The 123,872-nt window shown below is 44.0% G+C and overlaps 2 protein-coding genes across 7 annotated transcripts; one reads left to right on the plus strand and one right to left on the minus strand.

The window, feature by feature from the left end:
- Positions 1–10,492: 10,492 nt before the first annotated feature.
- Positions 10,493–15,727, minus strand: cep57l1 (centrosomal protein 57, like 1). Of its 4 annotated transcripts, none has more exons than XM_046299357.1 (11): positions 15,281–15,727; positions 14,243–14,417; positions 13,950–14,114; positions 13,367–13,488; positions 12,611–12,721; positions 12,436–12,513; positions 12,148–12,237; positions 11,979–12,056; positions 11,636–11,880; positions 11,336–11,480; positions 10,493–11,185 (listed from the first exon to the last, which is right to left on the minus strand). In XM_046299357.1, exons 1-11 carry the CDS (start codon positions 15,281–15,283, stop codon positions 10,955–10,957), a joined length of 1,443 nt encoding a protein of 480 aa, XP_046155313.1. In that variant the 5' UTR covers positions 15,284–15,727; the 3' UTR covers positions 10,493–10,954. The 4 variants fall into 4 exon arrangements, with proteins under 4 accessions (XP_046155313.1, XP_046155311.1, XP_046155312.1 ...); XM_046299355.1 differs by lacking the exon at positions 15,281–15,727 and adding an exon at positions 14,771–15,039 and having other exon boundaries at positions 13,950–14,111; XM_046299356.1 differs by lacking the exon at positions 15,281–15,727 and adding an exon at positions 14,771–15,033 and having other exon boundaries at positions 12,611–12,709.
- A 303-nt stretch (positions 15,728–16,030) lies between these two features.
- Positions 16,031–90,597, plus strand: sesn1 (sestrin 1). Of its 3 annotated transcripts, XM_046298734.1 has the most exons (10): positions 16,031–16,123; positions 16,959–17,270; positions 84,626–84,691; positions 84,865–85,065; positions 85,234–85,416; positions 85,785–86,021; positions 86,202–86,462; positions 86,657–86,847; positions 87,027–87,171; positions 87,328–90,597. In XM_046298734.1, the coding sequence occupies exons 2-10, from the start codon at positions 16,992–16,994 to the stop codon at positions 87,412–87,414; spliced, it is 1,650 nt and encodes a 549-aa protein (XP_046154690.1). In that variant the 5' UTR covers positions 16,031–16,123; positions 16,959–16,991; the 3' UTR covers positions 87,415–90,597. The 3 variants fall into 3 exon arrangements, with proteins under 3 accessions (XP_046154690.1, XP_046154691.1, XP_046154692.1); XM_046298735.1 differs by lacking the exon at positions 16,031–16,123 and having other exon boundaries at positions 16,956–17,270; XM_046298736.1 differs by lacking the exons at positions 16,031–16,123; positions 16,959–17,270 and adding an exon at positions 83,354–83,613.
- Positions 90,598–123,872: the final 33,275 nt, after the last annotated feature.

Genomic DNA, 123,872 nt, shown 5'->3' on the forward strand with positions numbered 1-123,872 from the left:
ACACCAATACTCCTTAGCTGGCCCACAAGAATGAAATAGGTTACCATATCAAAAGCTTTGGCCAAGTCAATAAAAATAGCAGCACAACATTGCTTAGACTCAAGGGCAATGGTGACATAATTGAGGACCTTTAAGGTTGCAGTGACACATCCATAACCTGAGCGGAAACCAGATTGCATACCAGAGAGATTACTATAGACAACAAGAAAGCCAGTCAGTTGATAATTGATAAGTTTTTCAAACACTTTTGATAAACAGGTCAACATAGAAATAGGCCTATAACAGTTAGGATCAGCTTGATCTCCCCCTTTAAATAAAGGACGAACTGTGGCTGCCTTCCAAGCAAGGGGAACCTCCCCAGAAAGGAGACACAGGTTAAAAAAGGTCAGAGATAGGCTTGGATGATGGGGGCAGCAACCTTAAAGAAGAAAAGGTCTAAACCATCTGACCCAGATGGTTTTTTGGGGTCAGGTTTCAGGAACTCCTTTAGCACCTCAGACTCAGTGACTGTCTGCAGGGAGAAACGTTGTAGCAGGGCAGGGGAAAAGAGGGAGAAGCGTGGGGGAAAGTCGCATTAGAAGGGGTGGGAGATGAGGAAATGTTGGACGGGCAAGGAGGCATGAGTCAAATAGCAATCCTGACTTAATGAAGTGGTGATTAAAGAGCTCAGCCATGTGCTGAGGGACATAGACAGCTGTGAAGTTTATTCTCCAGATCTTTAACAGTTTTCCAGAACTTCTTGGGGTAGACCCACAGAGAGAGGTCTCCTCCCCAAAGTAACTAACGTTGGCCTTCGGATAGCCTGAGTGCACTTATTCCTCATTTTTATGAACGAGAGCGTCAGCCTGAGTATGCAGGTGCCGAGCCTTTCGCCAAATGCAATTCTTGAGGTGGAGTAACTCTGCAAGATCACGGTCGAACCAGGGGCTGAACCTGTTTTTATTTCTCCTTTTCTTTATGAGGGTCGTGTTTGTTAGCAACACCATTAAAAACATCAAAAAAAGAAGGTCCAAGCGTCTTCAAGCTGATTCAATCCCATTTGACATTTTTGCTCATTAAGGTTTTTTGGCAAGCGTCTATAACAATTCAGGACAGGTCGTTTCACTGAGCAGCCATTACGAACACAGGCTGTAAAACAGTGATCACTAAGGTCATTACAGAAAACACCAGACTGATACCTATCAGGATTAGTTGCGAGGATAACATTAAGAACAGTAGCCTTTTCTGGGTGTTTGGAGTCATACCTTGTGGGATTGGTAATAATCTGAGAAAGACTACGGGAGTCCCATTGCTTTAGGACTTGGTCCAGTGGTTTAAGCATGTCCCAGTTTAGGTCACCTAGCAGGATAAACTCAGACTTAGTGTAAGGGGCCAGGAGAGAGCTTAGGTAGGGTACAGACCGGTGCTGATGGAAGACGATAATACCCAGCAACAGTCGACAAAGAGTTATTTGAAAGTTTAATACTTAAAACCAGCAAATCAAATTGTTTGGGGACAGACTTGGTGGAGACAACCGAGCACTGTAGGTGATCCTTGGTAAATATTGCCGCTCCCCCACCTTTGGAAGATCTGTCTTGCCGAAAAAGGTTATAACCAGAAAGGTTAACATCAGTTCTCAAACACTCTTCCCTCCACGTCTCAGTAATGACCAACACATCGGGATTGGAACTGTGAACCCACACTTTCAATTGATCCATTTGAGGTAATAAGCTTCTAGTGTTAACGTGCAGAAGACCCAGGCTTTTACGAGAGCAGAAATCAGTGCAGCAGATATCAGAGCACAAGTCAGAATTGGGGCAAGCAACAGTAGATGGGCCAGGGTGTACATGCACATTTCCAGATATCATCAACAGTAATACAATGTATGGCAGGACCAAATCGCAGAGATAGGTAGAAGCAAGCCCGTGTAATGCTTTGTAGGTTAGCAGTAAAACCTTGAAATCAGCCATGCCTTTACAGGAAGCTAGTGTAGAGAGGCTAGCACTGGAGTAATATGATCACATTTTGGGGTTCTAGTCAAGATTCTAGCAGCCATGTTTAACCCTAACTGAAGTTTATTTTGTGCTTTATCCGGCTAGCCGGAAAGTAGAGCATTGCAGTAGTCTAATCTAGAAGTGACAAAAGCATGGATTAACTTTTATGCGTCATTTTTGGACTGAAAGTTTCTGATTTTTGCATTGTTACGAAGATGGAAAAAACTGTCCTTGAAATAGTCTTGATGTGTTCCTCAAAAGAGAGATCAGGGTCCAGAGTAATGCTGAGGTCTTTCACAGTTTTATTTGAAACGTCTGTACAACCATCAAGATTAATTGTCAGATCCAACAGAAGATCTCTTTGTTTCTTGGGACCTAGAACAAGCATCTCTGTTTTTATCTGAGTTTAAAAGTAAAACATTTGCTGCCATCTACTTCCTTATGTCTGAAACACAGGCTTCCAGGGATGGCAATTTCGGGGCTTCACCATGTTTCATCGAAACGTACAGCTGTGTGTCGTCCGCATTTCATTGAAAGTGAACATTATGTTTCCGAATGACATCACCAAGAGGTAAACTATATAGTGAAAACAATAGTGCTCCTAAAACGGAACCTTGAGGAACACCGAAACTTACAATTGATTTGTTAGAGGACAAACTGATATCTTTCCGACAGATAAGATCTAAACCAAGCCAGAACTTGTCCGTGTAGACCAATTTGGGTTTCCGATCTCTCCAAAGGAATGGAGAGATACCTGTCTTGTGCCTAACCAGGGTGTTCTGTAGTCGGGCAAATCCTGTCCAGGAAAATTGTGTTTTCTCTCTTTTACTCTCCACCCCCTTCCCTCTCTGTCTCTTTCTATCTATCTCTGTCTCTCACCTCTGCTTAGTGCTAACTCACACATAACAGGATATTAAAGAGGAAACTGGTACAGGAACTCTTACCCCTGGCTCTATATGCAAACAGTGACCTTGATATTACTGACTTAATTAACACCAACAGAAGTGAAGTCCATAACCCATTAAGAAACCAAATTGATCAATTATACTGGACCAGAGTTCTCTCTCTCTCTCTCTCTCTCTCTCTCTCTCTCTCTCTCTCTCTCTCTCTCTCTCTCTCTCTCTCTCTCTCTCTCTCTCTCTCTCTCTCTCTCTCTCTCTCTCTGTCTCTGTCTCTGTCTTTCACATACACACATTCCTTTTTTTTGTCAAACATTCAGTCCAGTGTCCATTGTATCCTACTCTCTCAAACTAACAGGATGCGTGGCCAGTTCCCAGGGCCTGCTTACTTTGCAGAAAATGCCAGGGCGAGAGAAAGTGTGTGTATTTGTGAATGTGTACATATGCATTCTTCTTTGAGGGTGTATATGTGTGTTTGGAGAGCATGTTTTATGTGTGACTAGGCAAATGTTATTATTCTTCCCTCTGATCAGAAGCGGCACTCGAGGCTGCAGTTGTTTTCCTTCAACCAGAGAGCGAGGTTACGGGAAAGGCCAGGCATTTTGGACTCTGAGTACTAGGTCCTTTCCATCTTTCCATCAAAAACAATCTAACGCCCTGCACTTAGTGTGCAGTGGACATGGATGGTCGATGAGCCACATGGTTGTTCTATTTCAGTCCATCTCTTATTTATGGCCCCAGATGCCCTTTAAGGAAGAGGGGGAATCTCCCAGTCAGTCTTGTTAGTTACTCGATGACTAAGCTCATCCACCTGCTGAATCTCTATTCGAGCCTGGGGATGAGGTTATTTGATGACAAATCAACTCACTGTGAACACTATTTATTATAGACTAAGGAATCATCAACTAGATTCAGCTGCGGGCAGATTCTATCTTGAGCTGACGGTCAGGGGGCCAGAACATAATTACAAATCATTTGTGGACTGTAAACTGACCGTAAGAAGCCCTAACAGATATCATGTTTGACTGAAACATAATCATTTCAAACCTTGTTTACATTTGTATACCTTCACATATATTGAGTATACAAAACATTATGAACACCTGTTCTTTCCATGACCAAGTGAATCCAGGTGAAAGGTATGATCCCTTGTTGATGTCATGTGTTAAATCCACTTCAATCACTGTAGATGAAGGGGGGGGGGGGGTCCTAATGTTTAATATACTCAGTCTATTATCTATATATTTTGTGTGAGAATACTTTGGGAAGGATTTTACAGTCTTTCATGTCCAACAATGGGCCCACAGTTGGGGAACCCTGTTGTAGACTGACAGGGAATTTGTCTTGTGAAATCATTCAAGCCGGAGTGCTTCACATTATTTGCTCTGTAGATATTGTCAGTGACTTAAACAGACAGATATATATACAGTGAGGGAAAAAAGTATTTGATCCCCTGCTAATTTTGTACGTTTGCCCCCTGACAAAGAAATGGTGAGTCTATTATTTTAATGGTAGGTTTATTTGAACAGTGAGAGACAGAATAACAACAAACAATCCAGAAAAACGCATGTTAAAAATGTTATAAATTGATTTGCATTTTAATGAGGGAAATAAGTATTTGACCCCTCTGCAAAACATTACTTAGTACTTGGTGGCAAAACCCGTTTGCAATCACAGAGGTCAGATGTTTCTTGTAGTTGGCCACCAGGTTTGCACACATCTCAGGAGGGATTTTGTCCCACTCCTCTTTGCAGATCTTCTCCAAGTCATTAAGGTTTCGAGGCTGATGTTGGCAACTCGAACCTTCAGCCCTCCACAGATTTTCTATGGGATTAACTTCTTGCGTTGAGCCATCCCGGATCCGGGATCGTGAATACAGCCTCAAGCTCATTACCATAACGCAACGTTAACTATTCATGAAAATCGAAAATGAAATGAAATTAATCTATTTGCGCTCAAGCTTAGCCTTTTGTTAACAACACTGTCATCTCAGATTTTCAAAATATGCTTCTCAACCATAGCAAACTAGCATTTAGCATTTAGCGTTAGCATTTAGGTTTAGCATTTAGCATTAGCATTTAGCGTTAGCATTAGCAGGCAACATTTTCACAAAAACCAACAAAAACATTCAATAAATAATTTACCTTTGAAGAACTTCGGATGTTTTCAATGAGGAGACTCAGTTAGATAGCAAATGTTCAGTTTTCCTGAAAGATTAGTTGTGCAGGAGAAATTGGTCTGTTTTCTGCGTCATGTTTGGCTACCAAAAAAAAACCCGAAAATTCATTCATCCAAACGCCAAACTTTCTTCTACATTAACTCCATAATATTGACTGAAACGTGGTAAATGTTGTTTAGAATCAATCCTTAAGGTGTTTTTCACATATCTCTTCATGATATATCATTCCTGGAAGTCTCCTCTCTGTCTCAATCACATGGATGAATGCGAGCAGCTTGGAGATTACGCAACAATTTCAACAAAGGACACTGGGCGGACCCCTGGTAAATGTAGTCTCTTATGGCCAATCTTCCAATGATATGCCTACAAATACGTCACAATGCTGCAGACAACTTGGAGAAACGATAGAAAGGGCAGGCTAATTCGTGGCGCTTTCACAGCCATATAAGGAGACAATGGAAAACAGAGCCTCAAAAATCCTGCTCATTTCCTGTTTGGGGTTGCATCTTGGTTTCGCCTGTAAGATCAGTTCTGGGGCACCCACAGATAATATATTTGCAGTTTTGAAAACGTCAGAGTGTTTTCTTTCCAAAGCTGGCAATTATATGCATAGTCGAGCATCTTTTTGTGACAAAATATTGCGCTTAAAACGGGCACGTTTTTTTAATCCAATAATGAAATAGCGCCCCCCTAGCTTCAACTGGTTAAGGTCTGGAGGCTAGCTAGGCCACTCCAGGACCTTAATGTGATTCTTCTTGAGCCACTCCTTTGTTGCCTTGGCCATGTGTTTTGGGTCATTGTCATGCTGAAATACCCATCCACGACCCATTTTCAATGCCCTGGCTGAGGGAAGGAGGTTCTTACCCAAGATTTGACGGTACATGGCCTCGTCCATCGTCCCTTTTGATGCAGTGGAGTTGTCCTGTCCCCTTAGCAGAAAAACACCCCCAAAGCATAATGTTTCCACCTCCATGTTTGACGGTGGGGATGGTGTTCTTGGGGTCATAGGCAGCATTCCTCCTCCTCCAAACACGACGAGGTGAGTTGATGCCAAAGAGCTCCATTTTGGTCTCATCTGACCACAACACTTTCACCCAGTTGTCCTCTGATTCATTCAGATGTTCATTGGCAAACTTCAGACGGGCATGTATATATGCTTTCTTGAGCAGGGGGAACTTGCGGGCGTGGGATTTCAGTCCTTCACGGCGTATTGTGTTCCCAATTGTTTTCTTGGTGACTATGGTCCCAGCTGCCTTGAGATCATTGACAGGATCCTCCCGTGTAGTTCTGGGCTGATTCCTCACCGTTCTCATGATCATTGTACAAATGTACAAAATCAGCAGGGGATCAAATACTTTTTTCCCTCACTGTATATATATACATATACTGTATATACTGAACAAAAATATAAATGCATCATGCAACAATTTCAAAGATTTTGCTGAGTTACAGTTCATTTAAGGAAATCAGTCAATTGAAATAAATTCCTTAGACCCTAATCTATGGATTTCACATGACTGGGCAGGGGAGCAGCCATGAGTGGGCCTGGTAGGGCATAGGCCCACCCAACTGGGAGCCAGGCCAACCAACTGGGAAGCCAGGCCCACCCAATCAGAATGAGATTTTCCCCACAAAAGGGCTTTATTACAGACAGAAATACTCCTCCAGCATTTTGCTTTTATATTCTTGTTCAGTGTATATATATATATATATATATATATATATATAAATGTTTAAGCCTTACTGTAGGTTGAAAGACCGCTGCCAACAGTCCAGCGACTGTGTTTTGGGACTTTCACACACCCACAGCAACATACCTGGCCCTGGCAGAATACAGACATTACTCTGGCCTCCCACTCTGGCTGCTACCGACACCACTCTGTTTTGTCCACTGGTCAGGAGATAGAGCAGGAGGGAGAGAAAGAAAGTAATAGAGGGAGGTGAGAGAATGGAAAGGGAAATGGAGTAAGGGAGTTGAGAGAGTGAAAAGGGGGAGAAAATAAGAGAATGTATGGGAGTGGGTGAGTCTGGTGGGGGAGAGAGATTAAATGATGGTGAGATGGGAGGGAAAACTAGACAAAGGCCAGGGCTCATCTGAGCTAACTTGATTTCTGCTCCCAGTGCTATTCGATAATCTAATAAAACAGTATGAGACAAACCACTGGACTTTACTGCTCTCTCTGACCCGCTCTGTGTGCGGTGAGATGCAGTGAGCTCCAAATCACACAGAAAATACCAGAACCCAGTGATGGCAGATATGTAGAAGTGAATCAAATGGAGGGTAAAACAAATGAGTGTCAACTGAACTCATCTCCCATGACTCAGGGCCCTGTACAGCCAGTTCAGGTCGGGGTAGAGACCAAGCCGGCCATGTCTGCCTTTTAAACTTTTACAATTTAGGTTTGAATTTCAATTGAACCCTGGGAAAGCAGACCACCGCCCTAGGGATACAAATTTGACCGCACACACACCTGCAGCTTAAGGACCAGAGTTGGGGTCGATTAATGGTTGGACCACATAGTGTTTTGGTGTCTGGGGAGTGGCTGAGGATGGAGGTCATTACATGGGTAATGTCTGAGACTGAGACAAAGCCTCCCTGTGTGTCTGTTTGCTGGGTATGACGACAATGACACAAAACCATGGTCAAATGTTAAGATGAGGCTCTCTCCCTGGGATAACTAGTCATTCTGAACTTGACATGATTCTGTAAAAGTGTTTTTTATAGGTCAAATTGTAGTCACAGTATGAAGACACACACCCTGCTGATTTGCTGGCACTGGATTAGGCAGAGCTCTTGGCTTCTCCAGCCCCTATGGGCAGAGCCCAGCCCATAACATAGCAGGTGATTACTGTATAGAAATCCCCAGTCAGTCTAGGATCACTCCTAACGAATGTCTGCCATCATCATCATCCGTCCCATCAGTGATGGGCAATGCTTTTCCACCATTTTATCTTGTGTCGATAGAGAATGAGAGAAGGAGCACTGTGTGTGTGTGCGCGTGTATAAGTCAATGGTGTGTATACAGTCATGTGAAAAAGTAAGTACGCCCCCTGGAAAGTTGTCTTCTTTTGTAAATATTTGGACAGATGGATATGTAGTCTTCACTTCAACACTATTGACAGATAAAGGGAACCTAATTTAACCAATGAAACATTATACTTTGCAATCATTTATTAATCAAAAAAAATCAACAGAAATGCAATTCCATAGTGGGAAAAATAAGTACACCCCTAGCTTCAATAGCTGGTGTTGCCCCCTTTGGCTGAAATAACTTAATGTAGCCGTTTCTTGTAACTGTCTATCAGTCTCTTATATCGACTGAGAAATGTTTTCCCATTCTACTGCGTCAACCGTGTCATGTTTGAGGGATTTCTTGCATGCAAGGCCCACTTCAAGTTCCCCCACAGCATTTGGACAGGATTGAGATCTTGGCTTTGACTCAGCCATTCCATAAACCTCCATTTCTTCTTTTTGAGCCATTCGGTTGTAGTAGCTTTACTTTTGTATCATCGTCCTAATGCAAGGATCCATGTTCGGTTCAGCTTTTTGACAGATGGCCTCACATTCTCCTCAAGAATTCTCTGGTAAAATATGGAATTCATGGTTGACTAAATGATGGCAAGTTGGCCAGGCCATCAGGCAGCAAAGCAGCCATAAACCACAATGCCACCGCCTCCATGCTTTAGGGTTGGATTGAGGTTCTTCTGTTCAAAGGCCGTGTTTAGTTTGTCAAAGATGGCGTCTGGCATTGCGGGCAAACAACTCCACCTTTGACTCATCTGTCCAGAGCACAATGTTACAGTAGTTTTGGTCTTTACCCAGGTGTTGTCTGACAAATGTCAGTCTTGACATTCTTATTTGAGAGCAGAGGCTTCTTCCTTCCTGACCTCCCATATTGGCCAAGTTTGTGCAGTCTCTTTCTGACAGTTGACTCATGCACTTCGACACTGATTATGGCAAGAGGTCTGTAGATGCCGTAATGTTAGAGACTTCTATGGGCATCTTTTGTCAGAATTTGGTGGGACGATCTGTCCTAGGTAGATTGCCAGTGGTCTGGAGTTTTCTCCATTTGTAGACGATTCATCGGACAGTGGAATGCTGTACTTTGATTGCTTGGAAATTGATTTGTAAACCTTCCCAGACTCACTGGCATCAATAATGTTTCTTCTGAGGGCCTTGGAGGTGTTTTCATCTTGGTGTGATGTGTTACCACACAGCAATACGGTTAAAACCAAACCAGACCAAGTTTCTCATCTTTATGGAAGGCTGGGTCCAAGGTGCTCTAATGAATTCCTAATAATTTGCACCTGTTTTGGTGCACCTGATTCCAATTCTAGCCATTTTAGGTGATGGTAAATCTAGGGGTGTTCACATTTTTTCTGCTTAAGAAAATTGTATTTTGTTTATTTTAATTGCATAACATTTTCAAAGTAATTTTTTGTGTGTTATTTGTTAAATTGGGTTACCTTTATCAATAAATGTGTTTGGAATTTAGCCCAAATATCCATGTGTCCAAATATGTTTTATAAAATACCACTTTCTAAAGGGTGTACTTTCTTTTTCACAAGACTGTATATACTGTTAACAGAGTGTACAGTTTTGCGTGTGCTTGTTTTGGAGAATAGACTTGGTTCACTCAACCTTCCTCTATGGGGGTTCTAAGTCCTCTTGCATATCACATATCTGGTGTCCCCTGAGCTTTGAGGCCACTGTCAATGGAAACAAAGACTGAAAGCTCATCTCAAGTCTCACTTAGTCTACATTCCCAACTCCAGCCTGTCTCACATTGAGTCAGTCTGTGTGCTAGTGTTTCTGCTATTTCCAACCTCCACCTTATGGAGAAGGACTGGCACCCAAGCTAACTGTACTGCACCACCTCAGTATTCCTGTGGTCAGAAAGACATAGATGCTCCTTCGTGCTGCTGTTGGCCAGCTGTCTGTTGCTGTTGACATAAGCTTCCTCAAACAGAACAAACCACATGGGTTGACTTTCAGATAAGGAAGCCAGCCGTATGATGCTTATATTGGGTATTATGAAGCTGTTCATACCCTACACAGTAGGCCTTATGGTAAGTGTCAATAGGTTTCATAATACCTTGTCTAGGCAAGGTTTCATACTGGAGAACAATAGAGGAATGTCAGTTGTCTATTAATGTAAAGAAATAATGTAGTCTATGTCCCTAAATTAAGTAAGCCGTAATTTCACAAGCTGAAATAAATCACTAACTGTAGTAGGGCTGGAGGCCCTAAAATTACACAAATATAAATGGTTGCCTCTTCTTGCCTCTAGTTTCCTATCCAGGAGAAACATCACCATCTAGTGGATATGGACTGTATGTGACCATTAGGGCACAAAACATTGAATTGAAGTAGTCTGGCCAAATCTGGCTTTAATAGATGAATGAAAATCACACAAAAAGGTTGAGGTAAAACAAAAGTCTGACGCTGTTATATTAAGTGTTTATTAGACAAAAACATGACTATTTTTGTACATGTACAATGTGTGTAACAAAACAAACATGCAAAACAAATACAAGTAATAAAAAGTAACTTCAAATACAATAATATAATTGAAATAAAATATGCCCCAACGCATCACTTCAAAGCTCGCAAGAGAGAAAACTCTTGGATATAAAATGTTTATTCTTCAAGGTGAGACATTCATTGGTCATAAATATCTGTTTAGAAAACATCTGACAATGCAGAAGCTGAAAACCACAATGGGGGATCCACAATGCTTTGCTTCTGTGGCTCCCGAAGTCAGTCCTGAAGGACCCCCTATGTATGCAGGCTTTCATCTCCATCGCCCATTGGTCATAATTTGTATATAATCCAGTATGGTTTGAGATGAACCTGTACAGAGGGGTCCTTTAGATTCCAGCTCTGATACATGCTGCCCTAGCTATGTCTCCCAGGTGATGTCATCTTTCTTTAGGCTAGTGCAGAGTCTCTGGGTCTCTCTGAGCAGCTGGAGGTTCTCCTCCTGACCCACCCCAGTTCTCTTACACCCCCGTGAGGTGGTCTTAACTGGAGAAGGTGGCAAGGATCTCACCCCACTCCCCCCCTTAGCCCTGCCATCCTCACTTGTCGCCCGCCGACGAGGTTTCTGGGGGTTCTGTGTAAGTTTGTCCACCTGAGTGGGGAGAGGAAACACATGGAGAGGTCATACAGTATTATTAGACGTGTCAAAAAAAGTTCTTCCCCAGTAATCCTCCTCCCTACCCCTCCTGCAGAACATCCCCCCATTCCTCCCAACTCCATCTCTGCAGTATTATGTACATACAGTCTGCTGGTGTTTGCGGAGCTTGGTGATCTGAGATCCCTTCTCCTCCATCCTCTTGACCAGCAGCTCTAGCTCCCTCTCCAGGTCCTCCCTGGTGTCCCGACGCCGCGTCTCATCCATTTGACAAACCAGCTCTTGGTGCTCACTGAATTACACAGACAGAAATATTAAACACGCTCAGTAATGTGTGTTTAATAATTCATGTTAACACACTATCAGCCCCCTCAAAATCAGTCAGAAACCTGCATACACATTGTCCACAAACACACACACACACTCTTAGCTAGTGGTAGTACTCACAAGCTCATCTGTCCCAGTTCATCCTGCAGTGCCAGCAGTAGCTCAGACAGAGAGCCCAGAGCAGGATCTGCCGGTCCAGGGGGAGAGGGGAAGGTGGATGGGGGCCTATGGAGGGCTCTCCTGGCCCCAGCGGAGCCAGACCTGCGCAGGGAACGCACCCGCTCACACAGGTGGGGCTGGTGGTGCTTCATCATGTGGAGGACACTCTGCATGTTAGCATGCACCGAGTGGCTGGGGCTTGTTGACTAAGAGAGAGAAAGATGGGGAGAGATGTAGAGCTCAGTCACAGAGGGATTCTCTCAACAAACCCAATAAATTATTGCAAAGTAAAATGCAGACGTACTGTTCCAGCTACGAAGGGCAGTTTATTTTTGGGGAAACATGGTGGTGCTGGGGCCTCTTGCCGCACCAAACTTGTTTTCTGGAGAGGAAATGTTCAGACATTGTTATGTAACACAAAATAAAGTTAATTGCAGTGCACGTCATTAAGTTCTGGTTATTGAATGTAGTACCTTGAAGGCATTCTTGGACTTCTTCTTTGGTTTAACCTCATCCGGGACTGCAGGACACAGGCGGAGGTTGGTCTCCAGCTCCCTCTGCAGCTGTTAAAGGATGTTTGGGCTTGATAAAAGTGGAACCTCGTGTGTCCGATCATCGGTCACGATGAAAAAAGTAACGTTCCCTATACTTTCAATGTATTTTTCCGCAAAAGGCGGGTAACCGCTATCGCAAAATAAAATAAAGTTAAAACTGTTTAGCCTCCACTACACCACTGCTTGTGTATGTGTTATTACACTAACCTCATCTGCTTTCTCCTGCACAAGTTTCCGCTCGTGTTCCTCTTCCAGGAGTTTCTGTTCCAGCAGCTCAATTTTCCTCTGAGGACAACAGAGAAAATATGAGAGATTAACTTTTGATTTACCATCACAGACTATGGTTAGTTACACCTCATTCAACCAAAGCACCATTGGTTACCTCAGCCACAGACTGTGTCTTGGACAGTTTCAGACAGTCCCTCTCCAGTTTCTCCAGCTTCTCCAGCGGAGTGTGGGCATCAGAGCTGTTCTGGAGCCTCTGAAGGGACAACTCCAATGGATAAACAGACACGTGTTCATCTAGTCTGATGCAGCAAACATAACATGCAACATGTCTGCCTAGATGATGAGGAACTGGTGAACAGAGGCCAGCAGATTCACATTCAGCTATATCTATGGACAGCTGTGCTCTGGGTGTTCGTAAATTCAGAGCGTTGTCAGATTGTCCATTCATAAATTCAGAGCGTTGTCAGATTGTCCATTCATAAATTCAGAGCGTTTTGCTCTCGGGGGGTTCAGAGCCACACTGGACGCTCTGGCCGAGGAGTAGGTTTGATCCGAGCAACGGCAGTCAAGCACCCTAGCTATCTGGCTTAATTTGGCTAGTTTGCTAGCTATTTCTAGACACAAATGAGAGGACAACACAGTCTGACCATTGTACTCACCCTAGCTAACACAGCTGGTTAGGCTGTTTTCATGTTATCTAGAGTGTTGGTGTCTGTAACTGTGCTCCTGACAACAATTGAATTACGTTTTTTTTGCTGACATTGACTGACACCGGCCATACTCAGCAAGTGTTGCGCGTTTATAAAATTCACAAGTTATTCTGCGCTCTGACACACTCATATGAAAGTGCTCTGAAATCAGAGTCGATAGCCAGAGTGAGTTTATGAACACACCCTTAGTGGCCATGTACCTGTTTCTCAGTCAGAGTGTTCTTGTCCTTCTCTGCATTCTCCACCATCTTCCTCATGTAGTCCAGCTGCTTCTCAAGGAGCTGACAGCGAGCTTCCGCAGACTGAAGCGGAGTGACCCGCTCTTAACACAGACAAAAAACAGGAGTGAGAGATTAGACATAGTTCCTTATCACCATAAGCATCATTCTGAGTACAGAGCAACAAGAGGCACAGACATGGCAAATAGAAATCCAACCAGATGGACATCAGCAATAGATGGGAGAGGTTGAGGAAGAACAGGTGTAAAAACAAACAGATAACTATTGTAAAATAGACCGTGTCCATAAAATGTATATAGTATGTATAAGCTGTAAGTAGAGGCCTAAGCGTTGTTGTTTACTCGTTTACTCAAATTAGGGGAGGGGTGGTAGGGTTAGAAAGTAATAAAGGAATATATATGGGAGATTGGAAGTGATGCAGACAATTACATTGATGGAAGATACAATCTATCTGCAATATTAAAGCTGATCTAACCCCCTTAAAAAACAAGAGGCACAGAGAGGGAGTTGCAGATATACAGTATATAGTCTCAAAGTCAAGTACCTTTCTTCCTGGAGCCATCTGTTTCTGTAGTGTTGCATGGAGTGATGGAGCACGCATATCCATGGGCTGCCTGGGAGAACTGTTTCACGTTCTTCTCAGCCTGCTTCCTTTCCAGCTCCAGTCGACGGATTTTCTCCTGGAGGGTCTTGAGAGCAGCAATGACTGCTACCGGGGAGCAAAACACCTACAGTTAGTAACCAAGCTACAACCATATGCATAATAGTTAGACCAAGGACCTAGAACAGCAGACAGTCCCAGACGTAAAGGCATTTCATTGTCTACATTGTGCCTACCTTTGCTGCCAGCATCAGGCGTAGTCCGATACACCTGCGGAGTGATGTTCTGCAAGTTCATGACCGTCTTGGTAAGGGGTGCAGGGGCTTCCCAGACATATGAAGGAGGTGACAGCCTATCTGGAGGTTGGTAGTAGCTCCCTATGTAACTATTTTTGGAAGGGGAGTCCAGCAACTAGATAGAAAAGCAGCATGGTTTAATGACTTAGCAAAGACACCAGCATGAAGAGTGCTAACGTGCCCAGTCTTAGCAAGGTGGCAACGCAGCTGTTTTCAAAAAGACAAACAAACTCTCCTGGAAACACATCGAACGTTCCATTGTTCCTTTTAGCTAGTCTCAGTAGCTAGCGTGACAACCATGACCCAAAGATAACCGGCTGCAAACAGCAGCACTTGCATCGCTAGCTAGCTAACGTTAGTTACGAGGAAGGATAGCTTTCCAGCTAGCTATGTGTTGACTAACTAACGTTAGCTAACACGAAGCATGTCTAGAGTTATTTTGCTAACTTAGCTATGAAATTGTCTCACCTGATCTTGATAAGCCTCCATATGTAATGGTAGAAAAAATACCCTCGAAATAAAATACAAATATATGACATGTATTATTTATCTGGTTCCGATTTGTTGACTTTGGATGGCTAAACTTCCAAACGATGACAGCAGGCAGTTCTTACAATTAACATTTCCCTCCTACACTCTTCCTTTTACCGCTCTCTGGTTCAGCCTGCGCAGTGGGTTCCCTGCGCACACTTTATTCAAGGCACTAGCCACTCAAAAGATTGTCTGCTACAACAGATGTAGGGATAAAATAATACTGTAATGCAGGCCCAGTATAATATATGAATCAAAAGCGCTTGGAACCGGAGCATAACTTAAATGTATGAATTTATTAGTCTAACAAGATTTAAAAGCCCCTCTGCCATGTGTTACAAAGTCTGAGCCAATGATTCAAATGATTGAAGTGGCCTGGCCCTTCAACCAAATTATGCAAAATATTTGGCCATGGAGAATATTAGTCGGAAAATTATATTTTCATACCATCAGAAAGCTGTCAAAGCTGGGAGGCAGGCAGCCTGTTTGCAGATGATGATGATGAGATGCAGATGAATGCGCAGATTTCTTCACATGCACACGTATGGGTTTTCAGAGCTTTGTGGTACGTTTATAAAGGAACGGAATAGCATGTGCCTGTCTGGCACTAGCCACCTGGTGACAGTCTTGAATGAGACAGCAGTTTGCCCACGTCCCACTGTGGTAATCTCCCCATCACAGACACCCTGGCCGGATGTTTAGTCCAAATTATGGCAAAAACCTCAAACGATGATGGCATTCTCTCTTTACTCTTGTGAATGGCACTATATTTTCATATATAAAAATACAAATGTCTATATTCAAAGAGTTGTAATGGTGGCACTGTTGCAAATAGTATTTAAATGTCTGTGTCACCTGAGGTTTTGAATTGCTTGTCTGTGGAAAAGCAAAGTGGGGGATGTGTTCGCTTCTAAAAATGTTGTTAACTTACATTTATGATAAACAAGGGGAAATGGGGGGCTCTGCGCAACAACAATCCCTATGTTTGCTGGGAAGTGTGTTTTTTAATACCTGTTCATTCCCGTTTTTTATGTGGGTCCGATTGCTAAAATAATCAAACTCCCATGTTTCCCCTGTCGTGGTTATGGGCACGCCGTACACCATACCTATTGGTGTAGATCTGCATAGATCCTCCTTCTTTGTATTATGCAGTAGACCATTGGACATGAGTCTTTCCAATCAACTGTCAACTCAAGTTGCTGCTCTGTATAATGAAATCTGCCTCCGCATTTCAGTGCAGACTCAAGACGTCCTACGGCTGCAAGATCTGTGCAAAATAATGTGAATCAAGTAAGTATTTGTGAATGACACCCTTCGTTTGTAAAATGTACTGAAAAATGAGGGTATATAACTGCCGTTATGTTAGATATTTGTACAATATTCCTGTTTTGTAACCAGCTAGCTACTGTTAAAAGGCTTAAGACAGAGAGGGCGAGAAACGATTGAATGGGCATTTTGGCTAGCTAACCAAACCTGCCTTGTAAACCAGATACCACACATTTATAACTAGATAATGAGACTACAAAAAAGTGCAATGGATGTGGATACTGTCAGATCAGTGCCAAACATTCTGGAAGTACATAGGAAACATGTTTTTATTTTTGCATGTTGAACAACATTACTAGCTGCCAACGGACTGCAAAACGGCTAACTAGCGTTGTAGCTACAGCTAGCTTGTTGTTCTCAGCAGCAGTACTGTACAACTAGGCTTTCTTTGTAACTTTCTGGTAAACAAACGACTGGCTTTCTCAGTGTTCTCCGTACAGGTTGGAAGGGAAGAAAAGTTGTCTGTATTGTCCATTGATACGCCCGCATGTTTTTTTTTTTGTCTGTTCCCTTTCACTGGTCACACACACACACACACACACACAAGCATCTTGGCAATGCATACAATGTCCTTTTTATCCAGTCAAAGTATTTTGTTTCTCATTTGAATTATCAATGTCAACTCTCTAGTTGCATTGTTGAAGTTGGCTGACATTGTTTTAGAATTTTCATAAATATTTGTAGTTGAATGGTCTATTGAATCCATTTTGGGGACGCTAACGTAGGGTGTACATAAAATATTTTACCATCTGTGTATTTGACAGCAAACGGTTGGTATTACATGCACTTCATATTATAGCCTGCCACGAGAAATCAAGAGAATCAGAATAAGATGGACATCCAGGATCAGGATGCCACAGCCAGATGGGAGGCTCTGGGCAGCCGTGACCCGAGATCCAGAGGCACAGCAATGGAGCACATCAGCCAGGAGGTGATGCGGAGAGTGGAGAGTATAGGGCCGATACCAGCCACCGTCCCTTCGCCTGTAGCTACTGCAGGGCACCTCACCAGCGACCTGAACGACATCCTAGCCCGTCTACTCATGCTGTCCAAGCGGTGCCCTTTCGATGACGTCAGAGAGCGATGTGTTTGGCTGCTGCAGAACGTTCAGGTAGGAGAACATGCATCGCGAGGTCGACAGATGTGGTGCTGTCTGATATTATACGGCAGTGGCTGTACCACTACCACAGAGTTTCTTAGCCCAGAGGTGCAACATTGCGAGCGGGGCTGGTCCTTGCTGTTCTGCAGCTCTAGGCAAGACCCCCAAAAATGCAGAACTAGAATAGCCCCAGTAAGCTAAAAGACATATTTTCCAGTAGTTGAATTACGTTCAATTTAGGTTCTGAATGAAAGTTGAAAATACATAATTTATAGTTGCCTATGTTTTGGCTGAATCAACGCTGGTCCAGACCGGACAAAATCTGAACCAAATTTAGATATCTATGGTTGGTTAAGATTTGGTCTGGACAAAAAATCGATGTCTATGGATGTGGAAATCAAGGCCGGTCCGGACTGCGTCATAAAAATAGTTTTTTTATGGCGCAGGTGTCGGCTTCGATCCGTGCTTAATGAGGTGCCTACAGTATTGCCTGAAATATAATTTTATGAATGCCCATCTGTGTGGTAAGCCTACCGTTTGTAAAACACAAAAAATAAGTCCGGGCAGGACCAAAAAGACATCCAAAAGACGTCAGCCATGTAGGCCCCCAATGTACTTTTATGAATGCCCGTCCATGTGGTAGGCCCACCACTTGTAAAACATGCGTTGCATTGGCTTTATTAATCCTGATTTCTGTGACTAATCTATTTATCTAATTTAAGCTCTGAATATCAACGACCCAACTTTGTCAGCAGGTATCGTGAGCCTATTTGTAATGTGTTTACACAGCGGGAAATGCAGAAGTATTATATTTTTTCCCGCTATGATCAGCTTGTGAAAAATTGCCGGATACAAACTTGAAACCACTAATAATGACAATGGGGTGAAGCTCCTCAGTTGTGATTGTCCATTTTACTTTGACCTGTCCTGTTTTTAGGATATATTATTTTTAACATGACAGCACATTCTTTTTATTTGACTGGGTGCCATTTAGGTTTGGCTATTTGATCAGTGAAACCTGCATGACGTAAAAAGTCTCATTACGTTGTCATACATTTGATCTCCACCCTGTGGGCTACAGAAAAGGCCACACTCTCTTTTTACCATATCCTATATCTGCCACATGATTAGATTGTATTTTTGACTGAACGTTGGTGGAGTGCCGCAGCGATGAATAGAGTTACACAGAGTGGCGTGCTGGGAATGGACAAGCAAAATATTTGGTGCCCCTTTGACAAAGTCGGCACTGCTTATCACAGGGCGGCATCAGTGCTCACCTAAAAAGACCATATGCAAGTGGGTGAGAGAAAATGTTTGTTGTTGGAGATGCATCTTAGTCAGTTTAGCTCAGAAAATGCCGTCTAATCCTGCCTAATGAGTGGGCCGGCCATGATTGAAAGACTTCCTGGAGTGCTTGCAAAACAGATCAAGCAGGCTGGGGTTTGGAGTATGAGAAGTCAGTGAGAGTAGTGAGAAATTCTAACTTTTTAAAAAGTTTTTAATTTTGTCCAAATCTAAAGACACAACCTAGATTGGAGCCATTGTCTGAAATAGTTGAATATGTTACTCCAACCTTGTGAAAGTTACAAACTGCCACATTTTCATTTTTAGTCAAACAGCTTTATATTGAAGGAGTGCCTTTGTTTTGACTGCCTGCACATGCGCAGTTTGTCGCGAGATGACCGTCAAAGATGTTTATAACTAGCCCAAGATAGACCACAGCCTGCCTCATGCCATCATGTAGCTAGGCCATTACAAGTGATCTCTTTTTGTTATTGTTGTCTGGTTATTAACCCCTGTGCGTGAATACCTCAGAACCCAATGGCTCATCATTGACAGGAATGAGGATGGGCTACAGTGTCAATGGATGGAGATTACTGTACGCTATTATAATGCAGAAGGCTCTACTGGCTGTAACCGGATTAGAAAATACTGTATTATTGACGACTGAACACGGTACAAAACGATGTAACCGCAAGGCACCAAGGGAAAGTAATGATAAGCTAACCTCTGATCTTGACCCTGTCTGTCTCCTGTACATTTTTTGTTTAAAAATGACCCAAAGCTACAAACAAAACTGGGTCAGGGCATAGGGGAACTTTGCCATGTTAATCATCCTAAGGGTGTCTGACTACATAAATATTGTAATGTGTTGCATGCATGGGGAAATGGGCTGAACACTGCACTTTATAGAATAGGCTGTAAATTATTATTCATTTAACCTGAGCTGGTGTATACAGCCTGCATCCTCTCCAGCTAAAAACATGATATGTCTATAACAAACAAACAATTAGAAAAGCTCATGAGGATATGGCTCAGGATGTTATTCATAGAAAAAACCCTGTTAGGTTCCGGGTATAATTCATGTTTGTGTGTAGAAGTGTATATCTGGATGATAGAGTGAGTAAAAGCACGAGGGACACAGCATAGAGAAAGCGGCTTTGCGGTTTAGCAGTGCCGCCGAGGGTACGCACCACCGTCTGGTATTTCCAAATTATCTTAAGCTGCAATTGTTGAGGTCTTGCCAAAGGTTGCGTTTGAGTCCTGCACATCTGCGGCTCCCTTAGCCTCCCTGTGTTCTGGTCGTCCGTCCCCACATATATCCCCGTTTAAAATGGGGGGGGGGGGGTTTTCTAATTCTGCTGATATAAGAGAGAGTCTTGGAGAGCACAGGGCAGGCAGGCAGGTCAGTCTAATCATACAGGCAGTCCCCTTCCAACAATAGTCTCAAATGTGAGGATTTTCTGCTTGGTGAGAAGAATGCTTCTATAATACCCCTGTACTTAATCCAGGGATTATATCAGTGATGTATAGTTTACATGCTCTCACAGTAAGGTACTGTAAGTAGACTGTTCTGAAGGGTCTTTTTTATTATGTAGCATCCTTTCAAGAATGAAGTAGAATAAAGTATTGACACCTGAGAGATTAATGTGTTTGTAAATGTAGGTTGTGTTTGTATATAGAAATAGTCTAATTTACAGTGCATTTGGCAAGTATTAATTAAGACCCCTCGACTTTTTCCATATTTTGTTGTTAGTTTTCTAAAACGGATTAAAGAAATATTTGTCCTAATCAATCTACACACTCTCATAATAACAGCAATGTTTTTTTATTTATGCAAATGTATTAAAAATAAGCAAATACTTTATCTACATCGTTTTCAGTCCCTTTGCTTTGAGACTTGAAATTGAGCTCCGGTGCATCCGGTTTCCATTGATCATCCTTGAGATGTTTCTACAACTTGATTGGAGTTCACCTGTGGTAAATTAAATTGATTGGACATGATTTGCAAAGGCACACACCTGTCTATATAAAGTATCACAGTTGATAGTGCATGTCAGATTGAAAAACAAGCCATGAGTTCGAAGGAATTGTCTGTAGAGCTCTGAGACAGGATTGTGTCGATGCACAGATCTGGGGAAGCCTACCAAAACATTTATACAGCATTGAAGGTCTCTAAAAACACAATGGCCTCCATCATTCTTAAATGGAAGAAGTTTGGAACCACCAAGACTCTTCCTAGAGTTGGATGCCCGGCCAAACTGAGGAATCGGAGGGAAAATAGCCTTTGTCAGGAACATCACTCTGACAGAGCTCCAGAGTTCCTCTGTGGAGATGGGAGAGCATTCCAGAAGGACAACCATCTCTGCAGCACTCTACCAATCAGGCCTTTATGGTAGAGTGGCCAGACGGAAGCCACTCCTCAATAAAAGGCTCATGACGGCTCATTTGGAGTTTCCCAAAAGGCACCTAAAGACTCTCAGACCATGATAAACAAGATTCTCTGGTCTGATGAAACCAAGATTGAACCCTTTGGCCTGAATGCCAAGTGTCACGTCTGGAGGAAATGTGGCACCATCTCTACAGTGAAGCATGGTGTTGGCAGCATCATGCTGTGGGGATGTTTTTCAGTGGCAGGGACTGGGAGATTAGTCAGGATCAAGGGAAAGATGAACGGAGCGCTGAGGACCTCTGGCTGTGGTGAAGGTTCACTTTCCAACAGAACAACAACCATTTAAGCACACAGCCAAGATGACGCAGGAGTGGCTTCGGGACAAGTCATTGAGTGGCCTGGACTTGAACCCGATCGAACATCTCTGGAGAGACTTAAAAATAGCTGTGCAGTGATGCTCCCCATCCAGCCTGACTGAGCTAGAGAGGATCTGCAGAGAAGAATGGGAGAAACTCTCCAAATACAGGTGTGCCAAGCTTCTAGCGTCATACCCAAGAAGACTTGATGGTGGAATGCTGCCAAAGATGCTTCAACAAATGGGTCTAAATACTTAAGTAAATATATTTGCTAACGTTTTCTAAACAGTTTCTGTTTTGTCATAGGGTAGTGTGTGTGTTTTGTGTAGATCCATTTTAGAATAAGGCTGTAACGTTACAAAATGTGGAAAATGTCAACGGGTCTGAATACATTCCAAATGCACTGTGTATGCAGCCTAACATACTATCTGCCAGTTGCAGAATTGCCTTCGACCTAAAACAAGCAGCTGTCATGTGCTATGTTTTCCAAGGAGGCAGCCTTTGTGAATTTGTAGGACAGTGTGTTGACAGTTGCAGGGAAGGGAGCGGTCTGTGTTTTTTTCTGGTGTTGTGTTCCTCCAGTACTGGAGACTGCTGGGGGTGAAGGGTTAGGAGAGCATGTTGCGGGGGAGTAGGGTTGGGCAGGAGGGTCGAGTTCTCACAAGCTGGCTCTGTATAAGGGGTTCAGAGAGGTCAACACTCGGAGGTCAGAACAGCTTACCCAGGCAGTTCAGTAGACATGGTCAACGTAAGCAACATTGGTCAGAAGGTCACGCTGGTCTTGTTAAAGCGTTGTGCTTTGATTGGTGCTTGAGTCAATGCATGTAGGAGCACAGCTTCTTTACACACACACAGAGAAAATACAAAGTCTATGAAAGGCATCGGTTAGACTGATCAGCGCAGTGTGGTCCCTGTGTTCCTTAGTCTAAGAACTGCATTTTATCCACTATCTACATTTGAGTTATTTAGCAGATGCTCTTATCCAGAGCGACTTACAGTAGTGAGAGCATACATGTTCATACTTTTCTTATTGTTAGACAACAGACGCTGTGTGGGGGTCTCTCTGAGTTATGCTATGAAGCATTTGTTACCCGCTAACCCCCAACCTGAAATAGCGTTGCACATTTTGGGGAATATTCAGAGGTGGAAACTTTCTGTGGGAATTAAGGCAAATATATGCAAATTAATATGAATACCATTTGAATGTAGATGTGTTTTTTTCATATGGAGACAAAAACCTTTTACCTCATCATAAGTAGACATAATTGCAAATTATTAAATCGTTCCAATAGAAAAAACCAAACCATTTAGTTACGAATTGAACTTTAATTCAGTGAGTTGAGTCGTCACATGGGATGATTTCACTGAACAACAAAAGAAAGGGAATATTGAACCCCCATCGCATCTGACAAAAGTCCCTCTACTTCTTTTCAAGAGTTTGCTTGTTGTGAGCTCTGAGGGAACTTTATGCACTTGGCCAGATGATTCTGCATCTTTGTTGCATTTTTCACTTATGATTTGGCACAGTATTTTCAAATGTACACAGCTTTTCCTTCTACGTTAGCTGCAGTGAAATGTCTCCACACATTAGATAGTGCCTGTGGCATTTTCCTGTAAAGATGTTTTTCTTACATAAAAAAATAAATCAAATACAATTCCATGTACAGATAAGTAGTTAAGCAGTTAGATTAAACAACTCCTTTTGGAATTAAAAAAAAATGAAACATGTATGGAAATGGGTGAATTAACACTCCTCAGTTAGCAGGCTCAAGCAAGCTAAAACCCACATGGTAGAAAAAACTAACTAGCGGAAATTGTTAACAAGTTAGAAATGATTTAAACACACTGCTGTAGGCCACTATTTACTAGTTAACAAAAAAAGTATGTCTCATATTAAATATATTCACCCCACCCAGTATTGTAATCAAAACTGACCAGACAGCATGTAGTCAGTCCTTGGCTCAGACAGTGTAGTAGTGTGTGTGTGTGCTCAATATCATCTCATTAGTGTGCAAGATCTTGAGAATCAGCTGTACATGTGATGGAAGAGTGCACTGTGTGTGCAGAGGTTTGCAATTCTATTGAATTAGGGATAGTTGAACCAAAATATGTCACAAGATCTAGAATTGCCTTGTGTATCCCACAAAAAATGTTCACTGTTATAAGCTAACTTTGTTTTGATGACTTTTTTTTACACATTATTTAGCCAATTATGTTTCTTTAGCATGGCTCAGCAGCCGTGGAAATAAACACAAACCTGTGATTAATTAATGATATGGCCTGGCCTAGTCTGCTGTGCTCCGTCTGGCGTCCCTCCACCCAGGAATAGAACCACAGTCAGGCGCTCAGGCAGTCAGGCCCGGCCTCTCTCCTTTCACATGAAAGGCCAAGGAGGCCCTACAGGCAGAAGACGATTACAACATGTTTCCCCTTTTGTTCTTGTTTTTCCTTTTTAAAGGTTAGAGTGGACTTTTAGGCTGATGCATTGTCTTTTTGTAATCTTTGAAAAGGGGGTAGGGGGAAGCTACCACTATATACGACTGTTGCCTTTTTGAGGAGTTCTGCTGCTTTGAGAAGGGGGTAGGGGGAAGCTACTGCTATATACGACTGTTGCCTTTTTGAGGAGTTCTGCTGCTTTGAAAAGGGGGTAGGGGGAAGCTACTGCTATATACGACTGTTGCCTTTTTGAGGAGTTCTGCTGCTTTGAAAAGGGGGTAGGGGGAAGCTACTGCTATATACGACTGTTGCCTTTTTGAGGAGTTCTGCTGCTTTGAAAAGGGGGTAGGGGGAAGCTACTGCTATATACGACTGTTGCCTGATGAGTTTTGTTTGGCATGACATTGTGAGATTATTTCAGAGAATTGTTATGTGTTTTTAGTGTACCGTCATGGTGGTAGGACGTTCTCTCGTGTGTGTGTGTGTGTGTGTGTGTGTGTGTGTGTGTGTGTGTGTGTGTGTGTGTGTGTGTGTGTGTGTGTGTCATCCTGTATTTGCTTACTGTATCAATAGAGAGAAATGGAGAGAAAAGAGAAGCCGGTGGTCTGGGACTCTGGGCAGATCTCTCGCAGGTTTCTATACTAACTTTTTATACTGGTGCTCCTAGCTTTTTATGCTGGTGGGACTGGTGCTCCTAGCTTTTTATGCTGGTGGGACTGGTGCTCCTAGCTTTTTATGCTGGTGGGACTGGTGCTCCTAGCTTTTTATGCTGGTGGGACTGGTGCTCCTAGCTTTTTATGCTGGTGGGACTGGTGCTCCTAGCTTTTTATGCTGGTGGGACTGGTGCTACTAGCTTTTTATGCTGGTGGGACTGGTGCTACTAGCTTTTTATGCTGGTGGGACTGGTGCTACTAGCTTTTTATGCTGGTGGGACTGGTGCTACTAGCTTTTTATGCTGGTGGGACTGGTGCTACTAGCTTTTTATGCTGGTGGGACTGGTGCTCCTAGCTTTTTATGCTGGTGGGACTGGTGCTCCTAGCTTTTTATGCTGGTGGGACTGGTGCTCCTAGCTTTTTATGCTGGTGGGACTGGTGCTCCTAGCTTTTTATGCTGGTGGGACTGGTGCTCCTAGCTTTTTATGCTGGTGGGACTGGTGCTCCTAGCTTTTTATGCTGGTGGGACTGGTGCTCCTAGCTTTTTATGCTGGTGGGACTGGTGCTACTGGCTTTTTATGCTGGTGGGACTGGTGCTACTGGCTTTTTATGCTGGTGGGACTGGTGCTACTGGCTTTTTCAGTTGACAGCATCACATGATTTGGTCGCACCAATTTTTCTCCTCTGTGCGGTGATAATGACCTGACCTACACTGAGTGTACAAAACATTAGGAACACCTGCTCTTTCTGTAACAGACTCGCTAGGTGAATCCAGGTGAAAACTATAGGCGCTTTTGATGTGTAGATGAAGGGGAGGAGACTGCTTAAAGGTTTTTTTTTGTTTTTGAGTTGAGACATGGATTGTGTATGTGTGCCATTCAGAGGGTGAATGGGTAAGACAAAATATTTAAGTGCCTTTTGAATGGGGTATGGTGTGTCAAGAACTGCAACACTGCTGGGTTTTTCACGCTAAACAGTTTCCTGTGTGTATCAAGAATGGTCCGCCACCCAAAAGACATCCTGCCAACTTGAAACAACTGTGGGAAGTATTGGAGTCAATATGGGCCAACATCCCTATGGAATGCTTTCTCCACCTTGTAGAGTCCATGCCCCGACGAATTGAGGCTGTTCTAAAGGCAAAAGGGGGTGCAACGCAATATTAAATTAGTATGCCCTTGTAGGGCTTGACATTCAGCTACATTTGTCACAGGCCTGAATGAAAAGAATACTGGCCCGGGATGCTCGCATCATTTTATGTTATATTTACTTTGTGGGCTGAGCAAGTAGCTTATAGCCTATAATGACCTTTCCTTCAAACACACACAATTACATTTTAACTTGACAATATCATATTTACATTGACTCATTGGAGGAAAAAAACAAAACTTGGAAAAGCGTGTTATTGTTAGTGATTTTTGAACAGTCATTCAATAGTTGTAGGGCCCTGTAAAATCAGTTTGATCTTTTGGTAAATTCAATTTTCAGTTTTCCTATTTTTTTTGTTGTCAGGTTTTCACTCTCAATCACAAGTCTGGCAACAATAAATAAAATAAAAGTGCAGGGTGTAGTTACCCTTTTTAAATCAATTGTCCACCTAGCAAGAGTTGTTTGGCTAGCTTTGTGTTTGTACTGTAGGTTTTATAGCTAGTCTCATGCTATTTTGTACATTTTGTCAAGAGGCTGAGAGAAAATTTTGCAGTTTAAAGGTAATTTCCTTTAATTAAAAAAAATGAATGACATGTTGATATGCTATCTGGGGGGCCCAACCTCTAGGGGGCTGTGGGGGTGTGCTATGCCAGTGGCTACCATATACAGTGTAGGCGACATGTGAGTTTGATGAACAAATGCCCTGCGATTGATACATCATTCTGCCAGGTAGCCCTACTTTGCAGTCAACATTTAATTGGGGAGATTTTTAGGGAAAGCCTTTAGAAATTATAATTCAATCGTGCATGATGACTGAAATGTGCATCGCGAAGATTTAACCAAGACGTCGGACGAAACATTTTGAATACCTGGTTTCGTACCCATCACCGTTTTGAGTAAATCTTGTTCATGAAACGTTTAACAATGTGAACCCAAAACTAACTTGACCGGCTACATTAAAAGTTGTGGTCGCACTGCCAAGTCAAAGGGTCACAAATGCAAGTGTTCTGGTCGTAGTTCTGAGCCCTGTCCTGGATTATGGGAGATTGACCTCGTTTAAAGAGCAGACAAATTGCATGGTGGGGGGAGAGAAAGCGAGAGGCTGCAGGCAGCAGCGACCTTTGGCACAGTAACCACACAGAGATGCTCTCTCCCTTTCCCCGTTTCTCTATGTGGAATGGGATAGAGATATCTAAAACCCTGTATTTACAGCTGGCTGCCTGCTGGGCCTGCCTGGTAGCGGTACTGAGGGGTTTGGGTTGCCTGGTAGCGGTACTGAGGGGTTTGGGTTGCCTGGTAGCGGTACTGAGGGGTTTGGGTTGCCTGGTAGCGGGACTGAGGGGTTTGGGTTGCCTGGTAGCGGGACTGAGGGGTTTGGGTTGCCTGGTAGCGGGACTGAGGGGTTTGGGTTGCCTGGTAGCGGGACTGAGGGGTTTGGGTTGCCTGGTAGCGGGACTGAGGGGTTTGGGTTGCCTGGTAGGGGACTGAGGGTTTGGGTTGCCTGGTAGCGGTACTGAGGGGGGTTTGGGTTGCCTGGTAGCGGGACTGACCTGAGGGGACTTTTGGGTTGCCTGGTAGCGGGACTGAGGGGGGTTGCCTGGTAGCGGGACTGGGTTGCCTGGTAGCGGTACTGAGGGTTTGGGTTGCCTGGTAGCGGTACTGAGGGGGGTTGCCTGGGCGGTGCCTGGTAGCGGTACTGAGGGGGTTGCCTGGGCTGCCTGGTAGCGGTACTGAGGGGGGTTGCCTGGGCGGTGCCTGGTAGCGGTACTGAGGGGTTTGGGTTGCCTGGTAGCGGTACTGAGGGGTTTGGGTTGCCTGGTAGCGGTACTGAGGGGTTTGGGTTGCCTGGTAGCGGTACTGAGGGGTTTGGGTTGCCTGGTAGCGGTACTGAGGGGTTTGGGTTGCCTGGTAGCGGTACTGAGGGGTTTGGGTTGCCTGGTAGCGGTACTGAGGGGTTTGGGTTGCCTGGTAGCGGTACTGAGGGGTTTGGGTTGCCTGGTAGCGGTACTGAGGGGTTTGGGTTGCCTGGTAGCGGTACTGAGGGTTTGGGTTGCCTGGTAGCGGTACTGGGGGTTTGCGGGTACTGGTACTGGGGTTTGGGTTGCCTGGTAGCGGTACTGAGGGGTTTGGGTTGCCTGGTAGCGGGTACTGAGGGGTTTGGGTTGCCTGGTAGCGGTACTGAGGGGTTGGGCTGCCTCGTAGCGGTACTGAGGGGTGGGCTGCCTCGTAGCGGTACTGAGGGGTTGGGCTGCCTCGTAGCGGTACTGAGGGGGTTGGGCTGCCTCGTAGCGGTACTGAGGGGGTTGGGCTGCCTCGTACTGGGGGGGGCTGCCTCGGCGGTACTGAGGGGGTTGGGCTGCCTCGTAGCGGTACTGAGGGGGTTGGGCTGCCTCGCAGCGGTACTGAGGGGGTTGGGCTGCCTCGCAGCGGTACTGAGGGGGTTGGGCTGCCTCGCTACTGAGGGGTTGGGCTGCCTCGTACTGGGGGGTTGGGCTGCCTCGTAGCGGTACTGAGGGGTTGGGCTGCCTCGTAGCGGTACTGAGGGGGTTGGGCTGCCTCGTAGCGGTACTGAGGGGGGCTTGGGCTGCCTGGTAGCGGTACTGAGGGGGTTGGGCTGGGACTGACTGGGGGTTTGGGCTGCCTGGTAGCGGGACTGAGGGGTTTGGGCTGCCTGGTAGCGGGACTGAGGGGGTTTGGGCTGCCTGGTAGCGGGACTGAGGGGGTTTGGGCTGCCTGGTAGCGGGACTGAGGGGGTTTGGGCTGCCTGGTAGCGGGACTGAGGGGTTTGGGCTGCCTGGTAGCGGGACTGAGGGGGGCTGCCTGGTGGGGACTGAGGGGGTTTGGGCTGCCTGGTAGCGGGACTGAGGGGGTTTGGGCTGCCTGGTAGGGGACTGAGGGGGTTTGGGCTGCCTGGTAGCGGGACTGAGGGGGTTGGGCTGCTGCCTGGGAGCTGGAATGCTTGGCCTGTGGGATATGGGGCTGTTTCTCAGGATGCCAGACCAGTAGACGAAGCGGGTTGTCATCAGATCATCTGGCAGATGTACTGACAGATGTAGGCTGCTGTACCTGCATGTAGAAAGCTTTTTTTGTATGCTGAAATGTGTTCACGTTTCATGTTAATTAACCATAATCTAATAAGTGGGTTTTTCACATCCAATGCTCCTGTCTCCATGCCTTGATCTATATTCTCAACGTGCGTAACCATAGCAATGTCATCAAAAGGGCACCCACCGCCACACACACAAAATCCAACCACCGAAGACATACCCCCTTCCTGAGTCCCACAATGCATCCCACCTTCGCTGTGCCAGTGCAGACTACGGAGAGGGTAAGAGTGGAGGTAGAGAGAGTGGCATGAGAATGGGGGGGGGCTGCTAAGTGTGGAACTAGGTCATTAAGCCAATGGGATTGACTGAAAATAATAAACGCTCTTCTTATCCACTACATACCAGCACAGTTTACTATAATATTAAAGACCTGAGTATATGTATTTCTGATTGCTGGACTGTTTTGTTTTCTCCTTCTCTATTCCTCTCTTAATGGTTAGCCATAGTGCTTTTAATACTGTCGTGGGGGGAGGGAGGCTGAGGTGGGTGAATGGGGTGTTACAGAGAGCGGGCAGTCACCATGGCACCAGTGGTATGAGGGACATGATAGGGTGGCCAGTTGGCACTGTTACCAATATGCCTGGGCTTATTTCTGGCAGAAGAGCGGGGGAGAGAAAGAGGAAGAATTTAAAGGAGAGCAAAATAAGAGAATGTATAAATAAAGGAGAGCGAGAAGAGGGATAGAGAAGGGTTAACAGCACTGAACTAAATGTCTCTCTGTATTCAGTCAACTACCTCCAGTGGAAAACTACCAGAACCCCACAACTGCAGTGCACACCCCTCTCTCACCCACACACAGAGAAAGCGATGGAAGGGGAATGAGAGAGAGATTGAGGGATACAGAAAGGCATGGAGAAAGAGACACACACCCTCCCACCATCCTGCAGAATAAAATTGTAGTCATTGCAGCAAGGGTACACACAGCTACCCACACTGCAATGTTTTTAGTCCAAGCTGTTTGACAAAGATCAGATTGCAGCCCACCTGTTGTCGATTTAATTTGATTGAATGCATGAATGAACAATTGTAGGATCTTAGGAGCAAACATCCCCTGTGTGTCTCTTTCTCTCTCCTCTCTCTGGGTATGTGTACGGTATCTTTGTCTATCTTGTAAGTCATGCATGCTTGAGAGGCATCTAAGGATCAGGTGGCAAAGCATGAATAGGTCAATGGCTGGTCTCCAGACCCCATTCTGATGTTGACTGTATTGGTTAGCAACTCCAATGCACCATGGATTTAAAATAAAAATAGATTACCACTTTCTTTTTACTGGATTTCAAATTCCACATTGTATTCTTTAGACATAACCAAACCATTATAATATTTAGGCTTACACCACTACAATAATGAGTAGCATAGTATATCTGTACACTAGAGGGTGCCAGACATCCACTCTTCACCCCATGCTCTGGCAAGACCTGGAATTTTCCATGCACTGAACTGAACGCAAGCAATGCCTGTTTAAATGTTTTTTATTTAAAAAATAAATAATTCTCCTTACTGCCCTGGCCAAGGAACAAACATCCCCTGTGTCTTTCTCTCTCCTCTCTCTGGGTATGTGTACGGTATCTTTGTCTATCTTGTAAGACATGCACGCTTGAGAGGCATCTAAGGATCAGGTGGCAAAGCATGAATAGGTCAATGGCTGGTCTCCAGACCCCATGCTGATGTAGGCTGTATTGGTTAACAACTCCAGGGCCTCTGACTGGGATTTAGCCTAGTTCTTGTTCAGGAGTCAGGAGCTGATGGGCTTGGTGTGTTGATTACATCCCTGCATATATTGGATGGTCTGAAGCTTGATAGTAAATCTGGTGCCTGGTTTATTATTTAGGGCCTAGGCTGGGTGTTATTTGGTGATCTCTCTTTTTCTTTGGCCCTTATGTAGGTCTAGTTCAAGTATGCACACAGTGAGGGTGTCAGGTGTGCTTTAGGGGTCCTGGTTTTGTGGTAACTCTGCCAGGTAACTCTGCCACAAATGTTTTGCTCATTACTTTCTTTCTACCTTCCAAACGTACCTCATATTTTGTGATAACCAAAGGGTCCTCTCCTTCAGTATTGAACTAAGCATGTAACTGTGTTGACAGTCATTGATGTACAAGTCATTTTTCATTCTGCACAACCCTAGGGAAATCAGTAGCCTGGTCAAACTGCGCACTGTGCCCAGCTTCTCACACTGACCAACGCCAGATAGGCAGCCTGTTCCTGATCTTGCACATCTGCACGGCACCTTCAGCATTCAAATGCTAAAATGGCCTGTGCAATATTAAGCTTTATTTGTTGAGTGACAACCTATGTCCTTTGCTAGGTGTTTGTTCTTATCTGTGTGCTGTTGAAAATGATGTTTTAGCGGAATAAACGTAACCTACTGGAGACAACTCCCATCTGGCTATACCTGCTGAACAGGGCTTACAATAGATTGTTCAGGTTTACCATCAGCAGTTGGTAGTTTTGCTTTAAACATCAGCGTATATGGTCATTTTTCGATTATACAGGGTGAAGTTGATCATTTAATAATGAGGAATCCCGTTTGTGCGGCACACAGCAAGCCCAAAGCGAGAGGAGAAAAGAAACCAACTCATCTTCAGAAAGGTCATAGCCATCTGATTGGGAGAGAAATCCAAAATTGTGCTATATTTTCATTGGCTATGTCGGAACTAATTTGTAAACTATAACTATTGATGCATTACTAACTCAAACACTTAACCTGCAAAATGTTAATTATCAAATCAAATCAAATTTATTTATATAGCCCTTCGTACATCAGCTGATATCTCAAAGTGCTGTACAGAAACCCAGCCTAAAACCCCAAACAGCAAACAATGCAGGTGTAAAAGCACGGTGGCTAGGAAAAACTCCCTAGAAAGGCCAAAACCTAGGAAGAAACCTAGAGAGGAACCGGGCTATGTGGGGTGGCCAGTCCTCTTCTGGCTGTGCCGGGTAGAGATTATAACAGAACATGACCAAGATGTTCAAATGTTCATAAATGACCAGCATGGTCAAATAATAATAAGGCAGAACAGTTGAAACTGGAGCAGCAGCACAGTCAGATGGACTGGGGACAGCAAGGAGCCATCATGTCAGGTAGTCCTGGGGCACGGTCCTAGGGCTCAGGTCCTCCGAGAGAGAGAAAGAAAGAGAGAATTAGAGAGAGCATATGTGGGGTGGCCAGTCCTCTTCTGGCTGTGCCAGGTGGAGATTATAACAGAACGTGGCCAAGATGTTCAAATGTTCATAAATGACCAGTATGGTTGAATAATAGTAAGGCAGAACAGTTGAAACTGGAGCAGGAGCATGGCCAGGTGGACTGGGGACAGCAAGGAGTCCTCATGTCAGGTAGTCCTGGGACATGGTCCTAGGGCCCAGGCCAGTTGAAACTGGAGCAGCAGCATGGCCAGGTGGACTGGGGACAGCAAGGAGTCATCATGTCAGGTAGTCCTGGGGCATGGTTCTAGGGCTCAGGTCCTCCGAGAGAGAGAAAGAAAGAGAGAAGGAGAGAATTAGAGAACGCACACTTAGATTTACACAGGACACCGAATAGGACAGGAGAAGTACTCCAGATAAACAAACTGACCCTAGCCCCCGACACATAAACTACTGCAGCATAAATACTGGAGGCTGAGACAGGAGGGGTCAGGAGACACTGTGGCCCCATCCGAGGACACCCCGGACAGGGCCAAACAGGAAGGATATAACCCCACCCACTTTGCCAAAGCACAGCCCCCACACCACTAGAGGGAAATCTTCAACCACCAACTTACCATCCTGAGACAAGGCCGAGTATAGCCCACAAAGATCTCCGACACGGTACAACCCAAGGGGTGGGGGGGAACCCAGACAGGCCGACCACAACAGTGAATCAACCCACCCAGGTGACGCATCCCCCCCAGGGACGGCACGAGAGAGCCCCAGCAAGCCAGTGACTCAGCCCCGTAACAGGGTTAGAGGCAGAGAATCCCAGTGGAAAAAGGGGAACCGGCCAGGCAGAGACAGCAAGGGCGGTTCGTTGCTCCAGAGCCTTTCCGTTCACCTTCCCACTCCTGGGCCAGACTACACTCAATCATATGACCCACTGAAGAGATGAGTCTTCAGTAAAGACTTAAAGGTTGAGACCGAGTTTGCGTCTCTGACATGGGTAGGCAGACCGTTCCATAAAAATGGAGCTCTATAGGAGAAAGCCCTGCCTCCAGCTGTTTGCTTAGAAATTCTAGGGACAATTAGGAGGCCTGCGTCTTGTGACCGTAGCGTACGTATAGGTATGTACGGCAGGACCAAATCAGAGAGGTAGGTAGGAGCAAGCCCATGTAATGCTTTGTAGGTTAGCAGTAAAACCTTGAAATCAGCCCTTGCTTTGACAGGAAGCCAGTGTAGAGAGGCTAGCACTGGAGTAATATGATCAAATTTTTTGGTTCTAGTCAGGATTCTAGCAGCCGTATTTAGCACTAACTGAAGTTTATTTAGTGCTTTATCCGGGTAGCCGGAAAATAGAGCATTGCAGTAGTCTAACCTAGAAGTGACAAAAGCATGGATTAATTTTTCTGCATCATTTTTGGACAGAAAGTTTCTGATTTTTGCAATGTTACGTAGATGGAAAAAAGCTGTCCTCGAAATGGTCTTGATATGTTCTTCAAAAGAGAGATCAGGGTCCAGAGTAACGCCGAGGTCCTTCACAGTTTTATTTGAGACGACTGTACAACCATTAAGATTAATTGTCAGATTCAACAGAAGATCTCTTTGTTTCTTGGGACCTAGAACAAGCATCTCTGTTTTGTCCGAGTTTAATAGTAGAAAGTTTGCAGCCATCCACTTCCTTATGTCTGAAACACATGCTTCTAGCGAGGGCAATTTTGGTGCTTCACCATGTTTCATTGAAATGTACAGCTGTGTGTCATCCGCATAGCAGTGAAAGTTTACATTATGTTTTCGAATAACATCCCCAAGAGGTAAAATATATAGTGAAAACAATAGTGGTCCTAAAACAGAACCTTGAGGAACACCGAAATGTACAGTTGATTTGTCAGAGGACAAACCATTCACAGAGACAAACTGATATCTTTCCGACAGATAAGACCTAAACCAGGCCAGAACATGTCCGTGTAGACCAATTTGGGTTTCCAATCTCTCCAAAAGAATGTGGTGATCGATGGTATCAAAAGCAGCACTAAGGTCTAGGAGCACGAGGACAGATGCAGAGCCTCGGTCCGATGCCATCAAAATGTCATTTACCACCTTCACAAGTGCCGTCTCAGTGCTATGATGGGGTCTAAAACCAGACTGAAGCATTTCGTATACATTGTTTGTCTTCAGGAAGGCAGTGAGTTGCTGCGCAACAGCCTTCTCTAAAATCTTTGAGAGGAATGGAAGATTCGATATAGGCCGATAGTTTTTTATATTTTCTGGGTCAAGGTTTGGCTTTTTCAAGAGAGGCTTTATTACTGCCACTTTTAGTGAGTTTGGTACACATCCAGTGGATAGAGAGCCGTTTATTATGTTCAACATAGGAGGGCCAAGCACAGGAAGCAGCTCTTTCAGTAGTTTAGTTGGAATAGGGTCCAGTATACAGCTTGAAGGTTTAGAGGCCATGATTATTTTCATCATTGTGTCAAGAGATATAGTACTAAAACACTTGAGCGTCTCTCTTGATCCTAGGTCCTGGCAGAGTTGTGCAGACTCAGGACAACTGAGGTTTGGAGGAATACGCAGGTTTAAAGAGGAGTCCGTAATTTGCTTTCTAATAATCATAATCTTTTCCTCAAAGAAGTTCATGAATTTATCACTGCTAAAGTGCAAGTCATCCTCTCTTGGGGAATGCTGCTTTTTAGTTAGCTTTGCCACAGTATCAAAAAGGAATTTCGGATTGTTCTTATTTTCCTCAATTAAGTTAGAAAAATAGGACGATCGAGCAGCAGTAAGGGCTCTTCGGTACTGCACGGTACCATCCTTCCAAGCTAGTCGGAAGACTTCCAGTTTGGTGTGGCGCCATTTCCGTTCCAATTTTCTGGAAGCTTGCTTCAGAGCTCGGGTATTTTCTGTGTACCATGGAGCTAGTTTCTTATGAGACATTTTTAGTGGGTGATGGTGATTTCAGAACCAAAGTGGGGGACTAAAAACGGCCTACATTGTCCGTAATCTGATAGTGGTAGATCTCGAATCTGGTAGTGGGGTGGTAGATGTCTAGTCTCCCTTATGGCTCTAATCTGATAGTGGTAGTGGGGTGGTAGATGTCTAGTCTCCTTTATGGCTCTAATCTGATAGTGGTAGTGGGGTGGTAGATGTCTAGTCTCCTTTATGGCTCTAATCTGATAGTGGTAGTGGGGTGGTAGATGTCTAGTCTCCCTTATGGCTCTAATCTGATAGTGGTAGTGGGGTGGTAGATGTCTAGTCTCCCTTATGGCTCTAATCTGATAGTGGTAGATCTCGAATCTGGTAGTGGGGTGGTAGATGTCTAGTCTCCCTTATGACTCTAATCTGATAGTGGTAGTGGGGTGGTAGATGTCTAGTCTCCCTTATGGCTCTAATCTGATAGTGGTAGTGGGGTGGTAGATGTCTAGTCTCCCTTATGACTCTAATCTGATAGTGGTAGTGGGGTGGTAGATGTCTAGTCTCCCTTATGGCTCTAATCTGATAGTGGTAGTGGGGTCTCCCTTATGGTAGATGTCTAGTCTCCTTATGGCTCTAATCTGATAGTGGTAGTGGGGTGGTAGATGTCTAGTCTCCCTTATGGCTCTAATCTGATAGTGGTAGTGGGGTGGTAGATGTCTAGTCTCCCTTATGGCTCTAATCTGATAGTGGTAGTGGGGTGGTAGATGTCTAGTCTCCCTTATGGCTCTAATCTGATAGTGGTAGTGGGGTGGTAGATGTCTAGTCTCCCTTATGGCTCTAATCTGATAGTGGTAGTGGGGTGGTAGATGTCTAGTCTCCTTATGGCTCTAATCTGATAGTGGTAGTGGGGTGGTAGATGTCTAGTCTCCTTATGGCTCTAATCTGATAGTGGTAGTGGGGTGGTAGATGTCTAGTCTCCTTATGGCTCTAATCTGATAGTGGTAGTGGGGTGGTAGATGTCTAGTCTCCCTTATGGCTCTAATCTGATAGTGGTAGTGGGGTGGTAGATGTCTAGTCTCCTTCATGGCTCTAATCTGATAGTGGTAGTGGGGTGGTAGATGTCTAGTCTCCCTTATGGCTCTAATCTGATAGTGGTAGTGGGGTGGTAGATGTCTAGTCTCCCTTATGGCTCTAATCTGATAGTGGTAGTGGGGTGGTAGATGTCTAGTCTCCCTTATGGCTCTAATCTGATAGTGGTAGTGGGGTGGTAGATGTCTAGTCTCCCTTATGGCTCTAATCTGATAGTGGTAGTGGGGTGGTAGATGTCTAGTCTCCCTTATGGCTCTAATCTGATAGTGGTAGTGGGGTGGTAGATGTCTAGTCTCCCTTATGGCTCTAATCTGATAGTGGTAGTGGGGTGGTAGATGTCTAGTCTCCCTTATGGCTCTAATCTGATAGTGGTAGTGGGGTGGTAGATGTCTAGTCTCCCTTATGGCTCTAATCTGATAGTGGTAGTGGGGTGGTAGATGTCTAGTCTCCCTTATGGCTCTAATCTGATAGTGGTAGATTTCTAATCTCCCTTATGGCTCTAATCTGATAGTGGTAGATTTCTAATCTCCCTTATAGCTCAGATCAGGTGCCTACATAGTATACCACACACACACACACACACACACACACACACACACACACACACACACACACACACACACACACACACACACACACACACACACACACACACACACACACACACACACACACACACACACACACACACACACACACACGCACGTCAGCTCAGAGAGGCCCAGCTCATGGGCTCCATCTTCAGCAGATTTTAATTTAGAATGGAAAATAAATGTATGTTTGCAACAAATGTTTGTGCATGGAATCGTATAGCACTGAATCACATCGATTCATTCTCTAATCAAACCGGATTGTTTCAAACTAAAACATATATCGGAGCCCATGCCAAGAGTGTGCAAAGCTGTCAGCAAGGCGGCTACTTTGAAGAATCTCAAATATAAAATCTATTTAGATTTAACACTTTTTTTTGGTTACTACATGATTCCATATGTGTTATTTCATAGTTTGTCTAAAATATAATTCTACAATGTAGGAAGTACTAAAAATAAAGGACAACCCTTGAATGAGTAGGTGTTCTAGAACTTTTGACTGGTAGTGTACAGAGGGCTGGTTTCCTAGAATCATCTTAGTTCAATACTAGGCTTAATCTGTGACTGGGAAACGGCCCTGTGTGTGTGAGTGAGAAGGGGAGAACTACTCATTCAGACAATACGACTTGCTAAATTTCATGTTCACGGTCTCTTAGATTGATCCTTGTGTTTGTCTACTGTCTAAGGCTTGGTCTATAAGCCCTTGAAGGGATTGTACTCTGCACAGTGACGTGCTCTCACCTTTCTGTAGGCCTAAGCCTTGAAACACTGTAAAGACTTTGCCTTAATATGGATGTTGTTGTTCAGTATTTTTCCTCCAGTCTTTCTCAGTGTTTGTTGTGTGAGTGGAGCGTGGGACATCTGACACTGTACCAAAATGGTCAGTGCTATCCTTGGGACCTCCCTACCCTACACTGGGTGGTGGCACACGTGAGTGTTGTCTCTATGACATCTGCCCAAGTAGACAGAACCCACACGTGTTTTCTTTTTGAAAGAGGAAATATGAGTGTTCCTCTTTTCTAAAGTCAGCGGTTATTAAAAATGTGAAGACGAGAGGGGGGATTACGGAAACCACGTCTCAGCGGTATGAAACACGTGTGTACGTATTTGAGGATCTGTTGATTGCCTATTCTCTGTGTGTGTGTACCACTAGTGCTGATGTCCTAGCAGTAGGTGGTCAGTTTCAAACATAGCAGAAAGTCTGACTCGGGTCTCTATCCCTCATTCTAACTGATGATGATGAACCGGACAGCCATTACTGAGCTAACATAACATCCTGTTCATCATGTTCTTTCTCCCTCTGTGTTTGAGTCCCGGGTCCCTCACAACACGACACGCCCTCGGCTCCACCAGTCAACCACTCAAGTAATGCATAGATTACCTCACACCACTGTCGGCACGACGACTGACCTACTCTTAGCTACAGTACATACTGTTACTGCACAGTCATCAGGATGGCATGTCTTATCATTTTTGTCTGAGAGCGTGAGACCGGTAGTTATCTAGAGAACGTTGTGTGAATACACATAGGTTTTAAAGTCTTAGGTGGTTAAACAGGGTTTCATCTTAAACCAAACCCTCTTTGTCCTATCCTAACCATGACCCCTTGCCACACTAGAGAAATCCCTTCAGTTTGTCATATTATTTGTCCACAGATGGCCTGGATTTTAGCTGAGCTGGTGGAGGTGGTGGACATGTGTAGAATTTGTGACACCACCACTGATCATGATTGATGTTACATCAAGCGCTTGAAAGTACAGACTAGTGTAGCGAGTTTCCCCATGGATAGTCTACAGTTTGTATGGATCGGCCCTATATCCTACAATTGATGACAAGTTCAGGAATGGAATATGACAGGCATCCATCCTCAAAGAAGACTAGAGAGACTGCATCCAACCCATGTCATCATGGATTGATTAGGTGGTGCTGGTTCTAATGCTGAGGTGGTGAACAGTGGAGCTTTGTAAGAGCTTTATAGTGGGTGTGAAGGCTTACTGCGGGCTTATGTAACTGGTGTTCACAACAGAGCATCAGAACTAGGCTGGGTTCAAAATTCCATTTCAGATCTCGGAGGACAAAGTTTACATTAGGCTGAAAATGTTTGGAAACAATGCTGTTTGTCGTGTAGTGATGGCACAGGGAGAGGAGAAGGAGGAGCATGGAGGCCTGACGAGAGGGGCAAGTGAGATACAGACAGCAAAAGAGGAAGTGGAATGAAAAGTTGAGAGGATATAACCGAGAAGAGGGAGGAAAATAAAAAATCTAGTCGGGCAGAAAGATCTCGGGAGAGGCACAGAAAAGGAGATGAAAGGAGAGGGAGGATAATAGTTTCTGAGGATTGCTCGGACAGGGCAGGCTGAGACCTAAAGAGAGAAGGAAAAACAACTTTTCCTGCTCTAATCTATCATTTGTTGGCAGCGTGCCACACCCTGTCTGTTTCTCAGTTGTTGTTGCAGTCAACACACACGGAACTGAACCCCTTATGAAACCAGAGGGGTATCCTATGACGCAAGTTAGATCTATTCGATTTATAAAGCTAGCCAGCTTCAGTACTGCGTACAGTGTATTCGGACACGGACTTTTTCCACATTTTGTTACGTTACAGCCTTACTCTAAAATGGATCAAATCATTTTTTAATAAACTGAAATCTAACATTTTGCGTACGAATACAGACCCTTTACTCAGTACTGTCTTGGCAACGATTACAGCCTAGAGTCTTATTGGGTATGACGCAACAAGCTTGGCATGCCTGTTTCACTCATTCTTCTCTGCAGATCCTCTCCAGCTCTGTCAGGTTGGATGAGAAGTGTCGCTGCAGAGCTATTTTCAGGTCCCTCCAGAAATGTTAGATCTGGTTCAAGTCCAGGCTCTGGCTGGGCCACTCAAGCACATTGAGACTTGTCCCGAAGCCACTCCTGTGCTGTCTTGGCTGTGTGCTTAGGGTTGTTGTCCTGTTGGAAGGTGAACCTTTGCCCCTGTCTGAGGTCCTGAACACTCTGGAGTAGGTTTTCATCAAGGATCTCTCTGTACTTTGCTCTGTTCATCTTTCCCACGATCCTGACTAGTGTCACAGACCCTGCCGCTGAACCACTTCCCCACAGCATGATGCTGTCGCCACCATGCTTCACCATAGGGGTGGTGCCAGGTTTCCTCCAGACATTACGCTTGGCATTCAGGCCAAAGGGTTCCATCTTGGTTTCATCAGACCAAATAATCTTGTTTATCTTGGTCTGAGAGTCCTTTCCTTTAGGTGCCTTTTGGCATACTCCCAAGTGGGCTGTCATGTGCCATTCACTGAGGTGTGCCTTCTGTCTGGCCACTAACGTAAAGGCATGATTGGTGGAGTGCTGCAGAGATGGTTGTCCTTCTGGATGGTTCTCCCATCTCATCAATAGGAGCTCTGTTAGAGTGACCATTAGGTCCTTGGTCAGTGAGGTGACCAAGGCCCTTCTCCCCTGATTTGCTCAGTTTGGCCGGGCGTCCAGCTCTAGGAGTCTCAGTGGTTCCGAACGTCTTCTATTTCTTCTATTTAAGAATGATAGATTGAGGAACAATTTTTATTTAATCAATTTTAGAATAAGGCCGTAATGGAAGAAGTCAAGTGGCCTGAATACTTTCCGAATGCACTGCATGTGTGTTTCTGTGTACAGGTGGCCATCTGAGAAACATGCTGTCATCACCCATTCTTTCCTCACTAATATTTCTCCTCTCATCAGTTCTCTCAGAAAATGCAAACACACACATAACAGAACAACCGAGTCTTTTTGGTTTTGCCTGTAGCAAGCTAGTTGTCATATTGGATAATTTATGTTGTCATTTTATAACATCTGTGGAATTAAGGTTTGTTATGCTCATGAGAATACTTTTTTTGGAACAGATTTGGTCAGTTTCAATGAACACTCAAATATTTTGAGGGCTCTTCCTGTAATGACTTTCTATTACATAAATCAACTGTGGAGAGGGACGAGGGAAGTAACTGCTGAGAGAGGGATGTTTGTTCTTTGTGTGTGTGTGTGTGTGTGTGTGTGTGTGTGTGTTAAGATGTTTTCTGTGGGATGTACAGTGTCCTTTTCTGAGGTGGTTGTCGAGCTGGTGATGCCTCATCATGGCAGTGTGCTGAACACATCTGTTATGAGCCCTCCACACCCTGACATCAGCTTACTCAGTAACTCTGGACACTGTGTGTGTTAAGAGCGGATTTGTGTGTGTCTGAGTCTCCTCCCTTCTGCAGGCATGCATCCAGTTCCTATTAATACTAGGGTCTGACCTCTCCTTTATTCTCTCCATCCATCATCCTGAAGACTTGCAGAAAACAGTGAGAGAACAGAGAGAGCAGCAAAACAACAAGCTCGCTCCTCCCCCTCAGCCGCTCCCATTGGCTCAGACACACAGCCTGATCTGGCTGTCATTGGCCAGATGCAGACACACCTCCTAGAATCTGTTTGTGTTCTGCAAGAAACATAACTAACAGTCAAGGGAGGGGTGAGATATATAAGGGGGGGGTGTAGATTGGATATGGGATTCTCGAAAACATCCATTGAACCATTTTCAAAAACTTCTAGGAAACGTGTGTGTGTGTATGTGTGTGTGAGAGAGAGAAACCAGGCCAACCTTATTTAGTCAGCAGTATTTATGGGCCCCTGTGCTCAACTGGGGGCGTGTTGTTTCCCCTTTTAAAAAAGGTTGGCCAACAACTTGGACTTAAATAACTCCGTACACACACAGTAGATCTTTGTTTAGATAGAAAAAGCAACATCTTCATAGCTGCAATAATGCTAACGATGTTGACTTGTTTTTGTGGTTGAATAGCCCAACTGTGTAACCAACAGACCTGAATCACCGCCTGCTATTCAAGTGTCAATCTGTCAACTTACAGTGCCTTCAGAAAGTATTCAAACATTGTGTTGTTACAACGTGAATTTAAAATGGATTACATTTAGATTTTGTGTCATTGATCTACACACCATACCCCGTAATGTCACAATTTTGTTTTTATAAATGTTTACAAATTAATTACAAAGAAAAGTCTTGACCCTTTTTGTTATGGCAAGTTACATGAGTACAAATGTTGCTTAACAAGTCACATAGGTTCCATGTACTTACTCAGTGTGCAATAATAGTGGTTAATTTGACATTTGAATGACTACCTGATCTCTGTACCTCACACACAGTTATCTTTAAGGTCCCTCAGTTGAGCAGTGAATTTCAAACAGATTCAACCAGGGAGGTAAAAAAAAAAAAATCCAACATTGAAAATCACTGAGTATGGTAAAGTTATTAATAACACTTTGGATGGTGTATCAATACACCCAGTTACTATAAAGATTCAGGTCTCCTTCCTAAAAAAAAATCTCCAATGGTGATTTTAAATGGCTGTGATAGAACTAAGGATAGATCAACAACATTCTAGTTACTCCACAATACTAACCTAATTGACAGAGTGTAGTAAAGAAGCCTGTATAGAAGAAAAGTATTCCTAAACATGTATCCTGTTTGCGATTCCCTTTCCCAATAAGGCACTAAATTAGTACTGCAAAAGAAATGAGAAAACAAATATTTTTGTTGGTCCTGAAAACAAAACCTTATGTTTGGGGCAAACTCAACACATCACTGAGTACCACTCTTAGTCTTTTCAAGCATGTTGGTGGCTGCATCTTGTTATGGGAATTCTTGTCATTTTTTTTTAGGCTGGAAGAAACTGAATGGCGCAGGAAAATAACCTAAAACTCAAGCCCAAGTATACACCAGAGTTGCTTACCAAGACAACATTGAATGTTCCTGAGTGGCCTAGTTACAGTTTTGACTTAAATCAGCTTGAGAATCCACCACTTAAAAATGGCTGTCTAGCATCAACAACCAACTTGACAGAGCTTGAAGAATTATGAAAATAATAATGGGAAAATATTGTACAGTCCAGGTGTGCAAAGCTCTTACCCAATAAGACTAACAGATGTAATCATTGCAAAGGTGATTCTAATAATAGTATGTCTTGACTCAGGTTGAATACTTATCAAGATACTGTATAATAGTGTTTCATTTTTCATACACTTTTTAAAATAAATCTTAAGAATAGTGGCCTAGAAGGTTTGGTGGGTCTGGTACAGTAGGTCCGGTACAGTAGGTTTGTGGAGGGGCTCCTGACCAGAACAGAGACTGAGTGGACCTGCTTTCTGGTTATCTATTGCTGGTGTTCATAGACTCAGGGGTGATGGTGGGGTCAAGGCCTGTTCAGGTCTTATTTTGAAATCGGAGTGAGATATAGGGAGATTTTGGCCTTGTTCCAATATATCTAGGAAATTCATCTGTCTTTCTTTAAGAACAGACTGTTCTGAGAGGGACTGGATTGGTTAGTCCTGGGTCATAGGCAGCTGAGCGGTTCTGGTCTCTATATACCAGAATAGGTTTGCCACTATGTATCATTGTGTATGTGCTTGCTCATATGTGCATATTATTGCATACCTTTGTGTGTTCTCTGTCGTGTGTGTGTGTGTGTGTGTGTGTGTGTTGTTCACATAAACCAGGTCAAGGGCGGGGATGTGTGCCACTAGTGTTATGAAAGTGGAGAGCACCGTGTCAACCCATCCTTGTTTACCACTTCCCAAGTGTGTGTGTGTGTGTGTGTGTGTGTGTGTGTGTGTGTGTGTGTGTGTGTGTGTGTGTGTGTGTGTGTGTGTGTGTGTGTGTGTGTGTGTGTGTGTGTGTGTGTGTGTGTGTGTGTGTGTGTGTGTGTGTGTGTGTGTGTGTGGTATGTGTTATTGATAGCTATTAAAAACCCTTTGGATCGCATGCAGGGGTGTGTAAAGGGGGTGTGTGCGCATGTTTCTGCGCATATTTTTCACAGAGCACTTCTTGCCAATGTGACCGAGGCTAAAGGTGGAGCCAGGAGACCATAACTCTCATAGTCTGAGCTGCTATTCACAATGTCCCCACTGTGGGGGTAAAACACACCTCCATTTTCCATGTTGCTTATAGGGCTGGGAATTTCCAGGGACATCACAATACGATATTATCACAATACTTTAGTGATGATACGATATGTTTTGCGATTCTCAATTCTATATGTATTGCAATTCGAAACTGATTTTATTGCGATTCGGTGTTCCAAACATATTTCTCACCATATGTCTGCTGCAGAGGAACAAGAGAAGCCATGAGAACGTTTTGATCAGTCAAGGAAATAAAAGTGCTGAAAACAAATTGGCTTCCCAATTAACATGGTGAACAAGCTATGAAGGTGTGCAGGTACAGCCAACTAGCACCAAAATAACATTGTCGATATGATATCGTCAAAAAGGATATCCTGTACTGTATGGATAATTCCCCCCCCCGATCATTATTTGTTTATGGGTGCATTTCACACACTTTTTGCATTCTAATTGGTTTGTAAGGCTTATATGGTTTGTAAGGACCTTATATGTCACTTAACCAGCCACCTTACTGTATGTAACTCAAATGTCTTACATCATCTGATATCTCAAAGTGCTGTACAGAAACCAAGCCTAAAACACCAAACTGAAAGCAATGCAGGTATAGAAGCATTGGCTAGGAAAAACTCCCTAGAAAGTCCAAAACCTAGGAAGAAACCTAGAGAGGAACCAGGCTATGAGGGGTGGCCAGTCATCTTCTGGCTGTGCCGGGTGGAGATTATAACAGAACATGGCCAAGATGTTCAAGTGTTCATAAATGACCAGCATGGTCAAATAATAAGAATCACAGTAGTTGTCGAGGGTGCAGCAAGTCAGAACCTCAGGAGTAAATGTCAGTTGGCTTTTCATAGCCGATCATTAGGAGTATCTCTACCGCCCTTGCTGTATCTAGAGAGTTGAAAACAGCAGATCTGGGACAGGTAGCACGTCCGGTGAACAGGTCAGGGTTCCATAGCCGCAGGCAGAACAGTTGAAACTGGAACAGCAGCACGGCCAGGTGGACTGGGGACAGCAAGGAGTCATCAGGCCAGGTAGTCCTGAGGCATGGTCCTACGGCTCAGGTCCTCCGAAAGAGAGAATTAGAGAGGGCACACTTAAATTCACACAGGACACCGGATAAGACAGGAGAAGTACTCCAGATATAACAGACGGACCCTAGCCCCCTGACACATGAACTACTGCAGCATAAATACTGGAGGCTGAGACAGGAGGGGTCAGGAAACACTGTGTCCCCATCCGATGATACCCCCGGACAGGACCAAACAGGAAGGATATAACCCCACCCACTTTGCCAAAGCACATCCCCCACACCACGAGAGGGATATCTTCAACCACCAACTTACCATCCTGAGACAAGGCCGAGTATAACCCACACAGATCTCCGCCCAGGCACAACCCAAGGGGGGGCGCCAACTCAGACAGGAAGATCACGTCAGTGACTCAACCCACTCAAGTGACGCACCCCTCCCAGGGACGGCATGAAAGAGCACCAGTAAGCCAGGGACTCAGCCCCTGTAATAAGGTTCGAGGCAGAGAATCCCAGTGGAGAGCGGGAAACCGACCAGGCAGAGACAGCAAGGGCGGTTCGTTGCTCCAGTGCCTTTCCGTTCACATTCCTGGGCCAGACTACACTCAATCATATGACCCATTGAAGAGATGCGTCTTCAGTAAAGACTGTAAAAACAACCCCCCCGTCCTTATGTCACTTAACCAGCCACCTTACTGTATGCAACACAATCCCCCCCCGTCCTTGTCACTTAACCAGCCACCTTACTGTATGCAACACAACCCCCCCGTCCTTATGTCACTTAACCAGCCACCTTACTGTATGCAACACAACCCCCCGTCCTTATGTCACTTAACCAGCCACCTTACTGTATGCAACACAACCCCCTGTCCTTATGTCACTTAACCAGCCACCTTACAGTATGCAACACAACCCCCCCCGTCCTTATGTCACTATCCCCCATGTTGTCAGCTCCCTCCTGTGTTGTGTTTGTGAGAGTAGCTGTTGTTCACGCTTGTCTGTGCATGCTGGCTTGTAGAGCTGTTGATTCCATCCCCACCAGATTGCTGTCAGTTGTTTACATTGTGTGTGACATGCTTGGGCATGTTTGTCTCAAACCTCTAGCAGTATGGCTGTATAGTAGGCCAACATGTCCTGTTCCCCTCACTGTTAGTCAGTGCATGCCTGTTTCACTAGGCATTCTGTTCTCTCATTCTGGATGTCTACAAGTTCAACTTGAAACTTTTCACATATAGACAGTTTCCTACTGTTCCATGTTCTGTTACATATACAGTACCAGTTGAAAGTTTGGACACCTCATTCCAGGGTTTTTCTTTTTATGTTCATTACAATGTTCTACGTTGTAGAATAATAGTAAAGACATCCAAACTATCAAATGACACACATGGAATCATGTAGTAACCAAAAAAGTTTTAGACAAATCCAAATAAATTTGAGATTATTCAAAGTAGCCACCCTTTGCCTTGATGAGAGCTTTGCATACTCTTGGCATTCTCTCAACAGCTTCAAGAGATGGTCACTTGCGTTTGAGCCAATCAGTTGTGTTGTGGCAAGGTAGGGGTGGTATACAGAAGATAGAACTATTTGGTAAAAGACCAAGTCCATTTTATGGCAAGAACAGCTCAAATAAGCAAAGAGAAACAGTCCATAATTACTTTAAGACATGAAGGTCAGTCAATTCGGAAAATTAAGAACTTTGAAAGTTTCTTCAAGTGCAGTCACAAAAACCATCATGCGCTATGATGAAACTGGCTCTCATAAGGACCTTTCATGGTCGAATTGCTGCAAAGAAACCACTATTAAAGGACACCACTAAGAAGAAGGGACTTGCTTGGGCCAAGAAACACAAGCAATGGACATTAGACCGGTGAAATCTATCCTTTGGTCTGATGAGTCCAAATGTGAGACTTGGTTCCAACCGCCAAAATTTGAGAGACGCAGAGTAGGTTGAACGGATGAGCTCCGCATGTGTGGTTCCCACCGTGAAGCATGGAGGAGGTGGTGTGGGGGATGCTTTTCTGGTGTCACTGTCAGTGATTTATTTCAAATTCAAGGCACACTTAACCAGGATGGCTACCACAGCATTCTGCAGTGATAAGCCATCTCATCTGGTTTGCGCTTAGTGGGACTATCATTAGTTTTTCAACAGGACAATGACCCAACACACCTCCAGTGTAAGATGATCTGGTCTCCGCTAACACCCGACCTCAACCCAATTGAGATGGTTTGGGATGAGTTGGACCACGGACTGAAGGAAAAACAGCCAACAAGTGCTCAGCATATGTGGGAACTCCAAGACTGTTAAAAAAGCATTCCAGGTGAAGCTTGTTGAGAGAATGCCAAGAGTGCAAAGCTCATCAAGTCAAAGGGTGGCTACATTGAAGAATCTCCAATATAAAATATAGTTTGATTTGTTTTAATGCTTTTTTTGGTTACTACATGATTCCGTGTGTGTTATGTCATAGTTTTGATGTCTAAACTATAATTCTACAATGTAGGAAATAGTCCAAATAAAAACATTTTTTTGAATGAGTAGGTGTGTCTGAACTTTTGACTGGTACTGTATATGTCTGTCCACATTGCCTGCATAAATCCTCATACATAGGTAGTGTAGGCTACCACTTTTTTTTCTGTGTACCTCTTTTGTGCGGAGTGGATTTGGGTACAGTGTCCACACCTATGAAGAAAAAGGACACCACTAAGCAGGTCATTCCTCAGAGTAGAGGGATTCTGTCAGGCGAAGCTTCTATAGCGCACACATACAGCCACAGAGCAGAACACACCTAAAACTCACTGGGTCGTTCCATCTCAAAAAGCACAGTCTTCCGGAACAGCTGGTGCGCTCATGCATGTTTCAGTGTTAATTGCCTCAAAGCGAGCATAGAAGTAGTTCGGCTTGTCTGGTAGGCTTGTTTCACTGGGCAGCTCTCGGCTGTGCTTCCCTTTGTAGTCTTTAATGGTTTGCAAGCCCTGCTACATCTGACGAGCATTCGAGCCGGTGTAGTACGATTCGATCTTAATCCTGTATTGATGCTTGGCTGTTTGATGGTTCGTCGGAGGGCATAGCAGGATTTCTTATAAACTTCCGGGTTAGTCCCACTCCTTGAAAAAGCGGCAGATCTAACCTTCAGCTCTGTGCAGATGTTGTCTGTAATCCATGGCTTCTGGTTGGGGTATGTATGTACAGTCACTGGGTACGATATCATCGATGCACTTATTGATGAAGCCAATGACTGATGTGGTGTACTCCTTAATGCCATTGGAGGAATCCCGAAACATATTCCAGTCTGTGCTAGCAAAACAGTCCTGTGGTTTAGCATCTGCTTCATCTGACCACTTTTTTTTATTGATCTAGTCACTGGTGCTTCCTGCTTAATTTAGCTTGTAAGCAGGAATCAGGAGGATAGTATTATGGTCAGATTTGCCAAATGAACGGCAAGGGAGAGCTTTGTATGTGCCTCTGTGTGGAGTAAAGGTGGTCCAGAGGGTGGTTTTTTTCCCCCCCTCCTGGTTGTACATTTTAACATGCTAATAGAAATGAGGTAAAACATATTTAAGTTTCCCTGCATTAATGTCCCCGGCCACTAGGCTGGCACTAAGACTGCACTCGATGAGCTATATTCTGCCATAAGCAAGTAGGAAAACGCGGCCTGTGGGTGAGCGTTTTCTTGTTTGCTTATGGAGGAATATAGCTCATTCAATGCGGTCTTAGTGCCAGCCTCTGACTGTGGTGGTATGTAGACAGCTACAAAAATACAGATAAACTCTCTAGGTAGATAATGTGGTCTACAGCTTATGAGATACTCTACCTCAGGCGAGCAAAACCTTGAGACTTCCTTAGATATCGTGCACCAGCTGTTATTTACAAAAATACATAGCCCGCCGCCCCTTGTCTTACCAGATGCCACTGTTCTGTCCTGCCGGTACAGCGTTTAAGCAGCCAGCTGTATGTTGATAATGTCATCGTTCAGTCACGACTCCATGAAACATAAGATATCACATTTGTGAACATCCGATTTGGATTCCAAAAAATTCTAACATTGGGTAAGACATGAGGATTTTAAAGAAATGGTCAAAAGCCACCCACGGACAAGCCACAGCTCATGCCAATCCCACCCCAACAGCGAGTATACAGTATCAGTTCTCTACGTACATATCCCAACCAAAAGCCATGGATTACAGGAAACATCCGCACTGAGCTAAAGGCTGGAGCTGCTGGTTTCAAGGAGCAGGACATTAATCCAGACACCTGTAAGATATCCCGCTATGACCTCCGACAAACCATCACAGGCAAAGCGTCAATACAGGCCTAGGATCGAGTCCTGTTACGCTTGCTCTGATGTTATCAAGGTTTTCAAAAGGAAACCCAACCGCAAGATGCCCAGTGACGTGAGCCTACCAGACGAGCTAAATGCCTTCTTGCTCTCTTCGAGGCAAGCAACATTTTAACCATGCATGGGAGCACCAGCTGTTCTGGACGACTGTGTGATCACGTTCTCCATAGCCGATGTGAGGAAGATCTTTAAACAGGTTAACATTCACAAGGCCACAGGGCCAGACTGATTACCAGGATGCGTACTCTGAGCATGTGCTGACCAGCTGGCAAATGTCTTCACTGCCATTTTCAACCTCTCCCTGACCCAGTCTGTAATACCTACATGTTTCAAGCAGACCACCATATTGTTTTAGATCGAACCTCCCTCCCCCCCCCCCCCCCCCCCAGGCCTGGCCTAGCCCAAACCAACACCCCAACTATTTCCTATTGCTCCTGACCTACAGTGCCTTCAGAAAGATTTCACACCCCTTGACTTTAACATTTTTTTTGAAATGTTTACTACTTAATTAAATGAAAAGAGAAAATATCTTGAGTCAATAAGTATTCAACTCCTTTGTTATGGCAAGCCTAAATACGTTCACACTCTGTGCAATAATAGTGGTTGGCATTATTTTTGAATGTCTACCTCATCTCTGTACCTCACACATACAATTTAGCTGTAAGGTCCCTCAGTTGAGCAATGCATTTAAAACGGATTCAACCACAACGATCAGGGAGGTAAAAATAAAAAAGCAGACATTGAATATCTCTTTGAGTATGGTGAAGTTATTAATAACACTTTAATAACACTATCAATACACCCAGTCAAGACAAAGATACACGTCTTCTCCCTAACTCAGTTGCCAGAGGAGAAGGAAACTGGTCCAGGGATTTGTGTGTGGGGGGGGGCTACTGTAGTTTGTGTTCATTAGACATGAGCCCCCCTAGTCCCTGCTGGTTTAAACTAGTTCCTCTGTCATTGTGGGATATAGCGCAGTGGCTCGACTACACAAAGCAGTTAGTAATAACAGAGGCCTTTCCTCTGCACAGGATGGGGACAGGACGGGGGGTGGGGGAGACATGGCAGGCCTGAAGTGGGGTGGGTGGTGGCAGGGTAGAACTGGGGTGGGGTGATCGGTGGGGAGGTGTACATTGTTGGACTTTGGGGGCGGGGGGGCAGAGTAGGACTAGGACCGCACAGCATTATTCACATCAGAAGGTTACCTACCTAGCAGCCATGGTACTGCTGCACTACAGCATTGGGTAGTGTTCTATGATAGTTTTAGGCTCCATGCTCTCAAGTGTTTCATGTGTTGCTGCCATGCTACGTTGTTGTCTTATGTCTCTCTTTATGTAGTGTTGTGTTTATGTAGTGTTGTGGTGTCTCTTGTTGTGATGTGGGTTTTGTCCTATATTTGTATTTTATTTTTAATCCCAGCAGGAGGCCTTTTGGTAGGTCGTCATTGTAAATAAGAATTTGTTCTTAATTTAACTAGGCAGGTCAGTTAAGGTTATATACATAAATAATCTTGTAGTGTGTTCCAAATCAAAGATTATTTGTCACGTGTACAGAATACAACACCTTGCAGTGAAATGCTTACTTCCAGGCTCTAACCAATCGTGCAACTGATAGACATACCCCAAGCGACTTACAGCTGTAATCACAGCAAAAGGTGGCGCTACAAATTATTAACTTAAGGGGGCTGAATAATTTTGCGCGCCCAATTTTTCAGTTTTTGATTTGTTAAAGTTTGAAATATCCAATAAATGTCGTTCCACTTCATGATTGTGTCCCACTTGTTGTTGATTCTTCACAAAAAAATACAGTTTTATATCTTTATGTTTGAAGCCTGAAATGTGGCAAAAGGTTGCAAAGTTCAAGGGGGCCGAATACTTTCGCAAGGCACAGTATGGTGTTGAAAGCTGAGCTGTTGTCAATGAATAGCATTCTCATGTAGGTGTTCCTTTTGTCCAGGTGGGAGAGTGCAATAGTGCATCATCTGTGGATCTGTTGGGGCGGTATGCAAATTGGAGTGGGTCTAGGGTTTCTTGGATAATGGTATTGATGTGAGCCATGACCAGCCTTTCAAAGCACTTCATGGCTACGGATGGGAGTGCTATGGGTTTGTAGTCATTTAGGCAGATTGCCATCGTGTTCTTGGGCACAGGGACTATGTTGGTCTGCTTGAAACATGTTGGTATTACAGACTCAATCAGGGACATGTTGAAAATGCCATTGAAGACACATGCCAGTTGGTCAGCACATGACAAGAGTAAACGTCCTGGTAATCCATCTGTCCCCGCAGCTTTGTGAATGTTGACCTGTTAAAAAGTCAACATGTAGATATGGTCAGTGTTCCAGTGTAGTAGATGATGAAGTGGTGATGAAAGACGGGGAGAGAGAGTGAATGAGAGAAAACGGGAGTGTGTGGGGAAGAGATGAAGACATGAAAGTATTGATCGAGAGAAATAGAAAGCTGTAATGTGAGAGAAGTAGAGAAAGTGTGTGCTGTTTGGTTCCAGAGGAAGTGGTTGTGTGTGTGTGTGTGTGTGTGTGTGTGTGTTACCCTGACAGGATGACAAAGTAGATAGTGGGTTAGAGGTGGTCTCCGCCTGGAGGGGAAGTCCCTTCTCTCAGCAGCCAGCTGTGTACTTGTCTGTGTGACATACTGTATACACACACGCACATACGTGCACAGAATGTGTGTTCTGGATGATGTACAGTGGGGCAAAAAAGTACACTGCTCAAAAAAATAAAGGGAACACTTAAACAACACAATGCAACTCCAAGTCAATCACACTTCTGTGAAATCAAACTGTCCACTTAGGAAGCAACACTGATTGACAATAAATTTCACATGCTGTTGTGCAAATGGAATAGACAACAGGTGGAAATTATAGGCAATTAGCAAGACACCCCCAATAAAGGAGTGGTTCTGCAGGTGGTGACCACAGACCACTTCTCAGTTCCTATGCTTCCTGGCTGATGTTTTGGTCATTTTTGAATGCTGGCGGTGCTTTCACTCTAGTGGTAGCATGAGACGGAGTCTACAACCCACACAAGTGGCTCAGGTAGTGCAGCTCATCCAGGATGGCACATCAATGCGAATTGTGGCAAGAAGGTTTGCTGTGTCTGTCAGCGTAGTGTCCAGAGCATGGAGGCGCTACCAGGAGACAGGCCAGTACATCAGGAGACGTGTAGGAGGCTGTAGGAGGGCAACAACCCAGCAGCAGGACCGCTACCTCCGCCTTCGTGCAAGGAGGAGCAGTAGGAGCACTGCCAGAGCCCTGCAAAATGACCTCCAGCAGGCCACAAATGTGCATGTGTCTGCTCAAACGGTCAGAAACAGACTCCATGAGGGTGGTATGAGGGCCCGACATCCACAGGTGGGGGTTGTGCTTACAGCCCAACACCATGCAGGACGTTTGGCATTTGCCAGAGAACACCAAGATTGGCAAATTCGCCACTGGCGCCCTGTGCTCTTCACAGATGAAAGCAGGTTCACACTGAGCACATGTGACAGACGTGACAGTCTGGAGACGCCGTGGAGAACGTTCTGCTGCCTGCAACATCCTCCAGCATGACCGGTTTGGCGGTGGGTCAGTCATGGTGTGGGGTGTCATTTCTTTGGGGGGCCGCACAGCCCTCCATGTGCTTGTCAGAGGTAGCCTGACTGCCATTAGGTACCGAGATGAGATCCTCAGACCCCTTGTGAGACCATATGTTGGTGAGGTTGGCCCTGGGTTCCTCCTAATGCAAGACAATGCTAGACCTCATGTGGCTGGATTGTGTCAGCAGTTCCTGCAAGAGGAAGGCATTGATGCTATGGAGTGGCCCGCCCGTTCCCCAGACCTGAATCCCATTGAGCACATCTGGGACACCATGTCTTGCTCCCTCCACCAACGCCACGTTGCACCACAGACTGTCCAGGAGTTGGCGGATGCTTTAGTCCAGGTCTGGAAGGAGATCCCTCAGGAGACCATCCGCCACCTCATTAGGAGCATGCCCAGGCATTGTAGGGATGTCATACTGGCACGTGGAGGCCACACACACTACTGAGCCTCATTTTGACTTGTTTTAAGGACATTACATCAAAGTTGGATCAGCCTGTAGTGTGGTTTTCCACTTTAATTTTGAGTGTGACTCCAAATCCAGACCTCCATGGGTTGATAAATTTGATTTCCATTGATAATTTTTGTGTGATTTTGTTGTCAGCACATTCAAATATGTAAAGAAAAAAGTATTTAATAAGAATATTTCATTAATTCAGATCTAGGATGTGTTATTTTAGTGTTCCCTTTATTTTTTTGAGCAGTGTATTTAGTCAGCCACCAATTGTGCAAGTTCTCCCACTTAAAAAGATGAGAAGCCTGTAATTTTCATCATAGGTACACTTCAACTATGACAGACAAAATGAGAAAAAAAATCCAGAAAATCCCATTTGTAGGATTTTTAATGAATTTATTTGCAAATTATGGTGGAAAATAAGTATTTGGTCACCTACAAACAAGCAAGATTTCTGGCTCTCACAGACCTGTAACTTATTCTTTAAGAGGCGCCTCTGTCCTCCACTTGTTACCTGTATTAATGGCACTTGTTTGAACTTGTTATCAGTATAAAAGACACCTGTCCACAACCTCAGTCGCACTCCAAACTCCACTATGGCCAATACCAAAGAGCTGTCAAAGGACACCACCAGCAGCTTGGTTTGAAGAAATCAACTGTGGGAGCAATTATTAGGAAATGGAAGACATACAAGACCACTGATAATCTCCCTCGATCTGGGACTCCACGCATGATCTCACCGTGGGGTCAAAATGATCACAAGAACGGTGAGCAAAAATCCCAGAACCACTCGGGGGGGAGGACCTAGTGAATGACCTGCAGAGAGCTGGGAACAAAGTAACAAAGCCTCCCATCAGTAACACACTACGCCGCCAGGGACTCAAATCCTGCAGTGCCAAAGGTGTCCCCCTGCTTGATCCAGTACATGTCCAGGCCCGTCTGAAGTTTGCTAGAGAGCATTTGGATGATCCAGAAGAAGATTGGGAGAATGTCATGGTCAGATAAAACCAAAATATAACTTTTTGGTAAAAACTCTGTCGTGTTTGGAGGACAAAGAATGCTGAGTTGCATCCAAAGAATACCATACCTACTGTGAAGCATGGGGGTGGAAACATCATGCTTTGGGGCTGTTTTCCTGCAAAGGGACCAGGATGACTGATCAGTGTTAAGGAAAAAATGAATGGGGCCATGTATCGTGAGATTTTGAGTGAAAACCTCCTTCCATCAGCAAGGGCATTGAAGATGAAACGTGGCTGGGTCTTTCAGCATGACAATGATCCCAAACACACTGCCCGGGCAACGAAGGAGTGGCTTCGTAAGAAGCATTTCAAGGTCCTGGAGTGGCCTAGCCAGTCTCCAGATATCAACCCCATAGAATATCTTTGGAGGGAGTTGAAAGTCCGTATTGCCCAGCAACAGCCCCAAAACAGCACTGCTCTAGAGGAGATCTGCATGTATATATAAATACACACACACTGCCTGTCTTTCTCTGTAGCTGTGGCAAAAGTCTGGTTGTTATTGTAGGCAGCTGGTGGTGGGCTTTCCTGTCTAAACAGCCCCAAACGCTGAGGTGGCAGAGCTGTGGAAATAGAGGAAGAGAGAAAAAGGGGGAGGGAGAGAGTGGGTGAGACAGGGCTCCAGACTAAACATTTTCCCTAGTTTTTCAGTTGGTGGCACCAGCCAATGATATGTTCTCACCCAATTTTTCTGCAGCATCATGCAATAGAAAACATGTATCATCATATGAAGTTATTCACAGTGCTTTTTTAAAATGTAAAATAGGTTACTGAGAAATAAGTTAATATTTTCATGTTGGGATTCAGAATATGTTCATGTGCAACCAAATAGTGATTGTCATGCATTTCTTTGGTTCAATAGAAATAAATGTGTGTGTACTAATATCAAAGATGATGAATTAGCCCCAAATCGGGCTAATTCACCACCGGAGTAATTGGAAACTCAAAACACATTATCTAGATCGCTTACTCTGAATGTAATACCCACTGCTAGTAGTCATGTACTAATCTAACAGTAAATATAATACCCACTGCTAGTAGTCATGTACTAATCTAACAGTAAATGTAATACCCACTGCTAGTAGTCATGTACTAATCTAACAGTAAATATAATACCCACTGCTAGTAGTCATGTACTAATCTAACAGTAAATATAATACCCACTGCTAGTAGTCATGTACTAATCTAACAGTAAATATAATACCCACTGCTAGTAGTCATGTACTAATCTAACAGTAAATATAATACCCACTGCTAGTAGTCATGTACTAATCTAACAGTAAATATAATACCCACTGCTAGTAGTCATGTACTAATCTAACAGTAAATATAATACCCACTGCTAGTAGTCATGTACTAATCTAACAGTAAATATAATACCCACTGCTAGTAGTCATGTACTAATCTAACAGTAAATGTAATACCCACTGCTAGTAGTCATGTACTAATCTAACAGTAAATGTAATACCCACTGCTAGTAGTCATGTACTAATCTAACAGTAAATGTAATACCCACTGCTAGTAGTCATGTACTAATCTAACAGTAAATATAATACCCACTGCTAGTAGTCATGTACTAATCTAACAGTAAATATAATACCCACTGCTAGTAGTCATGTACTAATCTAACAGTAAATGTAATACCCACTGCTAGTAGTCATGTACTAATCTAACAGTAAATGTAATACCCACTGCTAGTAGTCATGTACTAATCTAACAGTAAATATAATACCCACTGCTAGTAGTCATGTACTAATCTAACAGTAAATATAATACCCACTGCTAGTAGTCATGTACTAATCTAACAGTAAATGTAACATCCAAAACAGCTGCCCGATGAGGCCTTTTCAATTGCAAAGCACATAATAATTTAGCATGCTACATATCCCAAACCCATTTCATACAAATTATACCTACAGAAAGCTGAGAACCGCATCTCTTCAACGGTGACAACATGATAGCTGTGTTTTGCCAGCAATTTTTTTTTCTTCGAGCATTTCTTACCCCAGGAAAGGAGAGACGAAGTGGCTAGCTTGACACAGCAGCTGGCACCAGGGAAAGGGATACAGGGGCAGGCAGACACCAATACAGGAATCATGAGGATAATGTACTTTTACTGTTTGATCAAATCATGGTTTATCCTCCTAATGAGGGTACCATAAAATTGAAACTGGCACAATCAAGTCAAAGGGTTGCAAAATGCGATCAATGTTCAGTCTGTGGCCCTGGAGTAGAGCGGCAGGTTCAATGGGATGACCACTAAGCCTGAGAGAGGGAGGATGGGATCATACTGGGCCAAAGCAAGGGCAGGGGACACGGGTGAGGGCCAATGAGGTCTTCCTCTTGTCCCTGACAGAGGATACACACACGGACGCTCCCCAGCTCATGTGAAACCATGTAACCTGTCCAGCCACCCACTGAGGTTATGAGAGGCAACTGAGGCGCCCCACGGCCCTGTCCTCTCGCCTCCTTCCTCTTTACGTGGTTTACACTCGCTTGCCTTGTCCCAACACTGGAGTCTCCATTCATTCGGACTCACATTACATTATTTACACAGTAGCCTAGGTCCTATAAACACACTTTCCCCTTCCAAGTAAAATCACAGAATGGGTTTATGGTACTGTACGAATACCCCCCTGCCCTCACACTCATTGAATGGACACTGCTAGGCAGTAGTAGTAGGCTATGTAAACAAGATGTTGCATAAACTAAGGCCTGGCTGACTGAGTCAGGCCTGGGGCCCAAAGGTCACACTCACATAACCTCTAATGAAGCACTGAAGACTACATCTGTAGTGGAAGTCAGAGAGGAACTGGGGACTGGGTGTTTGTTCACTCTTATTGCTTGGTCTGTGTTTTCCACTGGAGATTGTTTTGGTTGATCTTCATATTGTCATCAGTACCACTGTCAGTGTTCCAAGTGGGGGAATCGGCCAGCCCCATCCCTCAGCGAGCCTACTTACAAAAAACAAGTGGCAGGTTTACCATTTTTGTAGTTTTTCAAAGAAGTGAAATAAGGTGATTGCATTGAAGAGAGTAAGTGAATAAGGGAGATTCTACATAAAGATAAAGCATAGAGAAATAAAGGCAGAAGGAGAAAGGGAAAACCGAGGGAGGCCAGAGTTAGGCAGGCGTGGTTGTGTTGGCAGGTAGCCTGCGCAGCTGCTTCATACAAGGCCCCTACACAGCAGGAAGGGGATGGTGCGTGCACACACACACCCATATAACTCTCTAGGCTGGAGAACTGAGCCTCCCTTCATTGTGTTTTGGTTGTGCTCTAGTCCTTCACCTCCGTGTGTGTGTGTGTGTGTGTGTCCTTATGGAGGTGTATGTACTGTGTTATCAGAATGCTGTGTAACTTATTCAGAAGCAGGACTCATTGTCCCAGCCTATCGTCTGATAGTGTTGTTCGCACACAGAACCTCCATGCCACTCTAGACTTTTTTCTGTTAAAGGTAGGACCAAGCGTTCTGCGGAAGAGTTTGGGGAACGGAATTCTGAGAAGCCCTGTCCTACTGGTGATGCCATGATCTGAAGACTGGTGATGAAGACACGGGACACTTGAATGATGATGTGAAATGCTCTCTGTCTGTGTGTGCAGGGACTGCAGGGAATGAAGGTCTCAGTGGCAAACCAAGGAGGGTTCAAATGGAACTTGATTTGGTAGGGCATTTTTAAATCTGGGTGTGTTTCGCTCACAAACAAACAAACAAACACACCCTCTCTTCATGGAACACTATTCTGCTGACCCAGCATGACAGCACAGAGGAACGTTGGGAGCCTTCGTCATGGCGACAGGTCCCCAATTCTGACTCTGGGTCCTTTATTAAAATCCATCCTTCTCTGTCCTTCCCTTCTCAGAACCATAGGTCTGCCCCTTAACGAAGGGGGATGGGACCCTTTCAGCTGAAGTAAACTAAAAAGAAAGCCTCCATAAGTAGCATAACACCTAGCGTTAACATGAATGCTAACCCCATTAGCCTTGGAAACTATGACACGGCATGTTCTTTAGCATTAGCCTAGCCTAGCCTCATCACAGCCAGACAAACTAATGGAAATAGTGAATGGGTAGAGAAATGGCATTGCTATAAGGTCACACGCTGGCATTCCAGCAGGGGTTCTTTGTAGAACTGCCAATGTTCCATTCACTAGCCATGTAAACCCTGGTGATGGAGTGCTGATGTCATGATGTCGGCTTGCTGGTGTTCTGTTAGCGTCCTGTGAGCGTTTTTGTGAGGCCTCGTTTCCTCACTGCTTCCTGTTCGGAAAGCATTAGGGGTGTGTTCCTCTTCCTTCCTGACCCCTGAACTCTTTATCTCAGTCACTCTTACCTCAACTTTACCAACAGTTGCACTGTACTGTGGGTCTGTGCGTGCCACTTTACTGTGGGTCTGTGGGTGCCACTGTACTGTGGGTCTGTGGGTGCCACTGTACTGTGGGTTTGTGGGTGCCACTGTACTGTGGGTTTGTGGGTGCCACTGTACTGTGGGTTTGTGGGTGCCACTGTACTGTGGGTTTGTGGGTGCCACTGTACTGTGGGTCTTGTGGGTGCCACTGTACTGTGGGTCTGTGGGTGCCACTGTACTGTGGGTCTGTGGGTGCCACTGTACTGTGGGTCTGTGCGTGCCACTGTACTGTGGGTCTGTGCGTGCCACTTTACTGTGGGTGTGTGGGTGCCACTGTACTGTGGGTGTGTGTGCCGTTGTGCATGTTTGCAGCTAATGTCTACAAAATAAGTTATGTGACTTACAGAGAATGAAACTCCTGAGAAAGAGCCAGATGAACGTGAAAAAGTTGTCAAAAACCAGGCAATCAGTTTGTTACGTCAACAGGATATAGCAGGTGTAAGCAGTACAGTGAAATGCTTACTTGCCAGCTCTTTCCCAACAATGGCAGCATTCAATATCAAAGGTCAAAATAAGATGAAATAAAAACGTGTGCATTTTATACAGGGTCAGAAGCAGGACCGTATCAATGTGCAGGGATACTTGTGATAATTGAGGTAGATATGTACAAGTCAGCTGGGTAAAAGCAGGGTTCTCTGTCCCTGTAACATCAAACAGCTGCCGCCATGGCTCAGCTTGGTGGGTCAAGGCCTCTGGTCTGTTACCACTGACGCACAGTGCCTCCAGACCAGATTAAGTCACCTCCAGTGAACAGTGGTGTGTGTGACATCAGTGATACCCTAGCATGATGTCATAAGTCAACACAGAAGGCTATATGAACCTGGGCCCAGATAAACATTTGTTTTAGCTTGGTTGGTGCGCCAGTAGGGATATTACTTTAGGATCAATGGGAAGGTCTTTCAATTTTTAAAAATATATATATTTTACCCCTTTTTCTCCCCAATTTCATGGTATCCAATTGTTTTTAGTAGCTAATATCTTGTCTCATCGCTACAAATCCCGTGCGGGCTCGGGAGAGACGAAGGTTGAAAGTCATGCGTCCTCCGATACACAACCCAACCAAGCCGCACTGCTTCTTAACACAGCGCGCATCCAACCCGGAAGCCAGCCGCACCAATGTGTCGGAGGAAACACCGTGCACCTGGCAACCTTGGTTAGCGTGCACTGCGCCCGGCCCGCCACAGGAGTCGCTGGTGCGCGATGAGACAAGGATATCCCTACCGGCCAAGCCCTCCCTAACCCGGACAATGCTAGGCCAATTGTGCGTCGGCCCACGGACCTCCCGGTCGCAGCCGGTTGCGACAGAGCCTGGGTGCGAACCCAGGGTCTCTGGTGGCACAGCTGGTGCTGCAGTACAGCGCCCTTAACCACTGCGCCACCCGGGAGTCCCGGAAAGGTCTTTCAATGTGTAAACTCGCTGCCACGGTCGAGCTAAATGACTGCACCTAGAGACAGAGAGGTAAGCGAGAGAGAGCGAGGGGGATGATTTGGGGACAGAGGGGCATGTGTTTGGTGTCATCAGTGGATTGTGGGACTGATGGGCAGTCTCCAATCGAGGCCTTCAGGAACATTCTCTGGCTGTGGCCATAGACATCTGTCATCGCTGTGGGGACCATGTTTTTGTGTACTGCTGTTGGCACCTTGGCAACCAGAGGTGTCTGACAGGACCGGTCTCTCACCCTTAGTTAGAATTCAGTCCTGTAGACCTGTCAGGCAAGCTCTGGATACTTGACACACACGTAGTGAATGTATGTGCACAGATGTTCTTCTGCCAATGTACCCATGGAACCCATGTACCCGTTGTGGAGCCTCATGAAAAACAACTTCTACCTTATTTATCTGAAGTTCTCTTCATGTGTCCACGTGCTGTTATTCATAGTAAGAATCAGCTCCTTCCATGTCAGTCAGTCACCCCTCTGGCCTGCTCAGAGCTGATGTAGGACCTCTCTATCTCTGGCTAGAGAGAAGAGCGCGAAAGGGCAGAAGGGGGAGAGGGAGAAAAGAGATGTGCAAAGAGAATGATGGAGAAAAACGAGTAATGGAGACAACCACAGTCTGAGAGACTGATAGAGAGAAAGAAAGGGAGAATGGGAAAGAGGGCTAAAGATGTGGTCTCACCAACCCGCTCCTAAAAAAACAACATTTTCTCTGAAAAGCTGAACTTTCTGTTTGTCCCCAAACACCCTTCTGCTCAGCCCACAAACAGGCTCCTTTTCCTAAACACAAACTGCACAACACTACCTCAGAGCAAACAACATTCTCCTGCACAACCCACTAAACAAGAACAGACCCAACACTGAAAATACAATTCCTGGTCGCCAGAGTATAAAATGCTTTTCAAGAAGTGTTTTCGTGTTTGCTGATTGGTGAAATGTTTGGAAAACACATTTTCTTATTTTGTACACTTGTTTCCATATTGACCCGACTGTACAATTACTTAGTTGTAGGAGTGTCAGTGTGTGGGTAGTTATTGACATCACAATTTGGTTTGTGTCTAGATAAAGATATTTAGAAGCAAAGTTAGAACTAAATAACGACCTAGAATAGCCAGAAACTTGAGCTAAAATGCATTTGTTTTGTCTCTAGTTTGACCAGGGGGAGATGTGACCTGGTCCAGCTGGGGTAGAAGAACTAGTTTCTCAGACGAGGCCTCTACTCTGGCTGGTTTTGGGGTGGGGGGTGGATAGCAGGGTTGAAGTGGGGTTTTCATGTCTGGTGTCCAGGCAGTATCCAGATAGTGTTGTGTTCCCTGCTGTAGGCAGTATGTGTGACAGCAGTGGAGGCTGATGAATTTGCTGGTATTTGAGCCTGAGCATCTGGTTCTTTTGAGTAGGCCTGCTATTTATCAAACTGAAGCAAAGTCTGCAGGGAGGGGAAAAACACTATGCTATGTAGGTTAACCCCCCTTAACTCTCTCTCTTTCCTTTCTAGCTCTCTCTTGGTCCCTCACTCTGTTATTCAAAGTCCTGTTTGTTCAGGGAGTTGTACAGCGCCCTAAAGGGGAGAGAGAGGGAGAAGAGGTGGGATGGTAGAATGTACAGCCCAGTTGCGTCTCTGGTGTGTAAAAAAAAAATATTTAAAAAATGGTTCTGGTATTTTGTTGCACAATCAGAGAAGCACCTGTTGTTGTTCTCCACTTTAAGAACAAGTCTACTTATTGTAATGTAGATCATTAAGCTTTTCAGGGAATCTGTTTTTCTTAGAAAGACTGGAAGATAAAGGGTCTGTTGACACAAGCTAGCTCACTCAAGTTGAATGGTTGGATATTTCCCAGTGCAATGGTGTCGAGTTGATAAACACTCTTTGTTTTAAAAACATTTTTAAAGGTGGTGGCTGGAAAAAAATATCAAATTTGCATAAGTATTCACACCCCTGAGTCAATACTTTGTAGAAGCACCTTTGGCAGCTATTACAGTTGAGTCTTTCTGGGTAAGTCTCAGCTTTCTACACCTGGACTGTGCAACATTTGACCATTCATTATTTTCATAATTCTTCAAGCTCTGTTAAGTTGGTTGTTGATCATTGCTAGACAACCATTTTCAGGTCTTGCCATAGCTTTTCAAGTAGATTTAAGTCATCTGTAACTTGGCCACTCAGGAACATTCACTGTCTTGGTAAGCAACTCCCGTGTATATTTGGCCTTGTTTTAGGTTATTGTTCTGCTGAAAGGTGAGTTAATTTCCCAGTGTCTGCTGGAAAGCAGACTGAACCAGGGTTTCCTCTAGGATTTTGCCTGTGCTTAGCTCCATTCTGTTTATTTTATTTTTTTTTAACACAGAGGGAGTACATGCAACTTATGTGACTTGTTAAGCACATTTTTACTCCTGAACATATTTAGGCTTGGCATAACAAAGGGGTTGAGTACTTTCAAAAAACAGAATTCCACTTTGACGATGTGGGATGTTGTGTGTAGACCAGTGACCTCAAAAATCTCAATTTAATCAATGCAGAAAGGCACTGTACATGCATATTTGAGTATTTGTTATTTAAATACTAAAATACACAGAAAATAAGTATTTTCAAATAATGTGTCCAAAATCAAGTACTTTATATTGGAAGTATTTGAAAGTATTTTCAAACAACCTCCAATTAATAGCCTACTGTTTTAAATTATTTTCAAATACCTGGGTTACATGCATGGGAGTGTATCAGATACTTTCCAAATGCATTGCAATATTCAACTACTTGTCATTTCAACAAAAACAAATGTGTATATATATATATATAATATATATATATATATATATATATATATATATATATATATATATATATATATATATAATACTTACTTCCAAATGTCTTTGAAAGTAATGAAATGCCCTACAAAGTACTTGAACCCAGGTCTGGTTCGACTGCATTCCACCAGCAGTCTCATTGACAAAAATAACGATCAGCCAGAACGCTCAGAGGCAGTCAAGGGCAAGTAAGAAATGGATGTACCAGAAGAAGAGAAAGACCGACAAGCGAGGGTGACAGAAGAGGGATGGACGACAGAAGAGGGATGGGAGAGAAGAGGGATGGGAGAGAAGGGTGTGAGGAAAGAAATAGATTGACAGAAAAGACTGAAAACAACTTGAAGTTAGTCTTTCCAGGTACTGGTAGAACATATTGTTTTCGATTGAACCTCCCTCCCTGACCCAGTCTGTAATACCTACTGCCCCTCCCAGGCCTGGCCTAGCACAAACCAACACCCCAACTATTTCCTAAAGAAAGTTTTCACACCCCTTGACTTTTTCCACAGTTTGTTGTGTTACCGCCTGAATTTAAAATTTATTATATTGAGATTTTTTGTGGTCACTGGCCTACACACAATACCCCATAATGCCAAAGCAGAATTATGTTTTTGGACATTTTTACAAATGTAATAAAAAATGAAAAGCTGTAATGTCTTGAGTCTATAATTATTCAAGCCCTTTGTTATGGCATGCCTAAAATAGGTTCAGGAGTAATAATGTGGTGAAGTCACATAAGTTGCTTGGACTCACTCTGTGTGCAATAAGTGTTGAACATGATGTTTCAATGACTACCTCATCTCTGTACCCTACAGATACAATTATCTGTAAGGTCCCTCAGTCAAGCAGTGAATATAAAACACAGATTCAACCACAAAGACCAGGGAGGTTTTCCAATGCCTCACAAAGGGCACCTATTGGTAGGTGAAAAAAACCCATTGAATCTCCCTTTTTGAGCATGGTAAAGATATTAATTACACTTTGGATGGTGTATCAATACACCCAATCACTACAAAGATACAGGCGTCCTTCCGAACTGTTGCCAGAGAGGAAGGAAACAGCTCTGGGATTTCACTGAGGTCAATGGTGACTTTAAAACAATTCGAGTTTGATGGCTGTGATAGGAGAAAACTGAGGATGGATTGACAACATTGTAGTTCTCCACAATACTAACCTAATTGACAGAGTGAAAAGAAAACAACATATCACAGAGTACAACTCTTAATATTTTAAAGCATTGTGGTGGCTGCATCATGTTATGGGTATGCTTGTCATCGGCAAGGACGAGGATGTTTATGATAAAAGGAAAAGAGCTAAGCACAGGAAAAATCCTTGAGGAAGACCTGGTTCAGTCTGCCTTCCAACAGACACTGAAAATAAAATTCACCTTTCAGCACGACAATAACCTAAAAACACAAGGCCAAATACAGTTTACACTGGAGTTGCTTACCAAGACGACATTTAATGTTCCTGAGGGGCCTAGTTATTATTTTGACTTAAATCATCTTTAAAATCTATTGCAATACTTGAAAATGGTTGTCTAGCAATGATCAACAACCAACTTGACAGAGCTTGAAGAATTTTTTAAAGAATGTGAAAATATTGTACAATCCAGATGTGCAAAGCTCTTAGACTTAGCAGATTACAGCTGTGAGTCTTTCTTGGTATCTGAGCAGCTAACCGATCGCTGCAGCTGTACATAGTCTATTGGTAAATAGCCCACCCATTTTTACCCATTTTTACCTACCTCATCCCCATACTGTTTTTATTTATTTACTTTTCTGCTCTTTTGCACACCAATATCTCTACCTGTACATGACCATCTGATCATTTATCACTCCAGTGTTAATCTGCAAAATTGTAATTATTCGCCTACCTCCTCATGCCTTTTGCACACAATGTATATAGACTCCCCCTTTTCTTTTTCTACTGTGTTATTGACTTGTTAATTGTTTACTCTATGTGTAACTCTGTGTTGTCTGTTCACACTGCTATGCTTTATCTTGGCCAGGTCGCAGTTTCAAATGAGAACTTGTTCTCAACTAGCCTACCTGGTTAAATAAAGGTGAAATAAATACAAATAAAATAAATATGCTAAAAAATAAACGTGCACATGCTCGCTCGCTCGCTCACACACAAATAATCCTGCAGCAACAGGGAATGTGAATTATTGTGTGGATTATAATGAATGGACATTTGTGTAGGTTTGATGCATTTTGTTATGGCAAATCTGATATTTTAAAGTGTAAATTACAAACTTTAGAAGCCTTTTTAAACCTCTAATACTCTACAAGTTTGCACTTTTTGCTGTGCAGAAAAATTCCTGCAACAACCGGCTGATTTAAGTCTGTATGATGGTGAGTAGGCTATATTCTCCAATCTTTATTTTCACAGTGCTCGGGTAGTGCTTCTTTATTTTGGAGCTGACCTTTCCCCTACTTCATCTTATGTGCAGTTTTTCCCAGTTACTGTCTCCCTCATACACGGTCTCATTATACCCAGAACATTCTCACTATGCTCCCTACTGTCTCGGTTTTTCACTAAGGCCTGTTAAGGGTCTCTCCTGTTCAATCTGCTGCATTAGAACCACACAACAGGGATTTGTAGATCAGAGATTGTCTGTTGTAGATGTTTCTGCTATCCGTTTTAGACATGTCTATGGTAAATCAAAGTAAACCCAATGGGGTAAAGTTGCACCATTGTACTGCAGTGCAAGACTGGTGTCTGAGTCTCCCTTCCCATCCTCTCCTCTCTCCCTACTGTGCTACAGTTGCTCCATTGTACTACAGTGCATGATAGTCTCTCCCCTCCCCCGGACTAGCTGGTGTGGTGTTAGTGGAAGGGAAGATGACCATCTGCTGCCCCAGTTTCCCAGTGACTGGACAACCGCCTTACAGCCTTCCCTTATGGCACCGTTCCACTTGCCATTGTCTGCCTGTCTGCGCGTGTGCGTGAGAGAGAAACTGAGTGTGTTTTGTGTCTTTTCACACTGTCTACCTGGAGGAGGTCCTTGGCTAGCTTGTGTTAGTGTTTCCTGTGGGACTCCCATAAAGAACCCACCCATGAACAGTGCTGCTGTCTTCACACTGAGCCAGGGGGCCTGTAGACCTGGCCTTCAGGAAAGGTAAACAAAGGGTCTCTGCTTTTTTTACTTAGTTTTAATGCAGTTTTAATGCAGTAAATGAACACGATTCTCCAAGGCCCAGCGCCATCCAGGTTAGGGGAGGGTTTAGCAGGGGACTTTCCTTGGCTCTTCGTGCGCTAGCGACTCCTTGTGGTGGGGTCGGGCACCTGCAAGCTGACGAGGCTGTCAGTTGAACGGTGTTTCCTCCTACACATTGATACGGCTGACAGCCAGGTTAAGCGAGCAGTGTGTTAAGAAGCAGCACAGCTTCGCGGGTCATGTTTCGGGAGGACGCACGTCTCAACCTTCGCTTCTCCCGAGCCTGTTGGGAAGTTGCAGCGATGAGACAAGGTCGTAACTACCAATTGGGAAGGAAATTGGGTAAAATTACGAGAATCATAAGAGAATACGATTCTACACCGTGGTCACCAACCTTTTCTGAGTCGAGATCACTTTCTCAAAATACAAGCTGAGATCTACCGCTCTGACTTTTTTCCAAAAGTAACTTAAGGCGATGCAACATGAACTCATTTTAAAAACAGTTCTGTAGTAATAAGGTTTGTGCTATAGGCCTAATACATTATCACTGGCTATGCTTGAATTGCCCTGCTAATATTGTTCTTCTCAGACCATTTTGAAATTACCAGTAATCACACTGGTAATAGATAATTTAATAATAATAATATAATATATGCCATTTAGCAGACGCTTTTATCCAAAGCGACTTAGTCATGTGTGCATACATTCTACGTATGGGTGGTCCCGGGAATCGAACCCACTACCCTGGCGTTACAAGTGCCATGCTCTACCAACTGAGCTACAGAAGGACCACAGCTACAGAAGGACCACCCATTTATTGTATTACCTGTAAGGCACTGCTGAGCTTAATGATGATCATCTTTTTGTTTTTACTGGACTGATGGTCTGCATTTGAAGGTCAGTCTGACGGGGGGGGCAGCGGTGAGGCTGCTTCTCACCTGACTCACTTCCCTCCACTGAGTGGGGGCAGCAGTCTAAGGCACTGCATCGCAGTGCTTGAGGTGTCACTACAGACCCGGGTTCGATCCCAGACAGTGTCACAACCTGCCATCACCAGGAGTCCCATAGGCTGGTGCACAATTGGCCCAGCGTAGTCCGAGTTAGGGGAGGGTTTGGCCAGGGGGCTTTACTTGCTTCATCATGCTCTAGCAACTCCTTGTGGCGGAACAGGCGCCTGCAGGCTGACCTCAGTCATCAGTTAAATGGTGTTTACTCCGACACATTGGTGCGGCTGGCTTCTGGGTGAAGAAGCACGGTTTGGTGGGTCATGTTTCACATTACTCGACCTTCGCCTCTCCCAAGTCCTTTGGCGAGTTGCAGTGATGAGACTATCTTAATTGCTTCACAGGGGGTAAAAAAATAGACACACCGCTAATAATAACGGAAGTTTATCACACTTCACTATACTCATTCATTACAGCTGCAGTGCCGGTTGTACTCATTCATTACAGCTGCAGTGCCGGTTGTACTCATTCATTACAGCTGCAGTGCCGGTTGTAGTCATTCCTTACAGCTGCAGTGCCGGTTGTACTCATTCCTTACAGCTGCAGTGCCGGTTGTACTCATTCATTACAGCTGCAGTGCCGGTTGTACTCATTCCTTACAGCTGCAGTGCCGGTTGTACTCATTCCTTACAGCTGCAGTGCCGGTTGTACTCATTCCTTACAGCTGCAGTGCCGGTTGTACTCATTCCTTACAGCTGCAGTGCCGGTTGTACTCATTCCTTACAGCTGCAGTGCCGGTAGTACTCAATTCATTACAGCTGCAGTGCCGGTTGTACTCGTTTATTACAGCTGCAGTGCCGGTTGTACTCATTCCTTACAGCTGCAGTGCCGGTAGTACTCAATTCATTACAGCTGCAGTGCCGGTTGTACTCGTTTATTACAGCTGCAGTGCTGGTTGTAGCGTGAGTGGAAGTAGGGAGAACTCACATTTTACGGCTTATAAAAAAGTGTTTAACAAAGTGTTGAATAACAATTTAAACGTGAATTTACTTATAAAAACAGCAGCTGTATTCATTGAGTGTCTCTAGTCATGTTTTGAAATCTCACAGTATCAACTTTGCTGTGCGTTCAAGGCTTCTTTTTACAGTCTATGGCTCGAGGAAACTGTGCAGACGCGGTGATCTGAGCTATCTGATTGGCCAGCGGTAGGCCTATAAGGGCACTTGATTTGCTGTCAGAGCCTGCCTGGTAGGCGGAGACACATAAAATGGTTAAAAATGGGAGCACTTTGCCCTCCTGGTGATAGGGCTACTGAATCAAGGGCACCTACTGCCAACAGCATGAAACAAATTAAATACAAATTGGAGCACAAGGCTTTATCATTGTTTTGTTTTTTACATAAATGTTTGATGATCGACTAGGAATGCCTTCGAGATCAGCTGGTGACCACTGCTCTACACATACATGGACACACACACACACCAATGATAACATGGATCATTGGATTTTCAAATCAACCGTCTGCGCTCAGTGTTCAGAGGCAGTAGCTATCTGCTGACACGTTTCAGTGGTCAATGTTAAAGTCTAGTCAGATGGGCCCACCAAACATTCTCAGGGTTATAAATACTGGCAGGCACATACATGCATGCATACATACTGAGGGCTGTAGACATTTGGTGCCATATGTGCCTCTACAAGAGATGGACAGACACCTCAGTAGGTGAATACAGACAGATCATGCCCCTGTAGCTGATCCAGACTTAGCTGGGCTGGTGAAGAATAGAGAATATTCTCCGCTAGCCCACATAGTTCTATTCAAGTCCAATGTCTACATAAAGACAGACAGCAATAGGGCTTACAGTATGTTGTTGGCAACAACAATAAAATGCCTATGTTAGAAACTACAATAAAATATATCTACGGTATGTGATGATGAGAGACATGCAAGGGGTTGTATAAAACACACCCAAATACAAATAGATCTCACACAGCAACCCCCAGGTGTTCTGTTAACACATCTCTGCCCAGCCGCTGTCTCACATTTGTTTTTCTTGGTTACCAGTTCCCCCCCCCCCCTCTATTCCGTTCTGTAACTTGTTATTGAGATAGTGATGTTGCACCCCCCCAAAATGGGCTTTATTGGCTTGGGAAACATATGTTTACATTGCCAAAGCAAGTGAAATATAATTTTTTTAAGTGAGGTAAACAATCAGAAATGAACAGTTAAACTCTCAACAGTTTCAAAAGAATAGAGACATTTCTAAATAAATAGACAGATAAATATAGGTTGTATTTACAATGGTGTTTGTTCTCCACTGGTTTCCCTTTTCTCATGGCAGCAAGACTCACATCTTGCTGCTGTGATGGCACACTGATATTTCACCCAATAGATATGGGAGTTTATCAAAATTTGATGCGTTTTCAAATTCTTTGTTGGTCTGTGTAATCTGAGGGAAATATGTGTCTCTAATAATATGGTCATACATTTGGCAGGAGGTTAGGATGTGCAGCTCAGTTTCCACCTCCATTTTGTGGGCGGTGGGCTCATAGAGCCGGGTCTGCCTAAATTTCTCGCTTTCTCTCTCTCTGTCGGTGAGAAGGTGAATGCGTGGCTGGTTTGAGATACAGGGCTCAGTTTCTCATTATGTTGACAACCGCCTTGTCCGTCTGATTGCTCTCCTGTTAGTGATGAAACCTCTGACAACCTTCTGTTAGCTCTTTGTCTTGGCACTGGAGAGGGGTGATCTGAGGGTATTGGATTTCATATATGAACTTTGTAACTTTAAGCAGTTTCCCCAATATGCATTTAGCAGCATCGCACCGCCGCTGCCCCAAAAAAGATTTTTGGGATCTGAAAACATTTACAGTGGAAACTTAAACCACATATAAAGTATGTAGAACAGATCATGAATCTCTATACATTTTTAAATCACTGAGGTCATGTGCATTTGCCTGTATATGATATATGCGGGCTCATAATTTTAGTTGCCAAGTGCAATTGAATCCTAATCTTCAGTCAAGGACAGGTTATGGGGCGGAAGGTAGCCTAGTGGTTAGAGCGTTGGGTCAGTAACCGAAAGGTTGCTGGATCGAATCCCCGAGCTAATCCCCAAAATGCTCCTGAACAAGGCATTTGCCCACTGTTCCCCGGTAGGCCGTCATTGTAAATAAGAATTTGTTCTTTACTGACTTGCCTAGTTAAATAAAGGTTTTAAAGTTGTTGTTTTTTAATGTAAGATGGGAGCCTCAGACTGCATGCATGACTGACAACTGGTGAAAGATCGTTCCATTGTTCTGAGGTTGTATTGAATGACAGCATGGCAAATAGTTTGTACTTCTGCTGGGCCATCTGTGATTGTGAGTGTGTGTCTTCTCTTTTATTACCTGTGGCTTATCTTTCAGCCTGTCACGTGACTTCATGGCATGATCATTTTATTAGTGGTTTCTCCTTTCAGTACCGCAACATAATAACATGCTGGGGACAGAGAGAGGGGGTGAAAAGAGGATGTTGTGGAGGAGGGATAATGGAGTCTGGGAGATTTAGGGAGTGGGAGAGATGGGAAGAAGAGGTGAGGGGGAGGACAGGATGATTGTGATTTGTCGGGGAGGGATTGGGGAAGGCTGAAACCTGAGAGGGAAATCTGTTTGAGCCTTCAATCAGTAACTCTGACTGGAGTTTCTCCTCAAATAGGCTGCCTATTCACTGAAGAGATCTTAGTCCTTGCTGAGAATTTGTGTGTGCATGTAAATGTGTCTTTTCTATGTTACAAGTTTGTGCTTCTCCAGGTGTGTGGGTGCACAGTAATTGATTTTCAAATTGGAAGTGGCTAGTTATTGATTCTCTGGGACAATGATGTCACTCCAGACTGATGATACAGTGTTTGCTTACCCGTGAGGTTCTCTCTCCCATTTCTCACTCTCACTGTGTTGGAAAAACCCTTCTCCGCCTTCTCTCTCTCTCCATCCTTGTTATGGTCATGGAGGTAAGTCCCGTGAGCCGTATGGAAGATTTTCTTCTCTCCTGGTTGTATGGTCCTGTTGTTGATTAACCACAGGGCAAACATCTCAACCACAGCCCACGCCATCAGAGGACTGATGACTGCTCAACCGACCACACACACACACCACAGAGTGAGGGAGACGTTTCACCAGCCAGTCCCTTATTCTCTAAATCTCCTGTCCTGAGAGTCCAGGTATTACAGTAGTTTTTGTTAGACATGGGAGACTGTCATCCATGAGACAACATGTCAGTTGCACTAAACCTTACATGGTCAACATGTTTGTCTGAAGAAATCAGTTTTTCCAAACTTTGTCAGACTTCAGATTTACCATAAATGTACCTTGAATTCCCTTTTGGACTAGCATTTCTGTCTAGCGTGTATGTAAGCCTAACCTTGTCCATTCTGTGCTTTTTTTGTGTGTGTTCTTGGCAAACGTATGTTCAGGTTAAGCAGTAGGGCTGGTAATTGCCAGGGACCGTACAATATTATCCTGATACTAGAGGTCGACCGATTATGATTTTTCAACGCCGATACCTATTATTGGAGGACCAAAAAAAGCTGATACCGATTAATCTGTCTATTTAATGAATAATAAAATGTATTTGTAATAATGACAATTACAACAATACTGAATTAACACTTATTTTAACTTAATATAATACATCAATAAAATCAATTTAGCCTCAAGTAGATAATGAAACATGTTCAATTTGGTTTAAATAATGCAAAAACAAAGTGTTGGAGAAGAACGTAAAAGTGCAATATGTGCTATGTAAGAAAGCTAACGTTTCAGTTCCTTGCTCAGAACATGAGAACATATGAAAGCTGGTGGTTCCTTTTAAGATGAGTCTTCAATATTCCCAGGTAAGAAGTTATAGTTATTATAGGACTATTTTGCTCTATACCATTTGTATTTCATTAACCTTTGACTATTGGATGTTCTTATAGGCACTTTAGTATTGCCAGTGTAACAGTATAGCTTCCGTCCCTCTCCTCGATCCTCCCTGGGCTCGAACCAGCAACACAACGACAACAGCCACCACATCGAAGCAGCGTTACCCATGCAGAGCAAGGGAAACAACCACCCCAAGGCTCAGAGCGAGTGAAGTTTGAAACGCTATTAGCGCACGCTAACTAGCCAGCCATTTCACTCCGGTCACACCAGCCTCATCTCGGGAGTTGATAAGTTTGAAGTCATAAACAGCGCAATGCTTGACGCACAACGAAGAGCTGCTGGCAAAATGCCCGAAAGTGCTGTTTGAATGAATGTTTACGTGCCTGCTTCTGCCTACCACCGCTCAGTCAGATACTTAGATACTTGTGTGCTTGTATGCTCAGTCAGATTATATGCAACACAGGACACGCTAGATAATATCTAGTAATATCATCAACCATGTGTAGTTAACTAGTGATTATGATTGATTGTTTTTTAAGATCAGTTTAATGCTAGCTAGTAACTTACCTTGGCTTATTGCATTCGTGTAACAGGCAGTCTCCTTGTGGAGTGCAACGAGAGCGAGGCAGGTCGTTATTGTGTTGGACTAGTTAACTGTAAGGTTGCAAAATTGGATCCCCCGAGCTGACAAGGTGAAAATCTGTTTTTCTGCCCTTGAACGAGGCAGTTAACCTACCGTCATTGAAAATAAGAATGTGTTCTTAACTGACTTGCCTAGTTAAATAAAGGTGTAAAAAAATATATAAATGTATATATTATTTTTTATCGGCAAATCGACGCCCAAAAATACAGATTTCCGATTGTTATGAAAACTTGTAATCGGCCCTAATTAATCGGCCATTCCGATTAATAGGTAGACCTCTAACCGATACTTAAGTGCCGATATGATATGCGATTCTCACAATTAAATATGTATTGTGATTCGATGTTCCAAACATATTGCTCACCATATATCTGCTGCAGAGGGATAAGAGAGAGCATGAGAACTCATTTTTGTCATTCATGGAAATAAAAGTGCTGTAAAATGAATTGACTTGATATTTAAAAAGATTGAACAAGCTAAGAAGGAAAAATACTGGAGTTTTGGTGCAGATGCAGCCAACTAGTGCAACAAATAATATTGCGATATTGTCAAAATGATTTGGTATATTGTCAAAAATAATATCCCAATATGTAATTATTGATTTCCCCTGAACGCTATTGAACATGCATTGTCATGTAATGGGAAGTAAATGCATGGCAGACTGACTGTCATTCCGACATTACTCAATCTAATATTTATATATTTCTTAACTTTTAGATGTGTATTGTTGTGAACTGTTTGATACTACTGCACTGTTGGAGCTAGGAACTCAAGCATTTTGCTACACTCGCAATAACATTGCTAAATATGTGTATGTGACCAATAACGTTTGATTTGAGATGGTGTCCATGCACTGTTTGTGTTTTTGGTACTTATTCCCCTAGAAAAAGTGAGTCAGAACATTCAGTGTATGCTCGTTATACTGTAAATACCAATGTTGAGTAATCTCTACCACTATAGAACATTTAAAGAAGAAATCGAGGGAGAGGAAGCTAGTCACAGTGAGAGATGGCGACCCTAAAGAAGGGAAGGAGGGAAAGATGAGGAGAGACCAGAAGACCTGAGAGGGGAAAATGGATGGATGCAGGGCCTCAACTGTTACAGCCACTACATTCTCCTCCCTCCATATTTGAAAGAGAGAGATGTTCTGCTCGACCAAATAGGCATTTCAGAAACAATCAAATATTAACAGGTCCGTTCTGGCTGTGGTGTGCCGTTCTAACAGGGCTCTGCCAGTGGTTTGTTCAGCCGGCCGGTGCCGGAGCTCATCGTCTAGTTATGAGGTAACGGGACCTGGGGGAAAAGGTAGCGCCACAGCGATTAGGCAATATCACATCCTCTCTGCTTCATATTGAAGCTGGATACTCATAACACACAGGAAACAAAATGGCAAAAAATACCACTGCCGGGCAGGAGGGAGAGCAAGAGGAAAAGACAAGTACCCAGTGGGAAAGTTTGGTTAAAATCTCTCACCTACGGGGTAGAGAAATAAATATAGATACAGTGGGGCAAAAAAGTATTTAGTCAGACACCAATTGTGCAAGTTCTCCCACTTAAAAAGATGAGGCATGTAATTTTCATCATAGGTGTACACTTCAACTATGACAGACAAAATTAGGGGGGGAAAAATCCAGAAAATCACATTGTAGGATTTTTTATGAATTTATTTGCAAATTATGGTGGAGAATAAGTATTTGGTCACCTACAAACAAGCAAGATTTCTGGCTCTCACAGACCTGTAGCTTCTTCAAGAGGCTCCTCTGTCCTCCACTCGTTACCTGTATTAATGGCACCTGTTTGAACTTATCAGTATAAAAGACACCTGTCCACAACCTCAAACAGTCACACTCCAAACTCCACTATGGCCAAGAACAAAGAGCTGTCAAAGGACACCAGGAACAAAATTGTAGACCTGCAACAGGCTGGGAAGACTGAATCTGCAATAGGTAAGCAGCTTGGTTTGAAGAAATCAACTGTGGGAGCAGTTATTAGGAAATGGAAGACATACAAGACCACTGATAATCTCCCTCGATCTGGGACTCCACGCAAGATCTCACCCCGTGGGGTCAAAATGATCACAAGAACGGTGAGCAAAAATCCCAGAACCACACGGGGGGACCTAGTGAATGACCTGCAGAGAGCTGGGACCAAAGTAACAAAGCCTACCATCCGTAACACACTACGCCGCCAGGGACTCAAATCCTGCAGTGCCAGAGGTGTCCCCCTGCTTGATCCAGTACATGTCCAGGCCCGTCTGAAGTTTGCTAGAGAGCATTTGGATGATCCAGAAGATGATTGGGAGAATGTCATATGGTCAGATGAAACCAAAATATAACTTTTTGGTAAAAACTCAATATGTCGTGTTTGGAGGACAAAGAATGCTGAGTTGCATCCAAAGAACACCATACCTACTGTGAAGCATGGGGGTGGAAACATTATGCTTTGGGGCTATTTTTCTGCAAAGGGACCAGGACGACTGATCAGTGTTAAGGAAAAAATGAATGGGGCCATGTATCGTGAGATTTTGAGTGAAAACCTCCTTCCATCAGCAAGGGCATTGAAGATGAAACGTGGCTGGGTCTTTCAGCATGACAATGATCCCAAACACACCGCCCGGGCAACGAAGGAGTGGCTTCGTAAGAAGCATTTCAAGGTCCTGGAGTGGCCTAGCCAGTCTCCAGATCTCAACGCCATAGAAAATCTTTGGAGGGAGTTGAAGTCTGTGTTGCCCAGCAACAGCCCCAAAACATCACTGCTCTAGAGGAGATCTGCATGGGCCAAAATACCAGCAACAGTGTGTGAAAACCATGTGAAGATGTTTGACCTCTGTCATTGCCAACAAAGGATATATAACAAAGTATTGAGAAACTTTTGTTATTGACCAAATACTTATTTTCCACCATAATTTGCAAATAAATTCATGAAAAATCCTTCAATGTGATTTTCTGGATTTTTTTTCCTCATCTTGTCTGTCATAGTTGAAGTGTACCTATGATGAAAATTACAGGCCTCATCTTTTTAAGTGGGAGAACTTGCACATGTAACGGCGTTCTTCGTTTGTTGAGAGTCTGACTGAAATGCAGCGTGGTGGTTACTCATGTCTTTAATGAAAGAATAGCGATACATGAAATTAACTGAATGAATACAAAACAACAAACTGAATGTGAAAAACCTAATTACAGCCTATCTGGTGAAATACACAGAGACCGGAACAATCACCCACGAAATACAAAGTGAAACCCAGGCTACCTAAATACGGTTCCCAATCAGAGACAACGAGAATCACCTGACTGATTGAGAACCGCCTCAGGCAGCCAAGCCTATACAACACCCCTACTCCGCCGCAATCCCAATAACTACAAAACCCCAATATGAAATACAACAAAATAAACTCATGTCACACCCTGGCCTGACCAAATAATAAACGAAAACACAAAATACTAAGACCAAGGCGTGACAGCACAATTGGTGGCTGACTAAATACTTTTTTTGCCCCACTGTATATATTACACACACAGTTATTGAGAGGGAGAATGCACTTGTCATATCTCGGATGTTTGCCATTATGTCTGTGACGTATTACATCGGACTGTCTGTCCGCTGCCCGGTATGTCAGTCATTCATAATAGGTGGACAGGATCACATCCCTCTCATATCTGCACTCTTTCACACTTCCATAATGTGCTATAGTAAGACCTGTCCAACCTTGAAGTTAACCCCCCCCCCATGCCTGCTCTTCTCTCAGTCCCGCTCTTTCATACAAAGAGTTAATTTACACTTTCATTGTTTTTCTTTCCTTTAACCGTATGAGCAATCAGATGAGACTGATAACGCCCTATGTAGCATAGCGGCTGGCAGAGCAGAGAGGTTCATAGAGTTTTATATAAGTTATGAGGTGTTGTTCCCTATGATTTAGTGACACTACTCACATTAGTGTTGGAACATTGGCCAATGGTGAGCGTTTTTTTTTTTTAACTGTTGTGTGGCGTTGTTGTTTGTGGAGATGGAGAGTTAAAGGAGTGCATCATTGTCCTTCAGGTGAGGGGTTGGATCTGTTGTGAATGCTTATTAAGGGTTATTATAATCTGATCAGGGATGTGTTGGTCAGATTCCCGGATGTGAGCTGAGTCTGGTTCTCACAAACCAAAAACCACAGCTGGTACTGACTGCCATGAGACCCACAGTTCACCACTGGATAGTTTGGAGCTGCATGTTGCATCTCACTGATCTAAGGTCAGTTTTGTCCCCCCCCCCCCCAATGGTCAAGGTTCTAGTTTTGGGACGGTTAACAGATCCCAGATCTTTGTGTATGCTTCTTTACCATGCACACCCTCTTCCTCTTAAACCTCTCTGGTCCCTAATCTTTACCTTTTAAACTCTTTCCTGCACCCCTCTGCAGCGGAAAAAAATGTGGTATCTTCCACAGTTCCCAGAGGTGAACCCTGTGAGGCACCGAACTCCGGAAGAAGAGATCAGGGAGAGTTCGAGGGGGGTTGGGGTTACTGTATGTTAGCACAAATCATAAAGAGGAGGAAAGTGTTTTGGATGTTTTTTTCTCTCTTGTTTTAGATTCCTCCCTCCTCTCTACCCTCACTGCAATCTATTACATTGTTGTGCTCTTTGCTCCATGGAGTTCCGCTCCACTTCATGGAATCCAGGGAAAGCGGTTTCCTCCTGGTGTGCGTTTGTCCTGGGCCGGGCCCGTTGCTCTCAACCGCGCCTCTCGGCTCAGGAAAGCCGGCATTTGGCGAGGCTGCTGCACTCTGATAGCATGCCAGAATAAACACACATCAGAGAGGGGAGGGGGGAGTAGAGAAAAGGAGAGGGAAATGGAGAGGGGAGGGGGAGTAGAGGGAGGAATTAGAGAGGATTTAAACTCTGGTTTATATAATGTCAGTGGTTCCCAGGTTCTCACCTGTTGCTCTTCGAGTTTGACTTTCTGAAAAATGCATGAATCAATTCTCACCGGTTACTATTGTTGTTAGGCTATATAGAGGACCACTGATCGACAGCCACATACAGGTAACTGCCAAAATAAAAACCGTCATTTAGCAGACGCTCTTATCCAGAGCGACTTACAGGAGCAATTAGGGTTAAGTGCCTTGCTCAAGGGCACATCGACATATTTTTCACCTAGTCTGCTCAGGGGTTTGAACCTGCAACCTTTTGGTTACTTGCCCAACGCATTTAACCACTAGGCTACCTAATGCCCCAGCATAGTGTCTTTTTTTAATCTATCATTTTTTTGTATTTCACCCCCCTTTTTCTCCCCAATTTCGTGATATCCAATTACGATCTTCTCTCATCGCTGCAACTCCCCAACAGGCTCGGGAGAGGTGAAGGTCGAGTCATGCGTCCTCTGAAACATGACCCACCAAACCGCCCACTTAACCCGGAAGCCAACCGCACCAATGTGTTGGAGAAAACACCATTCAACTGACAACCAGTGTCAGCTTGCAGGTGCCCGGCCCACCACAAGGAGTCGCTAGAGAGCAAAGAGCCAAGTAAAGCCGTCCCAGCCAAACTTTCCCTTCACCCGGACGTCGCCGGTCCAATTGTGCACCGCCCTATGGGTCTCCCGGTCACGGCCGGTTGTGACATAGCCTGGGATCAAACCCAGGTATGTAGTGACCCGGATTGGAGCTTGGTTTGGATCAGCCAGGCTCTTAAACAGACCACTGCGCCACTTGGGAGGCCCCCAACACAGTGTCTTAAACCTCTTAGGGATCCCTTACGGCTCGAATCCAGTTACCTGGATCGATTTGACAACATCCGTTAAATTGCAGTGCGAAATTTAAAAATACTACATTTGTAATATTAAACATTCATGAAGATACAAGTGTCTTACATCATTTAAAAGCTTAACTTCTTGTTAATCCAGCCGTTTTGTCAGATTTCAAAAAGGCGTTACGGCGAAAGCATACCATGCAATTATCTGAGGACAGCACCCCACATACAAAAGCAAGAAAAACATTTTCCAACCAAGCAGATGCATCACGAAAGTCAGAAATAGCGATAAAACAAAACGCTTACCTTTGAAGATCTTCATCTTTTTTCAATCCCAAGGTCTGTTACACAATGAATAGTCTTTTATAGTCCTTTATATCCCAAACATTTCTGTTTTATTTGGCACGTTTGATTCAGAAATACACCTGTTCCAACTCACCCAACATGCCTACAAAGGATCTAATAAGTTACCTGTAAACTTGGTCCAAACATTTCAAACAACTTTTCTAATCCAACCTCTGGTACCCTAATATGTAAATAATCAATAAAATTTAAGACGTAATAAACTGTTATCAATACCGGAGGAAAACGAGCAGCGCAGTCTCATTCACGCGCACCAAAACACTGGAGTCCACCTGAGTGACACTTAGAAAGAATATGAATACTTCATTTTTAGAAGGAAAAAAAACATTGAACAATTTCTAAAGACTGTTGACATCTAGTGGAAGTGGAATCTAGTGGAAGTCATAGGAACTGCAATCTGTCCTCTGGGTGTCGCCTGCCAAATCAGTTCTGTTGTACTCAGACATTATTTTAACAGTTTTAGAAACTTTAGTGTTTTTTATCCAATACTACCATGCGTATCCTAGCTTCTGGGCCTGAGTAACAGGCAGTTTACTTGGGCACCTCAGTCATCCAAACTTCTGAATACTGCCCCCTAGCCTTAAGAAGTTTTAATAGGGTGTTGGGCCACCACGTGCCATAACCGCTTCAATGCACCTTGGCAAGTGTCTTTACCTCTATCGGAGGAATGCAACTTCATTCTTCCACAAGAAATTCCATAATTTTGTGTTTTATTGATGGTGGTGTAAAATGCTGTTTCAGGAGCCGCTCCATAATCTTCAGAAAGTGTTCAATTTGGTTGAGATCTGTTGGCTGAAATGGCCATGGCATATGTTTTCATGCTCATTAAACCGTTCAGGGACCACTCTTGCCGTGGGGATGGGGCATTGCCATCCTATAAGGGCATAGCCATGGTAGCCAAAATAATGGCCTGCCCAGCATTTTTATGCATGACCCTAAGCATGATGGGATGTTAATTGCTTAATTAACTCAAGAACCACACCTGTGTGGAAGCACTTGCTTTCAATATACTTTGTATCCCTCATTTACTCATGTGTTTCCATTATTTTGGCAGTTACATGTATAACTCAAGGCTCACCATCTCCAGGTATACAATTATATCTATGCAGCTGTAGAAACAAAGAAAAGCAAGCAATTTAGTTACAATTTTGAACAATGTGACGTGTGACATTGCTTGACATGTGAATGAAGAAAATTCCAACTGTCCTGAACTTCAAAGTGGACATGGATGGGGACGTGAGGGTTAACTGTGCAGTGTTATGCCAAGTCTTAGCCGTTATGTTAACTGCTTAGTGATGGAATGGACTGGGTCGAACCAAGAGCGTTGTTTGAAGAGTGCGAGAGCGACAGAGGGGGGGGTGAAAGAGGGGGGGAAAGGGGAAAATACCTACTTTTCACTCTTTGCAAATGAACAAGAGTCAACTGTAGTGTATTTGTATGTATATTTTGTGTTGATTTATCTCCTGTCCATTAAGTTTAAACAGACGTTACCAACAACTGGAGAACCTCAACTGTAAACGGCATGAAAAGACAGAGAGAAATAAAGTGACATAAGGAATATGCATGCATGCTGCATACAGTACACTGTTGATGTGGGCTGCTCTTGTGAAACTGCTCTGGGTTAAGCTGCGGATCGAGGTCTACCTGTTACTCCCCCCCCACGCACACACCAACACTGACTTGTATACATTCTCGCACTCAAAACAGCTCTTAAAACTCGCTGGGAGATTTAGTTAGCAAAGTGAAAAGTTAGTCAAACTCTCTCTCCCAGCTCTAGCAAAAACTTCTTTTTTTTAAACCAGAGGAACAAGAGGGGGGGAGCGAGAGAAACGATTGGACCCTGTAAATGTTGTTCTGGCCTGTGATTGGGGAAAGCCTGTTGCTAGGCTTATGTCATTGTATGAGAGGGAGTTTTTTTGCTTCCTCTCTGCTAAGCGAAAGGTCAGGTTTGAACTGGTTAGGAGGACTTCTACCACTTGTTGAACTTCCCCAAGGTTTTGTGATTTGGTCTCTCCGCTCTCTTGTATTTTCATGGCATGTTAAAAACACTTTTGGGGCACATAATGTGTACAGCTTTAGTTTTGGCTTCCTTTCTCTTTCTCTTTTAATCCCTTTGACTTGTATTCTCTTTTTATTGGCAAAAGCAGCTAAAAAGTTTGCATTTACAATTGCCATCTTCTAAACTTTTTTCAAACTTTTTTTCTAAATGCCCAAGTGTTTAAATGCTACTCTTTGAATAATTTTTTTTTTACAGGCTCTCTAAAATGAAAAGATAAATAGTTATAGAGTAGGTACAAAATCACACAATATCATGTGTTACATATTTGCATGTATTATACATGTTAATTACTTTTGTCAAAGTTAAGGGAGTGACACTGTAATTCCTCTCTACATTATCTTATGGGGTTGTCCTTTCATGTTAGTTGAATTTCAAGTTGAGAGGGATCAATGTTTTGGAATTCAAACCGGAGCTTGAACTTGTGACTGGTCTGATGTTTGCTGTTTGTTTATTCCGTGCCCATTCTAATCTTAATTACTTTTATCTTGTCCATCAAATGTTATAAAAATCACAAACCAGTTGCATGGATGTGATAGTTAATAGTTTACTAACAGGTCTCTAACTTACTCCTCTCGAACCCCAGCCACCACACCCAAGTATGTCATCTTTCTATGTCTACCATTGTTTGTCTTATCTGTAGCTTAGAATGTATTCCCAGTCAGTTGTAACAATAGGATATTAACTCGTGTGTGTGTGTGTGTGTGTGTGTGTGTGTGTGTGTGTGTGTGTGTGTGTGTGTGTGTGTGTGTGTGTGTGTGTGTGTGTGTGTGTGTGTGTGTGTGTGTGTGTGTGTGTGTGTGTGTGTGTGTGTGTGTGGTTTGATAGAACTGCTATGACATAATGTTAGATGCCACCAGATCTCACAGCAATGAGTTAATGATGTCAAACCCTCTACACCGGTCAGTTAGACTGCTCATTCAGACTCAGTGAAGAGGACCACGTCCAATCCCTCATTCAGACTCAGTGAAGAGGACCACGTCCAATCCCTCTGTCCCTTCTTCTCAGAGGCTCACTATCTGCACTGTGAGAACCAGCTTGAGAAGGATCCCTGCAGGCTCTCTACCAGCCTCCCATGGCAGTCTAACAAATCATCATGATGTTATAGTAACCACCGCCCCCACTACGCCCCTAGCTGGCGTGGGTATAGTAAAGCCCCCGAGTAGGTGGTGGTGTGGCAGGGCTGTGTATGCCCCTGAAAATAGTGTTTGGTCCTGTCCCTTTTCCGGGGGGCTGGGGGCCAGTCGGGGCCCTAGCCTAGGCTAACTCTTTTATGTGAAAAGGGCATGTGGTAAGCTGAACGCTGACCAGGCCTCTTCTGCTCTGCAACTTTGCTGAGCCATGGGGCTCACACACTGTGCTCGCTCTGCTGCTGGGAAACTGTAGAGTGCTGACTCCAGCTCCAGGGCATGTTTACCCCAACCCCCACCCCTCCCTAGGGGTAACAGGAGTGTGGGTTTGGGGGGGGGGGGCATCGTCACACAATGAGTCTGCCAAATGGCGTGCTATGTATCTAGCCAGGCCCATATCAACCAGGCAGCCAGGCTCTTAACCAAAGTGTTAGATTGGAGCTTGGTTCAGATCAGCTTGGTGATAAACAACAATCTGGGCTCCCTCACACCACCACTCCTAATATAACTTGTTTTAGCAGGTTTTTATTTGGTTCTTCCACCTCTGCCTTGAATTTATTATTAGATCATATTAATATGATCAGCCTTCCAGTGGCGTTGTGCTTCTAATGAGGTTGTTGTTAGTATCTCTGCCATGGAACACTTGACCTGGCTAGATGTGCTGCAGTAATAAGCAATTATCACAATTATGCAGCTGCTATTTACCACCACTAATTTATAATAAAATAGTCAGATACTCAGATTTCATGCCACTGCAGTACCTTTTTTGAGTAGTCATATCTAGACCAAAGCTCTTTTTCATGCTACAACCATCTGACAAAACAGCATTATAAAATGACTCATAAATGACTTCAGAGTACAGTACAAAACACTGACACCAGTGACTGGTGACATCATCCGCTCCAGGCGGTGTCTTTACTGACAGGCTCTATGATAGACCCAGAAAGAGAACCGTTTCCTGTCTTTATCGAGACTTCCTGGTAGGTTTGTTTGAGGTGCTATACAGCCCTGTTTGATTTGGTTTAAGGCTGCTTTATCTGAACTAGTAGTCTAAGTGGAAAGCTGGAATTGATTTGCTGTTTGTTGACCTGCACTGTCCAGGTATCTTACTGTGCCATTATAAGATCTGCTGTTTGTTGACCTGTACTGTCCAGGTATCTTACTGTGCCATTATAAGATCTGCTGTTTGTTGACCTGTACTGTCCAGGTATCTTCCTGTGCCATTATAAGATCTGCTGTTTGTTGACCTGTACTGTCCAGGTATCTTACTGTGCCATTATAAGATCTGCTGTTTGTTGACCTGTACTGTCCAGGTATCTTACTGTGCCATTATAAGATCTGCTGTTTGTTGACCTGTACTGTCCAGGTATCTTACTGTGCCATTATAAGATCTGCTGTTTGTTGACCTGTACTGTCCAGGTATCTTACTGTGCCATTATAAGATCTGCTGTTTGTTGACCTGTACTGTCCAGGTATCTTACTGTGCCATTATAAGATCTGCTGTTTGTTGACCTGTACTGTCCAGGTATCTTTCTGTGCCATTATAAGATCTGCTGTTTGTTGACCTGTACTGTCCAGGTATCTTACTGTGCCATTATAAGATCTGCCGCCATATTTACACTTGTGAAGCTCCCCATCCTGTTTATAACACACAGAGTAAAGGACTTGCTGTTCTTTTCTCTGTTGTTTTCAATGTACATGACATAAGATAGCAGGTGCCTGCAAACGTCCATGTAGCACCTGGTCAGCTGTGGGTGGAAGGGGTGAAAAATATATGTAATAAAGCCATAATAAGCAGGCAGTTGGTGGAAGTGACCATTTCACGCCATATTGTGCGTTGCAGAGTAATAGTCAGTCGATATCCATTGCCAATCAATGGCTGCAGCAAGGAACAAAATTAGAGACGATTGATGATGTTTTCGTGGGGGCTCGCTCTGTGCTCAAGTTAAGAAGCTCCCCTCTCTACACATTTCACTCCTCCTCTCTCCGTTCCCTTATATTTCATTGGATGAATGGAGGTTGTTTTCGCCATGGGATTGGCTTTTGCGCACGTCAGTCAACCAGGCTCCGTTTATTTACGGACTGTATCCGCAGAGAGAGAACGGTATTCTGCTGTAGGACAGCACCGGCTGACAACTGAGCACTTTATTAACCAGTCCCTCAAGAAACAAAGCGAGAAAGGAAACAGCCATCGAAGTAGACCTTTTCTATTTGTATACCTGAAAACATAAGATCGCGCCGAGAACACATTATGAAGCACGCAACTGCAGCAACAGAAACCATTGAAAATGATTCATTTACAGTGACAGACGTATTTAAAATATGCACTCGGTGTGAACGGCTAAGCAAACAGGTAAGAATAAAATACAGGGGAAATTATTTTGACAGTGAATGCATGTTTTGGAAAGCCTGTGCTTTCGTTTTGGAATTTAGATTATTTCATTTGTGACAAGACAATTTCATGTCATTTTAGCCACTTGTTTTCTGTGGCTTCGAGCGAAGGAACTGCAGTGCAGTCTTTTCTTTTGTGTCCAACCTTGTTTACGCGTTTGAGGAGTTTGCGCTGCTTTTCAACTCTACTTTCTTTCCAGTTCTTTGTCATCCTACTGCCAACTCTATAGACCGTTCGGTATAAGGTTATACTTTTTTCGGTTGGTGTATTTCAATGCAAGACAGTATTGTCGCTTTCGAGTAATCTTCGGCGGGCAGTTCTAGGTCATTCATTCCGCCAGCTCTGCGCCGCGCAGAGGGACCGAAACGGAGCAGACTGTCAGCCCTAATAGCCTGTAGGACATGTCGCAATCAGCGACTTTTCAAGTTGACAGTTGGCTGTTTTTATGTTGAGTGAGATGTCAATCATATTTTGAATTCGTTTATTTAACTGTTTTAGTATGCGAGCCTTTCTGATCAATAACATTGTGTCTAATATTGTATCGAGGGTATTACTTGTATCAAGGGTGTATCAAACTGCAAATGGTTACATAGCCACTGTAGGCATGATACATTGTATCTATCAAGCCTTCTTTTTGTGTATTTTGGTAGTTTTGTAACATTTATAGAGACGGCTGTTATGGCTTGCTGCAGCTAAATGTTGAACAAAGAGATTTATTTCTGCACAGGCTGCGGTTGCAGTGCGCCAACCCGACTATAGAGCGATCATGTGGGCTAGAGGAGGGGGTGAGAGATACGATAACCCACAGAAGGATGTACAATATTACACGGTCAGGGCTCGCAGCCAAAATTGTACGAAAAATCGCAATTAGAGTTTTCCCCCTGTGCCGTTAGCTTTTGACGCCAATGAGCACTGTTGCATTTGGCTCTTGCATAACTATAATATGTGTTTTCTGTATTATTTTGTCTTGCAGGACTTTGGAGTTCGAATCCCAAGACCCCTGGGAAATGGACCAAGTAGATTTATCCCTGAAAAAGAGGTATGGAGAACAAAACCTTTTTTTACCACGAGTTTTCTTTGGACTTCAAAACATTTTACTTGTTACTTATCTATGCAAATTATCAATAACTTTGACATTTTATTACAGATATTTAGTTAGCATCTTATACCAATAAGTGAATTACATTAAATTCACTGTCTCTATTGCGTCAGATCCTTCAAGTCAGTAAAGTAGACCCCAGGACACAATCGATATTTGAGGACGCATTCGCAGCACTGGGTCGCCTTGACAACATCTCCTTGGTGATGGGCTTCCACCCACAGTACCTGGAGAGCTTTCTGAGGACACAGCACTACCTGCTGCAGATGGACGGGCCCTTATCCCTGCACTACCGCCACTACATAGGCATCATGGTGAGATCCCTAACCCCCTCTCCAACCTCTACACTACCACAGTATAGCTACTACAAGCCCTGTATATCTCTCTACCTACAGAGAGTACGTTTTGAATTCTTGGACACTCGTCTATAGACTGTACATTTTAGAGTTCTTGGGCAGTCTGGTAATTGTTTCCCCTCCCAGGCTGCAGCCAGACACCAGTGCTCCTACCTGGTCAACCTGCACGTCAACGACTTCCTCCAGGTAGGAGGGGACTCCAAGTGGCTGAATGGCCTGGACGGAGCCCCACAGAAGCTGCAGGCCCTCGGGGAGCTCAACAAGATCCTGGCCCACCGGCCCTGGCTCCTCACCAAGGCACACATCGAGGTACGTGGGGGGGGGGGGGCTGGATCTGTGACACAAACCCCCAGGACTGGACAGAGGGACAGGTTAGGGTTATGTAACAGATACCAAAAGAGCTTCTGCTAAATGACTTAAATGTAAATGTAAATGATGGCATGAGGCCTGGCCTGAGTTACACAGCTGCTGACTTTGCAGAGTTAGTTATACCTTTTTGAAAGGGGGATCTGTATAGAAGGAAGAGGGGAAGGGATGGGTAGAGCGAATAAAACAATTGGAAAGCAATGGATGGATAGAATGTGAGACCGGAAAAGAAAAGATTCCACCCAAAGGAAACTACTGATTGACTGACTTATCAGCTCTCTCCCCCACCCACCCCCACCCCCCCCCTCTAGCACCTGCTGAAGGCTGAAGAACACAGCTGGTCCCTGGCTGAGCTGATCCACGCTGTGGTGCTCCTCACACACTACCACTCCCTGGCCTCCTTTACCTTCGGCTGTGGCATCACCCCCGAGATCCACAGTGACGGGGGGCACACCTTCAGACCCCCCTCCCTCAGCCAGTACTGTGTCTGCGACATCGCCAATGGCAATGGGCACGGCCACCTGGAGGAGAGGAGAGGGAATCACCAGGTGAGCGGGCGGAGGAGAGTCAGGACTGTGTGTGGGTGAGCGAGGGAGAGAAGCTGTAAGTTTGTTAGTCACTCGGCTTTGACACCCGTGTGGTTGTGAGCGCAGTGATTCTTGTGGTTGTGGTTGCCCTTTGTATGACCAGTGCCCTGAACCAGAATGTGTGTGTGTTCCTGTGTTTAGGTGTCAGAGGTGTCTGGTGAGGTGGAGGTGCTGATGGAGAGGATGAAGCAGCTGCAGGAGTGTCGTGATGAAGAGGAAGCCAGTCAGGAGGAGATGGCCACACGCTTTGAGAGGGAGAAGACGGAGAGCATGCTGGTGGCCACGGCAGAGGACGAGGAGTGTGTGCCATCCAGAGACGTCTCCAGGCACTTTGAAGACCCCAGCTACGGCTACAAGGACTTCTCCAGGAGAGGAGAACATGTACCCACCTTCAGAGTGCAGGTATATAATAAACGTGTACACACACCCCTTCAGGGAGAGCCAGAAAGAGAGAGAAGGAGAGAGAAAGTGAAGAGTTTTTTTTCCTCAATAACTTGAAGATGATATTTTCAAAATATTACCATGTTGCGCTATCTATCTGATTGATCAGTTGATATCCAGACATTCTGATTAACTCCTTGCTTTCCTCTCTTCAGGACTACAGTTGGGAGGACCACGGCTACTCCCTGGTGAACCGTCTGTACCCTGACGTTGGTCAGCTGCTGGATGAGAAGTTCCAGATGGCCTACAACCTGACCTACAACACCATGGCCATGCACAAAGACGTGGACACCACCATGCTGCGCAGGGCTATCTGGAACTACATCCACTGCATGTTCGGCATCAGGTACGTCACTCACCGGCTCTATACAAACACAAATCTACTCATGTAAATGTATATATTTCATGATGTAATATGCTAGATTCAGTCAAAAGAAGAATGTTATCACGTGTTTAATAGATTGACAAAGTGCAGTAATTTTGTACAGTAATGTAGTTATTAGTAAAGAAATATCTATGTCTCAGGTATGATGACTATGACTACGGGGAGATTAACCAGCTGTTGGACCGCAGCTTTAAGGTCTACATTAAGACCATGGTGTGCAGCCCGGAGAAAACCACCAAACGAATGTACGAGAGCTTCTGGAGACAGTTCCAGCACTCCGAGAAGGTGAGGGGACAACTTTATTTCTTATTCCATGGGGTTCTGTTAGCATTTAACATTTCTATATAGTTTCCTCACCTAGTTGTTGATCTGTGTGACTGGAGTAATGTTGTGGAGCAGTTTTGTAATGCGTTCTACTCTCTTTCTGCCTCGCTCTTCCAGGTCCATGTCAATCTGCTTCTTATGGAAGCGCGCATGCAGGCAGAACTGCTCTACGCTCTGAGAGCGATCACCCGCTACATGACATGAAATGCTTTTGGCGTTTATCATTGTTTTTTGCTGTCATTGTCTTTGCTCTCGTGGGACACTTCAGAAGAAATAAACCAAGGGGGGAAACAGAAAACGAAAAAGATGAAAGGTAACCCTGTCCGTCGTGACGAAGCTCGTCCTCGTGATGTGGAAAGAAAAATGAACAGAACAAATGAAAGAGAACAAAAAAAAGCAAATGAAAGAAGAAGATTAAAAAAAGAACTGCAAAAAGAAAAGTCATCTCAACCTACTTGTGGAAAGATAAGCTGTCCTCTTTACCTGCAGTGCCAAAACTCACCATGAGGGGGCAGCCTGGAGCAGACACTGCTTGGCCAGAGGAGAAGAAACAGATGACACAGGCCACCCTTCCAGTATTCTAATACACCTCAGTGGATGATGTCAATAGAATCTCCATATAGTGTGAAAACCCACAGCAACTCTCCAGAAAGCAAAGCAGTGCATCAGTCTCCACTTGATAATGTAGTCACTGTTTTTTGTTGAATATATTTTGCTTTATTTTTTTTGTATTAAGAGAAGTTGTTATCATGTGATTGTTGTTGCGGTAACTGGAGATGATGGAAGCATTATTTGGCCTGTGTGTTGGTGTGCCTGGTTATGTCATACACCACAGTATAGTGTGTAGAGGTGCGGCCTGATACTGCTGCTCATGTAAGCAAGGGGTCAATATTGACCCCCCCCCATCCTCCCTCCCACCCCTAAGAGCCCTATCCATCATAAACCCACAGCATTACCCCCCCCTCCCCCTCCCCCACCCACCCTCAAACTGTTTGTGTAAGCTAACCCAAGAAGTGTGTGAAAGCGGAGAGGTGTTGGAAAAACTAAAAAATAACACTGTCTGAGCCCTATTTAGTTCAACTGTACGTATGATGAACCCATTCTGTATGAGAGACTGATGTCCGTGACAAATATCATGTGTGGATGTGTGTGTAACTCCATGTGTTTTACAGAAAATATAAATCATGTGTGGATGTGTGTGTAACTCCATGTGTTTTACAGAAAATATAAATCATGTGTGGATGTGTGTGTAACTCCATGTGTTTTACAGAAAATATAAAGGAAAGAAAGTGTGAAATTTCAAGCAACAAAAAACCAGGAAGAAAGCGAGGTAATTTGAAGGGTGAAACTTCTTGCCTCTGCTGTAGCTCTTTCCGTGTGGTGACTGTTACATTGTTTTGTTTCTGGTAAAAAGCTTTGTCCTGCAAGAAAAAGAACATGAAAGCTAAAACAAAGTGGTCTTCCAGGGGATTGGCTTCCGGTTGTCATAACAATGACCTCACCTGTCTTTCTTCCGCTCACCCTCGACCTTTGACCCTGGCCTGGGCATCCTAACACTTTCAAAGCTTTGGGTATTGTGAATTGTACCAGTAAATAAATACCTCTTCTGTTTTTCTTTTCGATCACATTAAGAAGTGCTCTTTGGCGAGCAGAATGACTCTTATCATTCTGGGTCGCTTGGCTTTCATTCGTAGGGAGCCCAGTTGGTCCTCATTGGACCGATGTGGTCGATACGGTCCGACTGCAGTCGGTCATAGATGTGCTTGTTCCCTCTGTGGGAGCCTAACCAGTGCAACACAGTTTTTTAAAATGAGGGGTCGACTCTCCACCCTTTTATTTTTGTTGACTAAAAACAGTAAAGTACTGCATTCTACTGAGGGTGGATTGATACAGTTGAATGATTGTTTCACGTTAAGAGGAGGAAGATGAGGATGATTATGGAATGGTACATTATTTGGGGGTGGTCGTGAGAGGAAGTGTAGAGGTTTTATCAAACCTCTGACTAATGTCAGATACTGAAACTTTTTATATAAAAAAATGGAATGTTATTGAATCATTGTATTTTTTTGTTTTCTCCATAGAACTGTTGTTGCTGCATCAACATAATCATAACATTACATATAAATAATCTATACATTGAATCAATCTATACATTGAATCATTCATGAAACAAGCCCACCAAGTTGTAGTCACAGCACACATGCATGTATTATCTCCAACCTTAACAATAAACATCTGATCTCCATCAATGACATTTTACAATATGTCATCAGTAATGATGTAGGAAACATTTGGCTATTACAGATGCATTTTACAATATGTCATCAGTAATGATGTAGGAAACATATTGCTTTTACAGATGCATTTTACAATATGTCATCAGTAATGATGTAGGAAACATTTGGCTTTTACAGATGCATTTTGCACAGTTAATGCAATTGAGTCCCACACACCAATAAATGTTTCGTACAACCGCATGTGTTGAGTGTGGACCCACTGGTTTAATGTCTAGTTTTGGTTGACTTGTCGACTAACATGAAAAGTCACCATCTCATTGGATTTAGGTTAAAAGTTAGGTGCAGAAATACTAAATGATCTTGGTTTTTTTGCTTTTTTCCACTTCCATTCAACGTCAACCCATTTCCTTTTTTGTTGTTGAAATCATGTCAAAATGTTGATTCAACTTGTTTTTGTCCAGTGGGGAGTCAGTCCTCCCATTTTATACTACACTGAACTCTGTGGTTCAATGTTTGTGTTGAGTCCAAGGTTGAATGTTACTCCCACACCTGTTGTGCTAGAACACTTGGACCTGTCTAATGTGCAGTGAGATGAGGGAAAATTCCTTCCAGGATCACCTTTGACCTCTATTCTGCTCACCTTCCTGTCCTGTTCCGTTCTCTCTGCGGAAACTACCTGGCATCCTTGTGGGTGACTGGCTGTAGACTGAATTCTCTGGATGTTCAGGGACTTTTCTATTAAGGGCAAACAGAGTGACTTGGTCCATATCTCTACTGATACTGAACTGCCTCATTTCCCTACGACAATCTGAACAGGATGAGACTATTATAAACAATAGATGCACTTAATACCTCCACAATTACCCAACTAACTAACTTTATCATCCCAGACGGACAGGTGTGTATCATGTAGAGAACCATGTGTCATTAACTATGGCTGATGAAATGCTATTGGGTTGTGGTCACTAAGGTGTTATTATTGCAGGATAGGTTTACTTTATTTTGACAGAAGTGCTGTTTTTGTACTTATTTGATGTAATGATAATGATGTGATTTAAAAAGCGCTGTTCTTTACTAACTTTGCAGCAGTACTGCCTGGCCTGTTTCATATCTAACAATAAAGGCTTTGAGAAGGAGAACGTTTACCACACTTTGTTTTGTTGTGGTTTATTACTTACAGCAGTTCAGATTAACAATGTTGTAACTTTTTATCACCACAGAAGCAATTTACAATTATTGCGATGTAAGAGTAGCTTATGATAATAATTCATTACCAGTTACATTATGGTCCAACAAAAACAGTTTGTCATACAGGTCAGAGGCTCAAAATATGTCATAGCTAGGGCCAAGAGGGTTTCCTGACTTGGAAAACACTCAACCCAAGTAACAGCCTATAACTAAGTCCCAGAGTTGTCCCTGGTCAGGACCTTACTAATGGAATTAGAGAGCGTGGTAGAACCGGAAGGTAAAGTGTGTTTAGTACAGACACTGGAGGCAGGGCACAGCAAGAAGAAAGGCTAGGACATCACACTTTAGGGAGGGAGACTGTGTAGATGGCAGACAGTTTGAGTCTGGATCTTGTCCCTCAGCCTCTGAGCCACAGGACGGAACTCTGACTCCCAGAATGCTCGGTGGAAGTCCCTCGTAATCACCAGAGGTCCACTGCAGCGCTGCCTCCTCGTCTAAGGGAAAGGGGGATACCTAGTCAGTTGTATAACCGAATGCATTAAACTGAAACGTGTCTTCCGCGTTTAACCCAACCCCTCTGAATCGGAGCTTCCTCAAAACGATACAACATTTAAAAAATAAAGTATGTTTACAGCAGTAGACCAAAGCATATAACTATAAAAGGTTATTCATAAAACTTTCAGTAAAATAACCTCTTCTAAATCATTTCCATACCTAGGTGCAGTGTTTGGACCTCAAGCAGTGCCTCTTCTCCTGGTTGTCCAGTGTGGCTGGGGAGTCTGTCCCCGCCCCCCTTCTCAGTGAGGTTCCTCAGGGTCCGACACACCAGGCCTGCACACACACATCACATGACGGGAGAGAGGGGTTTAAGTCGCATATGATTCACACACTGCCTTACATTAGCTCTCCCTGAGTGCATCTGCTGCTGAAGGTGGGCTGATAAAACTCCGGACAGTTCTGCCCCCCCCAGCATCATCAGAGCAGCTTCAACAGCATGAGACAGAGAGAGAGGGAAGGAAAATATAGCTTGTTTGGTCGTACTATATCAAAGATATTGCGGTCGTACTGTCAACCGGTGCCTGCGTCATAGTGTGTGTTTAGTTTCTGGGTCTGACTGGAAAGGCCCTTTGGTGTGGTGGAGAAGTTCTCCTCTGCCTCTCTCTGTCTAATGTAAAGCAGCATGCATGGCCTGTCATAAACTGTGATCAAAACAGGATATTGAGCTGCCTGATTTGTGTCCACAGCCAGTGCTAAGGAGAAATAAAAAAACGTCTGTTTCAGTTTCAAGTTTTATTTGTCACATTCACCAGTAGAGTGAGATGCTTAACCTGCTAGCTCTATTGTATATCTGTTGTATATTAGTACAACTAATAACTAAAAACTAAGAAATAATAGAAGAACCTATATACAGGGTCAGTGCCAATACCACATTTACAATGTGCAGGGATACTGGAGTAATGAGGTAGATATGTACATCTAGGCATGGATTAGGAGAAAGTGACTGGTAGCAGGATTAATAATAATAAACAGTATGGCAGCAGCGTAAGTGATGGGTGGGTGTGTGCAAAAGTGTCAGCGGAGGCGTGATACACTGAGTGTACAAAAACATTTTACACCCATGAGATAGACTGACCAGGTGAAAGCTATGACCCCTTATTGAAATCAACTTCAATCACTTTGGATGAAGGGGAGGAGACAGATTAAAGAAGGATTTTTAAACCTTGAGACCATTAAAACATGGATTGTGTGTGTGGCATTCAGAAGTTGAATGGGCAAGACAAAAGATTGAAGTGCCTTTGAACAGGGTATGGTAGTAGGTGCCTTTGAACAGGGTATGGTAGTAGGTGCCTTTGAACAGGGTATGGTAGTAGGTGCCTTTGAACAGGGTATGGTAGTAGGTGCCTTTGAACAGGGTATGGTAGTAGGTGCCTTTGAACAGGGTATGGTAGTAGGTGCCTTTGAACAGGGTATGGTAGTAGGTGCCTTTGAACAGGGTATGGTAGTAGGTGCCTTTGAACAGGGTATGGTAGTAGGTGCCTTTGAACAGGGTATGGTCGTAGGTGCCTTTGAACAGGGTATGGTAGTAGGTGCCTTTGAACAGGGTATGGTAGTAGGTGCCAGGTGCACCAGTTTCTTGTGTGTATAAAAAATGGTCCACCACCCAAAGGACATCCAGGCAACTTGACACAACTGTAGGAAGTATTTGAGTCAACATGGGCCAGCATCCCTGTGGAACGCTTGACACCTTGTAGAGTCCATGCCCCGATGAACTGAGGCTGTTCTGAGGGCAAAAAGGGGTGCAACTCGGGCCTCCCGGGTGGAGCAGGGGTCTAAGGCACTGCATCGCAGTGCTAGCTGTGCCACCAGCCGGCCGCGATCGGGAGTTCCGTGGAGCGACACACAATTGGCCTAGTGTCGTCCGGCTTAGGGAGGGTTTGACCGGTAGGGATATCCTTGTCTCATCGCGCTCTAGCGACTCCTGTGGCGGGCCGGTGTTTCCTCCGACACATTGGTGTCGTTGGGCTGGCTTCCAGGTTGGATGTGTGCGGTGTTAAGAAGCAGTACGGCTTGGTTGGGTTGTGTTTCAGAGGACGCATGACTATCGACCTTAGTCTCTCCCGAGCCCGTACGGGAGTTGTAGCGATGAGACAAGACAGTAACTACTAACAATTGGATACATGAAAAGGGGGTTAAAAACAACAACAACAAAAAAGGGGTGCAACTCAATATTAGGAAGGTGTTCTTAATGTTTTGTACACTCAGTGTACATGTAAACAGGGCTGAAATGTGACTGGTAGCAGGAATATCTAAATACTGTTAATATACGAATAGTAATATATAGCAATGTAAACATGAGTAATAGTGACCAGCAGCAGGATAATTAGATAGATACTAATGGTGTCAATAATCAATGAACAGCACACACACACTCACACACACAATTACAGTGTGTGGGAGGGAGGCGGAAGGGAAGAGCACACAGCTAAGGCTGAGAAACTGAGAATTTCACACCCGCCTGAACATCGCCTGCACCAGTCAGTCCTGAAACCATCATTCCAACCACCTAGAAGTTTCACAAGTAACCAACCCGGCTCTAAAGAGCACAGAACATACTGTTCTCTCTTTGGCTCTTTCAGACTGCAAAAGGACCGAAACCGAAAAAGGATGTGCAACAAAAAAAACACAAAGAAAGAAAGAAATTGAAGAAGAAATATGTGTTAGATGTTTGGCACCTGTCTCCAGCAGACAGGAAACTGGTACCAAACAAGGAGTGACTGTATAGAGTTTTACAGTGAAGGGTTTGTACAGTGTGATACTAGTATTGACGGGACATACAGGGACATGTCATTTATCAGATATAACTGTGGGCTGTTTGGGTTCACCTTTTTTCAGATGTTCGGAGAACATTATTGGGACGTTATTAGAACATTTTGGGAACATTATAGGAATGTTATGAGAACATTATGGGACCATAATTTCACTCTTACATTACCCTAAAAAAGCGGAAACTCCCTCAGTGTGTCCAGCAGGTCGTGTACTAGGTGTTTGTTAGCTGCCAGGGTAGGTCCCACTGCAGGGTGGATAAACAGCCTAACCAGCTTCACCAGCATATTCTCCTTCTCCTGCCCCCACACGGGAGAAGTACAGAGTGTACGGGCGTCCCTGGCTGGAGGTAGGGGGGGGGTCTCCCCTCGTAGGTGTTGTAGAGCCCCAGCAGCACAGACAAAACCCATCAGCTGTGAACAGGTGCTCTCTGGTCTCACTGCTCTGAGACGTTAGGTTACCCAGAGGGAAGAGCAGACGCACCCCCAGGTCCTGTGTGGAGGAGAGACAGAGAATTAGGTTGAATGTGTGTGTGTGTTATCCACATAAACAAATACCTTGGTGATTATAGAGAGTAATACATTTCTACTATCAGATATGACCTGGCATTCATCACATTTACCGTTTCTCCCCCACCACAACAACAAGGATTGAAACCTGTATACCACGTTGGTTTCTCAAATCGCACTCTGCCCATCCCCTAAAGTGTGTGTCACAAACACAGAAACACACACAGTTACCCAGGGCCTGGCTGGCCAGTGTGGCTGATATGAACGTACTGTACTGACAAATTTATGGAGACAGGCTGTCCTGTCAAAGAGCTATCCAGGACACAATGTGATCAACCGTGCGTCTATGTATAATAACAGGGGGATATCTGTCTCCTGTGTGTGTTTATTTCCTGGCTGATTAAGTCCTCTCTGATTACCAGAGCCTCCCTCCCCACCCCGTCTCCCTAAGGGCAGGATGACTTCCTCAGTTTCTCCTGTGACGATGATTAAAGTCAAAACGCACGCGCACACTGCTGTAACTATACTGGGACTTGGAGTACATAAACAACTTCCTGAAGATAAACAGGCTTAGTCAATGTGCAGCATAAACACTGGGAGTAAATGGGCTCATCTGCTTCCCACACACACACAGGGGGCCCAGCTCACCTGTTCCCGCTGGCGTTTACTCATCAGTTCTATAAATACTGTGTAGCAGCCAGGGGTCTGGGCCAGAGTAGGAGGACAACAAATAACACTGACCAGATAGGCTCTCACTGGACTGCTATTGTCACAAAAAAATGATTAGCTTTACTGGCATTACTTGTGGAAATAGGGAGTGCTACATGCTTTTAGAATCATATACTGTCAGATAGTGAACTGTTGATTCTTGTAAAGTTGTATGAGAAAAAAACTCATTTTTGTACACACTTAAAAGTAATGCACAAGCTCAAGAAGTGTTGTAAATGGTCTGAGGTCTATACTGTCCCACCTTCAATTAAACAGTTAAACGTAAGGTTTTCAGCCGGAGGTGAGATGTTTTAGGTGTACAGTGTATATGTGTGGTACAGGTACAGGTACCTGAACACCCTGGCGATGTTGATATCTTGTTCTCCGTGGTGATGGTGCAGCGCCTGGCACAGTTTGGTCAGGGCACAGTGGGAGATGAAGAGGGGGTGGGATTCTGGGTGGTCAGCCAGATGAAAGGGGATTCATCAGAGAAAATGACTTTACCCCAGTCCTCAGCAGTCCAATCCCTGTACATTTTGCAGAATATCAGTCTGTCCCCGATGTTTTTCCTGGAAAGAAGTGGCTTCTTTGCTGCCCTTCTTGACACCAGGCCATCCTCCAAAAGTCTTCACCCCACTGTGCGTGCAGATGCACTCACACCTGCCTGCTCCCATTCCTGAGCAAGCTCTGTACTGGTGGTGCCCTGATCCTGCAGCTGAATCAACTTTAGGAGACGGTCATGGCGCTTGCTGGACTTTCTTGAGCACCCTGAAGCCTTCTTCACAACAATTGAACCGCTCTCCTTGAAGTTCTTGATGATCCGATAAATGGTTGATTTAGGTGCAATCTTACTGGCAGCAATATCCTTGCCTGTGAAGCCATTTTTGTGCAAAGCAATGATGACGGCATGTGTTTCATTGTAGGTAACCATGGTTGACAGAGAAAGAACAATGATTCCAAGCACCACCCTCCTTTTGAAGCTTCCAGTCTGTTATTTGGAACTCAATCAGCATGACAGAGGGATCTCCAGCCTTGTCCTCGTCAACACTCACACCTGTGTTAACGAGAGAATCACTGACATGAATGTCTGTTCACATATATAGGTTGACCCAAACATCTTCTGAGAATGACTCATAATCTTTGGAAAGTCTTGTTCATCGAGAGAGGCATATAACCTCGTCAGTGATATTGTTTTGAATAGTTCTCCAATCACTGCATCAGACTGAAGATGGATAAGCTCACGTTGCAGGTCAGTGGGAGCGTTATCCACATTGAAGGTGAAAGGAGAGGAAACCAACAGCATGTCATTTTCCAACACTTTGAAATCCTCAAAACAATGAGAAAACTCACCCTTCAAAGCGCGCAGCAGCGATACTTCTCCCGCTGGTCATCTGATAGGAAACAGATTAGTAGTGTCGGAAGGTGGGTAAGATTGTTGGCTTCTACTTGGCGGGTCAGGAGGAGTAATTTTCCCTTGAAGGCTTTGACAAGGCTGTACGTCTGATGTGCAAAAAGGCCCTTCCCTTCATGAGTTCATTCATGAGGGCCATGATGTCCAAGGTGAAGGCAAAGATCAGCCAACCATTCTTTATCTTGCGGTTGAGGGAAATCCACATATTATCCTTTAATTTGCAAAAACTCATCAATCTCCGACTTCAGGTCCCACATCCCTTTCAGCACCTTTCCCACGTTTGTGGTAGGGGAGATCTGCCTGACCCAACTATGTCTCTTCCAACAGCAAGACAAACTGCCTGTGGTTTAAAGGTTTTGCTCTTATGAAGTTTACCACTTTAGTGACTGTATCCAAAACGTCTCATTTTCAGAACACATTTACAGAGCACCTCCTGATGAATAATGCAATACAGAGATATCATTTTCTCATCTGGGTTCAGCTCACCTACTTGATCTTGTATCCTTTATAAAAGGCCCACCTTTTTTCCTGTCAAGTTTGGGCACCCATCAGTGGTCACACTGGATCACTTTTCAAAACATTGCCACACACTTATTAACCTCATCCAATAAATCTTTTGCTGTGGTTGTGCTCTTCATTGACTGCGCTGAAGCAAACTCCTCTGTAATTTCAAAGTCTGGGGTTATGCCTCGTGACAGGCTGACCACACCGCTCCCGTCGCATGCCTAGCGTTGCAAAATAAATGTAGAAATCTATCTCACGCTCGCCAATGAGTGTCTGCGATGCCAAGGGCTAAAATATGAATCAGTTCTATTTCAGACGCAGATCGCGCTATAAATCCTGCCTCTCCCATCTCCTCATTGGTTTATAGAAGCAGGTACCCACGTGCCATCTCCTCATTGGTTATACCCACGTGGGTGACTGAAAGACCAACGAGGTCAGTGAAGAAAAAGCCTGGAAGGAGGAGAGATGACTAGAAACGATTTGGTTGACCGTTTTATGTGTGGATTAATTGTCAGAGTAGAGGACCTTGTGCATTTCAGGTTAAATAACAACTCAATGTTTATATCCCAGGACAAATTAGCTAGCAACAGAAAGCTAGCTAAATAGGACAAATTAGCTAGCAAGTGCAAGCTAACTAGCTAAATTGCCATAAATGTTCAATGCTTTTCGACCTGTCCCCAAATCAATATAATTGGTTCAGAGTTTGTTTTGATATTTTAACCTGCGTGTCATGATCGCGTTTGTTGTGGGGGGACAAAATAAATTTATGCACGATGGCGCACACGCGCAGCCTGTTTGGGTTCGGTGTAAGAATATCAACAACTGTGCCGTGTCACATGCATCACTGCTCTCATCCAGGGCCAATGAGAAATAGGTGAAATCCTTTACCTTGTCTTTCAACTGTTCCATTTTCAGACAGGTCTCTTCTTGTCGGGGCAAAGTATTGCTGCAGCGTCAATTAAACATTATTTAATGAATTCGCCTTCAGCGAATGGCTTGCTATGTTTAGCAATTTTGTGGGACAGTACATAGCTAGCTCTCGCAATTCCATTGGTTGCTGAATGCAGTTTTGTGAAAAGTCCTTGCTGCTTTTGCAACTGTGAAAGCAACTCATTCCATGCACTTGCCCTCTGCTCAGAAGACATATTCCTATATTTCTCTGCATGGGAAGTGTCGGGACAAGTTGTAGTCTTTCACGACAGCGAAGCTCTCTTTGCGCACTAAGCACACAACTTTCCCTGATACCTCAATAAAGAAATATGTCGATGTCCACTCTTGCTGGAACACCCTGCATTCATTGTCTACTTTTATTTTCCTTGAAATCTTTGAAAAACGTATATTTGCGCAATTTCTAGCTAGTTACTATTTGTAACTGTTATGTGTGTGCCAGCCTGTCAGTCACTATTTGTCCTCGAGCAGTTGTTATTTACATGTGCCTTCAAAATAAATGTCCCACAAGCGGTGGGAGGTAAATATATTACACAAAGGCGAGTATTCATTGAGCTTTTAATTTGAATAACAAATACGTTTCTCAAAAATGTACTATAGCAAATTCTTTATGTGATCTGAGCATGATTCTGCGGGCTGTACTGAATCAGGTCGTGGGCCACATACGGCACCGGGCCAGCCTTTGCCCAGGGATGCTCTAGGCAGACAGGTTGCCCCCCACAATGTACCAATGTTCTGCCTTACACGCCTGTACGAATATAACGTGAGTTTGGCATAGAGAAACTTGTTGCCCACATCCGCTGGACACAAAATAGTAACTAGAAAGATGGAGATCACAGAGGTTACTTTTAATGAGTACATTTCTCAAGTGGCTCGTTTGCATTGACTACCTTCTCTAAAACAAATGTAAAGGTTTTGCCTGCAACGCTTTGTTTTGAATCACAACGTTCTGGCATGTTTGGGAAATCTACTGTTGTGTATTAGGGCAGGGAAGAGCTGGGAGAAAGAGAATCACTATGATGACATTGACTGTATTCACAGCCAGGGTGAGTTTGGCGAGCTGCAGGTTGAGTCCTGCAACACTGGCCCAAGCATGCCTTGCCTGGCCAAGGCGCCATGGAGATGGTCACAGGTGTTACACAGCCTCTCCACGGTGTCCTCTGATTCACCTGAGTGCCACATGATTGAGAAAAATATATATATTTGTAAACTTTTTAAAACTTATTTGCAAATATACCACTGCCTTGTATAATTGATGCATACGCAAACAGAGTTATGCACTCATATCTTACAGTATGTTAGGATTTGGCTCTCAGTGAATATGCATGATTAACCTCATGTACTTTACATGGAAGAGGGTGGTGTGCTTCTCCTTGTGTTTTCTGGGAAAAATACATGTGTTTTTTTGTCTGTTGAAAAAAAGTCTGTCAACTGCAGCTGTCAGAACCAAAAGGTTTGCTCCACTCAACATACTGCAATTTCTCAGACAATCTGACAAGTGTTTTATGCATGATCCAGGAGGTACTTGGTACAATAAATATTTTATATTTATCCTTAAAATGAATTTCCATTACATTTCAAAAGTGTTAAAATATTTATAGCCGTAGATTCCATTTGGCGGTCGTCAGACTGCAAAGTCAAACTAGGAGAAATCTATACACAACACTATTTTTAAAATCTTTTTTGATGGTTAAAATGGCTCTGTGTTTATTTGTTTTATTTGTGTGCGTGTGTTTTTCTACCAAAATCTATGTCCAACCTTACATATTAGCATGATAATGAAATCAGTTGAATAGCATATGAGAAACTTTGTTTTCACAAAATTTCCCCAGTTCCCCAAAATTAATACTGTTCCTAACTCCTTTCCTAACTCTGTTCCTAATGCTGTTCCTAACTCTGTTCCTAATGCTGTTCCTAACTCCTTTCCTAACTCTGTTCCTAATGCTGTTCCTAACTCTGTTCCTAATGCTGTTCCTAACTCCTTTCCTAACTCTGTTCCTAACTCTGTTCCTAATGCTTTTCCTAACTCCTTTCCTAACTCTGTTCCTAATGCTGTTCCTAACTCCTTTCCTAACTCTGTTCCTAATGCTGTTCCTAACTCCTTTCATAACTCTGTTCCTAATGCTGTTCCTAACTCCTTTCCTAACTCTGTTCCTAATGCTGTTCCTAACTCCTTTCCTAACTCTGTTCCTAATGCTGTTCCTAACTCCTTTCCTAACTTTGTTCCTAATGCTGTTCCTAACTCCTTTCCTAACTCTGTTCCTAATGCTGTTCCTAACTCCTTTCCTAACTCTGTTCCTAACTCCTTTCCTAACTCTGTTCCTAATGCTGTTCCTAACTCCTTTCCTAACTCTGTTCCTAATGCTGTTCCTAACTCCTTTCCTAACTTTGTTCCTAATGCTGTTCCTAACTCCTTTCATAACTCTGTTCCTAATGCTGTTCCTAACTCCTTTCCTAACTCTGTTCCTAATGCTGTTCCTAACTCCTTATCTAACTCTGTTCCTAATGCTGTTCCTAACTCCTTTCCTAACTTTGTTCCTAATGCTGTTCCTAACTCCTTTCCTAACTCTGTTCCTAATACGGTTCCTAACTCCTTTCCTAACTCTGTTCCTAATGCTGTTCCTAACTCCTTATCTAACTCTGTTCCTAATGCTGTTCCTAACTCCTTTCCTAACTTTGTTCCTAATGCTGTTCCTAACTCCTTTCCTAACTCTGTTCCTAATACGGTTCCTAACTCCTTTCCTAACTCTGTTCCTAATGCTGTTCCTAACTCCTTTCCTAACTCTGTTCCTAATGCTGTTCCTAACTCCTTTCCTAACTCTGTTCCTAATACTGTTCCTAACTCCTTTCCTAACTCTGTTCCTAATGCTGTTCCTAACTCCTTTCCTAACTCTGTTCCTAACTCCGTTCCTAACTCTGTTCCTAATGCTGTTCCTAACTCCGTTCCTAACTCTGTTCCTAATGCTGTTCCTAACTCCGTTCCTAACTCCGTTCCTAATGCTGTTCCTAACTCCGCTCCTAACTCCGTTCCTAATGCTGTTCCTAATGCTGTTCCTAACTCTGTTCCTAATGCTGTTCCTAACTCTGTTCCTAACTCCGTTCCTAACTCCGCTCCTAACTCCGCTCCTAACTCCGTTCCTAATGCTGTTCCTAATGCTGTTCCTAACTCTGTTCCTAATGCTGTTCCTAACTCTGTTCCTAATGCTGTTCCTAATGCTGTTCCTAACTCTGTTCCTAATGCTGTTCCTAACTCTGTTCCTAATGCTGTTCCTAATGCTGTTCCTAACTCCGTTCCTAATGCTGTTCCTAATGCTGTTCCTAACTCTGTTCCTAATGCTGTTCCTAACTCTGTTCCTAACTCCGTTCCTAACTCCGTTCCTAACTCCGCTCCTAACTCCGTTCCTAATGCTGTTCCTAATGCTGTTCCTAACTCTGTTCCTAATGCTGTTCCTAACTCTGTTCCTAACTCCGTTCCTAATGCTGTTCCTAACTCCGTTCCTAACTCCGTTCCTAACTCTGTTCCTAACTCCATTCCTAACTCCGTTCCTAATGCTGTTCCTAACTCCGTTCCTAATGATGTGCCTAATGCTGTTCCTAACTCCGCTCCTAACTCTGTTCCTAATGCTGTTCCTAACTCCGTTCCTAATGCTGTTCCTAACTCTGTTCCTAATGCTGTTCCTAACTCCGTTCCTAATGCTGTTCCTAACTCTGTTCCTAACTCCGTTCCTAATGCTGTTCCTAACTCCGTTCCTAATGCTGTTCCTAACTCTGTTCCTAACTCCGTTCCTAACTCCGCTCCTAATGCTGTTCCTAACTCCGTTCCTAATGCTGTTCCTAACTCTGTTCCTAACTCTGTTCCTAATGCTGTTCCTAACTCCGTTCCTAATGCTGTTCCTAACTCTGTTCCTAATGCTGTTCCTAACTCCGTTCCTAATGCTGTTCCTAACTCCGTTCCTAACTCCGCTCCTAATGCTGTTCCTAACTCCGTTCCTAATGCTGTTCCTAACTCCGTTCCTAACTCCGCTCCTAATGCTGTTCCTAACTCCGTTCCTAATTCTGTTCCTAACTCCGTTCCTAATGCTGTTCCTAACTCCGTTCCTAATGCTGTTCCTAACTCTGTTCCTAATGCTGTTCCTAACTCCGTTCCTAACTCCGCTCCTAATGCTGTTTCTAACTCCGTTCCTAATGCTGTTCCTAACTCCGTTCCTAATGCTGTTCCTAACTCTGTTCCTAATGCTGTTCCTAACTCCGTTCCTAATGCTGTTCCTAACTCCGTTCCTAACTCCGTTCCTAATGCTGTTCCTAACTCCGTTCCTAATGCTGTTCCTAACTCCGTTCCTAATGCTGTTCCTAATGCTGTTCCTAACTCCGTTCCTAATGCTGTTCCTAACTCTGTTCCTAACTCAGTTCCTAACTCTGTTCCTAATGCTGTTCCTAACTCCGTTCCTAACTCTTGTTCCTAACTCTGTTCACAGAAACAAGGAGACGAAAAGGGAAGAACATAAAACACAGTTAGACAAGGCTGCCGCCTCAAACCCCAACATGGTGCTAGAGGGCTGAATATGGTTCACAAGTTCAGCGTCTTAAAATAAATCGCTCTGCGGGAAGTTTGATGCAACGAAAGGTCACCGTTCTCATCTGAACTTCCTCTGATTTGTGTGTGTGTGTTTGTGTATTTCTGTGTCTGTGTGTGTCTATGTGTGTTTCTGTGTGTGTGTGTCTGTGTGTGTGTCTATGTGTGTGTGTGTCTGTGTGTGTGTGTCTGTGTGTTTTCTATCTCACATCCTGACACCTCTTTACTGAACATTTGCATATTATCTGTGTGCCTGGCTGCCTGGTGCAGGAAGCGGTGGTTATAGACTAACAGCTCTGACAGCCATTGGCTGCTGCTTACAGAAGGTGGGAGTGAGGCCCTTAGCAACAACACTCTGCCTGATCAGTGTGACACACGGCTAAGCTCTCATAGTCAAGAGGAAAGAAAGGTGTTTATCATGGAGATTAGATGAACATTCTTCGTTCTTTTCATTTAGCAGCTTACTGTGTCCTCCACCAGTCAATATGTAAACATCAAACCAACTCTGACTTTAAGCTCAAATAAAAAACTCTGTACCTCACACATACAATTATCTGTAATGTTCTGCAGTTGAGCAGTGAATTTCAAACACAGATTCAACGACAAAGACCACAGAGGTTTTCCAATGCCTCGCAAAGAAGGACACTATTGGTAGATAGGTAAAAAAAAGCAGACATTAAATATCCCTTTGAGCATGGTGAGTTATTAATTACACTTTGATGGTGTATCAGTCACAACAAAGATACAGGCGTCCTTCCTAACTCAGTTGTTGGAGAGGAAGGAAACCGCTCAGGGCTTTCAAAATGAGGCCACGGGTGACTTTACACAGTTCCAGAGGGCCTCCCGAGTGGCACAAGCTGTCTAAGGCACTGCATCGCAGGGTTAGAGGAGTCAGTACAGGTCCTCAGCTGGCCGTGACCGGGAGACCCATGAGGGGGCGCAAAATGACCCAGCGTCTTCCGGGTTAGGGGAGGGTTTGGCCGAAAGTTTGGCCGAAAGTACGAAAATAATACAGTTCCAGAGTTGAATTGCTGTGATAGGAGAAAACTGAGGATGGGTCCACAACAATGTATTTACTCCACAATACTATTGTTTGCAATAAGGCACTAAAGTAAAACTGCACAGAAATGGCTAAGAAATTAACTTTATGTCATGAAATCATTAAGTTTGGGGCAAATCCAACACAAAACATCACTGAGTACCACTCTTCACATTTTCAAACATGGTGGTGGCTGCACCATGTTATGGGTATGCTTGTCATCAACAAGGACTGGGGAGTTTTTTTAGGATAAAAATAAATGGAATAGAGCTAAGCGAAGGCAAAATCCTAGAAGAAAACCTGGTTCAGTCTGCTCTCCAACAGACATTGGGAGACAAATTCACCTTTCAGCAGGAAAGGCCAAATATACACTGGAGTTGCTTACCAAGACAACATTGAATGTTCCTGAGTGGCCTAGTTATAGTTTTGACTTAAATCGGCTTGAAAATCTATTGCAAGACTTGAAAATGGCTGTCTAGCATCAACAACCAACTTGACAGAGCTTGAAGATTTAAATAATAATAATAATAATGTGCAGATATTGTACAATTCAGGTGTGCAAAGCTCTTAGAGTCTTACCCAGAAAGAATTACAGCTGTCATCGCTGCCAAATATGATTCTAACATGTACTGACTCAGGGAGGTGAATTTTAAAAAATATTTCTGAAATTAATTTTCAATAAATTTGCAAAAATTTCTAAAACATGTTTTCACTTTGTCATTAGGTGTAGGTGATGTGTAGACATTGCACATATTATACAGTCTTGTACAGGGTTAGGGTTAGGCACCTACTATACAGTCTTGGTTAGGATTAGGGTTAGGCACCTACTATACAGTCTTGGTTAGCAAGCAATGCAGGTGTAGAAGCACGGTGGCTAGGAAGGAACCAGGCTATGTGGGGTGGCCAGTCCTCTTCTGGCTGTGCCGGGTGGAGATTATAACAGAACATGGCCAAGATGTTCAAATGTTCATAAATGACCAGCATGGTCGAATAATAACAAGGCAGAACAGTTGAAACTGGAGCAGCAGCACAGTCAGGTGGACCGGGGACAGCAAGGAGTCATCATGTCAGGTAGTCCTGGGGCACGGTCCTAGGGCTCAGGTTAGTTGAAACTGGAGCAGCAGCATGGCCAGGTGGACTGGGGACAGCAAGGAGTCATCATGTCAGGTAGTCCTGGGGCATGGTCCTAGGGCTCAGGTCCTCCGAGAGAGAGAAAGAAAGAAGGAGAGAATTAGAGACAGATATATATATGTATTTAATCCATTTTGAATTTAGACTGTAACACAACAACACGTGGAATAAGAAAAGGTGAATGTGTACTTTCTGAAGGCCCTGTATATCACTGTATGTGACCAGTTACTTCAGTTAACACCAGGTGTCCCCATTACAACAGAGGTTGCAGTAACTGAAGCTCCTCTTCCTGATACTGTATTGTATATAGCCTGTGTTGCTGTCTGCTCCTGTGTGTGTGTGTGCCTGAGCTTGTGTCAGTCACATCCAAAGAGACCTGCAACAGACAGGAACTGAGACCACAGCTTTGTGGGTTAACCCTGGTTAAAGCCGTTCATGCTTTGTCACTGTGACTTTACTCAACAGTTATTTTCAGTTACAGAACTGACAGCAACACCGATAACTTGCTGGTTTACACTGTTTTGTTCACTGTCTTTTTGTTGTCATTGATGATCAAATGAATCCTGACAGTGCTTTAATATCCCTACCGGGCTAAAGCATATATTGGATGACTTACTAACATAACTGAGGCTGGTACACTGGGCATAGACTGGAGCAGAGAGCACAAGCAAAGATGATTGTTATTCTTAATGTCAGAGAGAGAGAGAGAGAGAGAGAGAGAGAGAGAGAGAGAGAGAGAGAGAGAGAGAGAGAGAGAGAGAAGAAAAAGAGAAAAAGAGGGAGAGAGACAAACACACACACACAGACATACTGTAGACAGAGAAAGAGAGAGAGAAAGACAGAGAGACACAGAGAGAGAGAGAGAGAGAGAGAGAGAGAGAAACACACACACAGACATACTGTAGACAGAGAAAGAGAGAGAGAAAGACAGAGAGACACAGAGAGAGAGAGAGAGAGAGAGAGAGAGAGAGAGAGAGAGAGAGAGAGAGAGAGAGAGAGAGAGAGAGAGAGCATGCAGTCTGTGTGATGGGATCAGGACCTGGTAATAGGGCCTCTGTGTGTGATAGTGCCTTCTACGAGACATTATCTCATCTGTGTCTTGGGCCTGGGCAGTGCCTGGCCGGTGGACAGTAGTCAGTCAGTCAGTCACTCCCAGCAGAGACGTTGCTACGCGGCTTCTAGCCGTGCCCAGATGGGCACCCAAATCTAATAGACAGCCATTTTGAGCTTTTAAGCTCAGGCTTATTGGAGAAAAAGAAGCAGCCAATGTCTAATCTCTCTTTTTATTTCTCACTCTCTTTCTCCATTTCTCAAGCATGCACGGCACACTCCAACTTTAAATCTCTTTTATTTTCTCTCTCTCTCTCTCACCTCTGGCTCAACCCCTCGCTCTCGTTCCACTTTCTCTAAGATGGCTTGGTCCAAATAGGAAAGTTCTAATCAAGGAGAATGGCTGTAGTTTGGGAGTACAGACATGTAAACCTTAAACACTGAACTTGAACTGTGAAAAAAAGGGTATGAGTTTGCAAGACAAAGAGTGAATGGCTTTCAGATCATGTCCATGAAAATCTGAAGATGGTGATCTCACATATATTGTGTAACTAGATCAGTGGGGTGAGAGTTGGGGGTCTGGCTTCGAATCTATTACAGGTTCTCAGTAAAATTGTGTGTGTGGGGAGGGGGGGGGCAGCAGCTCCAAGCAGCTCCAGCAGTTTCAAGCAGCCCCAGCAGCTCCAGCAGCCCCAGCAGCTCCAGCAGCCCCAGCAGCTCCAGCATCCCCAGCAGCTCCAAGCAGCCCCAGCATCTCCAGCAGCCCCAGCAGCTCCAGAAGCTTCAGCAGCTCCAGCAGCCCCAGCAGCTCCATGCATCCCCAGCAGCTCCAGCAGCTCCAGAAGCCCCAGCAGCTCCAGCAGCTCCAGAAGCCCCAGCAGCCCCAGCATCTCCAGCAGTTCTAGCATCCCCAGCAGCTCCAAGCAGCCCCAGCAGCTCCAGAAGCCCCAGCAGCTCCAGCAGTTCTAGCAGCCCCAGCAGCTCTAGAAGCCCCAGCTGCTCCAGCAGTTCTAGCATCCCCACCAGCTCCAAGCATCCCCAGCAGCTCCAGAATCCCCAGCAGCTCCAGCAGTTCTAGCAGCCCCAGCAGCTCCAGAAGCCCCAGCAGCTCCAGCAGTTCTAGCAGCCCCACCAGCTCCAAGCAGCCCCAGCAGCTCCAGAATTCCCCAGCAGCTCCAGCAGTTCTAGCAGCCCCAGCAGCTCCAGCAGTTCTAGCAGCCCCAGCAGCTCCAAGCAGCCCCAGCAGCTCCAGAAGCCCCAGCAGCTCCAGCAGTTCTAGCAGCCCCAGCAGCTCCAGAAGCCCCAGCAGCTCCAGCAGTTCTAGCCAAACAATGTGAGGATGGATTTTAATGACAGGCCCCATCCTCATGCCTGGTTATCTATCTCTATAACTGACACACTCCTGATGAGGTAGGCAGAAACTGTTTGAGCCTCTCCTGAAGACTGACCGGTCAGTGATGGTGATGTTGATAACAGATAGATAGGTCTATTGTATTGGGAAGGTCTTGGCTGAGAAGGTAGTTTTGAAAACTAGGATCCATTTAGACAAGTACCTGACCTGAAGACCAGTGGTGGAAAAAGTATTCAATTGTCATACTTAAGACATTAATAGTACCTGACCTGACCTGAAGACTAATACATTAAGTAAAATTGAAAGTCACCCATTAAAATACTACTTGAGTAAAAGTCTAAAGGTATTTGGTTTTAAATGTAAGTATCAAAAGTAAATGGAACTTCTAAAATGTACTTAAGTATCAAAAGTAAAAGTAAAAGCATAAACCATTTCAAATTCTGTATATTAAGCAAACCAGACAAGACAATTATGTTTTATTTTTTTATGGACGGATAGCCATGGGGCACACTCCACACTCAGACATCATTTACAAACATTTGTGTTCAGGGAATCCGCCAGATCAGAGGCAGTATTGATGACCAGGGATGTTATTTTGAAGTGTGTGATTTCGACCATCTTCTTGTCAAAATGTAACAAATACTTTTGGGTGTCAGGGAAAATGTATGTCGTAAAAAATACATTATTTTATTTAGGAATGTAGTGAAGTAAAAGTAAAAGTTGGCAAAAAATAGAAATAGTAAAGTAAAGTACAGACACCCCAAAAACTGCTTAAGTAGTACTTAAAAATATTTTTACGGGAGGGATCACGTGACACTTGAACGAGATGGCCGCATGAACTAAGAGCTCCACACAAGTAGTTTCCAATTCCTAATCTTACCTCCACTCCAAGTTCAAACTCATTTAGCTTTAGTAAGAAAAAGTCATGGCGGCTACAAAAGGCGACAGTACAGGTGACATTGTTACCCGGACTCGAGTATTAGCGACGGAAAAAGCCTCCAAGAAGAAGCTAGCTTCAGAAAAAACTAGCGCCATTAGCCAGGAGCAAGAGAACCCGCTCCCCCACGAGGCACAACGAATGCCAACCTCGCACTCTGTCGAAGACATCCTTTCTGAGTTGAGATCCCAACGTACAGAACTAAACACCAAATTAGATGCCATTAATTCTCAGCTCAGTGCGATAGGGGGCAAGGTGACAATCCTGGAAAACGCTTTGCCTGACATCAACAACAAGATAACCATAAACGCGGTGCGCCTGGACGAGGCAGAGGGGCGAATCCTATCCATGGAAAACTTATTGACAGATGCCATGGAAACAATAGCATATGCTAAAAAGAAAATTGAGCATCTGGAAGAGAAAACAGAGGACCTGGAAAACAGGGGGCGAAGGAATAATTGTGTTCTATTCAATCTGGGCGAAAAAGAAGAGGGAAACATGCCACTGATCCACTACCTGCAAGACAAACTTCCCGAGTGGCTCCACCTGCCCACCGACAGGCCCATAGAACTCGAGAGAGCTCACCGAGCACTGAGGCCCCCACCAGCAGCCAGACAATCACCGCGCCCAATCACCAATACGTTTCCTGAGATTCACCGACAAAGAACGAGTCCTACATGCGGCGAAAAACAACACCATCACAGTGGGAAACGCCAAACTCGCTTTACACCAGGACCTGTCAGCTGGAATACGCTGAAAGCGCCGAGAATTTGACCAAGTGAAGAAATACTCCATTGACCGAGGCATCTTCAGGGGATTCAAATACCCAAACGAGCTCAGGATTCTTCACCAAGGAGCCTTGCGACACTTCAAAACTCCCGAAGAGGCAAAACGTTTTTTGAAAGACAATCCTGGCCAATGAGAAACAGACCAAATACTAAATGCGATTAATGCCATTACTAAAGGAGGTAAGACGACATATAGCCGATATCCAGAGACCCACCACCTAAATGTCATTATAGCCGTCCAATTTATATTTATTTTCCATTAACTGAGAGGGATGGGCTGTATAGCCTAACCTAGGCCTACTAATGTTTCAGCCTACTTTTATTTCCCTGTTTTTTTGTTGTTGCTATTATTACCTGGGGTTCCCTATGTCCCCTGGGGGAGGTATATGTAGGCTGGGCTATTGATTTTATTTTTCTCCCCTCTTTCACTGTGGTCTGGACGAGGGCAACTGTGTTATTTACTCAATGCGGGGTGGAGAGGATGAGGCATTTCTTTGGTGGGGAGAGGGAGACGTTGTGCGTTGCTAACTGTTCCGGTAATAGATCCAACGGGATGTGTCGAGTTGTTTGGGAACTCGGCTGGGGTGTTCAGAGATTATTATTTTATGTACACCATTTATTTTCCTTTTATGTGAACGCAGCTGTAATTACTATCCACTTTTACCCAGCGATGACTTGCACTAAAGTTCGATTACTGCTCGATGACGATGACTAGTACCTTAAATCTATTGACATGGAACTGCCATGGTCTAGGGCAATAAAAGGAAAAAAGATACTATGTGCTCTAAAAAAAGGAAAAAGCAGACATTGCGCTATTACAAGAGACACACCTCTGTGATACTGAACATGCCAAACTCCGCAGAGCTTGGGTGGGACAGGTGTATTTCTCATCTTTCAAATCAAACAGTAAAGGCACAGCCATACTTATCCATAAAAATGTTCCATTCATAATAGACAAAAACATATCTGATCCGGAGGGGAGATTTATTTTGATAACTGGGTCACTATATGGTCAACCATATACTTATATAACATATTACTATATTAAACATATACGCCCCTAACACAGATACTCCTGCCTTCATGTCAAAAATTATAACCCTGTTCAATGAGCATTGTGTCTCCTTTGGTGTGGTGGCCGGAGATTTTAATTGTACCCTTAACCCAACCCTAGACAAATCATCTCAAGTCCCCACCACAAATCCTAGATCTGCAAAGATGTTGAACTCTCTTACTAAAGAGATGGGACTGATAGTTATCTGGAGAGAGAATAATAGCTCTATACATACTACTCTAATGTCCATAACACCTCCTCCCGTATAGATTACATTTTTATCCCAAAGAGTTTCATAAATTCAGCCACTTGTACAATCGGACACATAGCACTTTCAGATCACGCCTTTGTCCACCTCCGCTTTGACCTCTGCAAAAACATCCCGATGTCAAAGAGCTGGAAATTCAACACCTCCATGCTATCAAATGACGAGTTCCATACATTGGTAACTACATGGATAGGCAACTACACACAAGACAATAAAGATTCTCCTGTTTCTCCGGCCACAATGTGGGACGCTGCTAAAGCCACACTAAGAGGTCATATAATTGCATATACTTCTTCTAAGAAAAAAGCAATGGAAGCACACAGGCTAGATCTTGAGAGGGAGCTGGAATGCTGTGAAAAAATACATAAACAATCCCTAGACAGCACCTCCTGGAGTCATCTTAAAGCAGCCAAAGCAAAACTGAATTTGGACTACACTCGGGAGATAAAAAAAAAGTTTTCTTTACTAAACAGAAATACCATGAGTATACCAATAGGCCTAGTAGATTGCTTGCTTACCAATTAAAAAAGGAGCAGTCAGAGCGTACAATCATGGCTATCCGAACAGCAGAGGACGAGGTCACATATGACCCAAAAAAAGATCAATTTAACTTTTCATGATTTTTACTGCAAACTATATACCTCTGAGAGAAAACACACGGAGGCAGAACTCCACTCTTTCCTAGAGGGAATCTCGCTACCTAAACTATCAGAGACCGACCAGGAAGATCTCAACTCCCCCTTCACTCCTGAGGAGATCCTGGAGGCAATTACCTCCATGCCACCTAATAAGTCCCCAGGCCCAGATGGATTCCCCAGAGAGTTCTACAAAGCTTTTTGGCCCCAGCTCAGCCCTATCTTCATGCCAATGCTGGAGGATTTTTGCAAAAACGGAGTTCTCCCAGACTCAATGCACACAGCTCGCATTACAGTGTTGCTAAAGAAAGGACAAGGACCCCCTATCCTGCTCGTCCTTCCGGCCCATAAGCTTGTTGGATTTCGACTATAAAATAATTACCAAATTGCTCGCCAAAAGACTAAACACTCTTTTTCCCAAAATAATAAAAGAGGACCAAACTGGATTTATTAGAGACAGATACTCTTCTGATAACATTCGCCGTCTTTTTGATATTATTGATCAAGTAAACGCACAAAAGACCCCTGTCCTGCTGGCTTCACTGGATGCTGAGAAGGCGTTTGACAGGATGGAGTGGAGCTTTCTGTTTTCAGTCTTAGAAAAGTTCAATATGGGCCCAAATTTTATTAAATGGATCAAATCACTATACTCTCATCCAAATGCCATGGTGACTCCTAATGGACTGAACTCTGACAGATTCCCTCTGGAACGGGGCACAAGACAAGGGTGCTCGCTGTCCCCGCTGCTCTACTTGTTGGGGGCGGAGCCTCTGGCAGAGCTGATAAGGAGCAATCCAAGTATTATGGGTGTTTCTGCAGGTGGCCTGCAGCACAAGATTTCGCTTTACGCAGATGATGTCTTGCTCTACATATCCAACCCTGAGAAGTCCCTCCCTCTCATTTTAGACACAATTGCTCAGTATGGCAAGTTTTCAGGTTATAAGATCAATTTGAACAAATCCACTGTCTGCCCTCTCAATATTACACTCACCAGCTCTATGAAGACACTTTGTCCTTTCCAATGGAAAACACAGGGGTTTCAATACCTCGGGATCTTCATAACACCAGATCTGAATAGCCTTTTTAAGGAAAATTATCTTCTACTCCTGGATCGAATCAAGAACGATCTCCAAACCTGGATCTCCCTCCCAATTAGCTTAGTAGGAAGAATTAATGTAATCCGTATGAATGTCCTCCCTAGACTGAACTACTTATTTCAGATGCTCCCATGCTATCTCCCAGTTTCCTTCTTCAAAACAACTAACCAAAGCATCACCAAATTTATATGGGGCAATAAAAAACCTAGGATCAAGTTTTCCACTTTATCAAAACCTGAATCTAAAGGTGGTCTTGCCCTTCCCTCCCTTCAATTGTACTACTGGTCTGCCCAAATCCACAACATGCTAACATGGATCACAAACAGACAAGAGTCTACGTGGATTCAGATAGAAGCCCAATCCTGTGGTTCATTGCCCTTAAGCTCAATTATATTCATTAATAACTTGTGAAGTGGGCAACATAGCCAAAACCTTTGCGATTTACAGCACCCTACTAGCGTGGAGGGACTGTAAGAAATACCTGGGCATTTCCTCCCAAATATGTTCTCACTCGCCTATAGTAGGCAACCCACACTTGCCAAAAGCCCTGAGGGATGCCAACTTTAATCTTTGGCATACTCTAGGAATCAGGACCTTTTCAGACCTATTTCATCAGAAAACCACTACACTGAAATCCTTTCAAGAGCTCTGCAGTGAATTTGATGTGCCAAGATCCCATTTTTAAAAATATCTTCAAATTAGACATGTAATTTCCTCATTTACCTCCAAGAGGAGGTTTAGAACTCAGTTGAATGAAGTTGAAACCCTTCTTGTCACAGCACAATCCATTAAAGGCAAAATATCTTACATCTATAGACTCCTTTCTGAGAAAGGAAGCTCCTCCTTTACTCCTTTGAAAATAATCTGGGAAAAGGACCTTGGTCTGACTATCAGTGATGAGTTATGGGCGGAGGTTTGCGACAGGGTATACTGCTCCTCTACCAGTGTAAAAATGAAAGAATATAACTACAAATCTTTGTACAAATTTTATTATACTCCTTTGAGACTCCATAGAATGAAAACAGATATGTCTCCTAACTGTAAAAGATGTACCTCTGAAAGTGGAACCTATATGCATGTATTTTGGAGCTGTAGGGAGATTGCCAGATTCTGGCAATCTGTACATACTGCTGCACAGAAAATACTAGAGGTACAGTTTGATATGACCCCGTGGATCTATCTTCTTAATGCCCAGCAGGACTTTGTTCTTGATCCTGACAGAGAAAATTAGCTTATGACTATTACATATTAAGAAAAGTATTCTTCTATTGTGGGCCTCTAATACCCCCCCTACATTTAAAATGTGGATTGACCAGATTGTTGACTTTCTTCCTCTTGAAAAGCTCACTTATGACCTCCACAAGAGACAGCCCAAGTTTGATAGACTCTGGTCTCCACTATTCAACTATATTTCAAACTGGACAGAGTGAACGGGGTGACTAGGGAAATGCGCAGATACTGTAACGGCGTTCTTCGTTTGTCAAAAGAAAGTCGGACCGAAATGCAGCGTGGTGGTTACTCATGTCTTTAATAAATGAAGAGTGATACATGAAATAACTTAATACAAAAGCAAAACAACAAACGGAACGTGAAAACCTAATTACAGCCTATCTGGTGAAACTACACAGAGACAGGAACAATCACCCACGAAATACAAAGTGAAACCCAGGCTACCTAAATACGGTTCCCCATCAGAGACAACAAGAATCACCTGACTCTGATTGAGAACCGCCTCAGGCAGCCAAGCCTATACTAGATACACCCCTAATCAACCACAATCCCAATGCCTACAAAAAAAACAATACGACAATACAATAAACCCATGTCACACCCTGGCCTGAACAAATAATTAAAGAAAACACAAAATACTAAGACCAAGGCGTGACAGAACCCCCCCCCCCCCCTAAGGTGCGGACTCCCGCACGCACCTCAAAACCATAGGGAGTGTCCGGGTGGGCGCCTGTCCATGGTGGCGGTTCCGGCTCGGGACGTGGACCCCACTCCATTAATGTCCTAGTTCCTCCCCTTCGCGTCCTGGGATAATCCACCCTCGCCGCCGACCATGGCCTAATAGTCCTCACCCAGAACCCCACTGAACTGAGGAGCAGCTCATGACTGAGGGGCAGCTTGGGACTGAGGGGAAGCTCGGGACTGAGGGGAAGCTCGGGACTGAGGGGCAGCTCGGGACTGAGGGGCAGCTCGGGACTGAGGAGCAGCTCGGGACTGAAGGGCAGCTCAGGACTGAGGGGCAGCTCGGGACTGAGGCAGCTCAGGACTGAGGGGCAGCCCGGAACTGAGGGGCAGCCCGGGACTGAGGGGCAGCCCGGAACTGAGGGGCAGCCCGGAACTGAGGGGAAGCCCAGTACTGAGAGAAAGCCCAGTACTGAGAGGAAGCCCAGTACTGAGAGGAAGCCCAGTACTGAGATGAAGCTCAGGTAGGTAGCCGGCTCCGGTAGATCCTGGCTGGCTAGCTGATCTGGAAGATTCTGGTTGACTAACAGATCTAGAAAATCATGGCTGACTGGCGGATCTAGCTGCTCTATGCAGACTGGCAGCTCCTTGCAGACTGACAGCTCCTTGCAGACTGACAGCTCCTTGCCGACTGACAGCTCTGGCTGCTCCATGCAGGCTGACAGCTCCTTGCAGACTGACAGCTCCTTGCAGACTGACAGCTCCTTGCAGACTGGCAGCTCTTTGCAGACTGACGGCTCAGGCTGCTCCGAACAGGCAGGAGGCTCCAGCAGCGCTGTAGAGGAGGAAGGCTCTGATAGCGCTGAACAGGTGGGAGACTCCGACAGCGCATGAGGGAAGGAAGACTCTGATAGCGCTGAACAGACAGGAGACTCCAGCAGCGCTGTAGAGGAGGAAGGCTCTGATAGCGCTGAACAGGCGGGAGACTCCGACAGCGCAGGAGGAAAGGCTGTGCTGAACAGGCGAGGCGCACTGAAGGCCTGGTGCGTGGTGCTGGAACTGGTGGTACTGGATCGAGGACACGCACAGGAAGCCTGGTGCGGGGAGCTACTACCGGAGGACTGGTGTGTGGAGGTGGCTCTGGATAGACCGGACCGTGCAGGCGCACTGGAGCTCTTGAGCACCGAGCCTGCCCAACCTTGCCTGGCTCGATGCCCACTCTAGCCCGGCCAATACGAAGAGCTGGTATGAACCGCACCGGGCTATGCACCAGCACTGGAAACACCGTGCGCTCCATAGCATAACATGGTGCCTGCCCGGTCTCTCTAGCCCCCCGGTAAGCACAGGGAGTTTGCGCAGGTCTCCTACCTGGCATAGCCATACTCCCTGTAAGCCCCCCCCAATAATTTTTTGGCTTCCATCCGCGTCGCCGTGCTGCCTCCTCATACCAGCGCCTCTCCGCTTTCCCGCCTCCAGTTCTTCCTTGGGACGGCGATGTTCTCCAGGCTGAGGCCAGGGTCCCTTTCCGTCTAATATCTCCTCCCAAGTCCAGAAGTCCTTTGATCGCTGCTCCTCACGATTAACAGGGGGAGTTGGCTCAGGTCTAACTCCTGACTCAGCCACTCTCCCTCTGGGCCACCCCCAATAAATTCTTGGGGCTGCTTTTCGGGCTTCCTTCCACGTCGCCGTGTCTTTCTCTTGGACTCCATTCTCCTATAGCCCTCTTCGCACTGCTCCAGCGAATCCCAGGCGGGCTCCGGCACTCTCTCTGGGTCGACCGCCCACCTGTCTATTTCTTCCCAAGTAGTATACTCCATACCTTTGCTGTCCATAACGTCCTCCTATGTCCATTCTCCGAATAATTCATCCTCCTTTCGCTGCTCATGCTGTCGCTGCCTGTCAAAAGAAAGTCGGACCGAAATGCAGCGTGGTGGTTACTCATGTCTTTAATAAATGAAGAGTGATACATGAAATAACTTAATACAAAAGCAAAACAACAAACGGAACGTGAAAACCTAATTACAGCCTATCTGGTGAAACTACACAGAGACAGGAACAATCACCCACGAAATACAAAGTGAAACCCAGGCTACCTAAATACGGTTCCCCATCAGAGGCAACAAGAATCACCTGACTCTGATTGAGAAACGCCTCAGGCAGCCAAGCCTATACTAGACACACCCCTAATCAACCACAATCCTAATGCCTACAAAAACCCCGATACGACAATACAATAAACCCATGTCACACCCTGGCCCGAACAAATAATTAAAGAAAACACAAAATACTAAGACGTGACAGATACATGTTGTGTAAGGTACTGTAAAACCTAAAAACGAATTATTGGCTCGTCGTCTCAGCGAATGCTTGAAATAGCTGATAAGAACATTGATAGTGCTGCTGCAAGTGTTCTATGTTTTTTTTGTGTGTTTTTATTTTAATTTAGTTTTTGAGTAAGTCACTCTGGATAAGAGCGTCTGCTAAATGACTTAAATGTAAATTTAAATGAGTACGTGTGCGTATGTGTGTGTGTATGTATGTATGTATGTATGTATGTATGTATGTATGTATGTATGTATGTATGTATGTATGTATGTATGTATGTATGTATGTATGTATGTATGTATGTATGTATGTATGTATGTATGTATGTATGTATGTATATATATATATGTACCTAGCAAAATATATAGATTAAGAAAAATAAATGTTTTTATTTGACTTTATCATTCATTTTAATTGTATTTTTATTTTTTCAAATGTATTATTATTTTTTGACTTTTTATTTTTTTAAAGCCTGTCACATCTGTGAATGTGGAATGTGTTTTGTTGGTTGATTGAAAAACAAGAAAACTTAATAAAACTTTAAATTGAAAATATATATATATATATATATTATATTATATAATATATATTTTTACTTAAGTACTTTACACCACTGCTGAAGACTGAGGTTGACTTGTCCATTAGACTTAGATGGGGGTGGCTGAAAGCTCATAATATCTTATAAGATATTATAATTATAATTTTCATACACATTTGGCTAAAACTACTCCCTCTCTCGCCTAAGGTTCGGGTTTCATTGAAGAGTAGGAGAAATTCATGAAATACCTTGAATAAACTTGAAGGCAATCTGCATATGTAAAGAACCAAAATGAGTGAGAAAGCACAGAGGTGAGGGGTAGTCAAAGTCTTTGAATGGGACTCTGAAAGAGAGTGGCCAGAACATTGCATCAGGGTTGAGCCGTGAAATTTAAGAACAGGAGGTATAATTCACCACTGTGGTAATGGCCACCATGGAATCCTTTGTGTGCCAATACATCTACACTTAATGTCACCTACGCCAAAAGGAGAGAGACGGAGGGAGGGAGAAGTAGAGCGAAAGATAGAGAATGAGTGAGTGAGTGAGTGAGTGAGTGAGTGAGTGAGTGAGTGAGTGAGTGAGGGAGGGAGGGAGGGAGGGAGGGAGGGAGGGAGGGAGGGAGGGAGGGAGGGAGGGAGAAAGATAGAGAATGAGTGAGTGAGTGAGTGAGTGAGTGAGTGAGTGAGTGAGTGAGTGAGTGAGTGAGTGAGTGAGTGAGTGAGGGAGGGAGGGAGGGAGGGAGGGAGGGAGGGAGGGAGGGAGGGAGGGAGGGAGGGAGGGAGGGAGGGAGGGAGGGAGGGAGGGGAGAAAGATAGAGAGTGAGCTAGAGAGGGAGGGAGGGTGGGAGGGAGGGAGAAGGAGAAGAGAGAGAGAGAGAGAGAGAGAGAGAGAGAGAGAGAGAGAGAGAGAGAGAGAGAGAGAGAGAGTGAGAAGGAGGTGAGAGGGAAGGAGAGAGAAGTGGGAGAAAGAGGTAGAATAAGAGAGTAGAATAATAAAAGAAAACATCAAAAGGGAGAGAAAAAAGACACGATGGAAAAGAAGGAGAGAAAGAAAGAGATGGGTGGACAGCCAGAAGTGAGACAAAGTGGAAAGACGAGAAGAGAAAGAGGATATGGAGGAATGAAAGAGAGAACAAGGAATGAAATGTAGAGAAATGTGTAGGCATACAGTACCTTTCACTGTTGGTCCTGTGTCAGGCAGGTTTCGAGGGGCCTCCCCTAATCCTTGTCTCTCTTTTCTCCATCAGTAGGCTCAGTACAAGGGGCTCTCCTGCCTCTTCTCTTAGCTGACAGCTCCCTCTGCCCTAGGCTGGAATCTGAACTCACACTGTCCCTCCCTACAAACACAGTATAGTGAAGAGATATTATAGTTATTGGATACTAGTGTTCTGAACTGCCTTCAAAGTTCTCGCCATCTTTTCAGATTTTGTGTTTTGATTTAGTGAAAGATTAGAAAATAATGTTTAGAAAATGTACAAATAACCAAACTCTACACAGTCATTTGAGCTTTTCCCAAAAGCCAGTGACGTAAGCAAGCAAAGATACAAAAAAGAAGACAAAAACAATTCTAAATAAAAATTCCAATTCTTTTTAAACAAAAAACATTTAAAAAACATTTAACAAAAAGAAGACTAAATCACCTGAAACCAGCTGCAACGTTTTCCACCTCAACCAACCAAGTGGGAATGTAAATCAGGTATAACATCCTCCTGTGAATGGTTGCATTCATTTCCCTTTGGGAGAAGAGCTGCTCCAGCCCTCTGCCTGTGCAAATGATTTATTAATAATAAAATGACTGGCTGACAACACGCAGAGATATTGCCTTACAATAGTAAAGTGTTCATGTTTTGCTTATTGCAACCATTGACCATCCCTCTCCACTCCCTTTTTCTCCCCCTCCCTCATAAACCCTACCCTCTCTCTTTATATTACCTCCCATCTCTCGTTCCATTGCTTTTGCAATTTTGTCTCACTCCCTTCTAACTCTCCATCTTTCTTTCATTTCTCCCTCTCTCTCCATCTCCCTTTACCCTCTGTTGAACCTGCCAGAGGTGGGAGTGTTATCAGACAGCCAGCGCTGAGGAGGCGCGGCCTCGCCCCTGCCACCCTCGTCTTCTGGTCCAGGGGGTCAGAGGGGGTTTGGGGAGGGCTTTGGGGCTGACGGGGTCTGGCTCCTCATCCTGGGCCACTGGCAACCTGGGCTTCTGATAGGCCACAAAAATGACTTCCTCATCGAGAGACCAAGCACTGATGTAGTATGTATAGTCAGAACAATACACTCAGGCTTTCTAAGCTCCCCAACAAGTTCACAAGAATATACATAGATTAATGTACAGTTCAACAGTGAGGAGATGAGATGAACAATGAGGAGAAGAACCCACATACTCCAGAGGAGACAGGCGAGTTCCAGAACCGGGTCTGAAGTCTGGTGCTTCAAAATGGTAAGCCTTGATGCTGAAAGAGGAAAAGAGAGACCTTATTCATTCAGTACACTGTATGGATGTAACACTGGACTACTTGGGGGTTACAAGATAGGGGTTTTAACCAGATCCCTACCCTGAACATAGAGGGAGGTTGAGCATCTTGGGCTTGAGAGGAGGTCTCCCTGAACAGCTGTCTGTGGTCCTCAGAGAACAACTGGCTTCAGTGACGATCTCTGCGCTGGTCTTCCTCTGGGGGTCAGGCTTCAGGGTAAAAATGCATTGTTTCTCATACTTCCTCTCCAAAGAAGACATTTTGTGAGGATTGTTGCCAGCAAGACCAGGGATGAGGTCAGGAGAATTACTTTATGGCAGTGTTCCCAAACTTTTTATAGTCCCGTACCCCTTCAAACATTCAACCTCCAGCTGGGTACACCCTCTAGCATTAGGGTCAGCGCACTCTCAAATGTTGTTTTTTTGCCATCATTGTAAGCCTGCCACACACACAGTATACAATACACTTTTAAACATCAGAGTGAGTGTGAGTTTTTGTTACAACCCGGCTCGTGGGAAGTGACAAAGTGCTCTTATAGGACCAGGGCACAAATAATAATATAATAATTATCAATAATTTTGCTCTTAACTTAGCCATCTTACATATAAAACCTTATTTGTTCATCAAAAATTGTGAATAACTCACCACAGGTTAATGGGAAGTGTGTGATTGAAATGATGCACATAACTCTGCAATGTTGGGTTGTATTGGAGAGAGGCTCAGTCTTAAATAATTTTCCACACACAGTCTGTGCCTGTATTTAGTTTTCATGCTCGTGAGGGCTGAGAATCCACTCTCACATAGGTACGTGGTTGCAAAGGGCATCAGTGTCTTAACAGCCGATTTGCCAAAGCAGGATACTCTGAGTGCAGCCCAATCCAGAAATCTGTCTGTGAAATCTGTCTGTGGCTTCTGATTAAATTACAACTGCTTGTTGCAATTTCGATGAGGCTCTCTTGTTCAGATATCGATAAGTAGACTGGAGGCAAGGCATGAAAAGGTATAACAAATCCAGTTGTTTGTGAAAGTACCTGCGTAATTGTGCACCCAGTTCACGCAGGTGCTTCGCTATATCGCATTTGACATCGTCTGTAAGCTTGAGTTCATTTGCACACAAAAAATCATACAATGATGGAAAGACCTGTGTGTTGTCCTTGTCCTGATGGAAAGACCTGTGTGTTGTCCTTGTCCTGATGGAAAGACCTGTGTGTTGTCCTTGTCCTGATGGAAAGACCTGTGTGTTGTCCTTGTCCTGATGGAAAGACCTGTGTGTTGTCCTTGTCCTGATGGAAAGACCTGTGTGTTGTCCTTGTCCTGATGGAAAGACCTGTGTGTTGTCCTTGTCCTGATGGAAAGACCTGTGTGTTGTCCTTGTCCTGATGGAAAGACCTGTGTGTTGTCCTTGTCCTGATGGAAAGACCTGTGTGTTAATGCGGACAGAGAAGAGCTCCAGCTTCTTAATCATAGCCTCAATTTTGCCCCGCACTTTGAATACAGTTGTGGAGAGTCCCTGTAATCCTAGATTCAGATCATTCAGGCAGGAAAAAACATCCCTCAGATGGGCCAGTCGTGTGAGAAACTAGTCGTCATCAAGCGGTCAGACCAGTGAAAATGATGGTCAGTAAAGAAAACTTTAAGCTCGTCTCTCAATTTAAAAACACATCAACATGTACTTTGCCCCTTGATAACCAGCACACTTCTGTATGTTGTGAATCACATTTTTATTTGGTGTACCCCCTACGGCATTGTGCGTACCCCTGAGGGATTACCTGCTTAATGGGAATGATTTTATCACTAAAGTGGGTTCAGTCATGGGTGTATTACTGAAAAGGAAAAGTTTGGCTGTATGGGTGAATTACACATAGTGTTTTAAGCCATTGCAGAAATAGGCACCATAGTGCACTGATATGCAGATTTACAGTGGATGAGGCTCGTTGTAAATGAGAAAGCAGGGCTCAGTCACCAAACGAGAGCAGCAGAGACAGGTTGAAGATGTTTTACCTAGGAGGCAGGCAGGAACTATTTTACTTGTGAAAACAAACCTGCTCAAAAGTAACATAAACTGTGTACAGAAACAAGCAAATTCCATTTTCATCTTGGTTGCACTCAGAAATGTTCAAGCGAAAGCACTGCCAGGAATACTCACCATGAACTGGTATCATAAAACCAAGCATGCTAGATATGCTACACTAACGTCACACGTTAGCCAGGCTGGCGTGTTCACATTTTTGGGATTAGAAGAAGTACCTAGAATTCCTGTTACTAAAATAAACGTGCCGTCTTTTGGTGATCACCGTAAAATGACTGGCTGATTTTGAGGCAACCCAACTTCTACTGCCAAACAGGAAAAGTAATTGCTTCTCAAGTTTGATGCAAGTGAGTTCGCAGTGGTAGCTAGCCAGCTAGCTGAAAATGACTGATGTTGTCAAGTCTCGGGCCTCGACATCAGTTTGTTATCATGATATGTGTCAAGCATTTGATCTTCTCAGGTGAGTCCCTCAGCATCATCAGTGTTTTCGCACAAAAAAAGTTAAACAAATAGTTGTCATAGACGGTAAAATTTACATTTAAATTTCCATTTCTCACTAAACTGACATGACCAAAAGCAGGAGATTTGAGCAAATCAATTGCATCCCACCACCACATACTGTAGTAGGTAGGCTATGTAATACATCACCAACAATCATTTTGACCAGGGATAGAACCACTGCCAAAATGATATAGTTTCCCTCCTCTGTCATTCCATCTTTAGATGATCTTTCAAATGGAAGTTGTGCTGTTTGTCAGATTCTTATACCGTTCTATGTTCTTCCCAGTGCCCCAGGGATGTTTTAAACCCAGACGTAAACTGTCTCAAACAATAGTCAAGTACATTTTCCACATCTCATAGACATTGCATTCTGGTTAAGTATTCAGAATAAGGCATTGATTTATAATAATACAAATCAATTGAGAGGGAGTGGACCCTGTCCCTTTCAGCTAGAAAGGCTGTATACCCTCTGGCTAAATAAAACATCTGCATTAATGGGTCTGGCCCTTTGAATTACTCTCCTCCTCCTTCTCACTGCCACGTTAAACTGCTGCTGACACTTACTCAGAATGAAGTAGTGAATTTTTTAAATTTAGACTACAGATACAGTATTTAAAGAATTAGACTGTCTCAGTCTGGGACAGACATGTACATTTGGACATATGTACATTTTTATTAACCAATTTTGGCAATTACACCTTCCATTTCCAGTCAAGGTTGATAGAATTACCGGAGGGAAGAACCTTTCATTTTCATGACTGTATTAGTAGGCTATCTGTTGTTTGTTGTCATCGTTATGGTTACGGAAAGATGGCGTGTGTCGTTGCTATACAGTACTTTCACCTCTCCTTTTACTATAGTTTCCACTCACCTTAAAGGTACATGGGGGTCATTATCTGTCTGTACAATTGAAATACCAGGTAGTTCATGTTTTAATCAACACAATCAAATATGAACTTTTAAAATAAGCTGTAAATGGCAACAGTGTAAACACAGAGATGAAAGATAAATCAAAATTATTTATTTATATTTACATAAATTATGGTACAGTTGAGACATTCAGACATTTTAATGTACAAGGGTCATACATGTAGTTTTCTTTGAAATTAAGATAAGGCTGTAGAAAATGCATTAAAAAATGCTAAAAATATTTGGATGAAATCTGATTTACAAAATACAAATCTTTTAAAAGTGTTTCCAAAGTCCATCAAAAAATCATGGTCACCATTATGGCATATGTTGCAGGTGATATTAAACTAAAACAAATGTGGAAACGACCGTAACGACTGACCTGGCGGGAGAGGACTTATCCGCCATTTCATGGTCAGTGAAAATGTGACGTTGTTCAAATAAAAAAGAGCGAACACAAAATGGCAGCTGACTTACGTCGTCTTTTTCATCCGGTGCTATTCTTTCGAATGCTGCTCCTCTGTGAGATGTAGAACATTGTTTGTACCATGTTCCTGTGGCACGAACAACAAATACCCAGTGCCCCCTGACACAGTTGTACAGGAGAAAAGAGACCTCCAGCTTTAGTTCATCCTGTCCACATGATTTCACTGTTCAGTCTCCGCTCACTGCCACAGCTTCATTTAGGGCAAAGTAGCATGAATGCAAGTAAGGGATAGAGTTCTATCAACAAACTCAGGGTAGAGGGATAGAGGAGTACAACCTGAATTGGTACGCTGTTTTCATTCAATCAACTCACGCTTTGCCTTGGGTTAGTTTAACCCCGAAGATGGGTTGACCACTTTGCAGCGAGCAGGTCTGTCTCGATTTGCAACTGTTTGTCCACTCGCAAATCTTTCCCCCCTGCTTTAAAAAAAATAGAAATGTACATCTAAGCAATCTTGTGTGTCTCTGGTTGGATTTAAATAGCCCTACATGCTTCAGTCTCATGGATACAGTGAGCCTGATTGGCCGAGTGTGCATGCTGGGCATGACCAATCAGAGGGCATCACCATGGTGCTTCCCAGCCAATGGGAGGAAGAGGATAGTCTCTGTGATTTCATTGTCACTAAGGGAGGGGGAAACATACTGCCAGGACAGTTGGCATTAACATGGTGAGCAGTGGAGGAGGCTGTTACAGTCAAACTGTATGTCACTGATATGGCCTGGGAACAGTAGATGTG

Source organism: Oncorhynchus gorbuscha, linkage group LG14, assembly GCF_021184085.1.
Source record: "Oncorhynchus gorbuscha isolate QuinsamMale2020 ecotype Even-year linkage group LG14, OgorEven_v1.0, whole genome shotgun sequence".
In the NCBI taxonomy this organism is placed as follows: Eukaryota; Metazoa; Chordata; class Actinopteri; order Salmoniformes; family Salmonidae; genus Oncorhynchus; species Oncorhynchus gorbuscha.

Excerpts from the sequence above, each read along its gene's own strand:
- cep57l1 (XM_046299354.1), bottom strand. The coding sequence starts at position 14,791 with ATGGAGGCTTATCAAGATCAG. Across the intron at positions 13,489-13,949 it reads AGATGGCTCCAGGAAGAAAG|AGCGGGTCACTCCGCTTCAG; the intron begins GTACTTGACTTT and ends GTCTGTGTTAAG. Across the intron at positions 12,057-12,147 it reads AGTCCAAGAATGCCTTCAAG|AAAACAAGTTTGGTGCGGCA; the intron begins GTACTACATTCA and ends TTTCCTCTCCAG.
- sesn1 (XM_046298734.1), top strand. The coding sequence starts at position 16,992 with ATGGACATCCAGGATCAGGATGCCACAGCCAGATGGGAGGCTCTGGGC. Across the intron at positions 84,692-84,864 it reads GATTTATCCCTGAAAAAGAG|ATCCTTCAAGTCAGTAAAGT; the intron begins GTATGGAGAACA and ends CTATTGCGTCAG. Across the intron at positions 86,848-87,026 it reads CACTGCATGTTCGGCATCAG|GTATGATGACTATGACTACG; the intron begins GTACGTCACTCA and ends TCTATGTCTCAG.